Raw genomic sequence first — 144,179 nt, forward strand, 5'->3', positions numbered from 1 at the left:
TTTTGGGCTAAGCTCTTACACTAGGCCCTAACAGACCAGAATAAAAATCAAATTGGAGTAATTTATGCTAAAGTTCCAGATTACCAAACCTAAACTAAGTTGTTATCTGACCTTTAGAGAAATGAGAAGAGACAGATAACAGCCAACTTCTCAAAGAGGCCAATTGAAATCTTCAGGTGACAAGTTAATGACATTTTCTCTACTTTAATCTTTACACACACAAAAAGGTAACCAAGGCAGGGTGTACTGGCTCATGTCTGTAATTCCAGCACTTTGGGAGGCTTAGGCAAAATAATTGCTTGAGGCCAGGAGTATGACACCAGCCTGGGCAGCATAGTGAGGCTGAATCTCTTTAAAGAAAAATAAAAATTAGCCAGGTGTGGTGGTGCATACCTGTAGTCCCAGCTACTTGGGAGGCTGAAGTGGGAGGATCAACTGAGCCCAGGAGTTCTAGGCTGCAGTGAGTTATGATTATACCACTACACTGCAGCCTGGACAATAAAGTTAGACCTTGTCTCTAAAAAATAAAACAAAACAAAAGAGTTAGCTTCAAGTAATCTGATGTTAAATAATGTTATTTTTCTATTGTTTTTCCCCCTGTCCCCACCTTACAAGAAAAGTAAACTTTGAAAGGACTACGGACTCATTGTTCACTTCTGCTTCCTTCAGCCCCTCTCTATGAAACCAATCTCTTCTCATTGGAACAGATTCTACTTCATGAAATGAAGCATTGCCTAATTCTAGAATCACAATAAAACCAATTGACATCTTTAAATTCATTGTAATTTCATCCTGTGGCACTACTTTGTGCTATTGTTAACATATATTTTATATGTGTTATAAACTCAAAAATGCACTGTTACGGTTTTTGCATTAAAAAGTCAGGTGGCTTTTAAAGATATCAAGATAAAATATATCCTCTTTTTCTGTTTTCTCACATATTAACCATTTTCAGTGCTCCTCACTCCTTTTTCTAGATCTGGGTTTCCATCTGGTCTCACTTTCAGCATAAAGAATTTCTGTAGCATTATTTTTAGTTCAGTTTCACTGGTGACAGATTCTCTCAGCCTTCATTTATTTGAAAATGTCTTTATTTTGCTTTTATTTTTGAAGGATTTATTTACTAGTTATAGAATTCTATGTATACATTTTATTTCAGCACTTTAAAGATGTTGTCATCCAAAAAGCCGGCATGGTGGTGCATGCCTGTCATCACTACTACTCGGGAAACTGAGGCACAATCGCTTGAGCCCTGGAGTTCCAAGCCGTAGTGGGCAATGATTGTGCCTAAGAATAGCCACTGTGCTCCAGCCTGGAAAACATAGCAAGACAAAAAAAGAAAGAGAAAGAAAGAAAAAAAAGAAAGAAAGAAAGAAAGAAGAAAGAAAGAAAGAAAGAAAGAAAGAGAGAGAGAGAGAGAGAAAGAAAGAAGGAAAGAAAGAAAGAGAAGAGAAGAGAAAAGGAAAGAAAAGAAAGAAAAGAAAAGAAAAGAAAAAAAAGAAAAAAGAAGTTGTCATTCACTATTTCCAGGGCTCACTTGTTTTGGTAAGTCACTATATTATTGGCCTCTCTAGCAATTGTAATGGTTCATGTTTCTCTGGGTACTTTCCAAAATTTCAATGTATCTTTAGTTTCTGGATGTGTGACTATAAAGTCCCTACATGTTGATTTTACAGTGTTTACTCTGCTTTGGGTCTACTAAGCTTCTTGGATCTATATGTTAATATTTTCCAGCAATTTGGGGAAAATTTTGCCCATTATTACGTTGAATATTTTTCTGTTTAATTCTTCCTTTCTTCTCCCTCTACACAACTTTATTAGGATGTTTGATGCTATCTCACAGCCAGTATCTCTTTTATTTTTGTTTTTCATATTTTTTTAATTGGATAATTTTTATTAATCTGTCTTCAAGTTTTGCTGATCTTTCTTCAACTGCTATTCTGTAATTGCCAACCTGCTATGAAAACTTATGCAGTGACTTGTTCCTTTCAGGCCTTATAAATTTCAGTTCTGCAATTTCTATTTTGCTTAAAAAAAAAAAACATTCCAGCCAGTCTCAGTGGCTCAATCCTATAATCCCAGCACTTTGGGAGGCTAAGGCCGGCAGATCACCTGAGGTCAGGGGTTCAAGACCAGCCTGGCCAAGATGATGAAATCCCGTGTCTACTAAAAATACAAAAATTAGCCGGGCATGGTGGCATGCACTAATAGTCCCAGATGCTTGGGAGGCAGAGACAGGAGAATCACTTGAACTTGGAAGGAGAAGGTTACAGTGAGCCAAGATCATGCCACTGCACTCCAGTGCAGTGCACTCCAGTTTGGGTGACACAGCAAGACTCTGTAATAATAACAAAAATAATAATAATAATAATTTCCATTTATCTGCTGAGATTCACTACTGCTAACTTATTTGACCATAAAAATATCATTACCAAATTTTTCTTTAAGTTCTTTAACTACTTTATAGTGGCTGCTTGAATATCCTTATCTGCCAACTGCAGTATCTGGAACTTCTCAGGTTTTGCCTGTTTCTATTGACTGTATTAAAAAAATACATACCCACATATACAAATATATATGTATATGTATATATATTTATCCTATTATCTTATACTGTTTTGTGACTTTTTTAAACAATGTACAGGACATTTTGTATATCAATGACATTCTGATTTGTTATATTCTTCTGATTGATTCCTGTTGATTTTTATTATCAATATTATGAGTTAAATTATCGATAAATTAATCTTGGGGAGGATTCATTTTATACTCTTTCAGGTTGGTCAATCTCATTTTCGTCCTTAGAGTAAATCCATTGTTATAGAACAGAGAAAAGTTATGGTCCTTCTAGGGTTTTGAAGGAATGTCAGAGAGGTTTATGAAGACCCCCTCACTTATTGGAATTCAAACTTCAAACTCTGTGTCTCCTGCAGTGAGTGGCAGCTGAAATATTTGCTCAACTTTTTAAGTCTCTCAATTTTTGCTTTCATCTGGGCTTCTTGAAGTCTTTTCTCCTTTTCCACACAAAAGCAAACAAAATTTAAAGGAAGTTTACATACAGATGTGAAGTCTTATACTTCTATCTGTGATTTTCCTGCTCAAGTGAGCAGCTCTGGTAGCCCCAAAGTTTCCTCTTAAACCTCAAGCCAATAAGATTGCTGCCTTCTGCTGATTCTAACCATCCTGCATTTTTGGGATGGAAGGACTTCCTGGATGTTGGACTTTCTGTGCTAAAAACTGGGAAGTTTCCACAGGGGAAAAGCCACAAAATCTTAGATCTCATCCAATTCAATTCAATTTATTTATTTATTTATTTATTTATTTATTTATTTATTTAGACAGAGTTTTGCTATTGTCGCCCAGGCTGGAGTGCAATAGCATGATCTCAGCTCACTGCAATCTCCCCTTCCCAGGTTCAAGCGTTGCTCTTGCCTCAGCCTCCCAAGTAGCTGGGACGACAGGCACGCACCACTACGCCCAGCTAATTTTTTGTATTTTTACGAGAGATGGGGTTTCACCATGTTGGCCAGGCTGGTGTTGAACCTCAGGGTATTCGCCCACCTCGGCCTCTCAAAGCGCTGGGATTACAGGCGTGAGCCACCTCACCCAGCCTCAATTTCGTCTCTTATTGGCCATATCGTCACACTTTCTGCCTCCTTTCAGTAGCATCCTACTACTTCACATATTTGCTTATTTAATATTTTGTCCAATAGTAATAATTATTACCTACAAAATGGTCAACTTTGTCACTACCAGAAGTAGAATATAAATGATATATTTTACTTTTCCAAGTAATGAGAGATTTGATATCAACAACCAAACTTGTCCAACTTATAACCTCATAATTCACTTCTGGGTGTAGTAACTATCACAAAAATAGTAGTAATAATACAATGTCAAATTATAAGCAAAAAAAAAAAAAACTTTATTCATAGAGAATTGACTTGTAAAACAATTTTCCAACATATTGGCAAGGCCTGTTTGGATGAGTGGATTTGGGTGGTAGTTTTCTTCTTTTACTTTCCAATGTTTTTCAAATGTTAGTATAATTAAATAAATACACACACATATACACATATATGCAGCAACTTGGCATACTGAGGATTTTAAACTGAAGGAAATTGAGAAGACCACAGAAGCAAGAAGATCTTTCTGACCTTCTTCTGCACCCCTTCTCTCCTGAATCAGGCCATGGAAACTATAGAGAATTTCCTTCGCTCCTTTTCCCCTGCAGTGGGCCATAAAACCTAGTTGACCTTCCACTGAAAATAGGTCATAAGGCCCTCAACCAAGGGATGTCCTCCCTGTGCCTGGAGAAAAACAATGTCTTTATCTCTGAAGACACAGAGACATGGAGAAGAATCTGAACTAGCAGGCCTCTCTGAGTTCCCCCATTTATGCCCTTTAGATCATATCTGTTTTTGTCCAGTAATGTTTCTGCACAACTATCCACTTCTTTATTTGATTTAGCATAAAATATACAATTTTCCCTGTTTCTTTTGAGCTTTCATTTCTAAAGGCTCCCATGTCACATAGAATTTGTATGAAATAAATATTTATGCCTTTCTATTGTTAATCTGTCATTTGTTATAGGGATCTCAGACATAAAATTTGTATCGGATAGGAAAATATATTATATATTTCCTCTATAATATATACATATATACTATGTGCAATGAGAAGGTAGCATCATGTTTATCAAATAAAGGTTACTTTATTGATTATAAGTATAATCTTAAAAAGGGGCAAGAGTTTACCTCAAAGTTGATAACAAAAGTAATTACTAGATCTCTTATAAACACCAATGAATATAACACATGTTGTAAAATCTTAGGAAATATATTAAAATACTTTTTTTTCAGACAGCAGTCAGCAAATAAGAAAGATCCACAGAGGCATACTGACACCTACTAGCTATGAATGGCACAATTAAATTTGTACTCAGATACTATAAATAGTAAAATTACCTCTATGGTTTCTCTTAATATGCTGGACAAAATTCCATCATTCAATAGCTTCTAATTTATAGGGGCCATTATAAGACTGATAAGGGATTAGTATATGAATCAGTACTTTGTGAATGTGACAGCATTCATTTTCACAGCTTCGTTATGCTTGACAATAAATAAACTCACTTGAGAAACTTAACACAAAAAAATTGGAAATGTCATGTATGGTAGATATTTTATATAGTGTGCAAAAATTGCAACCTTGTGGCCTGGATGCCTACTTGGTTTGGCCTCCTTTGCATTTTAAAAATTAGAACATTTTATTCTGCAATTCTTATTTCCATTTCTTCTGGCAATTCTGACTGGAACTGAACAGTGGCAGCTCCATTTGGATGGAGTATTGGCACTTCAGTGTGCATGGTTTCCACCACTTTACTGATTCATAAACTGCCAATGTCTTCCATTTATCTCACTTGCTTGGGTTTTGTAGGCACTTAAGTAAATACACACATACACACACACACACACACACACACACACACATCTTAGCCTACAAAAGTGTGATTGAATAATTTCACTAAGAAAATATATAGAGCTATAAACAAACTAGGCTCTTTGGAATAAAAATTGTGAACATAAGAAGGGGCATGACATTAGACAGTCATAGTGATGTAGTCCTATAGTCCCAGCTACTTAGGAGGTTGAAGTAGGAGGATTGCTTCAGCCCACGAGTTCGAGGCTGCAGTGAGCTATGATTGTCCCACTGTACTCCAGGCTGGGTCACAGAGCAAGACCTTGTCACTAAATTAAATAAATAAACAAATAAGTAAAAATCAAAGAAGGGGAAAATACCTTCACGGTGCAGCAAAGAACAAGAGCATTATATAAAAAGGGGATTATGTTTGCTCTGCCTCCATTTTAGTCACAATGGAAAGAAGTCAAAACTGCATTTGAATGTGGTTTTCATTGGATTTTTGTCTAAATGCCTTAAGAATAACTCTGCCTAAGGCAGAATTATGAAGCCATGCAGGATTCCAGGTGGGTCTGTCAGGACTTTTTTGCTTCATTGTCAGGATGCATCTCCTCAGCCCATGTGATGGGCAGCAGCCACTGGTAATTCTTTCTGCTTTCCTTGGATATACTTTAGTGTTAGTGATGGAGTGTGGACCTGATTTTCTCATGTTCTATTCCTATGTCTCCTAGACTCCTTACCCAAGTTCCATTCCTGGAAGACTTTTTTCTTGCAAAAAAGGCACTTATTTTGAAACAACTCCTTGTCACTTTCCACAAAGAGCTAAGATTGTTCCTCATCACTACTACTGCTTCCTGCATACTTTCAATGTGGTATCTTGACTTTAAAGAACCATGAAACACTCCCCCACTTTATTTTTCATGATTAATGAAAGGGATTTCCTCTGTGGTGGATGAACTGGTTTGGCATAAAGGGGGTATCTTCTACATATTAGTATCTATAGTAACATTCTAGGCAAGAAAGAAGCATACTAATACCACTCATCCAAACTAAAAACTTTCGGGATTATTACCAAGAACAAAAAATCAACCCCCCACATGACAAACAGAAATCCCTTTGCATTGTTAAATGACCTCCTGATTATACCCCTCTGCCCACCCTTCCTTCAAAAAACAGCCCTCCTATTTTGTGATGTGTAATCTTTATTCAAGCAGCTATCCCCACGCAATTACATTTGTCAAACTTCAAGCAGTTTTGTGTCTGTGCATTTTCACTGGGGTTGGAGAACTGACAAGGGAGGAATGAATCTTGAGTAGCATAGAATTTCTCCATGTCCTTTAATTCTATCAATGTTTTCTTCTCTCATTCAAATTGAATTCACCAAATCTGTCTGCCTACAGGATGACTTACTGAGACACTCACACCTCCCCCACTGTCTGCTCCCCCAGCTCTAACAATGCAACCATGATTTCTAAGACTGTACGAGTTTAAAATAAGGATTCTTGGCAGATCTGACGACCACAAACCTTCTGTCATTGATGATGTAGCTTCTGGGCTTGCTAAAGCATCTCTTGTCCCCATGAATGCCAGTCCTTGCATGCTGGTGTGTGCAGTAAAGGGTTAAAAAGCTTTGGAAAGACACCACGCATGTGTTAATTCGTGCTGCAGCAGCGTGCATCACTTCCACTTTGACCTCATAGTTAATCTGCGTGATAGTTAATCACGCAGAGTCTCTAGTGATTTTTTTCCTATTTATTTTAAATACACACACCCACAGGGCTCTGCCCCCTGTAAAAGAAAAAAAATCAAAACAAACAAATAAATAACCCCAAAGAGATGGACCCAGGGGAGAACGCGTAAGTGTGAGGGGCATGAGTATACACGAGTGTGCGTGTCTTTCCCTCTCCCTTATTTGTCTCCGTATGAGTCTCTCCTTGTACCCTCCCCCTGCCTCGATGATATTACTCCCCCAGACTTGGAAGCCGCTGCCAGAGTGACGCTTTGATGGTATCTGCAAGCGTTTTTGCTGATCTTATCTCTGCCCCCTGAATATTAATTCCCTAATCTGGTAGCAATCCATCTCCCCAGTGAAGGACCTACTAGAGGCAGGTGGGGGGAGCCACCATCAGATCATAAGCATAAGAATAATACAAAGGGGAGGGATTCTTCTGCAACCAAGAGGCAAGAGGCGAGAGAAGGAAAAAAAAAAAAGCGATGAGTTCGCCAAATATATGGAGCACAGGAAGCTCAGTCTACTCGACTCCTGTATTTTCACAGAAAATGACGGTGTGGATTCTGCTCCTGCTGTCGCTCTACCCTGGGTAAGATGTGCCCTTTTTGGCGTCGTTTTGTTCTGAAGAGGTGGGGGGAAGGTGTGGGGAGGGGTAACTCGGGAGACCACCCAGATTTAAAACACTCTCCTAGGATGTGCGGCTTTACAATTTAGGAGAGAGCGAATATATGGGGCGGGGACTGGAGGGAGGAAAGTGGAAGGTCACTTTCGTTAATGTATTCATTTATTGGATTTTATTTTATTTTTTGTTTGGTTTTAGAGTGGAAAAGGTAACCTCATAAAGACTAAATATTTAGGGAGTAGCATTTTGACATTATTGCAATCTGATATCGGAGTGGGCTGTGCTGATACACGCCGGCATTTGAGGCCGTGTTGCAAGCATTTTGGGTGGGGGTCTGATGGAGAAATTTACAAATGGGTCCTGGCGCACACCGGAGAGATATGTGTGAGGGAGCTGGGGGGAGGGGCGGCGGGCGGCCCTGTTCCTGTGTACTAAGGCATCGCATGCTTCTGCACCTGGCATTCTTAAGGTCAGTCAGCCAGGTTTTGCATCCAGTCCCATTGACCCAACAGCCAACTACCCGTGTGCAAACATGGTTCAGCACCAGGGACAGCAGTCCTGGTGAGGGCCAAAGGGATAGAGGCTTGTCTAACCTGATAGAACGTCTCTAAATATACTCAGGGCATCCACAGAGTCAGAGAGAAGGCCAATGAAGCCACGGGGCACTAATGAAATATACAGATCCTGATCTGTTTACCTCTACTCCCTCCTTGATATGGGAAGGGGACTATTGGGCATAGGGTGGAGAACGTAGTTAAATGATTGCATAGGGGAATATACGTCTGGAAAAGAGTTGGCCTTGCTGCAGTGTTGGAAAATATGCTGAACCAGGTGAATGTGATGCCATAATCGTGAAGTACACATTAATGTTTTAAAACCTTGCTGCACTGAATAGAAAAAAAAAGGTAAGGCTGGAGACTGGACTCCTGAAAACCCTGAGAATGTGTATGCCCTGAAGTGCCCGGCATTTAAATTTACTTGAACTTTCCTGAGCTAAGAGTATTAGAGGAGCAACCATCCATGCAGCCTAGCTGACTATTCGTCTACCTACCTAAGCACCTTCCCCGCTCTCCAAGCTTTCTAACTAGGACCAAAGCCATGTTAGAGGTCCACTATTTACATTACTTGCATTCTTCTATACTTTCATTTTGAAATAAAGTTCTATAAATATACCTCTCATATCCTACCAATATAAAGAAAGACACAAACAAAAACTAGCTATAGAAAATATCAAGACAGTGCCCTAACATTTTTTTGTGGGTCGACAATCTTACATGGTAGTTGTAACAAAAGCAGCTGAAAAGGATGGAGGTTAAACTAGTTTTTAAAAAAATTATTGAAACTAGGCAACTTCTCTGGCCCCCTCTTCTGTAAGATGGGTAATAAGACAGATAGATTTATGATAAAGAGACCCAGGCAAAACAAAGAGTGAAAGCCTCACTTTGGAGTTTCTAAACAGAGAGAGGGTCTGCTTAACTCTTCCAGCACTTTTTGTACCTTACTAATTTACTATAAAAATAGAATGTATTTTCACTAGGATTATAACATTTCAGTAGCTTTCTCAGAATATGAGAGGGCCTTTTACTGGAAACAGTCTTATATGTAATACAATTTGGTGAAATCCTGAAAAAAGTAATTTTTTGATTCAAAATTTGAATTCATTTTTATACTTAAGGTTGTGGATAGCTATTAATTTGTTTCGGAAATTAGAAAACAGTTACTTACTAAAAGAAAATATCTTTCCCCTATTTCTACCATTAATGAAACCTGTGGATTAAAATCTAGACAAGACACAAGGGAATGTCTTTCTTTTTGACTCATCTCCATCTTAGTAAACAGTTGTCTAACTTAATAGATAAAATATTATGTATTTTCTCTCCAGTAACCCTATTTTAACCTAAACATGTTTAACTTTACTATAGTTTATAAGAAAATAGTATTTAAGATGTCTTCTTGTTGCCACAGCCCCACCTTTTCCATTTCAATGTCTTATACAAAGTAAATTTGATGATACATTTTAATTTTCAATTTGTACCAGACTATCTTAGATGAGTTTTTTAAAAGAGCTCTATAAATATGAGCTATCTGTAATGGAAACTCCCAAAAGTGGTAATTTTTACATTCTCTCATAGTGACAGAGAATGGAGTCATTGCTGTTTGGTGCAGAGAATGTGATCAGAGTTTCAGTCTGCTGCAATCCCATAAAAAAAGTCATTTGAATTGTTGAGTAGGACTGGAGGTAAATAGAAGCTTTGATTTATAAAGTTGATCCTGAGGAAGGACAATAAATAACTGGGAAATATTTGAGACATGAGGAGTCCATAGGAAGTGGTACTTATGAAATAATACTTTTGTGGTAGACAGTAGTAGCAGAACCACCTAGAAAGTTAAAGATAAATAAAAAAAAAATTGGTTTTTTATTTATGTAACTCAAAAGATTGTTTTCGCCCTCATTAAGTGACAAAATTTATTAGTCTATGTCTTTACAAAAGTGAAACAAAGAGAAAAATAAAGCATCGTAGTGAGAATATTAATAACTAATATCTCTTCTTATAAGTGAAATAGTTAATTTCTGAAACCCAAAATTTTTGAAACATTCACATAGCTTGTGCTGTCATAAAAAATAACCTGGGGAACTTACTAAAATGGAGATTCCTACACTATACACTGAATGCTTTTGAATCATTATGTCTGGGGAGAAAAGGAATATTCAACAGGAGTATTTTCAACAAGTACCCTAGACCTCACTTTGAAGAAAAGTGGTCTATACTTTTCTGATTTCCAAAAGTTTATCATCATATTTAATATTTAAAGGTGTTTTGATTATTCATACTTTATTATTCAGTTGGGCAGAATGAATCAATTTAACTTCAATCTTTTATTTGTATGTAAATCATTGAGAATATTATACATATAACAAAGCATAAGGAATAGTATAAAGAATACACCAACATTAGTTATAAGAAGATATTGGCTCCAAAAAAATAAAACATATATACATATATAAATGTGTATGTGATTATATTGAAAAACTATATATATACCACATATATATGCATAGAGATTTTAAAACAAATCTTATAACTTTATAAACTTTTTCAGTGTAATTTTATTCCATCTCAGAGTAAAAATACCCTAAAGGGAAAAAAATATATAGAAAAACATAAAAAATAATTTAGAGTAAATAAGAATAACTGAAACATAAAATGTTTTTATTTTATTAGAATAAAACAAGATTTTGTAATATACTTAGAGTGACAAATAATTATTTTTCAAGGATAAATTGAGCAGAAATAAAATGGACTGAATTTTTGATGATCTGTCTAAACTTTACTTTTAAGTGCTCATTCTGAATTTTTAAAAAGAAAATACAGTTAATGGTTTATACATATTTTCTATTTTTATCTGCTACCTAAACAAAGATGCTTTTGATGATGTTTCTTATGAGCTGCTAAAGTGTTTTTATTCCATAATTTTATTTTACATGTTTCTTTAACTGGCTAGGACTATGCATGTAGAAAAAAATATTTTGATTCTTCAATATACCCTTATTTGTTTACAGAATTAATCTCTACAGACAAGCTTGTCATTTCCTGTCTTTCTAAATGCCCCATCTGGTATCCACCAGAAAAATCTTTATTTCCTCAGCGTACTAAATTGCTTTAGTTGTAGACAAAACCCTTCAAATAGTCTATCCTGAGGTAGACTGGGTAGACTATTTGAATGGTAGGGACTCTACCTTTCAAATTCAAAAGGTTACCCTGAGGCCATTAACCTGAAAAAAAAAATAAAGAAAAACAGAACGTAAATACTCATCACCCAGTATTTCCCAGAACCCAGTCACCCACTACTACCTAAACAAAACACCTGAATTGTAGGCAGAAGTTGAAAATTGGCTTGTAATTTAAATAATGAGTTATATAAATGTCTCTTTCACGTCCTAGATTCATTTAGATCAGGTAATTTCCTCAAAATAATTGATTTAAAGCATATATATTTTAATGATAGAGGTCTCTGTTCTATACTTCAAAAAATTGTTTCATTCCAAGGATTTCCGTTCAGATTGGAAGGAAGTTAAGACTAATTTTAGATACTGTATCTCTTTGCTATAAATATTATGTTACTAGGGTCCTGGCTACCTCCCTACTACAATTTCCCAGCCATTCCAAGACAGGCTTTTCAGTTTAGGTACAAGTAGGCTTTACTGGAATTATACATACTTATCGTTCTCCAAACACTTCTGCCAAATTGGCTGATTAAGAAGATTGAATTATAATGAAAAGTTATAATCAGAGTAGTTTGGAGATTGTTTGACCACTGTGGGTGTCGGCACAATTCAAATGCTTAAAGATTCATGATTTCAATTGAGATGAATATTCCAGATGTGATACTTTATTCAGGTAGACATGCAGAAGACAATGCGTCTTTCTGCTGCCAGGGGATCAGACACCTATGTGACCTCTTCAAAGCCAGAAACCAAATAGCCATAAGATAATATCAATTTTATGCGCTGCTTGTGTCATGTTATACATACACACTGAATCAAATAATACACACAAACACAAACACACATACACAGACACAATCCTGTGACTCCGCAAAGTATTTATCATCAACCACATTTGAGAGACTAGGAAACCAAGATTATAGATAGATTAAATGACTTACTTAAACATAATAGATTAGAAGCAACATACTATAATAAGTATGAATGTGGATATAAGTAAACATGTATACATATATAATGATGTTTATATATGTGTATACATATGAATCATAATAACTTGGGTTTTTAGATCTGTCAATATTATCTTATGTGTTTTTTTAATCAGTTTGGGGTCTCAATCCATCAATAGTGTTCCTAGAAGTGTAACAGGTAGACTGGATGATCTATAAGTTATTTACTAGTTTTAATATTCATGATTCTCTCATTCTGTCTTCAGTTAATAGAATCTACAACAGATACTTTACATCCATTCAGCCCACTGAATAAATCAAAATGTCGAATCTATAGAAGGACATGGTTTAAGATACTCAGTCTCCACCAATAACATCACTATTACATTATGTTTTTTTGTTTTGATTGAAAGGTCTAGACAGAAATGCTTAGCAGCAGTCTGAAATTAGGTTTTTTTTTTAATATAAGAGCATATTAAATGGAATTATTTAGAGCTGAACAAATATTATGTTTAGAATATATATTTCCTCATTGTTTGTGTCTATGTAAGTAAAGCATAGTTTAATCTGCACTTAATTATTCATCCAGAAACTTAACTATAGCATGTCATTCCATTTTTAAAGAGGAGATCTTGCTTTTTATTGAGCAAATCTATAGGAAACTTGCTCAATGTTGTCCTCCAGTTTTCTTACAAAAATTCTTAGAAAAGTGGAAGACAAAAGTGAAGCAACGATACTCAATATTAAAGTAGAAATAATATTACAACTTCATATTTGGATATGTATAGTTTTAATATATAGATATTCAAAGATGACATATTTTTAATCACCCCAATCATACTAGCAACTGGTTAATTAATGTTACTATGTGGTAACAACAGAAAAGCTCTTATGTTTTAATTTCTAGAGTAATAAGAAGCTATAATTTCTAGAAAGTAATAGGGATTTTACAGTTTTACAGAAACGTTTGCATTCACAGTTTTATTCTCTCAGTAGACTCATGAATTAGATGAAAAAGATAATATTTTCTTCTGACAACTGTAGAAAATGAGATATTGAGAGATTAAGGGACTTCTTCAAGGATCCTTTACTATTGGCTGTAGAACAGAGTTAAGACCCCCTCCTTGAATTCATAGCGCAATACATCACATTGCACAAGTATAGTCACCCCCCGGCTTTTTTTATCTAAATGTAAGAAAATACTTTGGTTGTTTAGAGATGTAAAAGTCCTCTCTAACTTGCATTACTGGGGAGGGTTATTTCCCATTCATTTGTCCCCCATACTAGAGAATAAATTTCCTTTAAAAAAGGAAATAAAAAGCTCCTTTCAAGTTACACATTAGTGGTTTAGGGTAAAAATAAAACTTAACTCTAAATCATATTAATCCCTACAGTATTATGATATAAGAGCACAAACTATGGCAATAATTCTATATTATTATAAAAATCATTGTATAACTCTGCATAGATAAAATACCATGTAAATGCTAAATAAGTAGCACTGATACAACACTCTCCACCCATTCATAAAGAAAACCATGTAAGTACCAAACAACATAATCGTGGAGAAAACAAGGGTTGTTTTAAAGCAAAGATCCTTTGTTATAATTGAAACCCTGCCATGAACCCAAGTGTTGCTGTAAAGCCAAAGTCTACCTAGTAAGACAAATATACAGTGTGTATTTGCTTAAATACATCTAAAGAAATTGCAGAACTTACTGTATATTTATATAAATAAAATGGCAAAAACAAGCTGAATATAATATGTCATTATAATCTTGATAGGAAAAAATGATTGATGCTTTCACGTGTTCTTTTTTTGCTGGTTATCAGTTCTTTTTTATAAATTGCTTTTGAAAACACACTTGAGATACATAATTGAGGAAAGCAACTCTAAACATAAAAGTAGAAATTAATGTATAATTTCTTAATTAATTTATGAAACGAATATCATTTGAGCCAATTCTGGGATTTTTGCATTATAGAGAATACAGGCCAAATTTCCCCAGGAATTTTCTAACCACTCTTGTTTAGAGAATGCTAAGAGGTTGTAAAAGTTTTTGTATTTGTAGTAGAGATAAGAATTGGCCTCTTAGTCTTTTTATGGTGGACATTTAAGAGTGAATTACCTGATTTCCGTAGGCAGAAGTGGAGCTACCTCCCACTATGGTAGGAGATAAGTAATTGAACAGTTCCTTCTATTGCTAAACAAATAACCCTCTTCCACAAGTACTCCTCTGTCATTTAATCCTTAAACTTCTATCACCTAGCTGCGAGGAGGGGGAAGGAAAGAAAAGGCACTGAGGGTTGTTTTACTAATATTTTATAGAAAGTTCTATTCCTTCTTAGCAGTGTACCACATCTATATTAAATGAGAATATGATGTTTGTCATCTTCTTTTCTCAGTATCGGGAAATTAGTCATGATAACATAGGGAAAATTTTGTATAACATTGTGTTCCCTGTGCAATGTGTTTCACATATCCACTGATTAACTCACCTTTTTGAAGTTTTTGCTCAGAGCTCACCTTCTCAATAAAGCCTGCACCTACCACTCAGTGTAATATTGCAAACTCCACTCCACCTTGTACTCCTAAGTCCTCTAATCCTCTCTGCTTTACTTTGCCCTAGTACTTACTTATAGCCTTTAGTAATTAATCAGAAAAAAAAATGTTATTTATTGGTTTATTCTTTTTACTTTTTGATTTTCTATCTCTCTCAGCTAGAAGCCAGGACCCACAACAGAAGAGATGCCATTGATACAACTCACCTTTCATAGCATGCCTAGCCTCTAACGGATGTTCAATAATTATATGCTTAATTAAGTAATAAAAATTGCACTCATTTTCCCCCAAATTTTATTCTTTTCCTAAAAAGGAAATATTTTCAACTTTTTTTACAGTATCTCACTGTAAGTCAGCATATATGGCTGTCAGGAAAAAAAAATAAAAGAAAATGAACAAACAAACCGTTTCCACAGCATAGTATACTTGTTAATAGCATAAGCTCTTCAGACACACTTGATCAGGGTTCAGTTTGATGACCCTCAGTCAACCAGTTTCACTCTGTCTTTTCATATTAAAAAAGGAAGATTTGGGAAGCTGAGGCAGGAGGATCGCTTGTGCCCAGGCATTCCAAACTGGCCTGGGCAACATGGTGTGACCCTATTTCAAGAAAAAAAAAAAAATTAACTGGGTATGGTAGTGCACGCCTGTGGTCCTAGCTTCTTGGGAGGCTAATTCAGGAGGATCACTTCAGCCCAGGAGTTCAAGGCTGCAGTGAGCCATGTTTGCACCACTGTACTCAAGCCTGGGTGACAGAGTGAGACCCCGTCTCAAATAAAAAGGAAGATAATAATTTTTCTTAAGTTTATTTTGAGTAGGAATTGATATAATACATATTAAGGGGCACATAGTTAGTGACCTTTACATGGTGTTATTTTTGTTACTCTTATTGTTATTGTTTAATACAGGACATTATTTATCCCCTGATATATCACCAGAGGCACAAGTACGCTCCCCATCCCTGCTAAACTCTGAACTTTGTGGGAGTGTAGAAGAGGGATTTTTTTAAATACAACTTTTCTAATTCTTCAGTTTCTTGCTTTGACTTGTATGAGATAAGCAAATTGGGTAGAGGTCCCTGAATTTTGAGAATGCCTGTGTAAACATTGAACTTAGTAATATCTCTAACAATGTGAAATAGCTTCTATTTAAATGAGAAAATACATCCTGTCATACAAGACTCCTTCCTGAAGATAATTTTGTCACTGTATGTAAAGAAGGATATTTTCCCAAAGACATTGTAAAACATTATCCCTGAGTTGCTAGGCAAATTTATTCAACTCATTATTCAGAGCAAACTCAGGTTGCTACTCTTGATGGTCAGGTCTATATTGGACAGCATGAAGTGGAAGCAGTGGTTGTGGAATCTGGAGAGTAATGAGGAAGGAAACAATCTAAGCTGGTATTTTGCTATTCAGGGTCATGACTAACTTTTCATTTTTCTTTGTGCCTCATACATCTGATCATATAACAAAATTCAACATCATCTGTCACCTGGGTCACTACAACACTGCCCAAAATACCTTTCTGAATATGTTTTTGCTACCTTCCAATTCACTCACCACATAATAGACTTTTCCCCTGCAACTATTTTTAAATAAAGACATAATATAGATTCAATAAATTATTCAGAATTTAATATACAGTTAGATGAAGTGTTTTCCAAATGTATGCAGTATTATAACAACTACCCCTGTGTGTGTGTGTGTGTGTGTGTGTGTGTGTGTGTGTGATGTTTCTATCACATCAGTATGTTTTATTGTGCTTCTTTAATAATCATCATTCTTCTTCTCTCCAATCCCTGCTTGCCCCTGGTAGCCTCTTTTCCAATTTCTTTCACCATAGATTTATATTTTTCTGTTGCACAACTTCATAATAATGAAATTAACAATGTGCTTTACCTTTTTAACCCAGCTTCTTTTGCTCAACATAATATTTCTGAGATATAATACTTATGCATATGAGTTCTTTTTTATTATTATGAATTCCATGGTATGAATTACAGTGCATTTACCCAGTATCCCCTTGATGCTTCTAGTTTGAGGCTAATTGAAAACAAACTGTCATGAATGTTATTGTACAAGTGTTGCTGTAGGCATCTGTTATTATTCTTGATGAAATGTCTAGGATGTAGCATAGATGTATTTTATTATAAGAAACTTAGCAAAACACTATTTCAATGTATGACAGTTTAAGTTACTTTAAGTCATTGCAACCTTAGATATCATCTGTCTTTGCATTAGTTATCTATGTCTACATTACCAGTTATCCAAAAGTTAGCAGTTTAAAATAAGAAACACGTCTTATTTTGCAGTGTCTGAGGAGCAGGAATCCAATAATGGGTAGCTTGGTAATTGCAGTTTAGGATCTCTCGTAAGATTGCAGTCAAGTTGTTTAGCAGGGTCCTGGCCATCTTAAGGTGCTAGAAAATCAACTTTCATGCTCACTCCAATGTGGCTATTAAAAGGAAGTTCCCGTTTCTTGTCTTTTGAGCTCTACATGGGGTTGGAGAGTTGGAGAGAGGAGACAGAGAGGATTGGGGGAGGAAAGGAGGAGGGAGGAAGGGAGTGGGAGAGAGGGCTTTCAAGATGAAAGCCATAGTCTTTACAAGAAAGTGTCAAAAATTATACACCATCGCTTCTGTCATATGCTGTTGGTGATACAGACCTATCCTGATGTATAATGGGAGGGATCTACATGAAGCTGATTCCTACTTAGTAGGAAGTAGCTTCTGCTACTAAAACAAAACACCATAGAATACATGGCTTATAAACAACAGAAATGTGTTTCTCACAGTTCTAGAGGCTGGAAGTCTGAGATCAGAATGCCACCATGGCTGGGTTCTGGTGAGGGCCTTCTGGTTTGCAAATTGCTCTTCTCATTGTATCCTCACAAATAGTGTTATGCCACATTAAAATTAATCAGATCCCTTTAAACACTGGGTTTATTTTCCTGTCACCTTTACAGGCATTACTTTCAGAGCATCTTACTATATATATATATATATATATATATATATTTTTTTTTTTTTTTTTTTTTTTTTTTGAGACGGAGTCTTGCTCTATCGCCTGGGCTGGAGTGCAGTGGCTTGATCTCCGCTCACTGCAAGCTGCGCCTCCCAGGTTCATGCATTCTCCCACTTCAGCCTCCTGAGTATCTGGGACTACAGGTGCCTGCCACCATGCCCGGATAATTTTTTACATTTTTAGTAGAGACGAGGTTTCACCATGTTAGCCAGGATGGTCTCAATCTCCTGACCTCCTGATCCACCCGCCTTGGCCTCCCAAAATGCTGGGATTACAGGTATGAGCCACCGTGCCCGGCCACCCCGACCTATTATTTTTTAAGCATGTCATCTTCAATACAGAATTTTCATCAGTGTGATGGCTCAGGATTTGAGATATAATTTTGTTATAGATATTTTCCATTTAAAGTTTAAAAAGTGAGGTCATACATGGAACGATATTTAACTAAGTGAATTATTGTATTTTAAAGCCTGAAATAATAAAAGTAACTTTGTCTAGATAAACAAAAGTCTACAACCTTTCAGTCACATTGCATGTCACTTCATAAAAAAATCTTTTATATATTAATAATTAAATTTATTTAATTTGTTTAAATTAAATAGATTAATATTATATAATTAATAATTTAAAAATGAAATAAAATGAACTCAGTGTCATAAAAACAAAAATATGTGAGTACTCACATACTCCTCAAAATATCTATTACAGTTGATTGTAATTTTCCAGGTACTCTTGTGGTCAACAGGCCATTTACAGTTTCCATGGTCCATGATGGAAGTCCTCTTGGGAGACTGACTTCCCTTTGCACGTGCAGCTCAATTTCTCTGATGACCAAGCATCACAGTAAATTCTAGAAACTCAAATGAGGATGGAAAGATTTCTTGATTCAATTTTAGTCTCCTTTACTTCAGGTTGTAAGTGATATATACCAAGCAGATTCTTAACAGTTGTTTAAGTTTCAATAAAATATATCAGAGAAGTGCACATGCACGTAAAGCACAAAATTAGAGATTGTAGTTTATACTCTGATTCAGGTGACCTACACTATATTATACTCTCCTGAATTCCTATTTATTTTGTTAATCACGTTTTATTAATTCCTACCCACTATGTTGCTAGCACCCTGCCAGCTGCTGAAGATATAGTGCTGAACAAGGCAAACATAATCCTTGCTCTTGTAAAGCCTATATTCTAGGAGAAGGGCATAATTTAAAAAAATAATATATATAATATGATAATATATAACACTGCTTTTATAAATTTACTTGTAGACAATGTCATACCTATGTATTTATTTACTTCCCTTATTGATTCTGATACAAGGTAATTGTGTACCCAGATATATATCTTATACTCAAACATTATTTATTTTTATTTTATTTACTTATTTTTATTGAGACAGGGTCTCACTCTGTCGCCCAGGCTGGAGTGCAGTGGTGCGATAGCTCACTGCAGCCTCTGTCTCCTGGGTTCAAGCAATTCTCCCACCTCAGCCTCCTGAGTAGCTGAGATTACAGGGGTGCACCACCATGCTCAGCTAATTTTTGCATTTTTAAACCCATAAACGCACATGATTCTGTTCATTTTTCCCCTGAAATAAGCTAACATAAGATACCATTTGGCCCTTGTTGAGCTCTGAAGTACTGTGTTAAATGTAGAATGAATATAAATGCAAGGTGGACAAATTCCTTCCCGCCTACTTCCTGTCTTCCTGTCTTCAATAAATGTTTATTGAGTTTCTAATACTTGCATGCCACTGTACTAGGAAATAGATCTTGATGTCTGGGGGAAAGCAGACAGTAAACAAACAAACTAAATAAGCTTCAAATTGTGATAGTGTTGAGGAAATAACTTACAAGTGTGGTGTGTTGAAAATAATCAAATAAATTTTACTTTGCATATACTGGCCAGGGAAGGCAATTATGAATAATGGATAAGAAGTTGAGACTATGAGAGAAGGAAAGGAGCCCAGCATGAAAATGTTGAAGGGAAGACCATTATCATCATAGGTAACAGCAGGTACAAGGATCCCCAAAGAAATAAGCACTTGGTGTAATTTAAGAATGAAAGGAAGGTCCAGGTGACTGGAAGATTGATTGAGAATGAAAAAGTCTAGGGGAAGAACTTGGGAGGCAGAAAGCTATTTCCTAATGTACGGTCTCAAAACCATTGTAAGTAATTTGAATTGCATTCTAGGTAAGGAGTTTGGATAAGGGGTAAGACTTCATATACTAATACCATCAGTTTCATTCTTAGGGAAAAGTGTACCTATATGATCTGGGGAATGGTGAGGGTTGCGTTTTACCTGCCAGTTTTCAGTTGCTTGGCAATTAACTCAAGTGCTGACTTTTAGCTTCATCAGAGTTATATAACGTGTTGTTCTACATCCTACTGCAAAATCTTAGCGAGACCAAGAACCAGTTATTGATTTTACTATTATGTCAATGATTTAAAACATACTTATTTTATGGCATTGTAATGAAATAATTGCATTATATTTAACTAATGTGTGTAAATAGATTTGTTTTTACAGAGCTAAATACTTTGCATCTAATAAATGGCAAAGACTATTGCTAAATTCCAACTTAATTATTATGATTTGTGCATTAATTGAATGTTTAAAATTTTAAGGGATTCTCATAGAGACCATTGACAAAAGTATACTTATTTCCTACCGATAAAATTTGTTATTGAACTTAATCTGTGTATAAATCCAGGCAAATAGTAAAAAAGAGATTAAAAATTGTATACAAAATTAATAGGAAACCAGAGTACTAGTTCATTAATGAAATTTTATTTCTCCCAAAAAATTTTTTAAAATTTTAAGCCCAATTATCTCATACTTTATTATTAGGAAATTTCCACAAATATCTAATGGCAGAGAATATTTTTTAAAGTTTAATGATTAGGTTACAGAATAATAGTTGTATTTTTAAGTTATCATACAGCATAATTGACCTCTTCGTGTATACTTACATACATTTTAACACATATATTTGTTCTCTTGAGTACCATAAGCACAGCCCAAATCAGTATTCTTGGTTTGAGTGGTACTTATGGTACTCACAAGAACAAAACAAAAGCAAACAACAACAACAACTACAAAATCCTTTACTCCTTAAAACTGATCTGTTACTCATCATTGAAGATTTTTCTTTCAAGAATATAATTAGAGACACATACAGTTCATTTAGCATAATACTTTTGAGATTCATCTAAGTTGTTGATGTGTCAAATAAGCACAGGAAAAGAGGTTCAACATCATTAGCCATTACCCATTAGGCAAATGCAAATTAAAATCATAATATGATATCACCACACATCTATTAGAATGGGCAAAATAAAAACCACTCTAGCAAGTCCAAGTGTGGTGAGGATGTGAAGCAACTCGAACTACATAGCTAGTATGAATGAAAATGGTATAGCTACTCAGGAAAACAGTTTAGGATTTTCTTATAAGGTTAAACATACACCTAACATATTACACAGTAATTCCATGCCTAAATATTTACATGGGATAATTAAAAACTTATCTTACAGAATAACAGATTTTAAAACACAGTGACTATCCAGCTAAGTTTTTTCCCAGAAATGCTTACGTAAAAAATGATCACATTCAGTTTTCTAGACAAAATGAAGTTTTTTTCCCCTTGAGAGTACATACTTGATTGAATTAATTATGAACTTTTCAGTGCTTATGTGTTCTGCCTTGATACTACTGGTGATTATGTACCCAATGGATATTAGAAAGACTAGAGAAAGTAATAATAGGGAAGATGGGGGAAGAAGCATGGATTCTATAAGAGCCTAATTTTACAATATGCACATTAGTGTTGCAGCCGTTTGTAAGAGATGATAATATACTGCCAGAAAAGACAGTACTTTATCTTGTTATTTCATTAAGGCACTCTCATTTTGTAATATGAATTCATATTAATTTAAGGCTTTTAGCCTTATTGTGTGTTGAAAGATCTAAACTTGTAAATCTGTAAATTACACAAACAGCCCTCTTCTATTATATAAACCTTTTTGACGTAACACATGCTTAAAATTGGTGTGAAGTTAGAATGTTTTCAAATTTCATTGGGGATTTTTTATATTGTTCCAGAATTCCAGGAACAAATGTAATTTTGGACTTTCCAAAATGGGTTCATGAAGAACTAATTTGTTCACTCTCAATATGGAACTTTTTTAAAAAAGTAATAATTCTAAGTGCTAAGAATAGTGCTTAGCTCATAAGAGATGTCTGTGAATAAACACAAATGAGTGAATGAACACAAATTTCTATAATCTGGAGTATTCATAATTCCTAGTTATGTAAATTCATATTATATAGAGATAAAAATAAGCTATTTATATAACGAGAGTAGGAGGAAGGAGGAACAAGAACAGTACTAACAACAAGAAGAAAAAATAAGAAAAGACTTGATTAACTTTTAAAGCGAACAATAAAACCTTGATTTTGAGAAAATATTTTATCTATAAAGAGTCGATGAAAACTTAGTAGTAGTCTTCTAGAATTGGCCATGACCACGAGGGCAGATTTGGCATTTGTTTACCTTGAATCTAAAGATGAATTTTTAGCACAATTTTAGAAAAGAAAGAAACAAACAAACAGAAAAGTATAAAAAAAGATGAACAAGAAAAATTTCCAGAATTATGGTCATTCAGATGTATGTACACATGTTGTTAAAACTAGTAGTGTATGAAAATGAAAATTTAATCAACTATCTGAAAAATTTTGCTCCACCATTTCAAATATCTAAACATGAAAATAAAATTGGAATATTTCATTTCCTGTCACCATAGAGCAATATGAATTTTCAAATACATTCGATACATTTGAATATCTGCCTAAATATGGAACCAGCCTTCATTTTCATACACTTGTTCTCAGTGACCTTTAAATGATTCTAAATCTGAGACAGTTTAATCTTTTGTTCATGTGTCATGTCAAAGTGCACAGAAAATCTCCTATCCATCTGTGGACTCCTTGCAAATATTTAAAAAATTATGTATGTTTGTATATATGAACGTTTTTGCTACAGAAAAAATCAAAAGTTTTATCGGTTCCTCAAAATATTTTGTATTCTAGAAGAAAACTTTCTTCTTACCCACATAAATTGAGATTTGAAAATGAATGAAGAAAAACATTGATAGAAATAACCTCAATATCAAGTTGGAGATCCTGACAGAGCTAAGTCATGTTCTACATTGTGAGAACGTTTTTGGTATTGTCTTGCATTGTTATTTAAGCGTTGTTTTTTTCCTAGCTGTTCAGGTATTTGTCTCCTTAAATAGATGAGGAGTGTTTTGATATCAGCATTATACTTTGTACTTCTTTCCATCTGCACTGTTTTCAAAAAAGAGTCTCAAATATAAGCTGTTTAATGAAGGATCAAGAAATCTGAATCTGTAAGTCACTGTTTCCCAAGTTCAACGTTTTTTGCCACATCTAAGTAATACGTGGTCATTTATGACTGAACTTTTTTCATAAAACAAAGTATTTTTTCAGTAAAATTATTTTATTTAATGCATTTAATAAAAACAATACAAACTGGAAATCAGTGTCACTTTTCATATTAGAAGACAACTGCAAATAAATTCAATGGTACCAGAACAATGTAATCAAATTTTAATTACGTATTTTGTCTCCCAGATATGCCAAGCTTGCTCTTGTTCTCTTCAGAAGGCAGATTAGCAAATTGAAAAGAGTGGCTAAAGACAAATTAGAAATAAACTGAGACTTTGCCCTCAGTATAATTAGATATGCTGAAGGAAAATTAAAAAGGGAAAAACTTTCTAATTATATGTTTCAATGTCTTTTAATACTGTACCTATGTGACACTTAATTAAAATTGTCTGTGTACTAGAGCAGATGTCCCAAGCCTTAGGAAATGCTAATACGGGGCTATCTTAATATCACAAAAATATTGAAGATGATGCTATTTTGAATTTTCAGTTTACCATGAAACACTATAGCAAGTGACGTCTGACTTACCTAAAAGCAGTTACCAAAGTAATTATTTACTCTAAGAAAAGAAAGTCCAGGTGGTTCTATCATACTCTCTTGCAGTAGCTCTTAATTACGGCTGCACCTTAGAATTAGCTGAATACCAAAGTCTTGGTCTCATAGAGACCAATTAAATCAGTATAAGGTAGGATTTCAGACTGGCATTTCTTTAAAGCCCTCCACTTAATATTAACATACAGCCAGGGATAAGAGTGACTAGCCTATGTCTTATTTTGAAAACTCAGTATATGCCGCACCTTGCATATTTGTAATATGTTAGTCATCATATAAATGAAGAAATACAAAGTATTTCCTACTTGATACATTTCTTGATGGTAAATAATTACGTCCTTCTCTTTTATGGTTTGCATATCTTCTCTGGTTAAAATTGGTCTTGGATTTTCATAGAACATGGCAAGAAATGCAGTCAATGTGTGTTTCTGGAGTGAAGGAGAGGAAGCCTTCTTTATTACACTGACTTTGTCACCATGTTATCATTATAGTCCAATAACAAGTATAGTGTATAAGTTCTACCATTTGATAAAAAAAAAATGCTGCATGAGACTAACGTAATTATGAACCCACTTCAGGTTACTGCCTTTAAAACTTCCATGTTAGTGTGTAGTGTGCAAGACAAGCTGTCCCAGTTTTCCCAAGGTCATGCAGGTTATGAGGCCGTCAATATTGTATGTAGTGATATTTCACAAATTTGCATTGTTGTACGATATTTCATTATATGCATATGCCATATTTTATTTACCCATTTTACTGTTGATTTGAGTTTTATTTATTTCTGTATGTGACAAATAATGCAACTGTGAGCTTCCTTGTACATATATTAAGTGGAACGAGGTCATCATAGCTTTTATTCTGTAGCAAGGTATACACAAATGAGAAAGTGAAAATACTATTTTTAACATGTTGTAAATAATTCTACTGAAGTGCTTTATAAAGAGATAAATGAGAAATATTCCAGTTTAATAATCATTTGTTAACATTTCTTTCTAACCACAATTTAACATGCATATTTTTCTTTCTATCCTACCCAGCATCCATGGACAGTTGACATGACTTTAGGATTTGTTCTTGTGTTAACCTTGGCTTGCTTTGTTTCTTTTTTTTTAGTACTTTTTTTTCTTCTTTTTTTTTTTACTTTTTTTTTTTACATTTATTTTGAGTTCAGTGATACAAATGCAGGTTTCTTATATAGGTAAACTTGTGTTATGGGGGTTTGTTGTACAGATTATTTCATCACACAGGTATTAAGCTTGGTGCCCATCAGTTATTTTTCCTGATCCTCTCCCTCCTCCTACCCTTCACTCTCTGAAAGGCCCCAGTGTGTGTTGCTCCTCTCTATTTGTCCATGTGTCCTCATTGTTTAGCTCCCACTTATAAGTAAGAATATGCGGTATTTGGTTTTCTGTTCCTGTGTTAGTTTGATAAGGATAGTGGTCTCCAGCTCCATTCATGTCCCTGCAAAGGACATGATCTCATTGTTTTTTTATGGCTGCATACTATTCCATGGTGTATACGTACCACATTTTTTTTTTTATCCAGTCTATCACTGATGGGCATTTAGGTTGATTCCATGTCTTTGCCATTGTGAATAGTGCTACAATAAACATACTCGTGCATGCTTTGTTTCATTATGGTCTAAAAAATATTTTAAATACATGTCATTTGAGTTTTCCCATGCAGAGAATCATCAGCACTTGAAGAGAGCAATGGCAACCATACAATAGCATGTTACATAGGCAGCTCCTTTTAGTATTAACTGTAATTGTTACATGGGCACATATAGAAAGAGAGTGAGCCACTTACTAAGTTAATTTCCACAAATATTGAATCTTCTTTTAAAAAATTCATACTCATATTTTGAAAACTATTCATCGGGTGTCTTGCCAAATGCCCAACACTTACAAAGTTTTAGAAAACAACACCTTTGAAGACAGAAGCAGTTCTTGTCCTTAGATGCTTAATGCTCTGCTTTTAACCTCCATAGCTAAACTTGATTAGTTTGTTTTCTTATGAAGTATTAATGTTATAAAAAGCATATAAGATTAAAATATAACTCAATGCATTATCAAAAATTGAAATAAAAACCCATGTAATTGCAAAATGTGTCTGAAAATAAAATATTGCCAATGTCCCAGAAAACGTCTTCTTTCTTTCCTAGTTTCTGTCCTCTTTCTCTTACCTCAAATAACTGCTGTCCTAACTTTGAGCACTACAGATAATTTTTCTTGTCATTAAATTTTATGTAACAGAAGTGTTACATATTTGCCCATGTATATAATGTCTAGACATCTTTTGCTCAGATTTTTATTTTTCAAATTTATTTTGCTGCATGTAGCAATATTTCACAAATTTGAACTGTTGTACAATATTTCATTATGTGCATAAGCCATATTTTATTTATCAATTTTACTGTTGACTTGAGTTCTATTTTTTCCTGTATGTGACAAATAATGCAACCGTGTACTTTCTTGTACATGTCTTTAAGTAGACGTGTGAATGCATTTTCTTTTGGAAATAATCAATAGATTAAATTTCTGGGTTATAGAGTACAGAAAATGTTCATTATTAGCAGATAATGCCAAAATATTTTCCCTCCAGCAGTATAGAGTCCTAGTTTCTCTACTTCTTTTCCCTTTTATTTAAGAAGGGTTGAAGCAAAGAATAAAAACAATAAACTATGATAGGGAGGTGTAATCCATAGAAAATGGACTCTAATGATAATTTCAGAACATAACCTGACATTGATTATTTTTTTCTGTTCTGTTCCCCACAATGAGCATCGTCACTGCCTCTCCACGTTTTCCCTCCTCACCTTCTGAACTAACATAATTTTAATTTGGTATCTGTGAAGCTCATGCGCTTTTGGGGAAGCTGTTTTCATATTTTATGCTAGTGGTAGGTTTATATAATGAAGGTTAAATATTTATCATTTTCTCATTCTCTAGCCACTGATATCAGTTTCATGTGGCTGATCTCATTTAGGCTAGTGATATTAGAAAACAGGAGGCTTTTGGGGGGCTTTTAGAAAAGTGGCTATTTTCCTCTTTTAGAGAGAGCTTTTGGAAAAGTTTATCTTTCTGTTTTTGTGGATACATACAAAGAAGCATAGAAGGGAAAAGTTGTTGCCAGAATCTTGTGACCACATAGATACTTCTTTGGGTTGAAGTCAATGCCATGGAGGATAGAAGAGAGAGATAGAAAAAATTCTAAGATTTTGAATACGTAGTTAAGGAACTGAGTCGAAACTCCCAGAAGCTCATCTTACCTTAGGATTTACAATTATATCTGTCAGTGTCTCCCAATTTAGTTTGAATGTTGTGATACTTACAATTGAATTCATCTTAGCTAATAAAATCCCACAGACATTTATTTGATATGCATCATTTGTGGCTGTTAATAAAGTAAACAATTTGCATTTTATATATTGCAAACTAAGTGTCTGTTAATTGATTCAGCCAAACACACCAACAGCTGTTAGCCTAATATCAAAAAAAATTAAACAGGATGTGAGGTGAGAAAGTAATTTTAAGTAGGACAATTTGTTAGCAGAATGGTTTACTTTCCTGCTCTAATTCTACCCTGTTTGCATGTATACACTCACATGTGCACACTCATGCATAGAGCACCCTCTGAACAGGTTCTGCATAGAGAATTTGCATGTCCTTACTGGGAGGAATAAAATCCCACAGGCCATTGAAGGACCTATATGAAGGAGCAACTAGCGCCCCAATGGCCCCATCCATTGAACACCACTATGTCTCTAAAGAGTAGCCAGTCCTCCTGGATAGTACTGAGTGGAGTCCCCCTTCCCATGATCATATACTGAGTTCCCTTTGCCTTCTGAGGATGTACACTCACCTACTCTGCCTGTTCCTACACTGTTTACCAAAGCCCACCTTTTGCAGTGGCTGAAGGACATCCTTTAAATTGAACTAGCTTATATGTGTGCCTTGTCTCTGTTATATACATTGCTGTCCAAACAGAGGGAAGAGTTTAAATGAGGCAGATGATCACATCCATTACGTTAAATTGCAAGCTTTCCTTTTATTCTTCAGTGTGGGGAGATCAAATCATTTGTATCTGCAGTGGCAAGTTTATGAAACCTGAATGTTATTAACCTTGTGCTAAAGGCATCATGTCTTTTATTGGACTCAGGCATAAATTAATTTATTGTCCTAAGGGAAAATGAGCTGGAACAATCATTTATTTTGGATGATCTTATTGTTTAATGCATGTATAGCTGTAGATTCTTTGGTCCTAATTTCTTTCTCAAAGCCGTGAAGAATAATGGTTAAATGTTTAGTTTTGGCCAACTAAAGTGACTATTATGATTGTAACAGTGCTTCTTTATCTGTAAAACAGGAATAATTATGGGAATATCAGTGTTTTGAGGATTAAGTGAGAGAATGTATGTGAAATCTTTAAAGTTATACCTAGAACATAGCGAATATTTTTAATATTATGACTTCTCCGAGGAAAACTGGTGAGCAAAAAATTATTCCCACAAATCTTCATTGAGCACATACTCATGAAATTTATAGTTTAGTAATGAAGACAGACAATAGAGAAGTCAACAAATGCATATTGTGATAAATTCTATGAAACAATCTCTTGGTAGAACATGTGATGGGTGAGTGGGCAACAAATGTAGATAAGATAGTCAGAAATGGTCTCTACGATGGGATGTTTGTATTGAAACATGCTAATTAGTAGATTGAGGAGTGGAGCAGAGGAAAGGTTGAAGGCAGAAAGGACAGTTACATGCAAAGGTTCTGGAGTTTGGCCTGATTTCCAGAACTTAATTAATTCTCGGGTAACATGATGATGTACGGAACAAGAAATTCCTGTATTAATGATACTTTTGGGGCATGGGATTCCCAGTGGACCCTACAGCCTTGTGAGAATCTAGAGTAGCAGTGAGTCCCTGTGCATGTGGTAAAGGAAGGAATATTTATGAGATGTAAGTAGTGTATATTCACAATTTAGAGGTGACAATGGAGCAGAAAATCCAATGCATGGGAATTTTTATTAGAAAAGGTCAAAGATATCATTTTCCCGCATGTATGTCTTGATAGATTTATTTTGACGTATAAAATACTTTGCATATGAACTCATTGCACTTATAAAAAAGTAAACCAAAAATTGTACCAAGAAAATATTAGTGACACCAATGTTATGAAAGGAAACATTAAAAATATAAAAATAGTTTAAAAACACAAATAATTAATTTTTAAAATCCAACTACTTACCTGTGTTAGAGAAGGATAAATATATATTCAGTCTTTATTATGTCAAACATCAATAGATTTAAGGACACCTGAACAAACAGACAAATGCCTTTATTTCTCATCCAAATATTTGCTGTTCTACTATCCTGGGCAATGACTAGATTTTCCTCCTCTACCCCTAAACTTAGAGCTTTATTAAATATATCGAAATCTGAAATACCTAGGTGGAAATTTAAAATTCCAGAAACTGCATGACTAATCTTCACAATGGCAAATATCCAGAATATGTACCAAAATTAAAATGTCTACAATCTTGTTAAAATTGTGAGCAACCTCTCATTGAACAGTCTCTATGCAGTATTTGTTGTGTTTTATAAGCCACTTTTATCCTTCTAAATAAGATTGATTTTTACTTCTAATTACAAGTGTGAATTCCTGTTTGTAATCATGCCTAAATTCAAATTATGCATAAAACTGTAATGATGAGAATAAAAGTGAATAATCTAATATACAACATGGAGATTCAGATTTAGATCTAAAGCAGGAACGTGAGAATTTTTATTTAAAAAAAACCCATCCCAACACATACACATACACGTACACGTACACGTACACTTACACGTACATATACACATAGACATACACATACACATACACATACCATACACATACACATACACATACACATACATACAGGACCAGGAATATGTGCCACTGGTCTAACCACTCTATAACTGAGATCCTCAAATATTAATATGTATATGAATCATTTGTGAAACTTGTTAAAATAGCAATTCTGATTCCGGGGTCTGGGTGGGTCCCAGAGCTCTGCATTTCTGGCAAGCTCCCATGCAATGTTGCTGCTGTGGCCCCAGGCTCTCACTAAGGTGATTTTCTAACCATGAATATTTACAAAGACGAAAACTTCACATTCTTTTCTGACACTATCACTCAGAAACTATCACTCAGATGACAAAAATGTTTTTATTATGGTTAGTTAATTGAAGGATAAGTTTAATTTCAGTTATTTTCCTCTGTAAGAAAGTATTTTTAATTATATGGTACCAGGAGGAGTAATAACTTCTAAAGGCCATTCCATGTAGATAGGTACCTTTAGCCAGAAGTTCAAATATGTTTGCTCTCTATCCACTCAACTGTTGAGTGAATTCTTCAAATCATTATCAATCTGTTTCTGCCCAGACATTCTTATGGAGTCTACAGTTCCATAGAATGTTTCATCTAATGGTAAGACTTCATTATTCCTAGATAGCCTATCTGTGAATGCAGAGGTTTTTATGTCCAAAGCACTCTAGAGAAAGAAACAGCGTAGCTTTAATAAAAGAAGTTCCTTTTTTTAAAGACAAATCTGGAAACAGTCCCAGGTTATGCATCAGCTCCTTTAATTTAGACCTCAGCTAGAAAAGCTTAGGAGAAGAAAAAGTTCATTTATTTATAATGTAGATGGCCATTATTTTTCTTCCTGAAAAACATTTGTTTTTAGTTCTCCTCAGCCCATATTGCATTAAAAGTCTTGAAGCAGCATACATAGATGTAGGTTTTTGTTACATGTTTGAAGCTGGTGTTATAAATCTATCAGTGGTCACTTTATAAAATGATTAATATAATATTTATAATAATATTTGTTCCATTATTAAGGAATTTTGCTATTGATTAATTAATAATATAATAATTGTCATGGACTTATTTTCAGTACTGCGTGTTAGGCACTGTGCTAAGCACTTAAGCATTGTCTTAACCTTACACGGGAATGTAATATGAGAACTAATATTAAGCCTATTATAAGATGAAAACTTTGAGACTTATCAGGGTTAAATAACTTCCCCAAAGTTGTTAACAGTAAGTTCCAGGCAAGCCACAAATCCAGAAAGCAGAACTAGCATTTCCTGATTCCCAAACAGGTACTCTTAAGTACTCTATTTTACCTCTGGATGGCTAAGTAGACTCCTGAAGTGTGAAAAAAAAACTAGGTGATGACTCTGAGGGAATTGTTGGAGCAATTCTGGAAATTAGTCTTACTTCTAAAAAAGTATCCCTTATCTTTTCACTTTATGTATTTTCCCTCCTGGTCTGCCAGATAATAGTAATAACGGTAATACAGCACCATTATACTTGACTCATTTATTTGTTGGCATAAGGAGGTGCCATAAACAAACAAACTAAGCAATTTAGTACATATTCCCTTTTCTTGAAGAAAATTTAATAGGGTGCATGTGTCTTGAGAGAGAAAGAGAAAGAGAGAGAGAGAGATTTTTTGAAAAGGCACTTTTGCAAGAACAATTTAAACCGTAATATATTCTATTATGGCATCTGACGAACCTACCATATCCTTTTCTCATGAGTTATTGGAGGGATTTGAAAATTACTTTACCAGAGAGCTTTTTTATTTTCTTTCCCTAAACCAGTAAGATTTGGGTCAGAGGATTAAAGCTCTATTAGGCAGAGTTTAGCAGTGCTCTGGAGAAATGATGAATTGAAGCCCAAGAGGGATTTTTTTTCTGGCAGCACACTGGCCTCTGCTTGCGTGGAGGCTTTTCTCTCTGAGAGCTGACAGAACCATTGCCCAGCCCATTATACCCACTATGGGCACTCTGTGAAATTAATGCTCCTTTAAACTTCCTATGCTCACTAAAGTGCAAGATGTAAGACACTGGGTATGTTAGGCCTTTTGCAGATGTATTTTTGTGATGTTTCCTAGTCATACAGCTTTAAAGGAATGAAAAAAGAGGTTACTGTAATCATTAAGTTGACCCATGACAATAATTACTCTTAAGACTTCATCCTCTATCCTTATTCTCAAACCAGATTAATTACATAATCATCTTCTGCAATATTTAGTCATCAAGATCTATATATATGATGTACATAAAACATATGTGCATTCATGTGTACACACATACATACACACACAGGTATGTATATTTAACTACATTGTACATGTATATATACTTGATGACCGAGTATGAATGAAGAAAGGTGATAAATCTGGCTTGAGAATATATGAATATATACATTTATTTATTCAAGGTAAGTGTGGCAATTATGTCATAGCTGACAAAATTCATTCTATACTATATGTTTAGAAAAATAAGGTAAAGATGGGGGCAGGGGTGGGAAATGTTATATTTTAAGTTTGCATTTTTAAAAAATTTTACTCTAAACTACAAAAGTAACCAATATTCATTCAGTGTTGATAAAAATGGAAATGGCAGCTTTTGCACGGGTGTGTGTGTTGCCCCTGGATCTGGAAAATATCATCATCTTGGCGGGGTTGCCTTGGGACTTGGGTTAGGGGGAGAGGTAAGCTATAGGAATTCCAGTCCCCTTCCAGAGTCATTCTCAGGTGGCTTCCAGCCCAATTGCTGAAAGGGTTTCTGATAGGTTTGGGCATAGTGAATATAATGAAAGAATATTATGTGGCTTTTTGATCAGTTATAACAAGTCATTTCATTTCTATGATTATAGCACATTAACTATTGCATTTGCCATGATAAAGGGTGGTTTAAAGTCTGTAACATTTTTCTTCATAGTACCAGGTTCTTAACAACCAAAGATAAATGATCCACCTTTGCCTTCAGTGCAAGTGAGGGGAAAAAATACACATAAACACACCCTGGGGGAAGCAAAAGCAAAGAGATTGAGCTCTCTCCTTAGTGTTCAAGTTAGCGGGGAGAGGCATGTCTGGCAGTTTGTGGGAGGGAATCTAATTATCAGTCTCTTACTTTCATTAATAAGTTGGGGCAAGTGAACTCCTCAAAGAAGGAAAGAGCAGACATTATACCTGAATTCTTAGACTACATATGATCCTTTAACCTCCATTTTCACACAAATAGTTTTCTTATAATTCCTTCAGGAGACTGGGAAGTAGGCAGAAAGAACATCAAATATGGGAAAAGTAAAAATAACTGGCAAAACATGGTTTATTTGTCCATGGGAGGGCAAAGAATTCTGAAAACCTGAAGCGTACACTTGAATACAGTTAGTCTCCATCTATGCAGTTTAATTAGCACAACCCTCAAGGGAGAATTTTCAGTTTAAACATTTCTTTTATCCTGTTTTATTTCTTCTTTTCCACTGGTGGTCTGTGGATAAAAGTCAACTTGTGTGTAATCTATGTGTTTTTTGACCAATATGTTTTTTCTTAGCTTCACTAGCCAGAAATCTGATGATGACTATGAAGATTATGCTTCTAACAAAACATGGGTCTTGACTCCAAAAGTTCCTGAGGGTGATGTCACTGTCATCTTAAACAACCTGCTGGAAGGATATGACAATAAACTTCGGCCTGATATAGGAGGTTTGTTAAAGTCTTTTGCGTTGTGCTATAGATAGGAGCACATAAACATGTCTACTTTAATAGATAAAACATCAGTGTAGTTCAAGAGCAAGGAAGATTTAAATTATACTTTTTTATATGTTGTAAAAGTAGTGTTTAAATAGCATTCAGGCCTATGAGTGGGAGAGGTGTCAATACATTCAAAATGAAGAAATATTATTTTCAAGTGAAGCTTGAGAGCTAGAGTTAGAAATTCACATATTGCTAGATATCTCAGATAGAAGCTGTAGGAAAAAAAAAACAATGACCCCTTTATGAAGCAACATAAACAAATCAAACAAGACAATAACAGTAAAGAGAGGATATATTGTTTGCCTGTTTTTGTGTAACAAACAACCAGAAAATCTCAATGACATATGACAGTAAACATGTATATAATACTCCCCTCAGAGATATACTAATCTATGCTAAAGCAAGCTGGAGCTGCTTATTTAGGGCAACTGTACTTTACGTGTTCCTCGTTCTACTCTTGGGACCAGCAGGTAGCTAGGACAACCCTTCTCACAGTGGTAGAAAACAGCCAGAGAGTAAGTAGAAGCTCATGAGGCTGAATGCTTAGGCCTAGCACTGGCACACTCGCTTTTGTATATATATTATTAGCCGAAGCCAATCAGATGATCCAGCCCAAAGTCGAGAGGCAGAGGAATAGCCTTATCCAGGAGAAGGCAAGGATGTGAATGCCGGTTATAGAGAATTCAGTCCACCACAGTGAGTTAGGACATGACACTTTCAAGGAAAAAAATAAAGAAAAGACTAATGCTCTTGTTGTTCATTAAGAGTTAAATAAAGATGGAGACCATGCATTTGGTCATGGATATTATACTACAGATTTTTAATATCAGTCTTCTCTGAAAAATAGGTACATAATGGGTTTCCATATGGTTTTCTCATATTATCTGTGGTATCACAGGGTACAATAAATCATCAGGGAAGATTAATTTTGTGTTGGTGAGAGGAGTGTGAGGATAATGTGGTCATTAAAGGAATCAACAGGGAACTGTGATCCAAAACCAATTTATATTACCAGTTTGCTGTTTATGTCCACTTCATGTTCTGAATGCATATTTTTTTCTGAGTTATTAAGCAATTATTTTTCTATATGGGTCCAGTCAGGGACATGCTCAAGTCAATTTCAGAGCTTGAAGGAAACATGGTAAAATTCAAGATATCTGAGAGAAAGATGGAGAAAAGCTAAGAGCAGCATTTTCTAATTTATTCATTTTTATGTTAGTTTTAAAAGGATAATTGGTTTCAAAACTCTACTATGCGTGCTTGGTGCATGTGCATACTTAAGAAAGATATTTCTTTGAAAACAAAATAGTTATTCAAATGTGGTGAATTAGTAACTGGTACCAAATTAGTTGTGAATAAATTACTTCTAATGTAGCTAAATAAATCTATTCTAGAAAACAAAGATTAAAACATTAAAATCTTGCACCTCTCTATGTGCACACATTTCTATGTTTCTCTTTACAGTGAAGCCAACGTTAATTCACACAGACATGTATGTGAATAGCATTGGTCCAGTGAACGCTATCAATATGGTGAGTTTCCAAATAAAATTCTTTGTCTGTTTTATTAGCATGTTTGAGAGAAAATGTGATGTCATGGAAATAGCAAAAGACATGCCAGCAAAAAATTTAAGTTTAAAACTTTAGAAGTGAAAGATAGTCTTCCAGATCCTTTTTTTCTTGTAATATGAAGATAATTAAATGTTAAGTATTTTTATGAGAATTAAATGGGACCATATATATAATTAATTTGTGTAAATATGCTATGCTGTTGAAATTCAACAATCGGTGTTTACTTGCCAAGTGCTACTTACTACAAAATAGGATATAGTACTCAACTACTTATTAGAACATTGATAGTTTGGTTCAAATCAGAAATGTTTCTCAGATAAAATAGTGTGTCAGATGTAATAATAAATGTAATTCTGTTCTTATGTAACACTTTCTACCCAAATGTGAAATACAAAACTAGACTGGAGTCCAAAATATGATATAATAGAGAATGTAAAATAGAGTAGAGCAGAATGGAGTACAACATAACATAAGGTAATATAGTATTCTATATTATACAATATTATATATGATATAGTAAAACTATAAGTTTAAAATCATGTTTACCAAGCTAGCAATAAAGATGCTCTGCTAAGTGAGAGATTGATGTGCCAATCGAGGTGATATATCATCACCTGCATACTCCAAGCTAATAAGTTTGCTTGTTTAGTCATTAAACAAATTCTAACTTCTTTATAACCATAATTCTCAGAATATTTAGAGTTCTGAAATAAATTCTAAATATCTAAGAAGTAGAGGCTATATAGATAGTTTATTTAAATGCAGAACTTTCTTGTTTTAGGAATAACAGTCCCCAGAACTGTTCTAGGATCAAAGTTTGTGAAATAATAGTTTTAAGAATCAAAGTTTTTTATTCATGGCTTTTCTTGCCAAAATGTAGAATATAAATTAATTAATTTTTATTTCTACTGGCACATCACTAATTGGTTGACAAAGGATTTCGTAAAACAGGTTCTTTTCTCATTACTTGTAGACTGTAAAAATGAAACTAAATGATGAACAAGGGTGGAATGACTTACAGGGTAGAAATGTAGCTAATCACAGTGACACCCAGTGGGAGGTGGTGCAAGGAAAGAAAACAGAACAATGTGATTGAGGCAAAAGACTCAGGCCTAATGGTCTGAATTTCACACCATATCTGCTTTTTTTTTTTTACTGAAGTCAACCGCTCTCCAGTTTAGTGATATGTATACTTGATGGAAATAATTACAGTAATTTGTCACTATAGCATTTAAGAATGCATTTTATGATAGAGATTAACAGAGTATTATAAATTATTTTTAATTGTTAATTTCATCTTGTTTAGAGAAAAGAACAAGTAAATAGTGTAAGTAAATAGTGAAAAAAACCCTCTTCTTGGGGGTTTGTTCTCTGCCAGGCATGATGCAAAGCACCTTTTGTTGATTGCCCTTTTCTATCCTAACACGGCCTACCCAGTTAGATTCTTCATGATCCCTATTTTAATATAGGCCAACTGACTTTCCAGATCTCCTGCTTATGACTTTTTTGCATATTCTGTACTTTGTTTCACTCTACAGTGGTGGTTCTGAATCTGAACTTCTTTTTCCCTCTCAGGGGATGTTTGACTGTGTCTGGAGGCAATTTTAGTTGTCATTACTTGGCAGGATTGAGTATGGGTTTGGGGTTTGCTACTGTCATCTAATGAGTAGAGGCCAGGGATGGTTCTAAACATCCCACAATGCCCGGGACAGCCCTCATGGCAAGAAACTAGCTGGCTCAAAACAACACAATGCTCTGCTCTATAGACATGGAAAGTAAAGGATTGTATCAAGGCTATCCTCTTTTGCCAGAACTCACTTAGACAGATCTACTTTTTCATAAAAGTATCAAACATAGCTACAAAAGATGGGTGAGACAGTAACCTCCTCAGCAAAACTCTAGCTTTCTTTTGAACTATTCAAAGCCAAGATAGCTTTGCTTCATATTGGCAAAGAAAACAGGAATGAAATATACCAATATTTAAAAAGATAATCTTACTGTGTACAAATTTTCTGTTTATCATTTTATTAAAACAGGAATACACTATTGATATATTTTTTGCGCAAACGTGGTATGACAGACGTTTGAAATTTAACAGCACCATTAAAGTCCTCCGATTGAACAGCAACATGGTGGGGAAAATCTGGATTCCAGACACTTTCTTCAGAAATTCCAAAAAAGCTGATGCACACTGGATCACCACCCCCAACAGGATGCTGAGAATTTGGAATGATGGTCGAGTGCTCTACACCCTAAGGTATTCTTTTGCAAAAGGAAAGGAGTAATTGTTAGGAAGAAAACAAACAAACACAAAAATCAACCTTAAGTCTCTAAAAGAAAAAAAAAAAAGGAAATAAATTTCAAGACTGCATCAGGGTTGGCATGCTATCAATTAGTATATGACATCAAAACATTAGTTTTTTCTTTTTGTTATCAATGAGCTTTTTCAAAGCACTAATTATAGGCAAAGCTTATTTTCCACAACTGCTGTGAAAACTATTTTTTGTCACAACTGACCTGAAATTTCCTTTGTCTTGCAAGATCATCTGACCTTTGCACCTACGCTTTGCACTCTTATGCTTGGCAATATCTTCATTTCCAAGGAAATAGTTGCTAAAAGAGAATTTTTGAGGTGTATGTCTCCATACATCCTTCTCTTTTTAGCTTCACAATAGCAGGCACCTAGAATCTATTATCTTTCATCTCCTGGCACCCCACTTCCCATTATGTTAATAGGCTATTTAAATTAATTTGTTGTCTATCTTGGGAATAGACATGGGAGAAAGTTGAAGGAGCTATGGTTCAGCCTCTGAAATTAAATTCTGAAATTAAATTGTGAAATTAGAGTAAAATGCTACCTTAATAAAATAATTATTTTATGCCATTACCTTAGCACTTCATACTTTGCATTTAAAACATTTTTACATTGAATTTTCTCATTGGTGGGAATACATTATTAGACAGAATAATAGATAAGTACATAGTCTTACGAATCAGACATCCGACTTTGGTTCTTAGCTCTCTCTCTTACTATCTGTAGGAACTAGGGCAACGCTCCAGCATTTCTATATAAAGGGACTTAGGGGCAGCTATCTGGTAGCAGGACTTTTAGTGTTAGAAGCTTTGTTTGCATAGTAAGCATGATGTTTTTACATGGTTATGTTTTTATTTAGAAAAATTAAGTGAGAACTGATGGAAATTATTGGGAAAGAAAGCACAACCATGCTGTCCCACCCTGTACTGCCTCTCCCCCGACCTTGACATCACAACTGAGCAAACTCTTTTACCTTTCATTTCTTTAATTTCTATAAAACAGATATAGTTCTTCTGACCTTACGGAGTTGCTATAAGGACAAAATAGGGTGATAAGTAAAGTGATTAACATAGAGCCTGATATATAGTAAATATAGAAAATATTAAAATTATTTATACATTTTCAATCAAAATAAGAATAATGCAATTCTAAATCTTCATATCAAATGATTCATGTTAAATGTGCTTGCTCAACATACAAAATATAATACTTGAATAGGCTCCAAAATCTTTATTAATTATATCAGTTATTAGAAAAAGCCACAATTCCAAAATAAATTCATTCCAGGCATTTTATATTTATCATGGCTTTTGTAAACTTAGAGATATAGTAATGACTGAGTTTATTTTTATTTATTTATTTATTTATTTTGAGACAGGGTCTCACTGTGTCACCCGCTGGAGTGCAGTGGCATGATCTGGGCTCACTGCAATCTCTACCTCCCAGAGGTTCAAGTGATGTTCCCACCTCAGCCTCCCAAGTAGCTGGGACCACAGGCACGTGCCACTACACCCTGCTAAGAATTTTTTTGTATTTTTTTGTAGAGATAGTCTTACTATGTTGCCCATGTGGTCTTGAACTCCTAGGTTCAAGCGGTCCTCAACTCAGCCTCCCAAAGTCTGGGGATTATAGGCGACAGCCATGGCATCTGGCCAATGCCTGAATGTAGAATCTAGTGGGTACAAAATTCGCCTGATACATCAGAGCTCAGTCCAGCTTTTGAAATATGAAGCCAATCATACTATCTCAAGTGTCTTTATTGTTCTTATAACATTGTAGTCATTTTGGGACTTAATTTATGGAATCATTACATTAGTTAGTTATGAAAGCCACCTCAAAAGTGTCACTAATGGAGATTCAATCAAAGCTTGAATGGTTACCAGTCTACATAGAGAGATGATTTTGTTCTGGCTATCTAAAATGAGCTATGAGTGTGTTTGTGTGTTTTTGTGCATGCCCAAAGACATTTAGATCTGTATCTATGTTTGTATCTGCAATTATATTATTTTCAATTTTAATAATTCCAGTTTAATTTGGAGTAATAATACTAATAAAATATCAAGTTTAATTGTAGCTTCCTTTATGAATAAAACTATTCTTCCCTTTGAAGAGCATATAAATATATAGTAACAATGATTAAAACCTCCAGCTTTGAAGGTAGATAATCTTGGGTCCAAATTTCAACTGTGCCTCTTGTTATGTGACTTTGGACAAGTTCAGGTACAATAAATGCATAATAATACTTATTAAATGAGGAAGCAATTCACTCTACCCAGTGCTTCATAGTTAATTAAGGTCTCAATAATTATTAGATATATTTTAACATCAGTAATTGCTCCGTTATATCATAGAATGATAGATTCTTAATTCTGTTCAATTAAAAATTATACTAATTAGAAAATCTCTTAAAAATAAATTTTCCTAAAATAATACTTTCCTTACATCAATAATATCTGTACAATGTAAGAGATATAGCTAAAAATATGAAATTTTAAAAATCATCAACCCATTACCATTACAATTTGAGATTATATTCATATTTACCCAAAGGTGGTCAAGACATTTGACTTTCAAATCTTCTCCCTCCTGGAGTTCCAGCCCAGGACTTGAGACTGAGAAAATCTGTATACTTTAATAAGAACTAACTAATAAGGCATAAACTAATTAAGATTTACTGGCAAACATTTTTCAAATATGTCTGTGTATGTGCTTTTAACATTTCTTGTTTTCCATTAGATATTCTTCTACTCTATAATATCCTATTTAATGACATCTTCTGGAAGATCCTAGTGACAGTGTAGTGTAGAATTAATGCCACACCATTGTGCAACACAGGTATTTGTACACTCACCTTTAGCAATTAAAGCTAACAGCTAACAAGTTCTTACAAACAGAAGGTCCTGCTTTAATTAGCAGTTAAGATCTTAGAATTATCAACATTCATTTACAAGCAAACAGTAAACGAGCTTAAGTTCTTAAAACAGTTGGCTCTGTTAAATATATTCACTGAGCGGTTTCACTTGAGCAATTAATTTGCAAAGAGAAAAACCAAAACCAAAAACTTAAGTGATCATAAATTTTCAATAAATATAGTTGAGGTAAGTGAGGTGCTATTATTTGGTCTGTGAAAATGAACAGACTACATTAAGTCTTATGTAATTTTTTCCTGGACTTGGTGGATTTCTTCATTGGGGATCACTCTGTGTTTTCAATCAGAATGTGAGATATTCTCTAGAAAAACAATCATTTAAAATTGTGCAAATTTACAATTTAAAATTATGTCTAAAATCCATCTTATGTTTAATATCTTTCTACTTAGGTTGACAATTGATGCTGAGTGCCAATTACAATTGCACAACTTTCCAATGGATGAACACTCCTGCCCCTTGGAGTTCTCCAGTTGTAAGTAATATTCCTTCTCCATTTGTATCCTCCCTCACCTACAGTCTTTCTGATTGCCATGTTAATTAATTGAAAGAAGCATAACAAATTTCAAAGTTGTATTAAGTTATGTTACTGACTTCGATGATTTTGACCATCTCTTTCATCTTAATCCCAGCTTGCTCCGATTAGGGTGATTCCTGCAAAAGAAGGGCTGATTTTATTAAGAATTACAATAGGTTTCCTTGAGTTGCAAACTTTTAATATATTGGTTGCATAGAGCCTTTTTTTTTTTTGTAAGGGATTGTAAAGCCAACCCTGGACTCAATAGAAAAGGTGCAATCTTTAATTATATATCCTCTTCCTTTCTCTCCTATGGGCCTAGGAAGGGACTATAGCAGCACATTGCTAGTTAAGGCCTGCCCCACAGGACAATTATTTCATTGATAAAATATATGTGAACTACTACTTGACACACATAAGATCAAATATAAAACCATTATTTTTACATTTATTATTTTTATCAGATAGATAATAGAATGTAGCAAGAGGATCCATGATGATCTAACACAGATTATGCTTTAGTAACCTTTACAAATATTTCCTGCCTGAATCAAAGCCAAGCAAACCTAAATTTCCCAAAACATTTTCCTTACTATTTGTTCAGCATCCATGAAAGGTCAATTGCTTCTTTTACATTTTTTGTCTGCCAGTTGTACATATTGGACAGAATAAAAATCTGATTATAGATTTTAAAAGTATGTTTGTAGAAATGTAATTTCTCAACCAGGGAGTCCACCAAGTCATAGTAATCACAGTTTGAAAAACGTTGATGATCAGAGAAGTAATCACCTGTTTATCACTTCATCAATACCAGAGGAAACCAGAGGAAAAATATCACTGGACATCATATTTACCTAGAAAAATTCTCATTATAAAACTTATTTCATGTTTTCCTGAATCCAAGAATGAAATATATTTAATTATAAAGTTAAAGCTTCCCTGTGCTTTAGAGAGATAAGCCTTCCTTTCTTTTAATACTCCAATTGGGACTACTTCTTTCTTGCGTCAGCTAAAATTCAAGAACTGTTGATTTCTCTGCCATCAGGTGGCCAGTTGAAAATGATCCTCTGAACCCAAACACAATTTAATATTACTCATTGCTATCAGAATAATTCAGTCACCAGCACATTCTCTGCCTCATATCATCATTTTTGTTGTTGTTGTTGTTGTTTTGTTTTGTTTTGTTTTGGACAGGGTCTCGTTCTATTGCCCAGGCTGGAATGTGCAGTGGTGTGATCTCGGCTCACTACAGCCTTCGCTTCTGGGGCTCAACTGATCCTCCCACCTTGGCCTCCAGAGTAGCTGGGATTTCAGGCACGCACCACCATACCCAGCTAATTTCTGTATTTTTTGTAGAGATGGGGCGTCGCCATGTTGCCCAAGCTGGATATTATCACTGTTTTCCTCAATTTTCATCACATACTATCATATCTCTCTCCATCCCCTCCATCCCTTCTAGGGACTCTCTCTTTTTTTTCCTCCCTCTTTAATTAATATAAACATATAATAGATAAAGCTGCATCAAAAGGAACAGAAAGGGGGAACTATGTGGGATTTTATTCCAAGTACTCAATCAGTGTTCATAATCAAACTAATCTTTACATGGCATTATTATTTATTATCACATAATAATTAGTATTATTAGTAGACAAACTGTTAAAATGATTTCTGATTTTTATTTATTTTCTTGAAAAAGTTAATTCTGCAGTTGACTTCATAATAATGTTTATCCATTCAACAAATATACATTGACCATCAATTCTGTGAGATAAGTACTATTATCCTCCCTATAAGAGGACAAACAATTTAGGAGGAAAAATATACACTTGTCCAGGGTAGAATGGCTGGGAAATGGTACTCATAACCACTACTTTATCTCACCTCCCCAGTGTGATGTCTTCAATGAATACTCTCTGTTCTATTAGTACAAGCTCATTGATATCTTCCTCTTAGCATTTCTACTTACTACTGCTTTGAATTGTGTATTTCTGTGTATATTAAAATGGAGTCCCAACAAATTGAGAAAGAAAGATAATAAATAATTTAGGTTACGTTTTCCAACTATCTTCCACTTCAAATGCATTCTTTGGAGAAGTTTTGAGTCTGTACTGTCTTATTATTTTCTGTTTCTATGTGACTCAAAATCTTGCTCTGTTAACTGCCTTTCACTGTGATACAAGACTTTGTATTTCTACTATTTATTATAGACTGGTCACTTGGTATGCACTATTCCAGATGATGTAAAGTATGCATATGGCATATATAAAATCACATGTAGTATACCTTCTATGTCATTTAAATTATTTTCAAGAGTAAATTTGACCTTTGGATTTTTGAATCTAACTTCCCATTAGGATGCAAAGTCATTGCAATTTATGTTCTCATTGCAATGCCCTTTGGTCCAAGATCCTCATTTAGCTTGTAACTATCTTTCTCAGTCTTTACCTCAGTGTCATGTTCATAGAAGATGGTTGCTACATATGCTAATTTATAATCATTTTTAATGTGAGCTTTCCTATCTCACGGCAGATGGCTATCCACGTGAAGAAATTGTTTATCAATGGAAGCGAAGTTCTGTTGAAGTGGGCGACACAAGATCCTGGAGGCTTTATCAATTCTCATTTGTTGGTCTAAGAAATACCACCGAAGTAGTGAAGACAACTTCCGGTAAGATGCACTGGCAAAGAATTTCAAGTGACCCTTCCAGAGTTGAAATTTTGGTATATATGAATTAGAAGATTTTTCAATACCTCTCAATGAATGATAATCAGAAAATTAAATGAAGTGTTTTAACTTTCTAGAGAAAATTATAATTGAAATTCAAGTAGAATAGATAAATATAAATATATTCTACCAATATGGGAAAATTGGATTCAAATTGGATTAGTAAATTATTCCCTAATTTATTTAAGGAAAAATGAATATAATTATGAAAAAATAAAATATTTATTAGATGTACCTGTTTTAGAAAGTATGTTTCATAATGTAGTGAAATCGCCACATTTCACACAGGAAGAGTGAATTTTTTACAAATGCAGAAAAGTAAGCATAGTGGATATGGACCCATTCTCCATTCAGTAGTTTAATATTTTAATCTTATCCATCAGTGGATAATAGAACAAGCCTTGAGTATCAGACAGGATTGGGTTCAAATTCCAATTGCATCAGTTATAAGCTATAGACATTGGGCAAATGTATTGAATCTCTGAGATCAGCTTTTCCAGATACCTAATGTGCATTAAAAAAAATTGCATCACAGGAAGACAGTGTGTATGCAAAATATAAATGAAATGAAATGCTTAGAATGATAGCTGGCACATAGTGAGCACTTGGTCATTAGTAGCTCTTACTAATATTAATTATGATTATCAGATGTGCATGATAATATGGTCAGGAATTGAGATTTAAGACAAGCTAAAAGTAAATATTTTTATATTAAATCTCATGATTTGTAATAGTTATCAATTGTTGATTTAAAACCCTCTGTCGGGCAAGTTAGATATGTTTCCAGACCAGATATGTTTCTGTCTCATGGGTGGCCAGTTTGAACTCTCAGCAATGTTGCTTATATCCTCTATGTAGATTAATCCAACTACTCTTTTTAAAATTATGTTAATTTACATATGTTCGAATTTCAAATACAAACATTGTGTTCTCAGCTTACCATCTATTAAGATGTCATTTGAAGCATATTTCCAAGAGTTGAGGTGTTTGCTGTTGATTTAGTCACAAACACCTGATTATTTTCTAGAATTCATAGGAAATATTTTTTGCGTATGGAATAATTTGGAATCAGGCCTTCATCTACTTTACAGAGAGAAGCAAATAAAGGACCTACACAAAGATGGAAATTTATGATTCGATTCTACTTTCAAAAGTACCATCCTTCAAATCAAAGAATTATCTGGCTGTAACATTGTTTTGAGCATTTGCAACTGTCTCCTAAAGGTTCTTTTATTTGGAAAAAAGAATCTGAAAGAAGGTCATAGTAATGCTTGAGTATATTATTTTAAAATGGCCTTCTGTTCCATTATTTGCAAGAAACCTGACCATCAAGTATTAGTAGAACAATCTTTTTTTTTTTTTTTGAGAAGGAGTCTCGCTCTGTCTCCCAGGCTGGAGTGCAGTGGCGAGATCTCTGCTCACTGCAAGCTCTGCCTCCCGAGTTCATGCCATTCTCCTGCCTCAGCCTCCCCAGTAGCTGGGACTACAGGCGCCCACCACCACGCCTGGCTAATTTTTTGTATTTTTTAGTAGAGACGTGGTTTCACCTTGTTAGCCAGGATGGTCTCGATCTCCTGACCTTGTGATCCGCCTGCCTCAGCCTCTCAAACTGCTGGGATTACAGGCAAGAGCCACCGCGCCCGGCCTAGAACAATCTTTCATCTGGTTCAAAAAGGAAAAGTTCAGGATTGCCTTAGAACTGAAGTCTTCCATTGGCGAAAGAAAACACATACACACACACACACACACACACACACACACCACGTAAAATTAATCTCCAGTTCTTCATGCTTCCAGAATGAGAAATTGGGCATTAAGTTCTGTTGTATATTCATATTTCTATAATTATTCCAGCACTCTAAAACAGAACCCACAAACTCGTGACTAGAAGATTTCTTGTTTAGTTGTTTTGAGCCCAAGAGTGGTATGAAGAACTAATGGTGGAGACAGAAGGGTTGATTTTACATCACAGAGCCCAACATTACCACCTCCCCAATGTCTCGTGTGGAGGATGATCTAGGGAATTTACTATCTATTAGGAGACACTTGTGGGAGAAAATTATCTACTTACTTTAAGCATAGCAAAAATAATTAACAAGGTCTCACAAGGCTATTAATCTTCCTAAGGAAATCACAGCAAAACAGTATTGAAAAGATACTACATTTCACACTGAGTACCATCATGTAACTGATCTCATCAACTCCTTTGTGCATCCTAATATTGTGAATAGCCTTCACAGTTGGCCTTCTCTCCCACTCCTCACCCTGCTGGTTTGTATTTTGTGTGTAGTACTATTTCAACGGGCTCGGTGACGAGAAAGGGCTGAATTGAACATTAGTGTTGATAACGAAAGGCAGGCTGATTTCTGTGACAGCTGATTTTTTTAATGATTGGAAGTTTTTGCTCGATATTTGCTTGATTTTTGATGCTATTCTTATCTTCAAAGCATAGCTGTGTAACTAATGAATGTCTACAAGGAAGTTATGTTTACAAGTTTCTTGGGAAATTATCAGGAGATCAATCTTAGCCAATTATAATGTGACTTTCTTTTAGACTTGTGGTAAATGTATCTCCCTTTAAGATGCCTCTTTTGTAACTGGGGGAGAATATTGCCAAATTGCCACATAGCTTAGTGAAGGATTTTCCAACCTTTATTCATTCAAGCTTTGTTATATCCAAGTAGTGACTGTACTTCTGATTCCTAATTTTTTTCTTTAAATTGATTCATGTGGGTTTTTTTCTTGAATGCGTAATGAATTTTATTATTTTGTTTTAACTTTTAAGTTAGGGGGTACATGTACAGGTTTGTTATACAGGCAAACTTGTGTCTTGGGTGGGGGGTTGTTGTATGGATTATTTTGTCACCCAGGTATTGAGCCAAGTACCTCTTAGTTATTTTTCCTGATCCTCTCCTTCCTCCCAACCTCTGCCTTCCCAAAGACCTCAGTGTCTGTTGTTCCCTTCTATATGTCCATGTATTATCATCATTTAGCCCCCACTTACAAGTGAGAACATGCAGTATTTGGTTTTCTTGTCCTGTATCAGCTTGATAGGGGTAGTGGCTTCCAACTCCATCCATGTTCTTGCAAAGAACATGTTCTCATTTTGTGTGGCTGCATAGTATTCCTTGATACATGGTTTTTTAATGAAGTTAATTTTTTAAAGGAAAGTTAATATAAGGACCATAATTGGAAAACCAGGACATTTAACAAAAATACAAGTGATATAAAAATATGATTAAAAAACAAGTGAATACTCTTACACTTTAAGTGCATATATTTGTGTTCCCTAGACTTTGAATATGTTGAAAAAGAGAGAGAGAGAAAAGGATATTAGAGCTTGAGTAAAGAGCAATTAGTACCAAATCCAGACATTCTCTTTGATATAAACAGAAGAATAGAAGCATTTCATATGAGAGAATTTGCTCACCAGGAAATTTAATGCTATGTGAGAGTCCTTGCATCCACCACCTGAATCATCTCCTTTATTACTACTTTATTTGTACTACAGCTGAGAAAAATATTTCCCCTGTGGTGGGTCGATAAGATTTGAAGAATATTTTTAATTCATTGTCAATATGCTAGAACAGATTCTGGATCCATGATTTCTTCTTCAAACTATAATTCCTTCCTGATTGTTCTATATCTGGTAGAAGAACAACCATTGCCCCAGTGAGCCAGGCGTGAACACTCAGAGTCATGTCTCTGCCTCCCACATCTAATGAATCATGAAGGCACTTATGCTTCTGAAATATCTTGTGTAACTGTCCTCTTTTCAGTTGCCATTGCCACTGTCCTAGTTCATGATTTTGTCTGTTCTCATCTGGAATGTGTCAGTAGCTTATTAAGTTATGTGCCTGCTGTCAATTTCTCTCTCATCTCCAGTCTATGCCTTTCACCTTAATTATAAAAGCTAGCACTTACTAAGCACTAACTACATGCACCATAGCAAGCACTATGTGTAAATGATCTGCTTTCTCATAACCATAGTTAACATTTACTATTAACACAGATGGTATCACTGCAGATGAGAAAATTGAGACTTTGAGGGGTTCATTTTCCTGCAGAAATCAAGGGCAAGCACTGGGACAGAAACTCAAGTGGTCTGCTCTGACATTCATACTCTTAATCACAACACTATTTGACTCCCATCATGGCCCAGTGAGCTGATATATCCCTTCATCATGTCTCAATAATTCAGTAGGTTCAATTGAGCACAAGCTATTGTTTCTAGTATATAAGAATCTGGTCTCAGGAACTTTCCAGTCTTGTTTTCTACAATTTCCCAGCTTGTGAAAGAACCGAACTATTAATATGTTTCTGTGTTTAACTAACCAGTCTTACACTCACATTGAATCTCAATCTCTTTCTGTTTTGAATGACTTCTTAATGCATCACTACCATCTCATCTCTATGACTTTAAGGCTTAAATCAGTGGCATCTCTTCAACAGTGCCTTTGCTGATCTTAATACCAAAACAACTTGAAGCGATTTTTAAGAATGTTCACCACGGGAGTCAGACAGCTCAGGTTTTAACACCAGCTTTGCCATTTACTAGTGGTGTGACTTTATATAAATCATTTAATATATCCGAGCCCAATATCACCAGTATCAACAGGGTTGCTCCAAGGATTAAGAAACATACTACATTAAAAATCTGCCTGACAAGTGGGAAGGACTTGGCAAATGGAAGGCAACAATATTACTGTTATTATCACTATCATTATTATTCCATTAACTCCTCCAAGAGCATTTTCACCCACCTTAAGAAAACATGATTTCTATGTGCCACATTTTCTTAATCCAGTCTATCATTGTTGGACATTTGGGTTGGTTCCAAGTCTTTGCTATTGTGAGTAGTGCCACAATAAACATACATGTGCATGTGTCTTTATAGCAGCATGATTTATATTTCTTTGGGTATATACCCAGTAATGGGATGGCTGGGCACATATACACCATGGAATACTATGCAGCCATAAAAAATGATGAGTTTATGTCCTTTGTAGGGACATGGATGAAGCTGGAAACCATCATTCTCAGCAAACTATCTCAAAGACAAAAAATCAAACACCGCATGTTCTCCCTCATAGGTGGGAATTGAACAATGAGAACACTTGGACACAGGAAGGGGAACATCACACACTGGGGCCTGTTGTGGGGTGGGGGTAGGGGAGAGGGATAGCATTAGGAAATATACCTAATGTAAATGACGAGTTAATGGGTGCAGCACACCAACATGACACTTGTATACATATGTAACAAACCTGCACGTTGTGCACATGTACCCTAGAACTTAAAGTATAATATATATATATATATATATATATATATATATATTTATTTATATAAAATGAAAACATGATTTCTGCCTTGTGTTGCCTGGGCACTTGCTTTACTCCTCAGTCCCTGACCCCTTACTCCACTACATAAGCTTCACAACAGAAACCTTCTTTTAATCATCTCTAAGCCAGTCACCAGACTAATAGTCATAATGGACTATTAACCTGGTGGCTGACTTAAAGGTGATTATAGATAATGGTGGTATTAATCACTTGTGACAATTACATTGATACAACAGTATATCATTCATCAATGAAATACATAATGTGGAATGCTATTATATATATTTTCCATTGCTCATTGTGTTCTCTAAGCTAGAAGAGATTATTCTTTTTGTCATGTTGCCACGGCCAGCTCATCAAATTCTATCCATAATTTTTGACTCTTTTTTCTTCTCTGTTGTCATCCTGAGATGTGGGCTAGAAAAGTGGACAAATGGGTTTCTTACGGGAAACTTACATTGGTGGGATCCTCCTGCCATCATAACGAATCACAAGGAAATATACCACATTTCTCCCAAATCAGAATACCATTAAATCTGTCATATTGTCTTTAGCAATGCATCCAAAACACCAAGGTTTCATGAAACATCTTCATAATTATTTCTGGCATAACCATGTAAATTATTTTCTGTTTTTGTTGTTTTTAATCCCAGTTTTTTCTTAGATTCCATGTTCTAGTTATATTTTCCTGATTTGTATCACAAGGAATATATAACTAGGAAAATGAAAAATCTGTGTACCACTAAATTTATCTTCCTTTCCACCAGTGACATGCAGATCACAATTTCAAAACATCAGCTCCATGGATGAAGTTCATGCTTGTTGCCTGATTTCTAAAGTATACATATACTGTATCTTTACGTGTTGGGCATCATTCTCCCATCATACTGTTCCCTTCCCTGAGATTTTCTTACTATGTTACACCTATCCCAAAGTCTCTGCTCCTATTTATTTTATTATTTAATACCAAGTTCAAGTCCAACCTTCTCTGTCTACATCAATGTTTACATATGAATAAAATGCTTCCTGAAATAGAGAACAATAGCTTCCACCTTTTAGGCTGTTTTAATTTAAATGTCCTTGGTAAGGAGACATGCGTAAAACTTGACTCACGATTTAGATGATATATTTTGGCAGAAAAAAAGGAAAGTTAAAAAGCTACAAGTTAATGGTACTTTTTAAATTGAAGAGGTTGGAAGGGAAACAACAACAACAACAACAACAACAACAAAAACTAAATGAAAATAAAACCTAAATGAAAAAAGAGAAATAAACAACTACAGCACCAATCCTACAGTCTCTTGTTACTCCTGAGTCTCAGTGAGTTGTGAGCCTATTTTTAGTCAATACTAAATTTTTCAAACTACTTGAAGCAGCGTAATATCTTAAAATAAACCAGTGGATGATTGCACAGTAATAGATTTTAATTTTATTTTTAAGCTTCAATTTAGAAAGTTAGCTTTGGTCTCAGGAGAGAAAAGTGTATGAATTATGTAAATAGAGCTGGGCCTAGAGCAGCCATGGGGAAGTCACTTTCCCTCCTTGGGATGAAAGTTCCTTATCTATAAAAGGAGTACATTTGATTAGATGCTTCTCTAAAGTCCTCGTCCTCAGTATTTATTCATAATCCCTGATATAACCAAGGTTACACTGTCAATATCCTAATCTAAGAGCCACTTTCTTTATAAATGAATATTTTTCTAGAATGTTTTTCCTTGATCAAGTTTTCAATAAAATTTCAAAACAAATACAAAAACATACTGCTTGGGGTTTAGGTTTTTAATTTAGAGGAAGCAGTTTTCCCCCCTATCTATTTTGTTCTTAGTGATATGTTATTATACACATTAAACAAAAATGTTAACCAAAAATGATAACCTATTTTCTTTCCATTGTGATTCTGGAACATTTGTATGCTGTGTTAAAAATCACACATTTGGATTTTAAATTCCAAGGTTGTGTTCACACTATCTAGCAGGGAGATAGTTTTTAAGGGGCGGAGGGAGATGGCATAGAGAAGTTCTGTGAAATCAAAGGAAAATTGTCTGGTTTCAAGGTGACACATGTCATTTCTGCTTATGTTCCATTGGCGAGAACTAGTTGCATATTCCCATAGAGATGAACTGAGGTTGGGAAATGTAGCTCAATTTTGGGTTAGGAAAGGACAATGGATTTTATGACTTTCTAGCATCTATGCAATATACACAATGGTATTTTATTTCTCACAAGAAGCTTCTGAGAAAGATATTCTTTTTCCATTTGATAGATGAGGAAACTAAGGTTTAGATGGGCTAAGTTATTTGTTCAAGGATATTCAATGGGTAGAGTTATTTATTCAGATCCACAATTTTTACTCCATAAAGAAATGAATTAAAATAAAAACTATTCCTAAGCTTGATTATAGCTATTTTTACAGAGACATGCAACAATGAAGTATTAGCACTTAATATGGTAGCCATATATATGAATCAACAATATGTTAACCTGTAGGAATACCAATTATCTTTAGATACAGCAAAAGTATAAAGTGAGAAACTTAATTTAGCAATTATATCGTTTCATTTTTCATAAAAGTTATTTACTGCTTATGAGATAGTATTATTTACTAGTTAAGTGGTCATTACTACTCACAAGTTAAGTGGATCTGCACAAGACCATTCAAATCTGACTGTAATTCAAAAATTGTTGAATCCAGTGTATTTGTGAAAACTTGTTCTTTGAAAAAAATCAATTTGAGAGAATATATAATGAAAGGTTTGCATGACTACTATTTACGATAAATTTTAAGATTAATATTTTTGACAGTCTATCAAAACCAACCAGATCAAAAAAGCATTTTTTTTTTTAATCCAAGTTGTTGGTATTTTCTAACCCAGCTGAAAATCCTATTTTGCTACATTTAAGAGACATTTACATCAGTGTGACTGATATAACTAATAGATCTCTAATAAACAGCTACTGCCCCAAAATAAATTTGAAAGACATTTTTTTTTTGAAAATGCAAAAATGTGAGAGAATGAAGACTGAGCCTTCAGAGATGATACTCTACACATAAACTAATTGAAGATTACTTTTACCCTATTTGATGTAAGTGAATGATTCCTTCATCTTATTCTTGCAGTTTCAGAAAATAATGCTATTCAGCATTGCAGATACGCACTTTTAAGCATATCACAGACTGGAAATGGGCAGCAAATAGCAATAAGGAAAATGTATTCTTTTTAAAATATTTTACCTTCTTTTCTTTAAAAGGAGATTTTTATGAAGGCCACAACATTGTGTTGCACAACATTCTAGAAAAGAATTTGCTGGGCATACAGATTAGGGGCTGACTAGAGTTTATTTACCATTTTCACCTGCCATTCATGTAATACATTTCATTTAAGAGATCAAGAACATCTAATTTTAGTAGTACATCCAGCAAAACAGAAACAGATAGTAAAACCCCAAGGAAAAAGGATTGACCAATATGTTAAACATGGTTTACAATGTCACTTTTTTGTTTGCTTTTATTTTTTATTTTATTTTATTATTATTATTATTTTGAGACAGAGTCTCGCTCTGTTACCCAGGCCGGAGTGCAGTGGTGAGATCTCGACTCATGCAACCTCCACCTCCCAGTTCGTGCCTCAGCCTCCCAAGTAGCTGGGATTGCACACGCACGCCACTATGCCTGGCTAATTTTTGTATTTTTAATAGAGACGGGGTTTCACCATGTTGGCCAGTTTGGTCTCAAGCTCCCGACCTCAGGTGATACATCTGCCTAGGCCTCCCAAAGTTCTGGGGTTACAAGCATGAGCCACCATGCCCAGCCTGGTTTGTTTTTGTATAAGGGTATCTCTGCTGTTCAAGAAATTCACAGTGCTTTACAGTTAACATAGAAAAACACATCATAGATGTCTAATTTTTCACATTTCTCTGTTTTCCAATTTATCCACTCCAAAATTAACTACTCTTTTCAGTGCACCATGTTCCACAATGATGACAAGAAGATATACTAAAAAGTTCTATTCTCTTAAAATTAGTTCTTCTTCCATGCCCACTACAAACCTAATTGTTTTGCCCATAAGCACTTCACTAGCAGCTTTATAAGATGATATCTTTCTTTAGAAACACTGGAGTACAATAAATAAGTTACATTGCCAACAAGACTCAAAGATGAAAGCTTCAGTTTAGACAAGTGAGTTTACTGGATTAGTTTCCAAACATAATTTGTAATCTGCCTATACTCACATGACTAATAGCACCATGTACCAATGATATACTTTCATCATTACATCTATTGTTCATTGCTAAGTGGTGAAGAGTTATGTAGTATCAAAGACAATGTGTAATTCACAAACTGTGTAACGGTTCCTTGTTAAAGAGGTAATGCAATCATGGACACCAATTGTAATCGCCTACTGATCACATTTCCTTATGGGTGGTTTCTTGTTACCAGTATTAGTGACTAAGAGTGAAGTAGAATTGGTATAAAAATAAAATTTTAGGGCTAAATCTTAAAGACCAAGCCCAGTTGTAATTTCACTTACAGGGAAATTACTCCAAAGAGGTAAAGTCAGAGCTTCTGAATTTTGACAGCCCATTATTTGACTCCTGCCTATAGCAGGGTCTTTAGGATGGACAGAGTTAAATTTCATTTTATTTCTCAACTAATAATAAACAACTGATAATTTTCATGGGAAATTTAAAAGATTCTTATATCCTAAACATCTGAGAAAGCCCTCATTCCCATGTAAAAATAATTATGTAGAGCTGAATTATCACCTGTCTCAACATGTGGGTAATACAATCTCCAGTTTACCAAAGTCTCTACTACTCCCTGTCCTATTTCCTATTTTTGGAGTTATGTTTTCTTCTTGAGTTACTGTTTTCATATTTTGGAAAGCAATGTGTAGGTGTATCGCTATAAAAATGGGGAAAATTAGAGATAATTAATATGAGATAGCATATGTATCTGTAGAGATGAAAAATATTATTTTATCTTTTAAAATAAAAGATAATGGGAGGCTGAGGCAGGAGAATCGCTTGAACCCAGGAGGCAGAGGTTGTGGTGAGCCGAGATAGCACCATTTGCACCCCAGCCTAGGCAACAAGAGCGAAATTCTGTCTCAAAAATAAATAAATAAATAAGATAAATAAAGGGCAAAGAGGATTTTTCTATCACAAAATGACACTCTAAAAAATGAATGCTAAAACTATGACTTAACCAAAGTTTGCCTGAAAATAAAGATTAGGTGAATTGCAAAGAAGTGCCAGAATTTTGTCAATCTAGATCTCACCTTTTGACATTCTGCAACTGGGCTTATGTATCATAAATATCTAACATAAGCAATGTTAAGTTCATTCAGTTTATCTCTACTGTCCACTTTCATGGAAGATGGATTTTGAATAAAAATAAAATTGCAAAGTTCTATATATGGACATCTGTGCCTGTAGTCTTCACCGTCTTTTAGTTTCTTTTCCAACTCACATGTAAGCAGCTAAAAGCTTTGTTGCCGTTTTTGGTTTGTTGCCGTTTTGCTTTGTTGTCGTTTTGCTTTGTTGCCATTGTCTTGCACATTAGCAGTCTTGCATTGTCAATCAAACTGATACTTTGTCCCTTTGTAGTTTTCTGAAGATCTACATAGTTAATGTTCTGCAATAAAATCCTATTCTTTACTTACTTTGATAAAATGAGGCAGCTGTGTATAGAGCTCTGCATACCCTATGATTCCCATTTAAAGGTTTCCATTTTGGTTGTGGTATCATGTAGCTGAATGACCTTAAGGAAGTCATTTTCTCTTTGAACCTGCAATTTCTTCATCTCAAAACAAATAAAAATCAGACTAGACTGATTTTGAAGGTTTACTTCACTCCTGAAACACTGTGTCATATTTCCTGGTATTTAACATCTCTGTTACGAAGCAAACATATGGTGGGTATTTGCGTTCTCTATGTCCCCTAGAATTCCTAACAAAACTTTTATCATGTTTTCTTATTATGTCACATTCAGAAATTAACAGATTTACTTTGTCTGTCCCGTGTGGAGATCTTAGGTGAGGGAAGGGGACCAGGGTGTTGCCATAGAGATGGTTGATAAGTTAGCTAAGGTCTGATAAAATGAATTCAGCATGGAAACATAGACCTGCCATGAGTGGGAGGAGCAAGGGTGGATGCTAACTGAAATTACTGTGAATGAGAAATTGGGGATGGGGTGAAGGTAGGACAGTGGCTGTGACATGGCTTTCAGAGAGGAAGGAAAAGATACTCAGGTCTTCAAACAGGAAGAAGATTTGCCATCAAGAGTGCATAAAAGGACCTTAATTTATTAGCCTATTATTTTGTTTTTAATATCTTAATTGTATAAATTGGCTGAACTTGTATAGTCCTGTGAGTCGGCAGTCAAAATAATAATGACACCACTACCTCTAAAATAATAATGATAATGATAATAATGACAATATGTGCTAACATTGTGAAGCACTTTCTATACATCAGCTCATTCATTTTTCACAGCCATTCCATAATATGATGCTCATTTTCCAGATGAAATTTCCAGGTACAACCAACCTTGTAGAAAAGTTGACAGAGAGGGTAAGAACCTTGTGCAATATCATGGTGTAAGTTACTGAATAGACACTCATCTTTCCTGACTGACAGTCTGATTCCAATTATGAATTAAACACCAAGGGGTGTGCGTGCATGTGTGTGTGTGTGTGTGTGTGTGTGTGTGTGTGTGTTTCCAGAAAGGATTACTCTTGGCCCTATTTCTTTATCTAGTGTGTAATTTATGTTCCTGTTATTGTTTTGGCATCTATCCATCTACCAATCTATCTATCTATCTAATCTATCCTTTATCTATTTATCTTAAGCTGATTGCATATAAGTATGGTAGAGTCAGTCTGTATTGGTCAGCTTAATCTAGACAATGCTATGGTAACAAATAACCCTCAAAATCTCAGTGGATTAAAGTAAGAACAATCTCAATTGTTCTACCTCCAGTGTTTCTTTATTCTGTGGTATATCATTCTCATAGCCAAAAGGGGAAATAATAGAAGAGTAAAATTGTCCTTAAAACCTCTGCTTTGTGGGTCTTAAGTAATTTTGACTCACATTCTACTGACCAAAGCAAATCCCAAGAACAAGCCTGATGTCCATGGAATAAGATGCACAATGCTTTCACACAAAGGGGCACCAGGGAAGGCCTCTATAGGGATGGACTTTGTAGGCAGGGGAAGCAAATATCTGGATTACAAAACTGTCACCAACAATTAACAATAGTATAATCCTTTATACTATACATGACTCACCTACCTGGCCATGTCGGAGGGGCCCAGTCACCAGATCTCATGGAGTCTTCTCTAGAAGTAGTGGGGCAGGCAATACTCTGTGACATTTAATTCTGCAATATGGGACCATAACTTTGACAAAGACCTTAGGGAGGTTGAAAGGAATTCCTAATCACGTGAATGGGGAATAGAGTCCCAGGCTTGTGATTTGCCAGTTTTGGTTTCTGTTGGTTTTCAGATCCCAAGATCATGTGCCAGGATAAGTTACTTTTAAAAAGAGAAAGGAATACCATACTCTCAGAGAAAATACTGCCCAAGAATGAAAATGTCTGTCTGAGAATTATCCTCTCAAAAAGAGATTGTTTTGGGTCAAGACTGTCTCACTCTGTCAGTGACCTATAGCATGATTTCTAATTTATGTAAAATTGGTTTCAGAAGAGCAGGTGAGAACACATGATATTAACATGAAAATGATTGTAGGGTGATGGGAACAGTCATATTTTATAAACATAAGCAAAATTTTCTTTGTTGTACTGCTGGGACAGCTTTATTAATTACAAGTCCAAAATATTGGTCCTGTACTAAATTCAATTTTACAGTTATTATTCGGTGTTAACTTCTAAGAAGCGATAAACCAGAATCATCTCCTTGTCAGTAGGAGGAAGTAATTGAAAATGATTTAATAAAGAATGGCTACAAAATAATGTAAAGGTCACATTGTCTTGATTGTTATTATTCTTTTCATGGAAAAAAAAAATCCTTAATGTCTCTAACAGTCCTGTGTAAGAGGAAGATATTGTCAAAAAGAGTAGTTTCAAGCAACTTTTAAAATCTTTTCCTGTATTTAATCTTAACAATTGAGCTACGATTTAACCTTTTCTTTAATGAAGCATTCTTAATTTTGTTCCTCTGTTTTATAGATAAAGTACATGAAGCATAGTGCTAACAATAATTTAAAATATTGCCATATGGCTAGTTATGAGTAGAACTAAAGCTAATTAACAAGTGTAGGGGACCCCAAGCAACTGTTCTCTCCTCTACCCAAGACTGAATTAGTACAAAACAGAATTGCCATTTCATTGGTTGACATTGAATAATTGAGTACTAATAGATATTTTGGTCCTAAAAATCTGCCACTGTTAATATATGCACAGATAAGTAGTGTTGGTAATGATATGGTGATGATAATGATGATGATGATGACGCAGATGCTAAAGCCAACTTTTGTTGAGCATTTCACATATGAAAGACACCGTGTTACGCGCTTCACTAGAACTGTAAACTTGCGACAAATTTTTGCAGGTTTTTGAATTATGGATTCAAATCCTGAGCCAGTATTTGATTTTAGACTCAGCCCCAGAATTTTTGTTGAGTCTTATTTGTAGGTAGTGGTGATTTGGTATAGCAGTTTTGTTTATTTTTTCTCCTCAACTCTTTTTCTGCCATCCATGGTAGTTTTATCAAGGAAAAAAAAACCCAAACTATTGCTGTTCATAGAGGTTCTGATGGTGTGTGTGTGTGTGTGTGTGTGTGTGTGTGTGTCTGTAATAAACATAATAAAAACACGTATTTTCAAGGTACTCATGCCAATTATATACTGTAACAGCCTGATAGGTTTTATTGTTTGCAGTTAATGGCAAGAGTTTTGATAATTAACTCTAACCTAATATGTCTAGTTTTCTTTTTATAGAAACAAGAGTGAGGTGGTAACAGGTGTATCTTGATCAAGGACATTTAAAATCCTTCCCATAACTGGACATATTATCTCTGTCTCAAAGGAAAACTCTGGGTATAATTACATAGGTGCTGTAATAGCAAAACTAGGCTAGAAGTAAAAAGATCTGGCTTTAAGTCCCAGGTAAACTTATAAACATGTGAATATATTTGAGCAAAACTCTCTCTATATATCTATATCTATATCTATATCTGTGCCAGTAAGCAAATTGACACATGAAATAAATGAATCATTTCTCCCAACTCCACAAGGAACAAGGCTGAGATTGTGACTCAAGTTCCTACTTCTCACTCCTGGGTTCCTGTGATCAGATTTTGTCATCGGGACTTAAGAAGGATGACAAGCTGATAACAATCTAGGGTATTATTAAAGCGACACAAAAGGCAAAATTCTGACTTTTCTGCAACTTTGGTGGAAAATTGCTATTAAAAGATGAAGGCTAAATGTGGAAAGGAAAGGATAAAGAATGCTATACTCAGAGGAAGACAGAGGAAGGTCGTATTGGGATGGCCCCTAGGATTAATGCACTTTAACGTAAAGTGAAAAAGGGACTTGTAGCATTGGACTGTTTTGAAGTCCCCAGGGGCATTTGAGAATGCTGGACCCAGTTAAATGCAGTCCTTTAAGTCATTTGAGAATTGAAAATTAAACTTTCAGATAAGGAATATAGGATGAAAGACAATTTGAAATTAGACTCCACACAGAGATATAGAGAAATATTTAAGAGAATTATCCTTTCATATTAAAACATTCAGTGCGTTCTCTTGTCTATATGTAGGGATGCAAGGAGAATTACAAAACTCTGCATTACCTCTAGTCTCTATTCTGTCTGGGGCTGAGAGAAACAAATGCTTATTTCCTCCTGAAAACTGATAACCTATTTTCAACTTTCCAAATTTCTCTCCAGATAATTTCTGTTTACTTCAAGAGTTCATAGTTACCCAATGTTGTAATAATTATTAACATATTTTATTTGTTGAAAACTACTGTGTGCAGCAAACTACCCATAGCAATTCATTTATAGTATATCATAATTCTCTTAAGAACTTTGAAGTAGATATATGATCACTACCCTCCTTTTAGAGATAAGTTTCTTGATTATTTATTCTGGGCCTCCCATGTTCCCAAATAGGGTTCAAGAAGGTAAATTTTCCTTGAGCAGCCCACAGTCCAATGAAATGACAATGATCGAGATGTAACTGAACTTTAGATAATTTTTATATGAATCTCTATGTGCTGAGACTGATGAAGCACCTACCTTACACCGAAGTCTATGCTTTTTACTACAACGGAGCACATCAATGCCTACATGCTTCAATAGCATGTCATTCCCATTTTTATTTTTTTCTGAATGAAGAAATCATTGTCCTAAATATACCTTAATTTCTCAAAATACCTTAGGATATGTTTGGAATATAATTTGAAGGTATTGGTATAGTCATAATGCTGTTTAAGAGCTATTGTAGTTCTTAATTGTGACGGTTTCAGGGGCTTACTTTAGCAAGCTGCCTACTTCCACCCACTCCTCTTCCTGGCATTTGGAATGATCGCCCCCATGCTTGCCATGCCTAGTGCCTCTCAGACAGAGGCTGGTGGGAGAAATGTATCTGCAGCGTCCATCTGCCAGCTCCATACTGAAATAACTGGGGTTTACTTGAGCAGCCTTTGCTGAAACCTCAGACAGTGGTAAAGGTGGTGTTTCCATAGTTGTGCCAACTTAACATTAAATCAGGTGCTATATGTTTTATACTTGCCTTTCCCTGTCTTTTACATTCAATTTTTGGCCCATGGAAGTACCAGGCACAACCTTTGCACCCATACATCTGTCATCTGTCTGTAATTCTAGATATGATAGTCATTTGATGTTGTGTCCAACAATTCCATCTTCCCTCATTCTCTCAGGGGTTCTTTCTGAGGCCTAGGAGAATATAATATAATAGATCACACTCAAAGGGAATATTAAGCTCTTTTTGAGATTATTACTCTAGCATTGAAGTTTCATGTCTAAACCTGAGGTTATGCCTACTTGAATTCTCTGTACAGTGGAGATATTAGAGAGTTGCAGTTAGGACTCAAGAACTATAGCTTTTTCTTGACTATTCATCTTTCAACATAAGATGTAGACTTGGGAGGATTCTGGATGCAGCATCAGATAATAGAGACGGCATGTGAGCTCTCATGCCACCTCTGCAAGCTGCATGAACTCAGGCAGTTTCTAATCTACCTTAGCCACAGTTTACATGCCTATAAATAGAAAATAAGTGTTCAATTTCTCTGACCATATAGGATCCTTGCAATTATTAAATGAGATTAAAGTATATGAAAATGGCTCTGCAATTGCAAAGCACTATATAACTTTACAGGACCATTTAAACTGAATTATACAAGAAGAGAACTAGCCAGTTTAGATTAAGAATTCCCATTAAAACCTGGTAGTAAAAGCCAGCATTGCTTTCTTTAACCAAGATATTATTCAATTAGATACTTTGTTCATTATTTGTTTAGTATTTGCTGAGCACATATTGTATATAAAAGACTGTATCAAGGGATATCAGGTTCAAAGTTAAACAAGGCAAGGATTCCAGTGTTAATAAGTTTAAATTCTTACTTATTCATGCGAATCATTATAAACTGTAGAAGCTCTACGCTTTTTACTGAAACCTCCCTCTGTCAAAAGTATGGACCAATGTCTGTGGCAATTTGAAGAGTAGATGCTCGTGAGTCATTCCATTGCATGTCCACATACTTCTGCTGAGTTTAATATTCATCTAGAGTCAGTTGTGTTTCTGTCCAAACCTGTTAATGAATGTTGAACTATTATTTCAATGATACAATTTAAATATTACATAAGGCTATATAATTAGGTGTGAGCTAATTATTTGTAAATGCTTATAAAACAGTGCATATTAGAAAGAATGTTTACACTTGATCTTTTTAAAATTGATGAATTTGAGTGTGATTTGTATATGAATGATGACACTTGGATAACCAGTTGGCAGACTCTAGTTCAAAGCAAAGGAGCTTTGGATCTATTTTTTTTAAATGGTGGACAAAGTGTGCATTTTGTAGATTTTTAGTTAAAATGCATTTTGAAACATTGTATAAATTATATTCATTAATAACTTATAAAAGACTCCTTTTCACCAACTGACCTAGTACAAGCTCTTTTTGTATTTGATAAGAAGGTTTCTCCTTTATAAGACTGACTGTAGATATAATGCCATGAACATCCAATTTTATGTTTATCTCCTTAGCAACTAGCTTAGTGCCTGGCACATAGTAGGTGCTTTTTAAAGACATGCTGGAGTTGAAGGAGGTAACTAGAAGAAAGATCATGAAGTGGAAGCATTTGAAATGAATCTTGCAAATAGGGAGAAATTGGGTTTGATAGTGTTGTGGACAGAACAGAAAGAGCATCAATGTGTCCTCTTAAGATCACGGGATTATCATTTAATGTAATTGAAGGCATTTGAATTTCTATATCTATAAAATGTAGAATAGCTAGCAGTCAAAGGGTCATATAGAAACTATGCATGCATAAATAAATCAGTGCTGTCATTAACTTTCCAATATCTTAGTGTCACTGAAGGCAAAAGTCAGGTTTAAAAACATTCTTAACTTTAAATTACATAAGAAGCATAAGAAAATTTGTGAAATTGGAAGAGTTCCAGACATATATTTCTTAATTCCTCTAGAATACACACAAACACATAAAAATAAATGCTTACTTTAAAATTTGACAAGATATATATTTATGTAACTTGAACTAATTTTAAATTATTTAGAACCAAAATAAAAGTTGCATTGGCTAAACAGCGAGGAAGTTGAATACTTAAACGCAATTCATAGAACCTATATCCTAATAACTATGAGTTAGGCCTCTGCTGCGGTGTTGCACCTATTAAAAGCAAATCAAAACAAGCCAAAAATAAACAAATTGGACAAATGAAAACACACATATACAAATTTTAAAACAGACAAAAATAACTGAATACATTTAAAAAATTAAATGATTATAGAATTTACTTCCACTGAGTATATTAAAAGAATAGATAATCTATATAAACCGTTCGTTACACATATTATTGAAGGGTTCCATCACTAGTATTGAGACATTCAGGAATAGTCTGTTTTATACTTCAGATTATTTAATGTTTTTTATCTTCATGACAGACCACCCATTATATTTCAATTGTCTTGAAATATAATTTTAAAAAGAGAGAAAAGATGAAAGATCAAATAAAGCAAAAAAGAAAGACTTTCACAAAGATATCTCTAGATAAATGGCTTCATCAGTAAATATATTTAAACATTAAAGAAAAATAGTATTCTTATACAAACTACTTGAGAATGGAAAAGATAGAGCATGAATTTTGAGCCCATTAAAACCTAACATAATAGTCAAAGACTTTGTAAAGCAAATAAGAAAATAAAAAAAGAAGGAAGGAAAGGAAAGAAAAGAAAACATTAAAATTACCTTATTTTGTTGATTCTTGTTTATGTTTATTTTTCATTTTAATATCTCTAAAATTTAGACATTTAAGAATAAATGCTATAATATCTTGCACTATATATCTGGGAGTAGCTTCTGGCACAGTCAAGAAAGTACCAATATGAAAACAGCTTAGAATATATTCAACATGAAAATCATTGTATATTTGAAAACAAAGTGTTTAATGATAATTAAAAGATGACTAAATGTTTTAATATTCTATAAAGAGTTAACTAATCATATCTGAGAAAAAAGAAGGGATAGATATTATTTGTTTTCTATCAATAAAATCTGTAAATCATCCTCCTGATATTTTTTTTTCTAATTTCTATTTCTTCACACTTCAAACATTAAAAGTCAAAGATGCATTTGTTTGGAATTAGTCATGGATAAGATATAATCATCTTTATTGGACTCTAATAATGTTCTAGGCATATGAAACCTTTATTTATCTAATTATCTAATTATTTTTGCATGATGATGGTATTGTCATACCACACATCTATATTTAAACAAATTTTCATATGGAACTTGATAAGCATTAACCAATAAAAAATAATTATGCATTCTCAAAACAAATAAAAAAATTTAGTTGAGCTCAACCTGTCTTGGGAGTTACAGCAAAAAGAAAAAAGTAACATACTTGTGTAAGTGTGTGTCTGTTTACATATAATCACATGTATATTTTTAAAGACTGACAGTAGCTTCTTTTCATTGGGTATTTACTATGTGTCAGGATCTGAGCTAAGTGTTTTATGGCATTACTCTATTAATCATTGTAGTAGCTATGAGGACTTGTGTTATTATTATTCTATAGGAGAGAAGCAGATTTAGAGAAGTTAAGAAATGTACCAGTGGGTCACATAGTGTGTAGCAAAGCCAAGACTTGTAAATGGGCCTGTCTACCTCCAAAGAATGTGTCCATAACCACTGTGTTAATGTTTTTGTTTGTGTGTGAAACATTTAAAATAATTATAACTATAGAAGCAACATCTTCAAACGACTGGTCATCAGGAAATCTGGAAGAAAAGTGATTCTCTTTTATCCATATAAGCAAAATGCAGCAATGAATGATGAATCAAGGTGAGGAATAACTAGGGTTAAAGCAATGCTCAGTAGAGGGCCTGAGAGGCATGAGGAAATAAAGAAGCTTCCCCAGAGAGAAAGTGTTTGAGCTGGGTCTTATCATGAGATTTCAAATAGCTAAAGAGAAAAAAGGGGCATTTAGGCCAGGATAGTAGTATAAATAAAGGCTATATGGCGGAATGACCAAGTGTTTTCAAGTGATTGTGAATGTTTTTGTTTAAGAGTCCAATTGGCAACACCATCTTCTTGCCTCCCATGTTCTAAAACAATAGAAAAATACAACAAATAAAGTGAGTAGAAAGTGACCAAAGCATCATCTTTTTTACTGATATTCCTGATATTGAAACATTTTGCATATACCTATGAGAGAAATTGCTTTATAATATTAAACTCCAGAACTAGAATTACCTATCTAGCAGAATCAGAATTACTCACCCCTAGAAAAACAGCATAGAATAGGTATGCCCTTTAGAGAGGCCCTCCCGAGAAAAAGGAATAGGAAGGAATGCGGCAATGCACATTCAGTTTTGTTTTGTTTTGTTTTTTGATTTTGTTTGTTTGTTTGTTTGTTTTCCTCCAGGGTGGAGTTAAAGGACAGAGAGAGGCTGGTAGTGTTATTCTAATGAAGTTCCTTCACAGGGAAGGAAACATGAGGAGTGAAGAAAAAGCATCCCTCCACCTAGGCCAGACTTGAAAATCTGCATTTAGAATCTCAAAAAAGCACTATTTCTTAATGCGCCGCATGACACACAGTGCTAGAGATCCAGTCCTTTATACCTAGCTCTTTCTAAATATTCCTAATAGCTAATAAATAGAAGAATTGAAATACGCTTCTGCAAAATGATGCAAGGAATCTCATAAGTCACCAAGAAAGGGCATTACCTACACATAAGAGCAGTCTCAAAATAAATAAGATGCAGTTTTTGCTGTTCTTTCTGGTATAAAGAGATGTGTGTGTGTGTGTGTGTGTGTGTGTGTGTGTGTGTATTTGCAACTAAGCATATCAAAAACAGAATAGAATGAAAGGTTTCTCAGCTTAGATGATGTCTCTTTGACCATACCTCAACTGTCTTCAATAGTTCTTATAATTATGTCGGAAAAAATAAAACCCTGGGACAAATATGCTATATTCTGAGAAAACAGAAACTTTCACTTTCTGGTAGAGAAACAACTAGATAAATCTATTGCCTATTTTTTTCTCTTAATTTCCAACATTTATATATATATTTATTTCCAGTTGAATCATTGAGCAAACTCTGTTTGGTGCGAGTGTTCTTTTTAATCTTCTGGATATTCATTTTTACCCTGTTGCTTGCTCATCTATCCTTTCTGTAGTGTCTGATTTTAATATACGTTTTAAAATTTTATCATGAAATATAATCAAAGAGTGTCTGGATTCTAGTGGCTAAGTCATTTCCCACCAAGATTTTGGATTATATAATCATTGAGGTCTCAACGCAAATGTAGATAGCAGCTTCACTTTAAGGCATGATGCATAAGGTTTGAGGTCTTGTGCCATTTTTGATAGTTAGGATTCCCAGTTTTTAAACACTACTTGTTAATTGCTGAAAAGTTATTAAGGCAAGAAGACACGTCAGTTGTCCAAAGAACAGCAAGAAGTTCAGGTTGGTTGAGAGTAGGCATCAAGCAGAAGAAAATTTTGGTTTAATCAAAGTGGTGGTTTGTCAGATGAACGTAATAAAAGACAGGAGAATTGAGGGAGTGGTTGTAATGACCAACCAAAAAACTTACACAGAGTAAGGAAGGAGAGACCACTGAGGGGATGAGGGAAGGTTATAAGGTCATAGAATCAATAGACAAAGGTCTCCATAAAGTAAAAAGATTTGGAATGCTAGAGTATAAGAGTATAAGAGGGGCTTAACTGGAAACAAATAAGAGATGTTGTTCCATAGTAAGATTCATGAAATAGATATTATGGAAAGGTTACAGTTATTAATTTAAAAATAGTAATGTCTTGAGTATGCCATTGAAGAGGGTGAATGAAATAGTATGGAGGTCAACCTCATACACCATCCATCTAGAGAAATTTAAGAAACTTAGAAGACAGAGATTTGTGGGTCATATTTTTGAAACCTCAAGAATTAATACGAAAGATGTGGAGTATGTGATAGTGAGCCAGTAGTTAAAATCTTCAAGAAATGAGGGGGTAATGACATTTCATATTAAGATTAGACATGGTAGATTCAAGTCAGCTAGTGTTGGTGCAGCTATTGAGAGTATGACTGAAGAAGTCGTACTTGTGATTTCATCTTCACCCCTACAGATGAGGAAAGGCATTCTAGAGGATTGGATGTTTATCACAGTGTGCAATCCAGTGTTCCACCCACCAGTGGGTCCCTGATAAATGGAAAAGCCTATGGAAATCATTGTCCTAGAGTAGTGTGTGAACTCACTTTTGACCTCTATTGTGGGGGGATGGAATTATATTAAGTGTGAGACTCCACTTGACATCTTTAGATAGAGTTAAAACTTTGGGAAAGGCAGATGTTATCCCAGCATGAGGTTTCCCTCTGCACACCAAAGGTGGTAGATGGCCTAGGAAATGCTTCACATCGTCCCCAGGAGTAATTCCAAATACCTTAGCATGACATACATGACACTTCACACTCAATTCTCCGAGCCCATCTTTCTCCACCTTCCCCTTCACCTAATTCTGGCAGTCAACATTATAGCCACATGAACTGTTTGTAGTTTTTCAAATAACTCAGGCTGCCACATGCCCGAGGGACTTTTCACTTGTTTCCTCTCCCTGAAACGTTCTTCACTTGAAAACTCCTGTATGTCCTTGAAGTCTCTCATTGTACATGCAAGGCACTTTGCAATCTGGAACTCTCTTATTTATCCTGTATCTACATTTCCTACCACTGGGAGTGGCTTATAGCAGATGATCAACAAACTCTGGTTGTTATAAGTTCATTTAATTTCCCATAGTAATTAATCATCCTGAACATTTTTAAATTTACAATTAGAAAATTCCAGAGGTAATTTCCAGGCACCATTACCTCTGCAAACCTACCATCATTAGAATTCAACCGTGGCACTCTTAAGGATGAAAAGAAAGATAATAAAAGTCTTAAGTACAGACACGTAAGTAATGGAGATTAAGATAGCAGGATTGCCGGAAGCTCATAACTCTTGTTAAGAATTTTTAAAGCAAAGTTATCAAATCTCTGCACAGTGGAAAACCTATGTGTTTTGAATATAAATGTAGTTTTTTTCATGAAAATCATCTTTTCACTAGTGCCTGTACTTTAGATATTTGTGGCTAATGGCATTTCCCCAAAATTAAAAGTATGCTAGAAAAAAACTAAGATCATTCTAGGTTTATATTGGGTTGTTCTAGTTTGTTTTCTTCATCTAATCACCTATATGGTATGCTCTAGTATATGACTAAATCTAAGATTTATGTAAGATTATAAAATTTGGGGTATCTATATTTGTATCATAGTTCAACCATCACTGGAAGCTCATATCTCCATATGTGAGCAACACTGAGATAGGGTATTTAGGGCAGATTAGAGATTCTGTTTTGTCAATGAATGAATGAATGACAATGAATTTGAGGGCTCTGGATATGATCCTATCCTCCTATGCACCATGATACCAAAACCCCATTATTAAATATGTTGTCTCCTGAATTCACCGTATTTTGTCTTCAGGAATCCCCTCCACAATGCAAATGCCCAAGAAAGGTAATCATTAGACAACTAGTATATTATGCTTTCTATCAGATCAATCAAAGGAAGGGAATGCAACACAAAAAGATTTGAGCATAGACGTGAGGAAACTGACGATCGAAGGATTTCAGTAACTTAAAGTCATACACTTAGTAAGAACCAGAGTCAGGGTGTGAATCCAGATTTGTTCTGAAAACCACATGGACGTAGTGAGAGCACAGAGTGCTGCTCAGGGTAAATGGTCTGTCAGGTGCCCTGTGTGAAGTTATGCAGGAGGTGGAAAGCAAGGCTTTGGTCACATGGGACAGAGAGTATCAAGAGACCATTTCCCAGAGAAATGGAAAGCATGTGATATATAAATTCAGTATTTATCATGCTTTTATTTCAAATTATTCAGAAGAAGGGAAACTCCTCTTTTCTTTTACCTGCTGGCCCAATTTTCTGAATACCCTCCCTTTCCTGGAGATCACAGAAGGTGGCTGCACGCCAAGCCAAACATCTCTTCTGCTTAAGTTTTCCCCAGTCCTCTTTTCTGGCTGAGATACAGTGAGGAGGTGTATTGATTTCAGCTCAGATTCTCATCTGGGTCATTCAACCCGCATTCAGCAAGTGGCATTCTTTCACTGCTGGAGGCAGAGAGACACTGTCAGTCTCTCCCTGGAGGACAGTTGACTAAGTGTGGTAAGACTGTTTGCTGGCATCCCTTCCCTTGTCTGGGTTTGTTTTACATAACAGCATGCCACAGCTCTTCAAGGAACAATGCTGGAAATGCCCCTGGCTTCCCTTCTCCTGACATGTAGGAGGGAAACATGAGCATTTGCAAAATGCTGTTGCTCCAAACTCAGCTTTCAGCAGGCAGATAATAAATATTCCTCCATGCTGAGCTCCTTCCTCTCCTCTCCTCTCCCTCTTCTATCATATGGTTATCTATGACAGTGAAGCTCTGATACTGTACTTCGACTTTTTGAGGAGGCAGGATGAAAAGCAAGGGGCTTCAGTTTCATCATTTCTAGGATGGAAGAATTGAAGAAGTTGGTATCTAAATGTGCATAATTCTGTGGTCATGGTTATCCTGTTATTATTTCAGTATCATGGACCAAAATCTCTGTGCATGTCTTTTAATGGAATGCCATTGTGAGAAATTTTTAAATTAAGAATCAAGCAACTAAAATTCTACATCTAGATCTGGTACTAATTATGTGACCCTGGGTATATAATTTCAACTCTCTGAGTCGCAGTTACAGCTGGATTAGGTGATCCTTGATATTCTTTCTAACTGCAAATAGTCTATTATATACTTTCTTTTTTCCAGTTGGCATATCTTTTATTTACTTTAAAGTGATAGTATTTTAGAGAAATAATTTTAGAACTGAAAACACAGGAAGCCTTTTCGAATTTTATTAGTTGTTGATTGGTGTATTTTCTTAATAAGAACAATAGCCAAACTGGCATAGGAAAGCAAGAAAGTTTGTGATCAATGTTTATGTCACCAGAATTTTCTTTGCCTTTCTACAGAAGATAAGCTACATGAAATCTTGGTGAATTTGACATTGGGTAAGGTTACAGATTTTCCACAAAAGTTGATACATGGCAAACAAGAAAAGGGAGAGTTTGTTTTTCTCCTTGTTCAGAACACAAGTCTTAAAACATCACTAAGGGTATCTTTCTTAACGTGAAAAAGATTAAAATGCAAACCCAAACAAAGAACTGTAATACACAACTAGATTCTCAAGATTATAAGACCCTATGAGTTACGTGAAAACATTTAAAAAGTGAAAAAAAAAATGATAGTAACATTCAATAACATTTGTTAAGCACCCGGTCTGAGTCCTTGTGCTAAAACACCATAGGAATCATTTATTTAATCCATTCAACAAATCTATGAGATACAGATGATAATTTTTTCCATTTTCATCTGCGAAAAAAACAGACCGGACAAGTAAAGTAACATTTCTTGCTCAACATTATAAAGCAAATAAAGGTCAAACTAAGAAATAACAGGTTTTTTCTAAATTTTTCATCAAATGTTGTATTCCTTAAATTTCAAAAATAAATTTTAGAGCTTCCACTGTTAAAATTTGATACATATATTACATATGTCAATTTAAATAACAACACTATGAATTTTTAAATATTAAAATTATATTTAATGTTTACATAGGGTTTTCAGAGATCTATTATTTAATTGAATTTGTTATAATTTATAGGGAAGAGAAAGAGAATTAGAGAAGAGATCGGATTCACCCAAGATCACACAAAGTCACATATAGGCAGGAATTGGAAGCTAGGTCTGCTGACTTTGAATCTAGTACTTTGCCCACCAACACAGAAAGTTTCCTTTTTCAGAGAAGTTGAGCTTTTTCGAACCAACTCTATATAGTATGGTAAAGTGTACAGAGGTTTTAAAATATATATTGGCAATGATTTTTAACAGATATCTTAAAAATATCCTTGAATTTCACAAAATGAAAAACTTCCTGGGTGAAAGAATTCCATGGGGGCAGGGGTGTGATAGTTGAAAATCGAGTGCTTGAGAATAAAGAGCAAGTAAGGTCAAGTTTTTAAACCTATAATTTTGCAGAATATTCCCAGGAGTGATTTGACATCTTGGGGAACATTTTGTGATTTGACCTTTTGCAACCACTGCCTGCAGTTGCCTGAATTTGAACAATTATTTTTTTTCTAGCTGCTTTCAAAGCCATTTTAGAAGGCTTGGTATTCTGATAACATTAGGTTTCTCTACCTCTGTGGAGCCTTTTCTTTAAGAAAATGTCAGTGCCTGGGTTAGATTAATCAGGTCCGGCTTCAAATGCAAAGTTACCCAGGCTCATCAAAAGGGTGAAAATGACAAGAAAAATAAAGCGCTTCTACTAATACGCTTATTTCTCCAAAATAGGTTTCTGGGTTTGGCGTTATATTTATTAATGACATTTCTCTCTTTATCTCTTGATTTTGACCCATTTGTGAGATAGAATTGTAAATTGAAGAGATAGTATTCAAATATCATCTTGATTGCAGGTAACCTTGGTTTGTAGGATTCGTTTTTATTTACAGCTGGGATTCTTACTTTTTCTCCTCCAAGGCTAATATTTGGTATTTACCAGCTCAAGAGAGATGTGGATGTGGTAGAGCATACACTTGCTTGGAATAGCTGGCTGACACCCACTGAGTCCCCATAGAAGGCATGGAGAGAGACCATGAGGTCATCATCTAAACAGTAATCCATGCCTTGATTCAAGAGAGCTTATCAAATGAAGGACAAGAGCAAGGAATTATGAGATCCATTCAATAAGAAAACACCTAAGTGATGAAGTGTCTTAATTTCACCAAATAGATAACCAAAATGAGTAAAGTGAGAGGAGAAGCAGTGGAATCTTTTCTTTCCAATACTTCTAAAAGGGTGTATATTTCTGTTCACAGGTCAGGAAAAAATGAGGGAAGACAAAGGACATTATGACTCCTAAAGAGGAGTGTCCCCCACAGCAAGTCCAGCTGAATATGTGTACTATAGACTATAGTAAATGTTTCCTAAAAGCCTAGTTTCGTGATAATATATCTTTGGAAAATGCTAAGTTAAAGGCAAACATCTTCTAGTGCAGAAGCACATATGTGCTAATGTGCGTGGTGAACCTCCAGTGGTATCGCACGCTGTTTCACAAAAATCAAATGTTCCTGATTGAAGAAGTCATTATTTTTAGCATATTATGAAACCAATGTTCAATGAAAAATATTACTTAGAAACATCACTTTAAGAGTATTCCCAACTATACTCTTCTTCTTTCTCCTCCACTGTATTCTCTTCTTTCTTTTTTGTAATATTTTAAATTCTGGTGGTTCTCAAACTTTGGTAGGAATATTAAACAAGGAATGAAATAAGCTATGAGCTGAAAGAACAAAAATTTGCAAGATTTATAATTATTAAGGATTACAAATTATTTATAAAGACTAAACTTATATAGAATAAATATTTATAAAGACTTTTAACATGCATACTATCAATCCACAAGATAGCATCCATCTGAATATAATCTGAATCCACGTGCCATGATTCAAATGTCCCCCAGTGTTCGTACTGCCCTTCCAAACTTTGCAGCTGTTAACTTGTTAGAATTATTGAAAAATAATTGGTAAGCCTTGGATTTAGGGTCAAAATGTGGTGAGACACCTACTCCAATATTAGTAGCTATAAGGAAGTTACCACAAATTTGAATATGTGTATACTAGTCAGTGAAATATTCTAATAGTAAAACTTAGGTTTTGGGTGGCATTCAGAGTTCCTAGTAGAGCCTTCGGCACCTAGGAGAAAATAAAAAATGGTGGTAATTACAACAAATATTGATTAATTACAACCAGTTATTGCAACAGGTATTGCAAGAACTCTGTCAGGTTGCTATGGAGAATTTTGTCATCTCTATTTTACAAAATAGGAAACTGAGTCTCAGATTGGTTACTTAAAATAACCTCCTAATATCACAAATTAGTTTTTGACCAATTTGGGACACGAACTTGGTTCTTACTAAATATACTGTCCTGTTTTTATAAATTGATGGATACCAAGCAATTTTTAAGGAGAACAAGATTCTATCTCCAGAGTAGATGGAAAAAGTTGTTCCCCGTGGATAAGGCATCTGTTTTTCAGGACAGACCTGTGGACCAGGCATTTTTCTGTTGAGAATTCTTTGTTCTTTCAACACATCACAAATAGAATTTCTACTCATTTTCTCTGTGAAATGCAGTCTCATCATTTCTATGTCAGAAGGGCAAAATGTAACATATCAACCCCAACTCTGTGGCTCTGGGATTACAACTCTGACAAATCAATTATAATCTCTTACTCAAAGGAGCATATCTAGCACTTACCTAACTATATATGGTTGAGTAGAAGTAAATGACTGCAACATTTCTCAGAATTTATCAGGTCTTCACTGACACCTCTGTAGATCCCATTTTCTCTATTAAAGCTAATTTTCTCATCAAAGTTAATAGATGCAACTAGACTATTATATCTGCTTCTTATTGGCACCTCTCTTCTGAAGTGCTGAAACTATTTCCATTGAACCATGAGAGCTAAGAATGGAATATGAATTCACATTTTAAAATTTCTCCTGAAATGGGACTTCTGCAAAAGGTAAATTAGATCTGTTAGTGTCACAACCATACTCTATACAAACATTAAGTACATATAAAAGAATATTTTGTTACCTTCTGACAAAACCTGTTGGTATGTAATTAGTCTGTTCCTCAGAAATTGAGTTGAACAAAACAGCATAATTTTACTAATGCAAATATGTGAGCTCTAATAATGTATTACTGGCTCTAACAGTGGGTGACTGTAATAGTGTATTACTGGCTTTCATGGATGCATTAATATTAGTAGAAACAAGCATAAGATTGGCTACTTTACTATTACTCCTGAAGCCTGAAGGTAGCCTTTTAACAAAGGAAAAAAAAATCACTCAACAGGAATATCACCTACCAATGTCACAGAAGTTATTCTTCAAATCGACTGTCCTCAAAAAGCTCTATGTACCACTTTTTCTATACTCTGTGTTCGAAAGATGACAAAACACTTTGCCTACTATTAGCAAATGTGTTTCTCACAATAGCCTTAGCAATAAGTTTGTTTATTCCTACTTTAGTGGGAGAATTTAAACAACTTACTCGCATTTCTGTACCTTATTATCATGATTGCATGTGCTTTAATCCTGGGACTAGATCTGCTACTGTGAATTGCCCTGCGTTTATGTAAAACATGTTTTAATATCTAGTTAGATGTTTGCAGGAGTTACAGTTAATTATACCAGGAAATTGCTGTCTCTTTCGATGGATCAAAGTAGCAAATGTATTCATTTGTAGCTGTAGTTTTAGATTTCTGAGCTGGAGTTGTTTTATTTATGTATATCCCAAGGTGAACATATTTGCTGCATTTTTTTGAACTTGACTATGGACTCAGACAAATGAATAGCATTACAAAATTCCACATTGGGCTAGGCATCTGTGGTAGCTTTTTTGGAGGGTGAGAAAGGGAACCTCTTGCATAAAGAGAATTTTCTAGTAAAGGAAGGCAGAAAACTGGGATATCAGCAAAGACCTAGCTCCATGAACCTAGAGAAAACCACTACATTTGGAGGCTTTGCAAATACTGAGCTTTCTTTCATCTAAAGCTATCCGCCAAGAGAAAATGTCTGCTTTTGTTGAGGCAGAGGCAGGCTGGTATTCCAGACAAATGAGTTTTCAGCTTCCTAAAGCTAATACGTGCATTATATAATGTTCAAGAGTAAATGAAGGCTCTGTTTGTCATTGAGGGCCCCAGTTATCCAAACCAGCTTTCTATATTAACCACATTCTTGACATTCAACAATTAGTCAGCTTTCCACATTGTTTTTGTTTGTTTTCTTTGGATTTATCATCATAGTCCTAACCACTGATTTAGAACACAGAGGCTATTTTCTACAGAAGGAGTATGGGTTTATAAGGCAGGATTCTTAGGCCTGCCAGTAGGTAGCTCTGTCTCTTTGGATAAAGCATCCTTCTTTGATGAACGTCAACTGCTTAATCTTTAAGAGGATAGAATTGGTTGGTATAGATTTATTCTAAGACACTTTCTAACTCTCTTTTTTGAATACTTAGTAAGTTTCTCCTATGTTTATTATGGGTCAGAACAGTGTTTAATCATATTTCATAGATTACTCTGCTTTGACATAACTGACATTAACGTACCATCCTATGTGCCAGGAATTGTACCAAGAATGGTATGTATATTAACTCTTTTTATGTTCACAATATCACTGTGAAGTGGATTCTATTATTATTCTTACTTTACAGATAAAGAAGTTGAGACTCAGAGACATAGAAAAGTTGCCTGAAATCACACAATCAGTTAGTGACAGGATTCGAATTTTGAACCCAGTTAATCTGATATTTGCCCTTGCAGTGGACACTGTTGATGCCCCTGCCACCCTATCACCTTTCTTGAACTCACACACCCATCTCTCAGATGCTTAGGGGTTGGCTGCTGACAGCTCACTACTTGCCACTTTTTCTAGAGAAATACCACTGGCCAAAATAAAGCCATCTCAGCTAAGAGACGAAGACCATCCCTCCTCAGCAGCCTGCAGGGAACACATTACTGCTCTCCTTCTAGGGAAAATGATTCAAACCAGTTCCCATTCTTCAGTATAGTTCTCCACTCCTGCCCTCGGTGGATATTCAGATGGAGTCTTTAAAGGATAAATTTAAACCAGAAAAATTATGTGAATGCACTTTTTAAAATTATATTTCCCTCAATTGCTATTTTGTTCTTCACGAACTTAATAGATGAAATCAGAACGGCAAAGTTTTTAAACAAAAACACACCTAGTAGACTTGGCACACTGTGGTGCTTGTGTTTTAGCAGCCAAACCCATTTGTTCTCTTCTTTCACTAATTGGATCTGGCTGAGAATCTCAAATCACCAAATAATACTTTACTAAACATAATGCAGCCACTCTGATAAAGCTGATTTCCCTTCTCTCTTTTTTTTTTCTTGGCAAGCATTTAGGATTGCTAACAGCTCACTGTGACCTTATATCCATTGACACTAAGTTCAGCAAAAATTTTTCCAGAAGCAGTAATTTGTAATGTAAAAGTTTAATATCTTAAAAGCCAATGTTGATCTCCACTTTGGTCTTAAAGACTTTTGGTGTATAGCTCATCTAGAATTTTCTTCATGTCATACAGAGCTAAAGCATTTATTTATGTAACAAATAATTGTGGAATTCCCTCTATGTCCCAGGCACTGTGCTAGATGCTCAGAATAAAATAGTGAGCAAAATAGCTAGAGCTACATCCCTTATGGAACTCATAAAATAATTATAATCTAGAGTATAATCCAGTATTCACCATCATATATTTTTATTGTGATCTTACTGAGCTCTTACTATGATGTCTTACTGAGGACATTTGATGTAATAAGAGCTTCTTTCATGATGAGATACATTAATTGACGTTTGAAAAATAAATGGAGTTAAGTGAGTAAAGAAAGATGGGATATTAGAGTTGAGGCCAGAGGAGGCAGCAGGTGAAAGAACCCTGTGGGAAGAGGAAGCAGGGTGAGGAAGGCATGTAAAGAACTACAAGAACCCCAATCAGTGAAGAATCACTATTTAATATGAGTCCGGGAATATAGTGAGGGAAAAACAAAACAAAACAAAACAACATATGAAGCCCTAGAGAACAAGTTAAAGAATTTTAGTGTGACCTGATATCAATGGGCAATTATTGAAGAGTCTGGAGGTATTTATATGTATAGGCATGATCAGAGGGTAGAGAACATTTCAGAAGTTGAGAGCAACATATTGCAAACAAGGTCAAAATAATGAGAATTTTCCCCTTGGAAAAGCAGAAAATAAATCATATGGCTGAGCTAAAAGTGGGGAGATTATAAAGCTGGGATGGTTCAGGATGGATCAAGCAAACTGGGCCAGAATCACACGTTAAGCAGTGCGAATTTCATACTGAGGTGCTCAAGGGGAATGACCTGAACAAATATGTACTCTAGAAAGAAAAGCTTGGTTTAGCACTGTCCAATTGAATGTTCCATGATGAAGGAACTGCTCTACAATCTGTACCGTCCAATACACTAGTCACTAGCTACATGTAGCTCTCGCGCACTTGAAATGTGGTTTGTGTAACTAAGAAAGTAAATTTAATTTTTTAAAGTATGTTTAATATGGCTACCATTTTAGATAGGACAGGTGTAGTCGCATTGTGGAATATATGTGTGTGGGGTGGTGGTGGTGGTGGTGGTGGCATAGGTGGTCAGAAAGTTGGAATGAAGAAAAGGGGTAAAGAGATTATTCAGCAATCTAGGGGAGAGATGATGGCAGGAAGAATAAAGATGGAAAAATCATAGAGGCAAGAAATAAAAACATTTAATTTACTTGTCTAGGGCTCAGAGGACACAAATAGAATAATAAGAGAGAAAGACCTAGGTTAAATTTAGATTACCCATAGCCTTGATGCCAGGTTTAGAAGCCTGGGCTTTCTCCGAAGAGGAGCGTGGACCTATTTAAGTTTAGTGAACATAGGTTTCTTTACTCAGAATTTTCAAAAATGTGCCTGTCAGAAAGTTTAATTGTGGTGTGTAAGATAAATTAGCATGTGTCTGTTATATGAGAACTCTTGTGCCATTATGCAGCAGTGACTTTCTTGGCCTGACAACTCCTTGATGGCAAAAGCTAGAGCTTAGCTATATATTTTTTCCCTCTCTTGACCTCACAGGACCTGGTTGGCAGGAGATATTGAATGTACTCCAGAAGAGTTAATGAGAGAATAAACAACCCCGAGAATGGTGGGCAGGTGATGAATGCAGAAACTGCTTGAGAGTAGCCTTTATAGAAGTTTGCAACTGATTAATTTGGAAATCTTTTATCCACAAAAATGTTCTGGATCCCTTAAGCTCAGGGATTGGGATTCTGCCGAAAGACTGAGTATTCTACCTAGACTTCTAGGCACATAAAAAACCGTGGGAAAATTTTGGTGCCAATTGCATGGAAATATTTGAAAACTTTTTGTTTCTGTAGTGTTTATCCAAGAAATTTTAAAATAAAATATGTTTTTTATATACTTTCAGATTATCTTCCTAAAAGTTCACATCATTGTGTATCCCCACCAACAGTGTGTACCTCTGATCCCTGTCCACATCTTTTCAGGACCAAACATTACCAAGGAATTTATTTTTTCCTCAATCTGACAGGCTAAAAATGAAATACTATTATTTGACTTTGAATTTCACTGATCCCTTCTGAAGTTGAGTTTTCAAATATTTTGTATTTATAAGTTCTTCATTCCTTTTTTTAGCTTAGTTAAAAATTTAGGGTTTTTTTTCTCAATGACAAATGGGAATTCTTTATGTACTGGTCATATTAGCCTTTGAATTCTTATTTATTTTGGAAATATCTCACCACACTCAAATGTGGCGTTTTGCCCTTTAAAACTAGTTAGAGCACTCTTTCTTTTTCTTTTCTTTTCTTTCTTTATTTCTTTTTTTCTTTTTGAAACAAAGTCTCACTCTGTCACCCACACTGGAGTGCAGGAGTCTGAGGTGAAGTAGAAAGATCTCCACCCACCCACTGCAACCTGCAACCTCCACGTCCCAGGCTCAAGGGATCCTCCCACCTCAGTCCCTGGAGTAGCTGGGACTACAGGTGCATGCCACCACGCCTGGCTAATTTTTGGTATTTTTTTTTTTTTGTAGTGATAGATTTTCACTACGTTGCCCAGGCTGGTGTTGAACTCCTGGACTCAAGCAATCCATGTACCTTGTGCTCCCCAAGTGAGGGGATTCCAAGTGCGAGCCACCGTGCCCTCACTGCAGTCTTGATAACACAGAAGTCTGACATTTTACACAGTCGACCCCATAACTTTTTTCCTTTATGCCTTTTAAATTTTATGTTATACTTGACAAAGCTTTTTCCACACTAAGATTATATAGATATTCTATAGTTTTCATTCTGTAGTATTTATATTCACTCATAAATTTGGATCTTTGTTCCATCTTAAATTTATTTTGTGTATTAGAGTGAGGTACAGATCTAATTTCAGAAAACAATTTTCCCAAATGAAAACTCAATCAACTGTCCTGCAAGCCTTTGGTCAAAATCAGCCTCATGGAATTATGTCCCCAATTCAAGTGTTTAATGAGGGATGCAAAAGCTAGATAGAATGCATTGTCCCAGAACATCTCTCTGTCTATCTGGGTTGTAGAAAAAGAATAATCTTATGTCCTTTTAACACATTTAATTTAGAATCAGTTATGAGGCCCCCTATGTCTTAATCTCCGCATTACCTAATACACTGCTCTATGCATAGCAGTGATTCAAAATATCTGTGGACTTAAAAAAGGAGCTAGAAAAAGGAATGTAAAGAAGAGTACAACACTATTTATGCCTTCAAAGTTAACCTAGTAGAATAAGATACACTTTATTCAACTATCTTTTAGTTGAATAAGAGTGACGAGAGAGGCACAAACTGAAGATATATTTGATACTTCATTTTTTCACCATCCTGATAAAGCATTTAGGATATTTACAGATAATATATGCAAACCATTCAGCCCAGTGTCTACACATAGTAGGCTTTCATGACTGGTAACTTGAAAATTATTTTCTATTATTTCAGGGGTTCAATAGAGGGAAAGACTTCTTTACCATGGAATCTTCAAGTTTTTAAGATGAGATAGTTTCATGTGGAAAATGAGAACCTAAACGCTCCACTAAATATTAAATTTTAAAACTATCGTATGGTTATTTACCACTACAACTTAAAAAAAAAAACCTGCCATTGATAGTCTTTTCCTAAAAGTAGACATAAGAATCTCACACACAAAAAAGATAAACATTAATGGATGTTGTTTCAAATTATATGTCTCCGCTCTTCAATCATAGCCTTCATCTATAAACTCTAAATTAAGACCAAAGCAGGAATTAAACTCATACATAAAATACTGTAACTTTAATGTCATATGTTAGGATAAATCAATAGGAGGAATAAATCTGAAGTGGCAGAAGTAACCACCTTTGACTTGCTTGGCATTTAAACCTTTTGGGCTTGGGAAATCCACTGATGCCGCACTTTAAGGGGATTTGATTTTATAGGCTCTTTAGCCCAAGAGTTTTCAGGAATACAAAAAGCGACGTGGCCTTGGAGATATGACAGGTGTCAGGCTGTCACTGTGAAGCTGCTTTGCTTTTAATGGCTTGTTCTCAAATTTGAATCCATAATCCACTGGTAGAAAAGCTGTAGACTTGCTGGCAAAGATGAGAGATGCTCAGAAGCCATTACCTTATAATAGAAATTGGTAGATAAGTGGACCATGGAAGTTTAGACTCTGACCTAAAGGGAAGTGGATAATTGCATTGAGGTAATTATCTTGTTAACTTTGGACAAAATTAAAGTTCACCTTTAAAAGTGCCAGATCATTAATACCAAAGTGCAGATCTTCATTCACTTACATGATAAGGTAAAAAGAAGTTACTAAAATTGTCTAGCTTTATTTAAAACATGATAATTCGTAATTTTTTATTTAAACACATTTAAAATGTGCAGAAAGCTCAAGGACTGGGAAAATAGGAGAAAAGGTACCCCTGAATATTATTATTTAAATGAAAAACCTTCCTTTATTACTTTGCTTTTCCTATCTGGAATAAGAGAGGATGCATTTGCCTTTAGTATTCTGATCAAAGAAATGAGAAAGAAAAAGATGGATGTTAATAGAGGTCATCTCAAATTAAATCTTTTTACTCTTCAGTCATAGCCTGTGCCTGTTATATTCTAAATTAGGACAAAAGCAGGGACCAAACTAATTTATGAAATGCTATGGCTTTAAATAGCTTATGTTCAATAAATTAACACAGAGAAGCATATGCTGTGGGAATTAGATAAAATCTATTATCATTGATAAAAAATTTCTATCTTCAAGTCTTTAGGCACAGTTGCTAGATAATTGCTACTTATTGATCTCTGGGAGGAAACTGATGTCCCATTGGAAGCCTAATTCCCTGATCAGTGCTAGGTCATGATCACTACCTCAGCCAGGTCTGACTTAAACAAGTAACTGTATGCCAATCTAACAAAAGGCAGTGTTAAGAGGCATTCAAAACCCCACTTAGGAAATATTGCAAGGTTAGGGGACAGTCTACTCCCTCAAAGAGCAGCCAATAAAGGCCTTTCTATTTCAGCAGCTTTGAGGGGTATGGGGTGAAGCTTGAGAGTGGGAAAGAAAAACTAGACTGAGTAGTAATAACTCACCCCGCTAATTCAATCTTCTCTGCATGAGGCTTGTAGGGCACCTTATTTTCAAATCAGATCAAATCAGCCAAGTAAGTAGGGAAACGTAGGCACAAAGCCAACTAATCAAGCTAAAAGATATGATTTGAATTTAATTATCTATGTATTTTACAGCAAAATATAATTTAGCAAAGAAAAAAGAAGCAACATTTGAAAAGCTATCTCATTTATTCATCTCACATTGTGAGTGCAGATACAATATTTGAAACTGATATTCTCTAAGAATATTTTAAAAAGATGTAGTAACTGAGATGTGTTTCTCTAATATATTTTCTGATTTTAAAAACTAAAATGCTTTAAAATTTTACTTGGGATGATTCAAAATGAATGACGTGAAATTTTAAGAGCAACTTATGCATCATGACTTTAAAAAGAGACTTCAAATTGTGTCACAATAAATTGTTCTCATGCATCGCTACATGGTTATTCCTTTATTCTTTTAGTAGTGTTTCTTAATATATTCTCTGGATTATTTACATACATTTTGCTTCTTTTTTTTGTTTGTTTCTTTTCTTTTTTTAGAAGGAGTCTCACTGTGTTGCCCAGGCTGTAGTGCAGTGGCGCCATCTCGGCTCACTGCAAGCTCCGCCTCCCGGGTTCACGCCATTCTCCTGCCTAAGCCTCCCGAGTAGCTGGGACTACAGGCGCCCGCCACACCACCAGGCTAATTTTTTGTATTTTTTAGTAGAGACGGGGTTTCACCGTGTTAGCCAGGATGGTCTCGATTTCCTGACCTCATGATCCGCCCTCCTCGGCCTCCCAAAGTGCTGGGATTACAGGCGTGAGCCACCGCACCCAGCCAAATTTTGCTTTTTAATTCAAATGTTCCATAATATATCTTCTTGATTTTTAGAGAATTTTATGTGTACGATTTACAAAGGCATTAATTCATTTGCACGATTACTTGACAAATGTTACTGAATGCCTGTTTTGAGTCATGCAGAATGCTAACTACTAGTTTGCAATGGTGAGCTTAAATGGGAACTGTTTGTAGACTCATGCAGATAAAGTCCAGTAGGGGGAAAGATACTGCAAAAATCACCACACAAATGAATATACACTTAAAATGTAAAGTAACTGCCATAAAGGAAAACCATGTGATTCAATGAACATGTGAAAAAATGTCTCATCATAGGAATTTAGTTATAAATTCTGAGTAAAATATTCATTTATTAGTGTCAAGCACCAGGATATCCTTGTATGTTTTTTATAAAGATTTTGTCCTAAGAAATGAGAGGAAATTGTTACAAAACCTAGAATGAATTGCAGACAAGATACGCACAATGTAGAAATACTGTTCCCTACCCTCCTCACCAAACATTTTTATAATGTTTGTGAAGTAGGAAGAAAGGACGTCAGAAAGCACAGAAAGAAGAAAATATGATCAGTATGCTAAAAATGTTTCCTTCCATCTAGTAGACAAATTGCTCTAAAAGAGTTGGGATTCAGTTCAGGTTGTGTTTCATTTTTGTTTTTTAACCCAAGCGGGCAAAAATAGTTTTCAACATACCACTTGTAGAAAACTCTTAATTTAAATGTGTGTGCATAACCATTAAATACATGCTTAGTTTTAATGTTTTCCAGTGATTGATAAAGGGTTGTATGGTGTTATCTTTGGTCTGTTCCAGGAGATTATGTGGTCATGTCTGTCTACTTTGATCTGAGCAGAAGAATGGGATACTTTACCATCCAGACCTATATCCCCTGCACACTCATTGTCGTCCTATCCTGGGTGTCTTTCTGGATCAATAAGGATGCTGTTCCAGCCAGAACATCTTTAGGTGAGACACCTTTGTTTATGTTGCAGTTTCTCAAGATAAGTACCAAATACAAGTAATTTTTATGTCCATTTCTATGTTGATCTGCTTTAAATTTAGCCTGCAATTGCATAGAAATACCATTTGTTTCATATTCAAGAGAACTGGCATTTTTAATTCACAATAGCAAAGACTTGGAACCAACCCAAATGTCCATCAATGATAGACTGGATTAAGAAAATGTGGCACATATACACCATGGAATACTATGCAGCCATAAAAAATGATGAGTTCATGTCCTTTGTAGGGACATGGATGAAGCTGGAAACCATCATTCTCAGCAAACTATCGCAAGGACAAAAAACCAAACACTGCATGTTCTCACTCATAGGTGGGAATTGAACAATGAGAACACATGCACATAGGAAGGGGAACATCACACACCGGGGCCTGTTGTGGGGTGGAGGGATTGGGGAGGAAAAGCATTAGGAGATATACCTAATGTTAAATGACGAGTTAATGGGTGCAGCACACCAGCATGGCACATGTATACATATGTAACAAACCTGCACGTTGTGCACATGTACCCTAAAACTTAAAGCATAATAAAAAAAAAAAAAAGATTTTTTTACTTCTATAGTTGGGTTCTCCTTAGTTACCTTGATAGGTTTTCTTGAGTAACTTTTCTTAAGAAATTTTAGTTAACTATTTTTTAAAAACTGTTTTAATATTAACAGATGTGTTTGTTTAGTTCTCTGGATAATATGCTGAAGCTGCTTGCACCAGCTCATGAAAGTTGATTGTGTTTATCTCTTCCCAACTTGGTATTCGGTGATGCCACATTGTTAATGTGAAATCACCCAAGGAGGAAATATTAACAACATGGAAACAAAAGTCAGGGCCTTCTTTTTTCTAGAGTTAATTGTTACACATTCACCAGCACGCCATTGGCTGTTGGCTATTCCCCACGAGTAATTATTGGGATAACATTTGAAGTAATCGGCTCTTTACAGAACAGCGATGGAAAAAATTATTTTTGAGAAAACATATTTACCTGTGAAATTTTTGGGGGAAAAGCGACTCTTAAGATTATTTGCAATTTGCTCAATCTAATATATATGGTGATCTTTGTCTTGAATTTTCACATCTGTTTCTTCACATGGGGAAGAAGACTCACACAGACTAAAACAAAGCCCAACACATGAAACTTTTTAAAACCTTAACTAAAAATAAAGCTAGTGGACGTGAACAAAATTCAACACCCTTTCATCAGCTATGTAAAACCTAGAACCACATCCCTTGCTAACTGTCTAAAGAGTCAGTAGGGTGTAATAGCTAGGAAATTGGGTTTTGGAGTCCCACAAATATGGGTTTGACATCACACATTTAGGATAACATTAGAATGTCATTTAATCTCTAATTCACAGTTTCCTCATATATAAAACATGTATAATTTCCTGTACCTAACTTATTGGGTTCTACTAGGGTTAAAGTATTCGATGCAAATTGCACATAAATAGTAAAGCCTCAGAAATGTTGGCTACTATAGTCATTTTCTGACAAAATGGTCTGTACTAAGTTATTAAGCTGAGGGCAGAAGTGATTACTGGGGGAAAAGACATCATTTGCATATCTGTCCTCTTCCAAACCTAATTTAGTTTCCCATCTGTTTCAAAAGAAAGTTATTTTGATTTTTCCTGTTATATGTGGTACTTTGTGTTACAAGTCCTTCTCAAAAATTAAAATATCTTGTCTAATGCTACACGCTGAAACAAACCCCAAATATGTTGAGCCTATTACTTTCGGACTATTACTTGTCACTATGAACAGATACATACTGTATTACAAGCTTCTATGTCTGTCATCAGAATGTCAGTCTTGTACATCTCTAGTACAGTGCCTGGAACATGGCTGGTACCTCAAATAATTGTTCAATTGATGTATACACTTATGTATGGCTGGAGCAAATACATTGATGTATTCTAATCCACCCTCTTCCCAAAAACATTTTAAGGAAGAGATTTCCAATCAATCTGTCCTCTTGAAGCCTGGATTCTTGCTGGCCAAAATCTCTCTCATGACTTCTTGGGTAACTCATTTAACCCACTCAGTAAATAAGTGTTCACTGGCAAAGGATCATGGTGGAAGAAGGGATCAAAGTGAGTGAGTTTTGGAATGAGCAAGAGGCCCTTAAGCAAATAGCAGATAGGTGCTTCTACTTGTTTGTAATTTGTAAGTCAGGAATGCTCAATATGGTCTCTATGTCTTTTCTATTCTTCACAACACCTGCATGTAGAAGTTGCTGTAATGATCATTATTATCACAATTTTTAGAGCTGAGCTAAGGAAGTAGAGGTGCTGCAAGGTTAGATGACATCCACAAAGTCACAGCATAAGGAGGTAGTAGATCTGCACCTCAGCTGATGAGACATAGGTTTGCTCTGGGTAGGAGGCCTTGGTGAAGACCAATTGTAGGTACAGGTGAGAAGCGGAGCTGAGCCAGTTTCTCTATTTTAACTTTGCTGTCTCAGTTTTCTAGATCAGTGCTCCTTAAATTTAATTGAACATTTAAGTCACTAGAGGACTTTTTGAAGTGCAGATTCCTTAGTTCAACCCCAGGAAATGCTTATCTAATGTGTCTAGAACGTGACTTAGGAGTTAGGATTGAAAAACAAACAAACAAAAAATCCACAGGTGATTCAAACGTGCAGTCGCCTTTTAGAACCCTGCTCTAGACTTCATTGAGTCCCATTACTTTTCTCAATGTTTACAATCCAGAGTTAAATGAGAGGACCTTAAGCACACGCAGACCTTAAGCTTCTTGCCACGGAACAGTTAGGCCATCTTGTTTGATGAGCAAGATAAATTTATCCACGTTGACTCAGAGATACTGGCTGTTTTCTGAGCACAGAGTCCTAGAGTATGGGCAGCCACCATCTTGGAGCATATAAAAGTGAATGTAGTTTGGTGCCCAGGTGGTAGTTGGTGAGGCTTATTTCTGGTGTAGTGACAATGAATGAAATGAAAATACCATTTGGTACTTGTCACCTAACTGCTTTGAGGTGAGGTAACATCCCTGAAGAGCTTACTTCATGCCAAGACTGGAGGAACTGGTAAAAGCTATGGATATATTTCATCCACCCAGGTAAGATAAGTCTAACTTATTTACTTATCAAAATGGAAGCTGTCTTATTGTTGGTTGAGGAGACAATATAAACCATCCCTACTCTGCCTCTCACTATTGATGTCATTGCAGTCTCTTTCCTGTGGCTCCAGGCAGAGCCCTGAAAATATCATGAGGCAATTCTTCAAGAGTCTACTTCTACATGGCTTTGATGAATGCCTATGTAGCCTAAATAACATTTTCCCAATTTGCTGGAACAGTATTTAACTTGCATGTCAAAATTTGTTTCTCCCAAATTATCACATGCCACATTTTAAAAAAATTAACTCATCTACAGTACCTACCATAAATACTGACATTTTCACTTGTCGAGGGTCAAGTATAGCCTCAGGCCTGATTGTAAAATGAAGGCCACAGTGCCAATTTAGTTTTTCAGTCCTCTGCAAAAATATCAGTTGTGATTAGGTACAATGAGAAACTTACATGAATTAATGCATAGACAACCTAATAAAATGATTTTTAGTTAAGAAATAGAACTTTCTTTTCTAAAATAAAAACTATCAATACCTAATATTTATTAGGATTTTACAAGGTATTGGTACCCTATGCACATTTTTAAATTTAATCTTTACTGGAGACTTATAAGGTTCTCCATCATTACCACCACCACTCCCAGTTTGTAGATGAGGATCTCAAACCTCCCTAAGGTTCTACCATGATAATATGGAAGACGCCAGACCCATATCACCTCCCCAGTCAGGAATCTACAATAGGTCCCATCTGTCTGGCACTTCATGCCACATATTTTTCATGTATTTATGGAGCTAAAATACTGTGGTTCAGAGCACAGCATTTGAAGTCGGGCTGCCTAGGTTTGTATCTCATCTCTACCACTTACTATCTTGAACAAGTTTTTATTCCTCCAATGCTCACTGTTTGTCACCTGTAAAAATAATAATAATAGTAATAATAATACTTACATTATAGAAGCATTATGAGGATCTTGTGAGATAATAGAAAGTGCTTGGCACAGTATCTGGTCAAAGAAAAAGATCAATAAATCTTAACTACTTTATTTGCAATTAAAAATATCTCCCAAAAGTCATAATTATGGATTCCTATTCTCAAACATAGATTGAGCATCTTTGATCTTTCATGTATATACTATGCATTGGCTCACTGTTTCACACATTCATTGAACAAACATTTATTGAGTCCCAGCATGATGCTCCACTGTGGGATTATAGTAGTCATTTAGACAGATTCTGTTTTCATAGAGTGTATAGATTAGAAAGGGAGATTGGTTATTACATAATCAGGAATAGTATAGGAAAGGGCCAATGGTATTTATAAACATAGTTCCCTTGATCATCTCTTTCCTGTATTAAAGGCTACCCTTCCTCTATAGCTATTTAAACCAACATCAGTCTTTCCACTGTCTGAAATTGCATAACAAGTACGTATTTAGGAAACTTTCATACTAAGCTACAACTAAATGACCCAAGAGAACCACATGGTTCTTGGAAATGTAGCTGAACTCTTCAAAAATGGCTCAGACAAAGACTTGAACTGATTAGGGAGACAACAGTAATTTTATTTCCTCTTACTTATCCTTTATTCAAGAGTGTTTTTGCTTTTCTCAATTTTCTTCTAAGCATGTTCTACCAGTTACCTACTTATGAGAGAATAAGAGCTTTACATCTTTTCCTGTATGACACTGGTGCTTTTCTCAGTATCTTCCTCTTCTCTTGCCCTCCAAGTCTCTCTACCTCTTTCTTTCTCTTTCTTTCTTTCTTCCTTCTTTCTTTCTCTTTCTTTCTTCTTTCTTTCTCTTTATTTCTTTCTTTCATTCTTTCTTTTTTCTTTTTCTTTCTCCTTTCTTTCTTTCTTTTTCCTTCCTTCCTTCCTTCCTTTCCTTCCCTCCTTCCTTCCTCTGTCTCTCTTTCTGTCTGTCTGTCTTTCTTTTTGACAGAGTTTTTACTCTTGTCACCCAGGCCGGAGTGCAATGCCACGATTTCAGCTCATTGCAACCCCCGCCTCCCGTGTTCAAGTGATTCTCCTGCCTCAGCCCCTCGAGTAGCTGGGATTACAGGCACCCACCACCAAGCCCAGCTAACTTTTTGTATTTTTAGTAGAGACAAGGTTTCACTATGTTGGTCAGGCTGGTCTCAAATTCCTGACCTCCTGATCCACCCACCTCGGCCTCCCAGAGTACTGGGATTTCAGGTGTGAGCCACCATGCCTGGCCCGACCTGTTTCGAAGTTTCCCTAGCACTTCCTTTTGACAGAGGAGAATCTGGCTGTCCCCTAGAAGTCTCTTGGTTAGCAGTAATAGTCAGAATTGCACATCTTTAAATGATGCAAACTTTATTTTTCTTTTCTGTCCCCCGTAAGAAATATAAATAACAAAACCTGGTAAAAGTTGGGATTATTGCTTTTAGAGTACAGAAAGATGCCTCCACTCAGGATTAGAAATGCCAAACTAGAATCGTAGAATGGTAAGATAGGTGGACCTTCAAAGAGTTAGTCCCACAGATGAGAAAACTGAGGCCTAGAGTGTTAAGATAACTTAAGTTCCTATAGCAAGAGCTAGAACCTATTTGAATACTGAATCCATTTTGCCTTTAGTATAAATTACACAACTTTTACATAAGAGAGCTCCTCATCCTTCTCTGGTTGATAAATATAGGTTGTCTTGACATTGTTCCCTGTCACTAAACAACCACTGGAGAGGACAGGTTTGGATAGGTGCTTTTGTATAATTAGTAAAGTATGAGCTTTGAAATCACTCATGTAATTTCTGTGTTCAATTCTGTCTGCTACTTACCAACTATTGGATGTGGTACTGGTCCTTTAGCCTTGTTCTTCTGATCTATAAATTCAGAATGAAAATACCTGCTGTGAAGATTCAAAGAAACAATGTATATGAAGCGCTTATCACTGCCCTTGGCAGAAGGAAGTTTTCAGTAAATATTACCTATTATGTTACTTCTGAGATACTTATTTTAATCCTATAATAATCTAAAAAGAATCCATCAATCAGAGCATGTCACTTACACATAACCCACCTCCTCTATTTAGCATCTTTGAATAATTTCTCCCTGCAATTGGAATAAAATGTAAACTGTCTGCATGTGCCACATTTTATAACTTCCTTTTTATCAAAATAATTTTAATCCCCTTGTCCCTTCCCAGGTGCCAGGTCTTCTAAAAATTTAAATAACAGACAAGGTTTCTCTTTCTCAGAACCCTCCCTTAATTTAATAATGATCAAAAGGTTAGTTTCTTCTTACATTTTAAGCTTTACTTTAAACATCAACCCCTCAAAAAGGTCTTCTCTGAGCATTCCATCTAACTAGCTTCTCACCATCCCTGTATTCTCCATGGCACATACCATAATGTAACATTATACTTTTCTCTGCTGACATGATTCACAGTATATCTCTCTCACTAAAATATAAGGTACACAAAGGCCAGACCAAATCTATTCATCAGTGTTTGTCATTTCAACTGATACATAGTAGACAGGCAATAAATATTTGTAAATAGAGTGAATTAAATCCACTTATACCTCCTTTCCCATTGCTGAAACTGCCCATCAGAAGTCATGAAACAATGTAGTCTCACGAGTGACTCAGTTACCCAACTTGCTTATGCAATCACATGACCTGTATTATTACACCTCTCTTCAGGTATCACCACTGTCCTGACAATGACCACCCTCAGCACCATTGCCCGGAAATCGCTCCCCAAGGTCTCCTATGTCACAGCGATGGATCTCTTTGTATCTGTTTGTTTCATCTTTGTCTTCTCTGCTCTGGTGGAGTATGGCACCTTGCATTATTTTGTCAGCAACCGGAAACCAAGCAAGGACAAAGATAAAAAGAAGAAAAACCCTGTATGTATCATTTTCCATTGGCACCATTGAAATTTTTATGATTTCGGTTTAGTTTGTTTTCATTAGCCTATCTGCAGGCTAAGGCTCAGCAGTTTGGGCTCCAAGATGAAAACAGCATGTATGAGTTTAGCCAGGCCATAACGATTCATTTACAGTCATTAGTTACTTGAGAGAGACTCAAGTCTGTTTCTATTTTCTGTGTCAGAGTTCTTATGCAAATATAATTACCTGCTCTCTTTATTTTGTGGAGACTAAAGCCATTTTTGAGAAATGTGACCTTCTTCTTGTTGCTATTATTCCAGGTTTCACTGATTTTTTGAGATGGAGTGTCACTCTGTTGCTCAGGCTGGAGTGCAGTGGCGGGATCTCGGCTTACTGCAACCTCTGCCTCCTAGGTTCAAGCAATTCTCCTGCCTCAGCCCCCTGAGTAGCTGGGACTATAGGCACACGCCACCATGCCTGGTTAATTTTTGTATTTTTAGTACAGACGGGGTTTCACCATATTGGTCAGGCTGGTCTCGAACTCCTGACCTCAGGTGATCCACCTGTCTCGGCCTCCCAAAGTGCTGGGATTAGATGCGTGAGCCACTGCGCCTGGCCATGATAATATTATTAAATCACTGATATTTTAAATTAAAACTTCCATCTCAGGCATTCCACTAGGAAGCTATAAGGTCCTTGAAGTTTCAAGGCTGACTACATTTTTGCAAATGATTTAGTGTGTGTATGGAGGTGGAATGTGGGTATTGTCACCAGATAATTTCTATTGATTTCATTCTCGAAATGTATCTTTTTGTTTTTAAAACAAATGATTTACTATTATATGGGCAAGTTAGTTAGCCTCCTTGTGTGTTTTATATATATATATGTAGTGTATTATTTAAAAACACTTGTCTTATGGGGCTCCTATGAGAAATAAATGTGGCAATGAAGGGCAAAACAAAAAATCCCAAAATATTACATAGTACTCTACACATGAATGTACTTAACATTAGTAGTTGGTGATGATAGTTGATTTTGATGATTTATACAGTTTCCAGCCTGGATTGACTTCAGTGCCACAATTTGAAAACAGGGAGGATGACTTCTACTTGCAACCAAACTTTAAATAGTGAGGATGAAGCATAAACACAAATGCCTAAAGCAACTGTTTTTTATTGTGAGTGTTGAGGAGAGCACATAGTTACCCATTTACACACCTGAACAAAGTGGCTGGCTCATAGAAATCCCCATGAAAGTTAAGGTCCATTCCCTTCCAAGATATGGGCAAAGAGAATCACCTGACAATCCTGGATCATGGCCTTCTGCTTTGAGAGCCGTAATAACGCTCTACCTATCCAACCCAGAGACTTTGGAGGTTGAATTGTAAGGAAGGAATTTAGCTGATTCTAGGTTGTATTCTGATGCAGCTGCAGAAACCCAAGTGAAATACTACAAGAGTAATGTGTTTATTTGAATGTAAGACTTTGGAACATGGAAAGAAAGAAACATCATTATTCTTGATTTAAAAAATGCTTTCTTTAATTGCTCAAATATTTACAATGCTTTATGCAGTCCTTCCCTTCCCTGTCTGTTTTGCCTCTCTCTGACTTTCCATTTTCTCTATCCTTGTTTTATTTTCCTTGTTGTGTTGTTTTTGTTTGCTCCCTCTTGTTCACTTTCCATTTCACTCTCCCTCAAGAAGGTGGTTCTATTGAGAGTTGGCATATTACCTGCCAGCTATAACAAGGACATGAGGACTGGCTTTCAAACAAGTTCTGATGAGTCCTTTGGAAAAAGCCCCTTGGCCCTCTCTGTCAGCTACGCCATTGCAGAGTAGATTTTGTTGCAAAGATAGAGGCAGATTCCCTTATTCAGGGTCATGGAAATGGCAGAAGAAGAAAAGGCAGAGGAGAACAGGATAAAAATTTGAGAAAATGAAATTACCTGAGAATTTCATGCACTTCTTTTTAGGCAATTAGATGATTCATCAGAACTAGCAAGAAAATAAACTAGGAATGAGAAGCTGAAAGTTTATTTTCCTGTTTAATATGCCTTTTGGATAATTGTGTCAAGACTCACCTATTAAGTTATCCGTGATGATAATTAGAAAATAGAATCATAGTATTTTTAAACAGGGGAACCAGGCAATAGAAAACTTCCTTGCAATTGAACAACTCTGGCTTCTTCAGTCAAGTAATTGTAGATTAATTTATTAAAAATTTCACTAGTAATTACAAAATTACACTTAACTTTAAGCAAATACTTTATCCCAAGCTCAGAACTCTCCTTCTGTGTTTATAATTTCAGTTCATTTCACTTACTGTGTTTTCAAAATGTATTTTTAATTTATCTTGTCTCTCTCTTTTTTTTTCATTTTTTTTCTCCTTTTTATTAAAAACAAATGCAATTCTCTTTTCTGTCTACAAACCCAAAGCTTCTTCGGATGTTTTCCTTCAAGGTATAATGTTTTTGGAATGGAAATTCACTGCATGCAACTGCTAAATTTAACTATTAATGCTTACATGGTGTTTTATTTTGTTTTATGAGTAGACATTTAAGCATTCTACTAGAGATAATATGTTGGAGAAAGTTCTACAGACTTCTAGAGTTGATTCAGCAACTATACACTAATTCACATAGGTTTTAATCTTACACCAAGCCCAAAAGCTATAATCCCTGTGAGATGTCATAGGTAAAGAAGGCTGCTTTATCCATCAAAGCCAAAATGAGCTTCCTCTTTTCAGATGAAAATGGGATTGAGTCTTACTGATTACGACTACCAAGTTTGTACTCTTTTAAAACTAAAATTTAACTCTGTAAATCTTAATTCAAAATGTATTGGTTCATTACTGTTTGTAAACTTAATGATTTCTGTTTTTCTGAACACTACCTGTAAGTTCTGTAAGAACAATATTCTTTTTGAAAGGCTTTGAGTTAAAATATCCATTCCTTATTTCCAGAGTGATCCCTGAGCCTTTTGGCTCTACTATAATGTGTTGCAATGAGATTTCTATTCAAATATAATAGCTGATTCTGAGACGTTAGAATTTCTGTTTAGATTATGCTAAAATGAAATCATCCAAATTAACATTAAATATATCATTTAGTTGCATAGAAATTTACCAACTGGTCTAGCAGGAAATTTGACAAGTAGTAACCTTCTTTTCTCAATTTCCATTCACATGTAGGTAAACATTGTTGACATTCTTAAGCTTATAGATGGTGAATATTAGAAAAAGAATCATAGTCCTTTAAAACATAAGCCATACCATTGTGGTATACAATCAGGAAAATTCTGTATTTATATATATTTTAACATTTTCTATTAACATTTAATACATTTGCTCAGAGTAATGGGTTTTCTATTTGCCTATAACTAAGCATGACACAATATTTGATTTCAGAATTGATGCATTTTTATTTCTCTGTTCCACTCACATGCAGCACCATCAAATGCCTTCATGTAACCAATGTCACATCTAATACTTACTAGAATAAGATTCCATGTAATTTGATTTAAATATTTAACTTTGAGTTCTTTTGGTGTTCAATCTCCTTGCTATAGCTATTAGCTTGATGATATTATTTTCAGCTGCACTGCTTAAGCTCAAAATTTGAAATCTGCAAATGTGCTATCTTTCTAAGTTCAATTTTACCATTGTAGATCATGATGTCATAGCAATTTCCTGAGTACCCATTTTCAGATTCATCATCACATTGGTGACATTGTGGAAAAACAGCCTAGGATCTCTCGAGAACAACTAACTGATCCCTCTCCTTCCCTACCCTCGTCCCAGGCCCCTACCATTGATATCCGCCCAAGATCAGCAACCATTCAAATGAATAATGCTACACACCTTCAAGAGAGAGATGAAGAGTACGGCTATGAGTGTCTGGACGGCAAGGACTGTGCCAGTTTTTTCTGCTGTTTTGAAGATTGTCGAACAGGAGCTTGGAGACATGGGAGGATACATATCCGCATTGCCAAAATGGACTCCTATGCTCGGATCTTCTTCCCCACTGCCTTCTGCCTGTTTAATCTGGTCTATTGGGTCTCCTACCTCTACCTGTGAGGAGGTATGGGTTTTACTGATATGGTTCTTATTCACTGAGTCTCATGGAGAGATGTCTGTTCTAAGTCCACTTAAATAATCCTCTATGTGGTTGATAATGATCTGAATCTGTTTCTATGTCCAAACCTGGTAAATTTTATAATGTCATATTGTTTGTGCCCAGCCCTCCTTTGGTTAGTGTACTTTGAACTTCGATGTTTGCTGTGTTTCAAACCTGCAAGGCAAAGTAAAATTAGAGCAAGAACATTCAAACCAAATAAGATATTTTTCAGCTACAGCAAATAAAACAGTGAAAGCCCTGACTATTTACAGTAGTGGTATCCTTACTAGATTCATAATGCAATTAGATAGAAAAGGTCCAAAACTGTACCCTATGTTCACTCCGGGTCAAGTTGTGATAAATTTGATCCCAATAGAATACCTCCCTCATTTAAGAAAAATCATAACTCACTTTAAATATGAAAGCCTAGTCCAGAAATCTATTACACCTTTATCTCAAGATAGGAAGAAAATTTCCTCCACATTCATGTACAATGATGTAAATATTTCAATAACTTAGAATGCTTCAAGTTTAGTGCATGCATCTCTTTAGATCCAAAATAAATGGACTGAAGTTATCATCCTATTGTCTTTTATTTTGTGTCCTTGGGCTATAAAAGATTCCTGAATGTAATTATAAGGATTTGGGTTTGGAAATGGAGGGAGGAATTTTCATTGCCTTCTCCCTCATGCATGAAGATTCGAACAGCTTATTTTTTCCTTGTATGACATATTACAACACTTTAAGTAAAATATAGACTGGATAATCAACATTTGCCACCTCTAAATATGCCCAATTTCATAACTAGAGTATAAAGTAATTGTATGTGCTTGCCGCTATTTTTTTCTTCCTTTTAGGATGATAGATCATAACAGAACTTATTCTCCATCTCAAGATCTGCTTCTAGTGATTGTGAGTGCCTTGTGGGCAGAATCCTTGTCATTTCCTCTTTGGGTCTGTAGCACCTTGCATAGTGCCTGGCATATAGTTGGTGCTCAATAAATATGGTTTGAAGTGAATTGCCCTCACATGCTTCTGGCAAATCTCTGTGCTGGCCTGAAACCAGTGACTCATCTTCTCACATAGGTGTTGTCAAGTGATATTTGATTTTGTAAAAATAACCAGTAGGATCCAAAGAACTTTAGCTATTTATGTTCATCTTCAAAAAATTATTTTAGGCAAAGTCCATACTCCTTTTAAAACAATATTTATGTCCTATGTTTGTGTATAGACATGACTCTACTAGGGCATAATTAGAGTTTGTGTATTATTTTTCCAGGTTTGGGGATGAGTCAGTCCTTGCCCATCCACAATTTTGTTTGTGAACTTATAACAGGAATAAGCAAAATTCATACCTGACTAGTGTTCAGAATGTAGCATTCTGTGCGAAAAAGTATTGAAGATTAGCTTTTAAAAACTGAAAAAAAAAAATGAATGACTCACATAGAGGTTGAGCCAATGACTGTGGCCTCATTAGATTACATTGTAGTTAAACAAAGCAATTTCTCCAGACTTAAAACATGATGAGTTGAGCTCTATCTTCATGTACTCATCCTGAATCCTTATTTTTCTAAAATAGCACCCTTTGTTAATTATTTTTATGGAAATTATTACTCTGTCATAATTAAATCATAGCTAGTATAACTTTACAGATAACCTAAAAAGAATAGAAAAGAAGAGAGAGTGGCTTTGTCAGTATAAAACCATGTAAAGTCATCATCAAGTCATCTGGATGAATCTTGAAACACATTTAGCTGCCAGTTTTACAAACCTTTAATATATCAGTGCTCCAGTATATAACCTCAAACAAATGTAAATAGAACGAATTATTTTCTTGTTTTGAATTGTCAATATATTAAATGTTGACTCTTTGGGAGAGTTGTTGGCAAGTTTCAATGGTGAGAAACATTATTGTCAACTTGAAATGTGTTCTGTAATGGGGACACTACAAAAAGCTAGCTTTCCAATGTGTGCATAGTATTGGCAATATGAATATATATTATATATAATCTAATACTTATTATAAGCTGCTCCCTGTCTATGTATTTGGAAACCTTTTCACAAAGGGAATTGCCTAACATGTGGACTTTTACAATAAAAATGCTGCATTCTAATCCATGGTGGCATCTCAGTAGTCTGGTGGGACTGTTTGTCTTAGAGATTGTGACCTCTCTTTCCTGCCTCATTTCCCCAAATCCCCTCTCAGTGAGCTTTATCTGTGAGCTGTGTGACTGTGTTTTGCATGGCGGTACTCTTCACCTCAAAAAAATTAAGAGAGGCATGTGGGTTGTAGAGTGAAGAAGAAAGGCAGACATGTAATAAAGTAAGTAAAAATTCAAGTCTTCTCTACCTCAAGAATTTCGGTGTGGTTAACATTAATTCCAGTGCCAGACAAAGTTGGGATCCCAGCTTTACTATTTACCAGTTGTTAGACAATTGTCAATTCAGACTTTAGAATCCTCCATTAAAAATAATTTATGTATTTGTTTATTTGTTTAGAGATGGGGTGTCCCTCTGTCACTCAGTCTGAAGTATAGTGGCACAGTCATAGCTCACTGAAGCCTCAAACTTCTGAGCTAAAGCATTCCTCCTGCCTCAGCCTCCTGAATAGCTGGAACTACAGATGCATGCCACCATGCCCAGCTAGAAGTCTCCATTTTAGCAGCTATAAATTAGATATACCAATGCTAACCTATGTAGTGACACTCAACAAATGGTCAAAAGCTCTCTCCCTCACTTCCGATGCCTTCCATGCACTGCTGTCATGCTCCCTTCATCCTATCAAACTAGCTTCCCTAATAGAATCCAGCATTAGGCATATAAGCCTTTAAGTGACTCTACATCACTCTATTTTTATTTTTAGGAAATATTTGCATTGCAAGTCTTTTAAACTATATGTGGGAAATTTCTGTCTCATTGGAAAAAAACTTACACATTACATTAGTTATTTTTAAGGCCAAAGAACTGTTATTTGTACCCTCAAAATTTACAAACATACAAAGTTGATTAGCCCTACTCCAGAGACAATGTCATGTTTTCTTGAACTCTTTTGAAATTCTCCCAGGAATATAATATTATCTTCACAACACAGCTGCCCTAACCATCCTTGGCCCCATTCTCTTGGCCCCTCATATCTTCCTGCATCTAATTTAATCATCTATTTCTCACCTTCCAAACCTATAAAAATATAGTTTTCACTTAGATGTTGTCTGCTGTCTAACTCAATGCCCTGAACTTTAGCTGAATTCATATCTTTATATGGCCTTCATTCCTTGCATTAAGTCTCAATATTATTCTGACTAGTAGCAAAAATTTTTGTCTGCAATGAAGGTCAAATTAAGTTAACAAAATGATGTGGTCTTCAGGGATTATGTCAAAAATTGCTATCTCTATGCTTTGTCACTATGAATCTTTGTCAAAGGTGTAGAATATGGGGGAATGACGTAGACCAAGAGCTCGGCTATGTTTTCTAGTGCTCAGTGAACTGCCAAAGGTCACACAGCTAGTTAATGACAGATCAGGGGGTCATCTAAGCATTGCTCTTTCCACTGTGTCTCACAGTATTTCAGAATTTAGAAGTAAAATTCTGGAATACTTTATCTTTCTGTTAATATTTTAGGATCTGCCAAACTGCAGGATGCTTTCCTTCTTTGATCTAAGCCTCACTTTGACTCATTTTATTGCAATGAGACAGGAATTTGAGAATACCTAGTAACAGAGGGAAGTCAATGGGTTTTGTATTTATTTTATTCCTTCTCATGTGAAATGACCAATTGATATTTAATATTACCCATACTGCTTTCAGAATGCTGTTTCAAAGAAACATCTAAACAACTCCAGACCTAGAGTTAGCCTTTGTCCTTTGGGATATGTGGCAGTAGACAACCAAAAAGTTTCCATGGCTAGGATCTGCAGGCTCATTCTTTCTACTATTTAAGCAAAGTGGTGGGGAATGACCTAACTATTATGATTCTTTCTAAGGTTACAGATTATAAGCCAATTGCAAAATCCAGTTGTAACTTTCTTTTGCCACATTTTGGATAATAAAGAAATAGTTTCCTCTAATTATGGTTTGTGTAACTAATTGGAAAAGCAGAGGCTCTTGCTCCAGATTAACTAGGTTCAAATATCAGCCCTGTCAACTTTTGTCTGCCTTAGTTTTCTCACCTGAAAAATGGAGATAATATTGGTGTGTATCTCAGACTTTATTATAAGGAGAAACTTAGTTAATACCAAAGAATTACTGGATGCTAGTAATTTTCCTCAGTAAGGATATAAAGTTTCAGAAAATACAGGGTACAAGAACCATATCTACTTTGCTTAAAAATATTGATCATCATTTGTGAGGACTCTCTTTTCTCATAAAAAAAAAAGTCACTGGACCGGGGATAGAAATTTCATTTAACATCTGGGGATTTCCAAATATTCCTATCTTGATGATATTCAGTTTCTTACGTAAACAAGGGAATTTGGCCCCTTTTTCTCCAGCAGATTTTTATTCGATCACTTCTCTGCTATTTGCTATGGCCTGATGTGATTGATTACCATCTAACATTCTGACTCTATTAAACTCTGTCTTATCTCCATACAGGTATCTTGGCTCATTTATCTTATTTCCACCCTGAGACTTCTCTAAAAAAGCACAATTTTCCTAGAATGTCGTCCTCTGCTCAACAGATTCAACAGTCTCTAATTAAAGACTCTACCTGGTCTGTAAGGTCTTCCCAGTTTCACTAAAGTTCAATATGCTATTTTCTTTTATCTCTTCCAGTTCTTGATGTGACTTTTGAATGGCCTAATCCTAATGTTTATCTTAGCTAAATACTTACATTCATCCAATCCTCTTTGTAAACAAACATTAAATGTACAATGCTGTGACAAGAATATATTATAAATAATTCACTATCAATTGGCATCTTAAATCAGGTTGTTTATCTTCTATCTCCATGCTCTATAAATTTGCCTCGCAGTTTTTTTTTTTCTGAGACTTGTGTGTTTTATGGGTGTGGAATTAAGTTCCTCATCAAATAGGTTTTAATTAAGCATCTATACATTCAGCTTAATATAAAGTTTTCAGTAAATTCATGCCATGGGCCTAATATAGGGCCCTGTGAGTGCAGGAAGAGGTAAATTTCAGGTATGCTTTGCCCTGAAATGCCCATAATATGATAGAGGAGTCAGAAAAGAATACAAATAACTCTAATGGAGCTGCACACAAGTAGTTGTAGATAGAATAAGTCATATTCTAACTGTGAGTGAAGTCAGAAAAGGGTTTCTCTGTATAAAAAGCATTCCTCTACATGTAAGGAGGTCCCATCACTGCTCAAAATCCCCCTTTCTGTAATTACTAATAAAAATCCTATAGACTATTTGAAAACTATGTACATGTACATAACAATATTGTTCTTAATCCATTAGCAAGAGTTAGTCACTAAAATAGTATTTATCTTTCTATTTTTGTTTTCCTCCATATGTATTTACAGCTGAGGGTTTTTTCCCCACATATATTTAAACACACGGATTAGACAGGTGAATAGAAGTATAGATATGGACATACATCTGCTTTGAAGTCTCATTTTTCCACACTATTATATATGTGTGTGTGAGTATATTTAACATAACATTTTCTGGCTTTCCATTATTATATCACAGGACTGTGTCATAATTTATTTAGTCAATCCTTTATTTCTGAAAATTTGCATTATTTCTTATTTTTGTTGCTGTAAGTAATATTACAAAACTGTTTTTGTTGCTATAAGTAATATTACAAAAATATTTTTGTCACAGGCATATATATATATTCCTCTATTTTCATAGAATATATCCCTAAAACATGAGCTTTGCTGAATTAAAATGTATAAGCATTTAACAATTAGAGTCCTGACAGAAAACAAATGGTATACTCCAAGGAGTAATTGAAGAAAAATTAATGAAGGGTTACTTACAAAGATTAGGCAAGGTTAAAGTCTACCAATTATAGGATGGTTTAGTACAACAGGTCTAGCAGTTGTCAACTGAACTAGTTACCTATATCCGTTGTACAAATTTCAATGAACTCAGTGACTTAGAACAACAAAAATTCATTATCATAATTAATTTCAGAAGGTCAGAAATTTCAGTGGCTGAAGTCAAGATGTGAGCAAGGCTGCATTCCTTCTGAAGGATCTAGGGGAGAATTAATTTCTTGACTTTTCCATGTTCTAGAGTCCTCTTGAATTCCTTGGCTTGTGGCTCATGTTCACCTTTAAAGCAAGCAACTGCATCACTCAGTCCCTTTCCTTCATCTTTCCTCTGGCTCTGACCTCAAGCCTCCTACTTACAAAGACCCTTGAGATTACATTGGACCCACCCAAATAATCCAAGATGATCTTGTCTTCAGATCCTTAACCATGCCTGCAAACTCCCTTTTACCACGTAAGATATATGTACAGTTTGCAGGGATTCGAACAAGGACATTTTTGGGGACCTATTATTTTGCCTACCACACTACCTTAGTCATTAAAGTACAAAAGGAAGGGACAGTTACAGGACCTAGAAAGAGCTGTAGAACAGGAGCCGTGACTTTAAACTAATACAACCACTGCCCAACAGCGGCCAGTCAAGGAGGGAGAGTAGGAATAAGTAATCAGAATTCTCTCTTCTCCTACCTAAAGTATATCTAATTGGTCAAAGCAAATGGAAACTAGTGGACAGGGAAATGCAGATAGGGTGGGCCAGAGGTCAGCCTTATGGGGCACACCATGTGGTGAAGAACTCTGAAGAATGGATCCAGAGAAATGACTGGAAATTATCCAGAAAACCTCTCCAAAAATCAGCATAAGTGGTACAAAAGAAAGCTTCTTTACTTGTACCCTACTTAACATAAATTTCTGAAATAAAGAAGAAATTTAGGGTTTTCAAATAGATTTCTATGCCATGGAAAAAGTAGTCTTTAAAAGTTATTACACTGGAATATTACAGATCCATATATTTTATATTGGGTAATCTGTTCAACCTGAAGAACTTTTCAATAGGCTTTAAAGCTATAAAGCAAATGCCTTTATACAACACTTTCTGGGAGTTAATGTGGGTTAATAGACATGCCCTTCTGGTGAGTCCTGTGGCAAGGGTGCCAATTCAGTCAGTGATTTGCAGGCCACAGCACCCTCGAGCTATTTTCACGAAGGGTGGACCTTCTGAGCCAATATTTCTCATCTGTTATTGCAGAACTTAAAAAGGGACAGGGCTTCTGAGTCACTGAGAGCCCAAGGGTACAATTCTATACTGGGTTCAAGGCTGAAAATAGCAAAACCACAGATCTATTTCTGTAAACACAATGACTGTAAGGACAACTACAACTTAATTTGGACAACTTAAACTAAAGTGACTAAAGCAAACCATTTGGAAAACAGACTAGCTTAGTACTGACACTCTGAACACAGCCTCTTATAGTGTACAAGACTATGACTTTCTCATTGACAGCCTTCCCATCCTCTTAAAGTCATGGGGGAAACTGAGTCCTTATTAGGGCTAGATTGTGAACCCTGTTGAACAAAAAAGAAGGACAATTTTACACGGCACTTAAATTTAGCTATTCTCTTCTAAACCTCCATTGATTCTGCATCTCCCCTTTCATTCTTTCAATCTCTTTTTTTTCTTCAAAAAGACTTGATGTCACTGTGAAGCAATGAAGATGTGATTCAATTCAATAAGTATGTTGAGTGCCTACCATATGCCAAGAACTGCCCTATGCATTGGAGATATCTTGGTAAAAATTAATGGCTCAGGCCCTATCCTTACAGAATTTACAATATAATGCAAAAAGAGGTGAGAAATGTGAAATTCAGTGGGTGGTTAGTATTATTAATGCAGAGGTAAACATCTGATCACAAAAGCCTCACCCTTCCCCAAATTCTGTATATATAAATGTATGGGGTAGGCTTAAGCTGATATTCTTCAATTAACATTAATAGATTTATTTCTTAGATATAGAAAATAAACCTATAAAGTAGTGGATCGTGGGGTTTCTTTAGGATAATACTTTTTTCATTTTTAAAAATTGCTAGTATCTGCTAGAGGATTGAATCAGGTTTTTTTTCATTATAAATGTCTTTTCAGGTATGTATATGAAATTACACAGGCAACATGTATTTCTTTTGAAAACACATTGGTTTTCAGGCATAGTGATCTTTTACCAAGGGACTAAACGATAGAGAATCTTAAAGTGCTCTCAGTGGTGTTTTATATTAAATAGTTGACTTCCCTAGTTTGGCATTGTGGAATTAGTACCAATTATTAAAGTAATAAATTCTTGCTGCTACCATGAAAGTTGGGGCTTTCAAACTTGTATTGATCTATGATAAGCAATAATTGTACATTTTAAGCTAATATACATGCACCATGCATATCCATGCATTTGCAATATACATACTTGATGCAACATTTCTTGTAAAGCTATAGCTTCTCAAAGTGAGGGCCAAAGTTTACACTTCTAAATCTTTATTGCCTAACACAGTGCCTGACCCATAATAGCCACTTGAGAGATGAAGTTTTTAAAATACAGTTTGTCAAATGGATGCTGCTGGACTATTATTTGTAAAGTTTTTATTTAAAATACCCATTCTATTTTTTTATTTTTAAGGAGGAATATATATATATAAATATATATACATATATGTGTGTGTATATATATATGTGTGTGTGTGTGTGTGTGTGTGTAATCACAACATTCTAAAGCATCCTTTCACAAATCTTCCCCCAGAAGAGTACCATTAACTTGATGAACATAATCAAAAGTAATCCTCAGATGTTAATGTGAGAGTATCATCAAAGGCAGTATCTACTGAAAATCCCCATGAAATTTAAGACAACTTACTGAGATTTGTTATTTAGCAATTAACTATCAATGGTAACCAATCAACTCAATTAGTTGTGGGGACAAACAAGAAACATATTTCCTTAAATGAGATTTTGCCAGGTAAAATTCTAACAAGGGTCAAGACTAAAATTACTTTCTTTCTTGATAAAAATATGGTTTGGATGTTTGTTCTCTACAAATCTCATGTGGAAATGTGAACCCCAGTGTTGGATATGGGGCCTGGTAGGAGACTATTGGATCATAAGGCAAATGTCTCATGAATGCTTTAGCACCATCCTCCTAATGGTAAGTGAGTTCTCGCTCAGCTACTTCACAAAATATCTGGTTGTTGTAAAGATTCTGGGACTTCCTCCTTCTGTATCTTGCTCCATTTCTCATCATGTGGCGTGCTGCTCCTGCTTCACCTTCTTCTATGAGTGAAAGCTCCCTGAGGCCTCACCAGAAGCCAAGCAGATATCAGCACCATGCTTCCTGTATAGCCTGCAGAACCATGAGCCAATTAAACTCTTTTCCTTCATATATTACCCAGCCTCAGGTATTCCTTTATAGCAACACAAAATGGACTAATACAACAAGTTAGCAATTATTCGTAATTGTCTTAACATCTTTAAGCCCTCACTGAACCCAATTTGGAAAGTTTATTGTAATTTTTTGCATAATGTCTTAATACTTAATCCAAGGTAGAAAAATAAAAGGATGATAATTTTCTGGTTATTCTGTTTAATGTCTACATCCTTCAAAAACTTATTTTGATGGTTTTATATACATTATATAAAATGAAAGAAATAGGTCATCTTTACATGTTTAGAGTGGGTGAGAGTAAGAGCAAGACCCAGGCCAAGAGCAAGATGAGATAATGAGGAATAAATAACACAGTGGGGAAAGGATATAGGAATTTACACTTCTCTGACCATTAATTCATTACTATTAGAAATAATTTAACTAGAATTCCAAATGTAATAATTTCTTCATATTGGGATATGACATTCTTATTTGCAAAAGTTACATTAGTCTTCATATTATCACCAGTAACACTTTGAGCACTTATATTTATATTTGTATATTGAGTAGAAAATACTATTTATAATTTTCCAAATGTTCTGTTGTTTATGACAAAGTTTAATCACAACATGCTGCTCATCACTGGTACTCAATAAATATCTGCTTTAATTACAATAATGGCAAAATTATATGCTAAGAAAGATGTGGCGGGGGGACCAAGATGACTGATTAGAAGCAGCTACAGTGCATGGCACTCATGGAGGGGAAAGAAAGGGCCAAGAAAATACAGCATCTTCAACTGAAATATCCAGGTACTCTTATCGGGACTGATAGGGTAAACAACTCAACCCATGGAGAATGATGAAAAGCAGGGCAGGATAATGGCCTACCTGGGAGCAACATGGAGTCAAGTGAACCCCTACCTCCTGTCAAGAGAAGCGGTGAGTGAATGTGCAACCCTGGAAAACCACACTTCTCTCATGGATCTTTGCAACCCTCAGATCAGGAGATCACCTCATGTGCCATTCCACCAGGGCCTTGGGTCCGACACACAAAGCTGGGAGGAGTCTCAGCAGAGCAGCTAATCAGGCATGCACATACTCTGGCCCTAGGGTTCCGACAAAGGTGACTGCAACTCAGGCAAGGCAGGAGGTGTGTGAAGCGGAGTCATTTGTTTGGGGTAATACTCGAGGTTACTTCCCTCATGCCAAGGAAATGAAGGATGTGGAAAAACACAGGGAGTGAGTATAAGAGCAGAAGTTTCATAGGCGAAAGAAAGAGAAAAGAGAAAAGCTCTCGCTCCTGCAGACAGAGAGGAGTTTTCGAGTGGGTCTTCTGGTTCCGTGGTGAAATGCACAGGGTTTTATAGTTGAGCTTGAGGAGGCAGTGTCTGATTTACATAGGGTACAAGAAATTGGTCAGGCCAGGTGTACCATTTGCATCGCACGTGAAGAAGCTGTCCATTTCACCCCAATCTTTTATTATGCAGAGGGGGTCTCTACCTGGCTGGTGTCATGTTGCCTGCTTTTTTACTGCACACACAGCAACAAAGAAAACAGAAGAGAAAACCTCCATATTGAATACACCTGGCTTCCAGGTATCCCTTTTCTATTGCCACAGCTGCTAGCATTTACCTATGCAAGATTTTGGCTTGCTTATCCATGCTTGCAGCCTGATTTTTCAGGCAGCTTCTTGTTAGAAAAGAAATGATTTGGGGGCTGTTTTTATTAAAAAGAAACCTTGCTGAGGACTCTCTTACCCTTGCTATCTGCCTAAATAATTTCTAGGTCTTGTATCACCTGTACGTACTCCTAGGAAGGGGGCTGAATCCAGGGCCTGGGCAGGATTGGTCTGCAGGCCCCATTTCCATGGCATCACACAAGATAAGACCCATTATCTTGAAATTAAAGCCAGCCACTGGCAACAGGGTAGATCATGCCTGAGACCTGAGATGGGACAGAGCCCCCAAGGGGAGGGGTGGGCCACCGTCTTTGCTGTTTGCACGACTCAGCCATTCCAGTCTGCAAGCTTTGGAGAGTCCAAATGATCCTGACAAGGAAGGAACTCCCCAGTGTAGCACAGCCTCTTTACCAAAATGTCGACAGACTGCTCCTTTAAGCAGGACCCTGATCCATTCCTCACTGTGATGCGCCTCCTAGACAGGGCCTCCAGCCAACCCTGCCTGCCTGTATTCTACAGACAGAGCTCTGAACTCTCCCTGGGATGGAGAGCCAGAGGAGAGGCAGGCCACCAGCTTTGTTGTTTGGATGACTCAGTCGTTCCAGTCTCTGGGCTTTGGTGAGTCCAAACAGTTTAGACAAGGAAGGGACCCCCCCCCCCACCACCTCTGCACAGCACAGCTGCTTTACCAAAACATGGCTAGACTGCTACTTTAAGTGGAATCCCAATTCATCCCTCCTCTGGGTGGGACCTCCCTGCTGGGGCCTCCAGCCACACCCTCCCCCACTCCTGTATTCTATGGACAGAGCTCTGATCTCTTCTTGGGATAGAGTACCCTGGGGAAGGGGCAGCCTGTGACTTTGCTGTTTGGATGACTCCATCATTCCAGTCTGCAGGCTTTGGAGAGTCCAAAATGACTTGGTCAGAGGCAGTTCCCCAGCATGGCATGGCTGTTTTGTCAAGGCATGGCCAGACTACTTTTTTAAATGAGACCCTGATCCATTCCTCCTCACTGGGTAGGTCCTCCTAGCTGGGGCCTCTGGCAACCTCTGCCTGTGTTCTATGGCAAACAGAGTTCTAATTTCTCTCTGGGACAGAGGGCATAAAGTGGGCCACCACCTTTGCTGTTTGGGCATATCAGCCTGTCCAGACTTTGGGCCTTGGAGAGCCCAGACTGATCAGGGGCTGAAGAGATTTCCTACACAGCACAGCTGCTCTACCAAAATGTAGCCAGACTACTTTTTTAAGCAGGTCCCTGATCCCATTCCTCCTGACTGGGGAGACCTCCAACCTGGGGTCTCCAGCCACCTCCTATAGGTGTGTTCAAGCCAACAATGGATCAGTCCCTTCCTGGGGTGAAGTTCCAAGATGAAGGGGCAGACTACCATCTTTGCTGTTTCACAGCCTTCACTGGTGATACCTCCAGATACTGGAAGGACCAAGACAACTCAGGTCTGGAGCAAACCCCCAGCAAACCATAGCAGCCTTACAGAACAGTGGCCAGACTCTTAAAAGAAAAACAAACAAAACAACAACGACAACAACAACAACAACAAAACACACACAAAATCCCCATCTGAAGGTCAGCAACCTCAAAGATAGAAGGTAGATAAGCCCACAAAGATGAGAAAGAATTATTACAAAAATTCTATAAACTCAAAGAGCCAGAGTGCCCCCTTTCCTTCAAATGAACACAACACATCTCCAGCAAAGGTTCATAACTGAGCTGTGGCTGAGATGGCTGAAATGACAGAAGTGGGCTTTAGAATGTGTCTAAAAGCAAACATCATTGAGTTCAAGGAGCACTTTGTAACCAAATGCAAGGAAGCTAAGAATCATGATAAAACAATGCAGGAGCTGACAGCCAAAATATCCAGTGTAGAGAGGAACATAACTGATTTGATAGAGCTAAAAACACACTACAAGAATTTCACAATGCATTCATAAGTATTAATAGCAGAATGGACAAAGTGGAGGGAAGAATTTCTGAGTAAATGGGCTAAATGCCCCAATTAACAGGCATAAAGTGGCAAGCTGGATAAATAACCAAGACCCATTGGTATGCTGTCTTCAAGAGACCCATCTCACATGTGAAGACATACATAGGCTCAAAATAAAGGGATGGATAAAATTTGCCAAGCAAAAGGAAAACAGAAAAAACCAGGGGTTGCAATCCGAGTTTCTGACAAAACAAATTTTAAACCAACAAAGATCAATAAAGAGAAAGAAGGGTATTACATAATGGTAAAGTGTTCAATTCAACAAGAGGGGATAATTATCCTAAATATATATGCACCCAATACAGGACCATCCAGATTCAGAAAGCAAGTTCTTAAAGACCTTCAAAGAGACTTAGACTCCCACACAGTAATAGTGGGAGACTTTAACACCCCACTGACAATATTAGACAGATTATCAGGACAGAAAATTAACAAAGATATTCAGAATCTGAACTCAGCTCTGAATCAAGCAGAGCAGATAGATATCTATAGAACTCTCTCCCCTAAAACAATAGAATATACATTCTTCTCATTACCACATCACTTATTCTAAAATTTATCACATAACTGAAAGTGAAACACTCTGCAGCAAATGCAAAATAACTGAAATCATAACAAACAGTCTCTCAGACCACAGAAAAATCAAATTGAATTCAAGATTGAGAAATTCACTCAAAACCATACAACTACATAGAAATTGAACAACCTGCTCCTGAATGACTTTTAGGTAAATGATAAAATTAAGGAAGATATCAAGAAGTTCTTTGAAACTAATGAGAACAAAAAGATAATGTACCACAATCTCTGGGATGCAGCTAAAGCAGTGTTAAGAGAAAAATTTAGGCCAGGAGCAGTGGCTCATGCCTGTAATCCCAGCACTTTGGGAGGCTGAGGTGGGCATCTTGTGAGGTCAAGAGATTGCGACCATCCTTGCCAACATGGTGAAACCCGTCTCTACTAAAAATACAAAAATTAGCTGGGTGTGCTGGCACATGCCTGTAGTCCCAGCTACTCGGGAGGCTGAGACAGGAGAACTGCTTGAACCAGGGAGGTGGAGGTTGCAGTGAGTGGAGATCATGCCACTGCACTCCAGCCTGGCAACAAAGTGAGACTCTGTCTCAAAAAAAAAAAAAAGAAAAAGAAAAAAAAAAAAAGAGGGACACATTTATAACACTAAATTCCCATATCGAAAAGCTAAAAAATTCTCAAGTTAACAACCTAATATCACAACTAAAAGAACTAGAGAAACAAGAGCAAACAATCCCTAAAGTTAGCAGAAGACCAGAAATAACCAAGATCATGGTTGAACTGAAGGAGATAGAGACACAAAACAACCCTTCAAAAGATCAATAACTCACGGAACTGATTTTTTGAAAAAAATTAATAAAATAGATACACTGCTAACTAGGCTAATAAAGAAGAGAGAAGATTCAAATAAACATAATCAGAAATGATAAGGGCAATATTACTACTGACCTCACAGAAATAGAAACAATCATCAAAGAATATTATAAACACCTCTATGCACACAAACTAGAAAAAAATCTAGAATAAATGGACAAATTCCTGGACACAAACACCCTACTAAGACTGAACCAGAAAAATATTGAATCCCTGAATAGACCAACAACAAGTTTGGAATTTGAGGCAGGAATAAATAGCCTTCAAACTAAAAAAAAAAAAAGAAAAAAAAGCACAGGACCAGAAAATTCACTGGTGAATTCTACCAGAGTTACAAAGAAGAGTTGGTACTATTCCTGCTGAAACTATTCCAAACAATGGAAAAGGAGGGACTCCTCCCTAACTCATTCTATGAGGGAAGCATCATCCTGACACCAAAACCTGGCAGAGATACAACAATAAAAGAAATCTTCAGGTCAATATTCTTGATGAACATCAATGCAAAAACCCTCAACAAAATATTGGCAAATCAAATCCACCAAAACATCAAAAAGCTCATCCACCACAATCAAGTAGGCATCATCCCCAGAATGAAAGGTTTGTTCAACATATGCAAATCAATAAACGTGATTAATTACATAAAGAAAACAAATGACAAAATGCACATTATTATCTCAATAGATTCAAAAAAGGCCTTTGATAAATTCAACATCACTTTATGTTAAAAGCTCTCAATAAACTAGATATTGAAGGAACGTAACTCAAAATAAGAACGATTTATGACAAACCCACAGCCAGGATCAAACAGAATGGGCAAAAGCTGGAAGCATTTCCCTTGAAAAGCAGCACAAGACAAGGATGCCCTCTCTCATCACTCTTATTCAGTATAGTATTGGAAGTTCTGGCAAAGGCAACCAGGCAAGATAAAAAAATGAAGCGCATTCAAATAGGAAGAGAGGAAGTCAAACTATCTTTGTTTGAAGATGACATAATCCTGTATCTAGAAAACCCTATTAACTAAACCTAAAAGCTTCTTATGCTAATAAGCAACTCCAACAAAATCTCAGGATACAAAATCAATATGCAAAAATCACTAGCATATCCACCAAAAGGCAAGCCAAGAACCAAATCTGGAATGAACTCCCATTTACAGTTGCCACAAAAAGTATAAAACACCTAGGAAGACAGCTAAGAAGGGAAGTTAAAGACCTTTTCAAGAACCACAAACCATGGCTCAAAGAAATTTAGAGATGATACAAACAAATGGAAAAACATTCCATGCTCACAGATAGGAAGAATCAATATGAAAAATGGCCATACTACCCAAATCAACTTAAAGATTCAATGCTATTCCCATTAAACTATCATTGACATTCTTCACAGAATTAGAAAAAAGTTAAAATTCATATGGAATCAAAAAAGAGCCCAAATAGCCAATACAATCCTAAGCACAAAGAACCAAGCTGGAGACATCGTGCGACCTGACTTTAAACTGTACTATAGGGCTACAGTAACCCCATCACGACTGTACTGGTACAAGAATCAACAAAGAGCCAACTAGCCAAGGCAATCCTAAGCAAAAATAATAAAGCTAGAGGCATCACGCTACCTGACTTCAAACTGTACTACAGGACTATAGTAACCAAAACACCACTGTACTGGTACTAAAACAGACACATAGACCAATGGAACAGAATAAAGAGCCCAGAAATAAAGCTGCACAACTACAACCATCTGATTTTCAATAAAGGTAACAAAAACAAGCAATAGGGAAAGGATTTCCTATTTAATAAATGGTTCTGGGAGAAACAGCTAGCGATATGCCAGAAATTAAAACTGGAACCCTTCCTTACATGATATACAAAAATCAACTCAAGATGGATTAAAGACATAAATGTAAAACCCCAAACTATAAAAACCATGGAAGAAAACTTAGGCAATACCATTCAGGACACAGGCATGGGCAAAGATTTCATGATGAAGATGCCAAAAGCAATTGCAACAAAAGGAAAAATTGACAAATGAGATCTAATTAAACTAAAGAGCTTTTGCACGGCAAAAGAAACTATCAACAGAATACATAGACAACCTACAGAATGGAAGAAAATTTTTGCAAACTATGCATCTGACAAAGGTCTAATATCCAGCATCTATAAGGAACTTAAACAAATTTACAAGAAAAAAACAACCTTATTAAAAAGTGAGCAAAGTACATGAACAGTCACTTCTCAAAAGAAGACGTACATGAGGTCTACAAACATGTAAAAAAGCTCAACATCACTGATCATAAGAGAAACGCAAAACCACAATTAGATACCATCTCACACCAGTCAGAATGGCTATTATTAAAAAGTGAAAAAATAACAGATGCTGGTGAGGTTGTGCAGAAAAAGGAACACTTTTACACTGTTGGTTGAAGTGTAAATTAGTTCAACCATTGTGTAAGACAGTGTGGTGATTCCTCAAAGACCTAGAGGCAAACTTATCATGTGACCCAGCGATCTCATTACTGGATATATACCTAAAGGAATAGAAATCATTTTATGACAAAAATGCACATGTTCACATGTATGTTCATTGCAGCACTTTTCACAATAGCCAAAACATGGAATCAACCTAAATGCCCATCAGTGATGGGCTGGATAAAGAAAATGTGGTACATACACACCATGGAATACTACATAGCCATAAAAAGGAATGACATCATGTTCTTTGCAGGGGCATGGATGGAGCTGGAGGCCATTATCCTTACTTAGCAAACTAGCTCAGAAACAGAAAACCAAACACCATATGTTCTTGCTCATAAGTGGGAGCTGAACAATGAGAACACATGGACTCAGGGAAGGTAACAACACACACTGAGGCCTATCAAAGGGTGGGGTTGGGAGGAGGGAGAGGATGAAGAAGAACAGCTAGTGGATTCTGGGCTTAATACCTGCGTGTTGGGATAACCTGTGCAGCAAACAACCATAGCACACGTTTACCTATGTAACAAACCTGCACATCCCACACATGTACTCCTAAACTTAAAAGTTGAAAATAAAAAAGAAAAGATGTTTCTCTATATGTTTATACACATTTTTCCAATAAATTTTATTTCATGGATATTGATATTTTAGATATTTGCCATATTTCAAGATTATTCAATTTTTCTCCTAACACATTTTTTTCTTTCAAAGCTATGTTGTTATATAACTTATAAAAACTTAAAAAATGTAAGAAGTGCTTGAAGGAGAAAAGAGTTCTTACTCAAGACATACCAAAAAAAATGCTAAACATAATGTTAACAAGTGATAAATTGGATTATTTATTTTCTTCAAAAGACACATTAAAGAAAGCAACACACAGAGGATCTAGGAGTTATTTTTGATACATATGTAGGAAAAGGTCTCACTAAAATTGTATGATGAACTCCTACAAATAAATAATAAGAAGAAAACCCAATAAAAAATTGGCAAATATTAAGTGAGTTCTTTACACATGAGATACCAACTAATCTATTTAACTATCATGAATGCATATTAAAACTGTAATGCCAAATCAATGTACAACTACTGAAACCAGTTTGAAAAAGAAAAAATTTCAAGTGTTGCAAACATGTGAAGTAATATAAATCCTCAAACTCTACTTGTGGAAATGTAAATTGCACAATATTTTTGAAGAGTGTTGGAAAAATTGACTAAACTATTCGTATCCAATGACCTAGAAATTCCCCTAATGAAAGCATAAACATATTCACCGAAAATATGGTTACAAAAATATTCGTCAGAGCACAATTTTTATCAGCTTGTACATTCAAGACAAGGAATACTATTTTTTTAATTACTCAAATACCAAAAACACCAAACTGCCTATCAAATACAGAGTGGATAAAAAAGCTGTGGTGTATTCTTATAATAACATTCTGTACTATAGAATGTACAGCAAGCAGCTAAAATATGCGTGAATCTCACATCTGTAATGTAGAGCAAAATGAACATCGTATTTGCACTACACTAAATATTTGTGTGCCCCCAAAATTCGTAAGTCTAAACCTTAATCTCAATGTGATAATATTAGGAGATGGGGCCTTTAGGAAGTAAGTAATGAGGGTGAAGCTTTCATGAATGGGATTAGTGCTTTTATAAGGCTAGAAAGCCAGGTTGTTCTCCTTCTTTCACATAGGATACAATGAGAAATTGGCAATCTGCAATCCAGAGAGGGTGTTCATCAGAACCTGACTATCCTAGTGCCAAGATCTCAGAATTCCATTCTTCAGAACTATGAGAAATGTATTCCTATCATTATCACCCAGGCTATATTTTGTTATAACAACCTGATCTAAGACACTAAGATTCCATTCATATAAAACTGAGAAAGAGCCAGGCATGGTGGCTCATGCCTGTAATCTCAGCACTTTGGGAGGCCGAAGGAGGAGGATCACTTGAGGCAAGGAGTTTAAGACCACCTGGGCAAAATTGTGAGGCCCTGTCTCTACTTAAAAAAAAAAAAAAAATTAGCAAAGTCTTGGAGGTGTCTGCCTATATTCCCAGCTACTCAGAAGGCAAAGGGAAGAGAACCATTTGAGCCCAGGAGGCTCCAGTGAGCTATGATCATGCCACTACTCCAGATCAGGTGCGGAGAAAGACCTGTAGATGTGAGGAGAATTCTTGTGTGTGTGTGTTGTGGAGGAGAGCAGGGAGGGAAGGGCTGAGCATGAGAAGGACTTTGGGATGTTGATAACACCATTAAACTCTTTCTTGATCTGGGTTCTGCATAGGTGGATAGGTTGCACCTATTTTGTGAAAAATATATGATAAGTACCCTTTTCAATACATATACATATTTCAATAGAAACTTCAAAAATACATAAAGGTGGCTGGGCACGGTGGCTCACTCCTGTAATCCCAGAATTTTGGGAGGGCGAGGAGGGTGCATCACCTGACGTCAGGAGTTTGAGACCAGCCTAGCCAACATGGTGAAATCCCATCTCTAGTAAAAAAAAAAAAAAGAAAATACAAAAATTAGCCAGGTGTGGTGGGAGGGACTTGTAATCCCAGCTACTCAGGAGGCTGAAGCAGAAGAATCATTTGAACCTGGGAGGCAGAGGTTGCAGTGAGCTGAGATCACACCACTGCACCGCAGCCTGGGCAACAGAGCGAGATTCTGTCTGAAAAAAAAAAATGCATAAAGGTGTATGTTTGCATATATACATACCATATATTTCTTTATATCTATCAACAAATAATATACATCTATAATAAATTAAAGTACATATCTTAGTTGTGAAGCCATGAGGCATAATATAAGGGATCTTAAAGAAAATCAGATTAGTTTTATTTTAAATATTGGTTTTTCAACAAAAAAGCATTGTGACCTCAGGAAAAAGTATAGCATATCCAGAGTTTTCTCATGAGGGGCTTGAACTATATTAACTCCAATTTTAACTTTTGTTCCTTATATTCCATAAGCTATATGTGAAATTTCATATCGATCTCCCAGGTATTGATACTGCCTTTGAAAGAGGGTAAAGATAATGAACGCAGTTTCTAGAGTATCAGTAGATCATTGTTATGTTTATTTAGATTTATGCTCGTTCACTTTACAAAATGCATGTTATAAGTTGACCACATGTTTTAACTATATAACTAGAAGTCAAATAAATTGCATTATTATTTCAGTAGTTGGAAAAGTTGTATGAACAGAATAATTCAAATGTTGTGAAAATTATGCCTATATGTATATCCATGGAGAATCATTAACTCTTACCAAATGAGAAAATCTTTCATGCTATTTACACTCATCTGTGTAATAGTCACTGGCCAATCAAGAACTAGGCTCATAAAAACTGGTTATATTTGTGACAGATGACCTGAAATCACTGTTTTATGAATGGTAAGCCTGTCTTTCCTGACCAGAGTCACATGGCTTGCTAAACTGTGCCTAGATCTTAGCTATTTTGAAGGTCAACTCCCAAAGAGAGTTCTGCAAGGAAAACATCAAGCCTTTACCATCCGAGAATGAACTACAAAAAATCACTCATGTTCAAAACAAATCATTATTTGCAACTTCTCTGGGAACCTAACTGTGGGTCCCTGAAGTAAATTTTGAGTACACCACGTAGCATATTTTCAATCAGAAAATCAAATTTTGTGGATAGATTAGATAGAGAGATGATAGATAGCCAGATCGACAGAAAAAAAGATACTAATAATATTTATGCTGTTTGGAACATTAGAGACCATTAGTGATTTTTATTTTTAAAAATATCCCTCCGAGTTTTCTAAAATCTTTAATTGTGCACACGAATTAATTTTATAAGCAGAAAATGGATATATTCTTAAATTATAAAATGACTATTATAAAAATCTGGATTTTTTAAAATATATGTGGTCAGTGTGGGAAAGATTGTTCTCAGCAAATCAAAAATTATACAAAAAACAAACCTGCACGTTGTGCACATGTACCCTAGAACTTAAAGTATAATAAAAATATATATATATAAAGAAAAAAATTATACAAAAAAAGTCACTACCAGCAAAGTAGACCGCAGTGCTACGTATACAATTCAACAAAAAATAAAATAAAATTTTTTTTAAATGTCAAATGTTCTAAAAACCAGAAGTTGAGTGCATTTACTTTCCGTTGTTGTTTAAACACATTCCCTTTGTCCTTTCCTCCAAACCCTTCCTGTTTCAGATGGCATTTCAGGGAGCTATTTGAAGGCTCAGCCCCTCCCACACCCACACCTCCGCTTTTAGTTCCTGTTTTTTTTTTTTTTTTTTTTTCCTGAAAAATACAGAAAGTGCTCATGAGAAGCAAGAGAGAAATAGCTCTAGAGACTGGAGTTGTCTCTACATTTCCATTATTGGAGGAGGTCAGGTGGCATTGGTCAATATGTTCCACCATCCCACAGTGATATTTTAAACGTTGCAGAAGTGCCAGGGCTCCAAAACTGGGTCATGGTGGCCCTCCTCCAATTAGTCACAGCTATTCTGCTGTGAGGCTGATGAAAGTAAGTTGCAACATTCCTGTCTCCTAATGTGGATTGATTAAGAATGATTAAATAGTGTGTTTGCTGTCCACAGCACCCACGCATGAGATAATAGAGGACACTATGGAAAGGGGGTATATATACCTGTATATATGATTAAAAACATATATATATTATAATATATTATATATATTATTGCTTGCTAAATAATATATATTATTATATATAATAATATATATATAATACATATCTATAATATAGATAAATTCTATGATCAGGGTAATGATTATATCCTCTGGGAGATCATAGGGAGACCTTGGGGAGGGAGAGAAGGCTTACAAGAGGAAGTTAACATCTAAGCTGAATCATGAAGGATGATGTGCAGTTAGCCTACTGAATGAGAGAGAAGGTCACATTGTTAGGCAGTAGAAAAGAACCTTTTTGTAAATTTTAAAGGTGAAATAAAGTGCAGCCTGCTTGGAGATCTACAAATAGCGTCCAATGGTTGGAACTTAGAATGAAATGAGTAGTTTGGATAGAAGAAGCCACAGATTTAGACAAATGCTGGGTCATGAATGACCTTGCATGCCTTACTAAGGAGTTTGGATCTTATCCTGAAGGCAGTGGAATGACATTGACAGGCTTTAAGTAAGCAAGAAAGGGACATGACCAGATTTAACTTGAGAAAATCACTCAGGGTGCGTTGTGAAAAATGGTTTGGAAGGGTCATGAACTGGAACAGAGACACCAGTTAGGAAGTTGCTGCCGTGATTACGGGGCAGGTTAATGCGTTTTGAACAGTAGGGATAGAGAGATAGGGCTGTATATTTCAGGTATTAAGAAAGGATAAGCTACAAAACTTATGATTTATTACATATGATCTGCAAGGGAAAATGTCCAATTTCTTGAGTGTATAAATTGATGAATAATTGCAAATTATTGCAATAACAAATCAAATGGAAAATTTCAATTTAGGTTCTGTTGGATTTGAGTTTTTGTGGAGAAGCCCTTGCATATTAATCACTAGAAGCAGAATGAAAAGTGGCTGATAGCGTAGGGTTGGGAGTAAGACACATCTCAATTCTAATTGTATGTATTGAGTAATTTATTAAATATCTCTAATCTTCAGTTTACTTATCTTTAAATGGAGTTAATATTTGAAACTACCTTTTAAGGTTGATAATTCATCAAATGGATTTATCAGAAAGACTCATCCGCAGTGAGTTCTCAATTATTATAATTCTTACATTTAATAGTAGTACAGTGTTACCATCAGGCTATAATTCCATAGATACATCGAAATGTGGACTGGAGATAAGGAGTAAAACTTACACTGGTAATATAGCTTAAATTATTAAAATATAAAACAGTACGTGAAGATCAGGGAATGGATAGGTTCACTGAGTAAAAGTGTTTAGAATAAAAAGAGGTTGTAACCATGAGGAAAACAAAAGAAAATTCTAGTAAGGAGGCTGAGAAGAACACAGTAAGAAGGATGTGGTGTAACATGCTCCCTCACCCACCAAAATAGAGTACAATGTAAGGAAAGGTTGATGAACACATCAAATTCTGAGCAAAGATTAACTAAAACTAGGGCTGAGACATTTCCATTCAATGAAGTAACAAAGAAGTCAATGGTGATTTTATCTACAACTATTTCAGCTTAGCAGAGGTGACAGAAGCCAGGTTGTGGTTGTGTGAAACACAAATAGAGGGTGAAAAAATGGACACAGCCAATTTTTTTGCAGACAACTTCTTTAGGACACTTGGTTGTAAAGGGAAGGAGAAAGATAAGAGAATAGCTTCAAGGGGTCCAAAAGAGGTGAAGGAAAATTTTTATATTTTAAATATGGGAGAAACTTTTATTGGTTTTAATACTGTTGAGAGGGGTTAATAGAGAAGAAAAGGCTGAGAAAAATAAAACAAATTGTATTAAATGACCCAGACCCTTAAGGACACTGAATGTGATGGGATCCAGTACATAGCTGAAGGGAAGACATGTTTAATATCGTGCCCTTGCCAAAATATCTTGCTAATGTCTACGCAATTTCTAGAATAGAATCTTCTCTGGCCATGACTGATAGTTTGCATTGTAGTCAAATTTGTCAGGGCTAGTTGATTGGATTTGCACGGCATTAGTTATTAGAGCATGAAGCAAAGTTAATCAGCATCTAATGGACAGATTTCCTGTTCTGTTAAGCTGGGAGATTTTATCCCTCAGAAGTTAAGTTGTTTCCACTTTGCATTAGTTTTCCAGGGCCATCATTTAAGCCACTATACATCTTATGTGCCAATTTTAGCAAGTTAAATATGATTCCTTGAAATGTAGTTGAATTAATAAAGTGACCCGAGAGATTGGCATTGCATGGGAAACGACAGGGAGTCAAGGATGTGGGCTTGGTATTACATATGCCTAATATAGCACATGCCTTTTGTATGCCATCCTGGTTGGCTTAATAAATAATTTATTCTATATAATTTACATATATATTTGTAATATATATATAAAATGTCAATTAAGGAAATAAAACCTAATTCAAGGAAATTGTATATTGTGTTTTGTATATATATTATATATCATATATAATATATTGCATATTATGACATATTATATAATATATAATATATTGTATAATATATTTATATATAAAATGTATTAATTATTAATAATAATTAATGTATAATATATACTATACATTATTATCATATATATTAATTATTCATGATAATAATATAACATATACTATATTTTATAATATATAATAGTTAATAATAATTATATATAATTATCATACTATATTATATATTGTTATATTATAATTATTAATAATAATATATAATTTTATATATACACACACACACATAAAATATAAAATTTCCTGGAATTAGGTTTTATTTTCTTAATTGACATTTTAGACAGCTCTCAATCTATAAATTTACTAAGTCAAATCAATACCAAAACTATTAATATTATTGTCATTGATTTGCCTCTCAGCCTGAATTCTACCAAGGGAAAAATTTATAACAGGGAAAGGTCTATTCCTTGGTCTACAGGTAGTTTTGAGATGTCTAAGTTGTTCTCAGCTCCTATGAGATCTCTACTAGTCATTAGATACGTATTATATGATTTAGTTTACAAACAACATAATTATACACAAAGGATCACTGGTGCAGAAGTTAATGGACACTCTAGAATACTCATGGATAGGTTTCAGGGATTCTGTAATCCTCTGAATTTATGCGCATTATGTTTTCAACTCAGATAAAAGGAGAACCCACAGTCTGTATAGTTTGAAAGACATGCTGAGTGGTCACCTTCATCAGTTTTCCTATCCACTGACATTTCTCTACAAAGTAGTCACATCAGTTTAGAATCCCACCAAAAAAAATAAGGGAATAATGTTTCTCATACTCCTGCTGATGAATATTATTTAAAACTTTTTAATGTTCTTTCTGATTCATAGGATTTGAATTATGCTGCTTTGTTTTAAGTTGCATTTTTACAAATTTATGAGATTCAAAATCCTTTCTTATGTTTGTGATCATTCAGATTTCTTTGAATTGATTGTCCATACCATTGGTTGTTTTCTATTTCTTTCTTCTTTTTTTTTTTTTTGTCCTATTCATTAATAGTGTTTGTTTTATGTTTTGCATATTTTACTTGTATTGGAGATATATAGATGTTTTAAATATCTTCTCTTAGTCTACCCAGTTGTTTTTTAAACTTTATAATTTCTATGGCATACAGAATTTTTTAATTCATTGTAGTTGAACTTACATGCTTTTCCTTCAGAAAGTCTTCCCCACACATAAAACTCTATTTATATATTTTATTGTAACACTTTTGTAGTTTTCATCATTTTAATATTAAGGTAATTATTCCAGATATAATTAATTTGTATATATATTTTTTGCATTCATACAAGTTATTGATTTTTTTATTTCAATAGGTTTGTGGAACAGGTGTTGTTTGGTTACATGAGTAAGTTCTTTAATGGTGATTTCTGAGATTTGGATGCATCCATCACCCAAGCAGCGTACGCTGTACCCAATGTGTGGACTTTATTCTCATACCACACCCCATCCTTTCCCCTAAGTTCCCAAAGTCTAATGTATCATTCTTATGCCGTTGTGTCCTCATAGTTTAGCTCCCACATGTGAGTGAGAACATATGATGTTTGGGTTTCCATTCCTGAGTTACTTCATTTACAATAATAGTCTCCAATTCCATCCAGGTCGCTGAAAATGCCATTATTTCATCCTTTTTACAGCTGAGAAGTATTCTATGGTATATATATATATATATATATATATATATATATATATATATATACCATAGAATACCCTAGAAAATGTTATGTATATACATACATGTGTGTATATATATATACACGTATATATGTATATATATGTGTGTATATATATGTAAAAAACATTTTCTTTATCCACTTGTTGATTGATAGGCCTTGGGGCTGGTTCCATATTTTTGCAATTGCAATTTGTGCTGTTATAAATATGTGCATACAAGTATCTTTTTTATGTAACGACTTCTTTTCCTCTGGGTAGATACCTAGTAATGGGATTGCTGGATCAAATGGTAAATCTACTTTTAGTTCCTTAAGGAATCTACACACTGTTTTCCATAGTGCCTGTACTAGTTTACATTCCCATGAACAGTGTAAAAGGTGTACCCATATCATGGCATCCAAACAAGCATGAATTATTTTTTGATTTTTTGATTATGACCATCTTTGTAGGAGTGAGGTGGTATCGCATTGTTGTTTTGATTTACACTTCCATGATCGTTAGTGATGTTGAGCATTTTTCCATGTGCTTGTTGGCCATTTGTATATCTTCTTTTGAGAATAGTCTAAGTCATCAAAAGTGTTAGCCCACTTTTTGATGGGATTGTTTTGTCGTTGTTGTTGATTTGTTTGGGTTTCTTGTAGATTCTGAATATTAGCCCATTGTCAGATGTAGATTGTGATTTTCTCAAACTCTGTGGGTTGTCTGTTAACTCTGCTGATTATTTCTTTTGCTGTGCAGAAGCTTTTTAGTCTAATTAAGTCCCATCTATTTATCTTTGTTTTAGTTGCATTTACTTTTGGGTTCTTGGTCATAAAGTTTCACCTAAACCAACGTCTAGAAGTTTTTTACAATGTTATCTTCTAGAATTTTAAAGTATCAGGTCTTAGATTTAAATCTTTGATCCACCTTGAGCTTATTTTAGTATAAGGCAAGAACTGAGGATCCAGTTTCATTCTTCTACATATGGCTTGCTAATTATTTCAGCACCATTTGTTGAATAGGGTGTCCTTTCCTCACTTTATGTTTTTATTTGCTTTGTTGAAAATCATTTGACTGTAAGTATTTGGCTTTATTTCTGGGTTCTCTATTCTGTTCCCTTGGTCTATGTGCCTATTTTTATACCAGTACCATGCTGTTTTGGTGACTATGGCCTTGTAGTATAAAGTTGGGTAATGTGATGCCTCCAGATTTGTTCTTTTTGCTTAGCCTTGCTTTGGCTATGTGGGTTCTTTTTGGTTCCATGTGAATTTTAGGATTCTTTTTTTCTAATTCTGTGAAGAATGATGGTGGTATTTTGATGAAAATTGCATTGAATTTATAAATTGCTTTTGGCAGTATGGTCATTTTCATAACATTGATTCTTCCCATCCATGAGCACGGGAAGTGTTTCCATCTGTTTATGTCATTTATTATTTCTTTCAGCAGTGTTTTGTAGTTTTCCTTGTAGAACTTTTTCATGTCCTTGGTTAGGTATATTCCTAAGTTTTATTTTATTTATTTTTTGTTTATGTTTTTTATTTATTTTTATTTTTTGGCAGCTATTGTGAAGAGGGTTGAGTTCCTGATTTGATTCTCAGCTTGGTCATTGTTGTTGTGTAGCAGAGCTACTGATTTATGTACATATTTTTATATTTTTATAAGTAGGACCTAATTTAACTTATTCCATATGTACAATTATTTAATCTAGCAAAAATTATTCATTAAGCATTTTCCCCTTTAAAGTGTATGCAACCTCCCTCATTTAATGATTTTGCATACATCTAAAAATATCTTTCCAAAATTTCCGTTCTAATTCATTGATTTATTGGTCTACTTCAGTATAACACAATGTCCACATAAGTTCTTGAAGGAAAGGTAAAAAAAAAATGCATTGCTACGATTTTGTTAATAATGTAAAGTTCAGAACAGACATTAAGAAGGGATTGATTATTATAAGTATGGCTGATCTATGCAATGCGCTATATCCAACAGCTAAAGTAATGGTGTTCATTTAAGCATGGAGATAGGCTGAAATATACATATGCTCAAATACATATATTTAAAGTATGGCTATAATATTTATATATAAAGCATAAGCTTAAATACAATGTATATGCTAAAATATATATACACATACACATTTAAAATATATATTTAAATATATATTAAAGTAATTATGTAAATATAAACATATATGTATGTGTGTATATATTTTTATATATATATATACATATATATATATATATCAAATTTACGGATTTGTCATTCTATATCTTCCCATTAAACCTGGTGTATTTCCCGCACGTTCTCACTCATAGGTGGGAATTGAACAACAAGAACACTTGGACACAGGGTGGGGAACATCACACACCGGGGCCTGTTGTGGGGTAGGGGTAGGGGGGAGGGATAGCATTAGGAGATATGCCTAATGTAAATGACGAGTTAACGGGTGCAGCACACCAACATGGCACATGTATACATATGTAACAAACCTGCACATTGTGCACATGTACCCTAGAACTTAAAGTATGATAAAGAAAAAAAACCCGGTGTATTTCCATTCTCCAATATAATAGATTTTTCTTTCGGTAAAAAACTATCCAAGAGTTGGTAGCTATAATTTCCATTTTGTAAATAAGCAAGGCAAGAATTAGATGAGAAAGATAAGATGCCTGAGATCACGCAGGGACTAACACAATTTACATATAGATTTCCAAGCAGCCAATAAAATAACTCATTGTGTGACATGGCTTTAAGCAGGAAGCTTAATTCCTGTATACAGTAACATTTGTCTCTTATTCTTGGGTCATTGTTAAAACCTTAACCGCTAGATTAAAATGGTGGATATTTTTACACTCACCTCTTGCTGCTTGGATGTTGTTTAATCTTTATTTCTAGCACCTGTGGATTTCCTTTCTTTCGTAAGCCTAAGTTTGTCCACAGGATAATTTTAATTTGTGTTATTCAGAATTTCAAGATGTTTGTAGCTAGAACTGTGTCAGAATCAGAAGTTAAATGAGCTTGTACAATTGATGAATGGTATGTTCTCATGTACAAGATACATGAAAATGTAGACTCATTTTCAGTTTTAAATAAGCATTTAAATACAAGTTCTTCTTTTACTTTCTTTTTTTTCAAACTGGTGCTATTAAAACAAAGACAAATTATCTTGCCATGATTGATGTAATGCTATTACAGTATCCTTTGTTCTCAACTTTTCTTTATGAGGGTGAATCTCATCAAAATCTTTAGAAATATCAGAATTTTCTTCTAATTTATTTATTTATTTATTCATTTATTTACTTATTGCTGGTTTAAAGCTAATCTTTCAAGCCAGGAGATGTGCAGCATGCCTTTAATCTAAGATACTCAGGAGGCTGAGGCAGGAGGATCACTTGAGCCCAGGAGTTTGAGTCCATTTTGAACAACATAGTGAGACTCCCATTTCTTAAAAATATATCTAAATAAAATGAAGTTAGTGGTTCAAAATCCTCATTTCAAACACAGGCCTATGCTTTCAATAAACAATATAACTATAAATTACTGGGCTTTAATTTTAATTTGAAAAATGATACTAAAATCACAAAAGACAATTTTTAGTAATAACTTTACTTAATTCCATGTTAAAAACCATTTGTCATTTTCTTCATTAATATATAATTGATATAATTTGACTGTGTCCACACCCAGATTACATCTTTAATTTTAGCTCCCATAATCCCCATATGTCATAGGAGGGACCCAGTGGAAGGTAATTAAATCATGGGGCAGGTTTTCCCTTGCTGTTTTCATGAAAGTGAACAAGTCTCATGTGATCTGATGATTTCATAAAGGGCAATTCCCCTGCACACACTCCCTTGCATGCTGCCATGTCAGACGTGCCTTTGCTCCTTCTTTGCCTTCTGCCATGATTGTGAGACATCCCCAGCCATGTGGATCTGTGAGTCCATTAGATCTCTTTTCTTTATAAATTACCCAGTGTCAGGTATTTCCTTATAGTGGCATGAAAATGGACCGATACAGTCATAAGTTAGGTACATTTTTAATTTTGCTGTATGTGTTTTATGACATATCTATTAACCTATCCATTATTCTTTTAATTCATTTTCTTTTTAAGAGTAAAATGTCTATAGAGTGAAATGCACAAATCCCAAATGTACCATTATCTGACAGTTGACAAATGCATACACCTGTGTAATGCAAACTAATTTCAAGATATAACATTACCATTATCCCCAGAGAATTTTCTTCTACCCCTTCCCAGGAGATTCCTACTGTCAACTCCCAAAAGGCAATCGTTGTTTTTTATTTTTTTCACTATAGGTGGGTTTTACCTGTTCTAGATGTTATACAAATGGAAACAAACCATATGTATTCTTTGGTGTATGGCTTCTTTCACACAGGATGATGTTTTTGAGACTTTTTCCACATTATTGCACATTATGAGTAGTTGTTCTTTTATATCTCTGAGTCATATACTATCATATAAATATATCAGAGTTTTATTTTAACCATGCTTCTTTCATGGAAAATGAATTTTTATCTATTTTAAGACTATTATAAATAAAGCCACTGGGAATATTATTTTTCCAATTTTTTAAGAGATGAGGGCGTGCTATGTTTACCAGGCTGAACTCAAACTTCTGGTTTCAAGGGATCTTCTTGCCTCATCCTCGTGAGTAGGTGAGACTACAGGTGCACAACACCACTTTCAAATCCCTTTAAGCATATGGTTTCATGTATCTTGGGTAAAAAACTAATAACGGAATTGCTGCTTCATAGGGTAGATATAGGTTTAATTTTATAAGAAACCACCAGAACTTTTTCTAAATACATTGCAATATTTTACAGTCTCATCAAAAATATATGATAGTTACAGTTGCTTTATATCCATTAAATATTAGTTGTCATTTTTCAAGATTTTAGTCCTTCTCGTGGGTGTTTGGCTTATTTACTTATTTACCTATTTTTCTAAAACGACTTAAGTGAAATTGAAACAGGGAAATATGGCATGATTTTTTTTTCTAGCTGTGTTTTACTTTTAGTTTAACTCCTTTGTGGTCAGATTACATATTCTGTAAGATTTTATTCTTTAGAGTTGTACAGAAATTTATTTTATAACCCAAGGTGTGATCTATCTTGGTCAATATTCCTTGTGCACTTATAAAAATGTACATTCTACTGTTGAGTATAGTGTTCTGTACATGTCACTTAGAGCAAATTGATTAATAGTATTGTTCACTCCTGTAGCCTACTGAATTCAGGGTTTTTTTTGGGGGGGGTGCTATCAACTGAAAATAGAAAAAATGTTAAAATATCCAGCTGATTTTAATTTCTCTACTTTTTCCCTCAGATTTATTGGCTTTAAATTTTTTTTAATTTCCATAGTTTATTGGGGAACAGGTGGTGTTTGGTTACATGAATAAGTTCTTTAGTGGTGATTTGTGAGATTTTGGTGTACCCATCACCTGAGCAGTATATACTGTACCCTATTTGTAATCTTTTATCCCTCACCCCCTTCCTGCCCTTTCCCCGTGAGTCCCCAAAGTCCGTTGTGTAATTCGTATGCCTTTGCGGCCTCATAACTTAGCTCCCATTTATGAGTGAAAACATATTATGCTTGGTTTTTCATTCCTGAGTTACTTCACTTAGAAAAATGTTCTCAAATCTCATCCACATCGCTTTGATTGTCATCAATTCATTCACTTTTATGGCTGGGTAGTATTCCATCATATATATGTGTGTGTGTGTGTGTGTGTGTGTGTGTATCTCAATCACAGTTTCTTTATCCACTAGTTGATTGATGGGCCTTTTGGCTGGTTCCATATTTTTGCCATTGCAAATTGTGCTGCTCTAAACATGCCTGTGCAAGTATCATTTTCATATAATGACTTCTTTTCCTCTGGGTAGATACCCAGTAGTGGGATTGCTAGATCAAATGATAGTTCTACTTTTAGTTTTTTAAGGAATCTCCACACTGTTTTCCATAGTGGTTGTACTAGCTTACCTTCCCACCAGCAGTGTAGAAGTGTTCCCTATTCACTGTGTCTACACCAACATCTACTATTTTTTGATTTTTTGATTATGGCCATTCTTGCAGGAGTAAGGTATTATCACATTGTGGTTTTGATTTGAATTACACTGATCATTAGGAATGATGAGACTTTTTTTTATATGGTTGTTGGCCATTTGTATATCTTCTTTTGAGAATTGTCTATTCATGTCCTTAGCCCACTTTTTGATAGGATAGTTTGCTTTATTCTTGTTGATTTGTTTGAGTTCATTATAGATTCTGGATATTAGTCCTTCATCAGATGTATAGATTGTGAGGTTTTTCTCCCACTCTGTGGGTTGTCTGTTTACTATGCTGATTGTTACTTTTAACGTACAAACCCTCTTTAGTTTAATTAAGTCCCAGCAATTTATCTTTGTTTTTCTTGCATCTGTTTTGGGTTCTTCTCGCCCAAGCCAATGTCTTGAAGGGTTTTTCCAGTGTTGTCTTCTATAATGTTAAAGTTTCAGGTCTTAGATTTAAGTCCTTAATCCATCTTGAGTTGATTTTTGTGCAAGGCAAGAGCTGAGGATCCAGTTTCATTCTCCTACATGTGGCTTGCCAATTATCCAAGCACTATTTGTTGAACAGGGTGTCCTTTCCCCACTTTATGTTTTTGTTTGCTTTGTCAAAGATCAGTTGTCTGTAAGTATTTGACTTTATTTCTGAGTTCTCTATTCTGTTCCATTGGTCTATGTGCCTATTTTTATACCAATACCATGCTGTTTTGGTGACTATGGCCTTATAATGTATTTTGAAATCAGGTAATATGATGCCTCCAGATTTGTTTTTTGTTTTTGTTTTTGTTTGTTTGTTTGTTTGTTTGTTTTTTACTTAGTCTTGCTTTGGCTATGTGGGCTCTTTTTTGGTTCCATATGAATTTTACAATTTTTTTTTCTAATTCTGTGAAGAATGATGGTGGTATTTTTATGAAAATTGCATTCAATTTTTAGATTGCAGTGTGGTCATTTTCAAAACATTGATTCTACCCATCTATGGGCATGGGATGTGTTTCCATCTGTTTGTGTCATTTATTATTCCTTTCAGCAGTGTTTTGTAGTTTTCCTTGTAGAGGTCTTTTACATCCTTGGTTAGGTATATTCCTAAGTTGTTTTTTTTTTTCAGCTATTGTAAAAAGGGTTGGGTTCTTGATTTGATTCTCAGCTTTGTCGCTGTTGGTGTAAGGAAGTGCTACATTGTGTACATTATTTTTTTATTCAGAGAACTTGCTGAATTCTTTTATCAGTTATATGAGCTTTCTGGAGGAGTCTTTAGGGTTTTCTAGGTAAACAATTATATTATCAGCAAACAGCGACAGTTTGACTTACTCTTTACCGATTTGGTTGCCCTTTCTTTCTCTTCTCTGCTCTGGCTAGGACTTCCAGTACTATGTGGAATAGGAGTGGTGAGAGTGGGACTTCTTTTCTTGTTCCAGTTCTCAGAAAGAGTGCTTTCAACTTTTCCCCTTTTCAGTATTATGTTGGCTGTGGGTTTCTCATAGATGGCTTTTATTTTCTTGAGGTATATCCCTTTATGCAAAATTTTCTGAGAGTTTTAATCATAAAGGGATGCTGGATTTTATCAAATGCTTTTTCTGCATCTATTGAGATGATCATGTGATTTTTGTTTTTAATTCTGTGTATGTGGTGTATCACATTCATTGACATGTATATTAAACCACCCCTGCATCCTTGGTATGAAACCCTCTTGATCATGGTGGATTATGTTTTTGATATGTTGTTGGATTCAGTTAGCTAGTATTTTGTTTAGGATTTTAGCATCTATATTCATCACGGATATTGGACTATAGTTTTCTTTTTTGCTTATGTCCTTTCCTGGTTTTGACATTAGGATGATACTAGCTTCATAGAATGATTTAGGGAGGGTTCCTCCTTTCTCTATATTGTGGAATAGTGTCAATAGGATTGGTACCAATTCTTCTTTGAATGTCTGCTAAAAATCTGCTGTGAATCTGTCTGGTCCTGGACTTTTTTTTTGTTGGTAATTTGTTAATTACCATTTTAATCTCATTGGTTATTATTGGACTGTTCAAGGTATCTGATTTTTCCTGACTTAAGCTATCAGGGTTGTATTTCTCCAGGAATTTATCCATCTCTTCTAGGTTTTCTTGTTCACGCACGTAAAGGTGTTCATAGTAGCCTTGAATTATCTTTTGTATTTCTATGATGTTAGTTGTAATATCTTTCAGTTCATTTCTTATTGAGCTTATTTGGATTTTTTCTCTTCTTTTCTTGCTAATGGTCCATCAATTTTATTTATTTTTCAAAGAATCAGCTTTTTGTTTCATTTCTCTTTTGTGAGTTTTTTTGTTTCGATTTCATTTAGTTCTGTTCTGATCTTGGTTATTTCCTTTCTTCTGCTGGGTTTGGTTTTGGTTTGTTCCTGTCTCTCTAGTTCCTTCAGGTGGGACCTTAGATTATCTATGCTGTGTCAGACTTTTTGATGTAGGTGTTTAGGGCTATGAACACTCCTCTTATCACCACCTTTGCTGTGTCCCAGAGGTTTTGATAGGTTGTGACACTGTTGTTATTCAGTTCAAAAATTTTTGTAATTTGCATCTTGATTTCATTTTTAACCCAATGCTCCTTCAGGAGCGGGTTATTTGATTTTCATGTATTTGCATGGCTTTGAAGATTCCTTTTGGAGTTGATTTCCAGTTTTATTCCACTGTGGTCTGAGAGAGTACCTAATATAATTTCAATTTTCTTAAATTTATGAGGGTCATTTTGTGGCCTAACATATAATCTATCTTGGAGAAAGTTCCATGCGCTGTTGAATAGAATGTATATTCTGCAGTTGTTTGATGGAATGTTCTGTTTGTATCTGTTAAGTCCATTTGTTCCAGGGTATAGTTTAAATCCATTTTTTTTTGCTGAATTTCTGTCTTGATAACCTGTCTTGTGCTGTCAGTGGAGTATTGAAGTCCCCCACTATTATTATGCCATGGTCTGTCTCGTTTTTTAGGTATATTAGTGATTGTTTTATAAATTTGGGAACTCCAGTGTTAGGAGCATATGTTTAGGATTGTGATAGTTTCATGTTGGACAAGGCCTTTTATTATTATATAATGTCCCTCTTTGTCTTTTTTGTTAATTGCTGTTGCTTTAAAGTTCATTTTATCTAATATGAGAATAGCTACTCCTGCTCGTTTTTGGTGTCCATTTACATGAAATGTCTTTTTCCACCCCTTTACCTTAAGTTTATGTGAGTCCCTATGTGTTAGGTGAGTCTCTTGAAGGCAGTAGATAGTTCGTTGGTAAATTCATATTCATTCAGCAATTCTGTATCTTTTAAGTGGAGCATTTAGGCCATTTACATTCATTGTTAATGTTGAGATGTGAGGTACCATTCCATTAATCATGCTATTTGTTGCCTGTATACCTTGGCTTTTTGTTCTTTGTTTTAGTTTTTTTTTTAATTGTATTTTTGTTTTATAGGTCCTGTGAAATTCATGCTTTAAAGAGGTTCTGTTTTGATGTGTTTCCAGGATTTGTTTCAATATTTAGAGCTCCTGTTAGCAGTTCTTGTAGTGGTGGCTTGGTAATGGTGAATTCTTTCAGCATTTGTTTTTCTGAAGAAAACTATCTTTCATTCATATATGAAGCTTAGTTTCAGTGGATACAAAATTCTTGGCTAACAATTGTTTTGCTTGAGGTGGCTGAAGATAGGGCCCCAATCCCTTCTAGCCTGTAGGGTTTCTGCTGAGAAATCTTCTGTTAATCTGATAGGTTTTCCTTTACAGTTTACCTGGTGCTTTTGTCACAGCTCTTAAGATTCTTTTTTTCGTCTTAACTGTAGATAACCTGATGACAATGTGCCTAGGCGATATCTTTTTGCGATGAATTTCCCAGGTGTTCTTTGTGCTTCTTCTATTTGGAGGTCTGGGTCTCTAGCAAGGCCAGAGAAGTTTTCCTCAATTATTCCCACAAATATATTTTCCAGACTTTTATATTGCTTTTCTTCCTCAGGAACACCAATTATTCTTAGGTTTGGTCATTTAACATAATCCTGACATCTTGGAGGCTTTGTTCATATTTCTTTATTCTTTTTTCTTTGTCTTTGTTAGATTGGGTTAATTCGAAGACCTTGTCTTCAAGCTCTGAATTTCTTTCTTCTACTTGTTTAATTCTATTGCTGAGACTTTTCAGAGCAATTTGCATTTCTATTAGTGTGTCCAATGTTTCCTGAAGTTTTGATTGTTTTTTATTTATGCTATCTATTTCCTTGAATATTTATCCCCTCACTTCTTGTATCATATTTTGGATTTCCTTACATTGGGCTTTGCCTTTCTCTGGTGCCTCCCTGATTAGCTTAATAACTAACTTCTTGATTTCTTTTTCAGGTAAATCAGGGATTTCTTCTTGGTTTGGGTCTATTGCTTGTGAGCTAGTGTGATTTATTGGGGGCGTTAAAGAACCCTGTTTTGTCATATTACCAGAGCTGGTTTTCTCGTTCCTTCTCATTTGGGTAGGTTCTGTCAGAGGGAAGGTCTAGGGCTGAAAGCTGTTGTTCAGATTCTTTTGTCCCACAGGGTGTTCCCTTAATGTAGTACTCTACCCCTTTTCCTATGGATGTGGCTTCCTGAGAGCCGAGCTGTAACGATTGTTATCTCTCTTCTGGATCTAGCCACTCTGCAATTCTACCAGGCTCCGGGGTGGTACTGGGGGTTGTCTGCCCAGAGTCCTGTAATGTGAACTCTCTGTGGTTCTCTCAGCCATAGATATCAGCACCTTTTCTGGTGAAGGTGGCAGGTGGGTGAAATGGACTCTGTGAGGGCTCTTAGCTTTGGTGGTTTAATGCGCTATTTTTGTGCTGGTTGGCCTCCTACCAGGAGGTGGTGCTTTCCAGAGAGCATCAGTAGTGTGTGGAGGAACAAGTGGTGGGCAGAGCCCTAGAACTCCCGAGAGTATATGCCCTTTGTCTTCAGTTACCAGGGTGGGTAGGGAAGGACCATTGGGTGGTGGCAGGGCTAGGCGTGTCTGAGCTGACTCCTTGGGTGGGTTTCGCTGCAGCTGCTGTGGGGGATAGGGATGAGATCCCCAGGTCAATGGAACTGGGTACGTAGGAGGATTATGACTGTTTCTACTGTGTCATTTAGGTTGTCAGGGAAGTGGGGAAAGTCGGTAGTCACAGGCCTCACCCAGTTCCCACTCAACCCAAGGCACCAGTCTTACTCCCACCATACCCCCTGAAATAGCACCGAGTCTGTTTCCAGGCAGTGGGCAAGCAGGGCTGAGAACTTACCCCAGACTACTTGCCTACCAGCAGCAAAAGCATATATGGCTTTCTTTGTTTCCCCGCCTGTGAAGTCTGGACACCAGATTCATGTCTTTCCCCGAGTTCTGACCAGGAGACTTCTCAAACAGTTCAAATTGCTATAAAGTTCAGCTGGAGATTTCCCTCTCCCTGTGGCCTTTTCCCAGCACCACTGGCCACCCTCCTAAAGAACTCCTGTATGGCCGGGCAAAAACAGCTTGATAGGGGACCCTACAAGATCCTAGGGCTTTTCCCACTGCTTCCTCTACCCCTGTATTTTGCTTTGCTCTTTAAATTGACTCAGCTCTAGGTAAGTTCAAATCTTCTCCCATAATCTAGGCCTTCAGCTTCTTCAGTGAGGGTGGCGGATGTTCAGGGGTGGATGTTTCCCACTTCCACAGTTTGGACACTCACAGTATTTGGGGTGTCTCCTGGGTCCTGCAGGATCAATCCGCTTTCTTAAAGGGGCCTGTGGGTCCTCTCAGGTTTCTTAATTTATTCCTGTAGTTGTTCTGGAATAATAATTCATGGAGAGAGCCTCCACACACTGCTCTGTCTGTCTGAGTAAGAGTTGCAATCTAGTCCTGCCATGGTTACTTTAAAATTTTGCATACCACCTGCATGAAAACATCTACTTTAGAGGACTATGCTTTATTTTTAGAAGTATAGTACCAAAGGTTATGTTTTTAGAAGACAATTGCATTCATTTCATCACAAGTAATGCCACACTAGAGAGTAAAATTCCTCAAATTGGTTGATTAAATGTAATTCTATTGAGAAAAGTAATTTCAGATAGGAGTTAGAGAAAACATAGTACCTACATTTTGATTGATTGGATCACAGTCAATGTTCTTGTCTTTTAGTTTAACCATATATTCAATCATTTTGTTTATCTTTGTTACACATAAACCAGAGTATATTAATTGAATTAGATAAATAAGCTTAAGAATATTGCATTTCTTATAATAGTTTCCCTGCTTATTTGGCTATTTTCCTAGCTTTTTAGAGCTACTAAGCATGACATTACTTAGCATCATAAATTATGCAATAACAGCGTGATCCATTGGGTGAAATTTTGAAGATTTCCAAACGGTTCCTTGTAGAATTGCAATACACACTGCCCACTTTTCAAGTAGATTGTTGTAAATTTCCTCACTTATTTAACTATAACATATTTTGCACCACTAATACAATATTTCCAAAAAGATAATTGTGAAAAGTCATTGTGGAATTAGTTCCTTATAATAATTTTCCCAAGGGTGTTAAGAAAGAGGTTTGAGCTTTCCAGCTGTGTGGAATCAGGTTTTGCTGTTTTTCCTTTGGTTCATTCTAGTGCATTTCTTAGGAAGAGAGTTTTGTGTAGACTTATAACAAAATTAATGTAAAAACATGATATTACATATGTATTTTACGTGTAATGGAAAGTAAAAATCAACCACTGGATTTGGAAAATTAATTTTATGTTAAAGATTTCATCAAAGGCCAATATGCAGACATAATTTGGAAACTTGCCTATTATTCTTACTACTCTTCTATTCTATGGTTTTAAATGAAATAAAAATAGTCTCTAACTGTTGACTCCTACTATGTGCTGTTCATCTCCTCCTGCCAATCTTTTTCTAAATATTCAATGTCCTTTTTAAATTTACTTATAATTTATTTTTAGGAGAGTATTATCTAGAAGCCCAGGGATCTTGAATATGCCTATGTCCCTTTGCAGTAAGAAATGTAACTTTCAACAAATGCATTAGCTTCTTCTAAATTACTGTTTACCTTCTTAACAAACTTTCAAAGATGAAGTTATTACCCCTATTTTATAAGAGAAAACATAGATGATGTTTTGGTTACCCCATAGAGATGGGATGAATCCCTCACCTAAAATTTGATTTGGATGTTGAGACTGATAATTCTACCTACACATACACCAAGAGGGCATGAAAATGGCTATTACCTGCATAATAAGACATTCTAGGAGGGAGCAGGGGTTAGCTCTCCAGCTGGTCCAGAAATGGCTTGAAAGAGTAGGGAAATGCTTGGTTTTAATGGTGGTTAGTTGCTTAGGTTGGGTCGTGTTTTCCAATGCACAGTCTAGAGATTCCATGGCTTGAACATTCTGATGTTGTCAAAGAAGAAAATACCCAGCCTTTCTTGTGAGCTTTCTCAGGCATTGCACAGAAAGGAAGTGGAATGGTGGGGCTTAACGGCTGTCAACAATCAACATAAAAAATGGCCTAAGACTCTTCATTCCACAAGGAATTCTATACATTTGGCAGAGCACAATCTACAAGGTTTGTTCCACGACACTCTGCTCAATAGGTAAGGGTTAATCCTAAGGTCAAAAGGCCTAAAAATAAGAATAAATAGACCACAGAAAATGGTGTTCACATATATGTTATCTCAGGCTGTGGATGTTCAGAATTCCCTTCCTATCTCTTCCTGAGTCCTTACTCCCAGGCCCCATAAATTCAGAGGAGTCACATGTTGCTGAATGTAGGACTATGAAGCAAGATATAAGATATAATTCTTAGTCAAGAAACTTTTTTTTTTTTTTTTTTTGAGACAGAGGCTTGCTCTGTTGCCCAGGCTGGAGTGCAGTGGTGCAATTTCAGCCCACTGCAGACTCCGACCCCAGGTTCAAATGATTCTTGTGCATCAGCCTCTCAAGTATCTGGGATTACAGCCTCATGCCACCACACCAAGCTAATTTTTGCATTTTTATTAGAGACGAAGTTTCACCATGTTAGCCACATTAGTCTCAAACTCCTAACCTCAATGATCCACCTGCCTCGGCCTCCCAAAGTGCTGAGATTACAGGCGTGAGTCACCATGCCCGGCCAAGAAACTGATTTTATCAACGTTTTTGATTTTCACTTCAGTATGACTCAGGAAATCATCAAAGTCTTCATAGAACTTCAGCTTCCTTGGGTCCATTCTAACATGGCAGAGTATGTATTATTATTCTGTGTCATTATTTTTGCGAACTCGCATATGAAATCTTGACTGACTGCCACTGTCTAGGTTTGTAGTTGTAAACACCTAATATGGAAGGGATTGTGCCCATCAGTCTAGGTCTCATTTATACTCATGAACACACAGAGGAAAAGCAATCATTACTTATGGGTCAGTATAATATTACTCTTACATAACCCAGTTCTGAAGGGAACTGTACACATTATCTAACTCCCTCATTTCACAAATGAGAAAGATGAGTCTTATCCAAACCAGCAAGTTCCAGAAATCAAAAAAGAGGTACAATGCTATAATTGCATTGTTTATATGAACTCCAAGAATATTAGTGCCAGCCAAATCTGGTGGTGATCTTTTTTAGAGAACCAAGTAGGTCCACTGAGAATGTTTCTATACCATGAACAATTAAGAAGCAATTTCTCGCTTGTTAAAAGTTACATTTCCTCAAAAGATTAAAGCTAGAATTTAAAAATAGAATTTTTGGGTCGTGCTTGGCAGTGTCTGAAACAGTAAATACTGATGTTGCTGCTGCCAATACCATCAATACTAATTACTGCTATTATTCTAATACTATCATGAATGCTGCATTTTAAATTTGAAATAAAATTAAGTGTGATGGTTATTTGTGAAGGCTATAGAGTAAGTAAACATTGGGTTTCAGCCTTTCTATCTACTAGTTTTGTGATTATATCACCAACTATAAGAGTTATAAATTGAGGTCTGTGATAAAAGTCATGAGACATACATATTTAGTTAAATAAATACTGATTTACCTGATTATATTATTTTATTAAGACACATTCTGCTGCAAATATGAAAAACGCTATTGTTTAAACACAGGTTTAAACAATAAGGAAATTGATTACTGCAAACATCAGGATAGCTAAAGGTAGAACAGATTTCTAGCCTGGTTCATTCAACTACCTGGTTTTGCCTTCAAGAACCAAGACCTCTATCTTATCTCTCTGCCATTCTTAATCTTGGTTTTATTCTTGAACTGTTCGTCATAGGAAGCAGAAGATCTGTATTTCCTATCCTGATGCATCAACATTAAGAGCAAGGTTTCTCAACCTGAGAACTATCAATATTCTGCATAATTCTTTGTCATGGGGCCTGTCCTGTACGTGGTAGTATACGTAGCAGCATCCCTGATGTCTATTCAGTAGAATTCGTTAGCCCCTTTCCAAATTATCCCCTGGTTATGAAGCTCAAAATGTCTCTAGACAGTGATAAATGGCCTTTGGTGGGAAGACGGGTCAAAATTGCCATCAGTTGAGAACCACCTTTATTCCCAGAGAAAGAGGAAAAGGAAGAGAAGACAGCAACTTTATTCCCAGAAGTTCTGCATGAGTCTTTCCTCATGCTTAAGGATTGGATCACATATACATGATGGAACCCATCAGTCACATAGACATTGGGAATGGAAACCTGAACACAATTGTGGTCCTTTTAGGAAGGGTACTGGGGTAAGGAACCAATAGTATCATCTCTAGTATCTAATTATCATTTGTTGCCACAGCAAACTCCCAAATCTCAGAGACTTAGCATCATAAAAGTGCTATTTATTCTTCACTTAAATTCTCACATGGGCAGTGGGATTTTTCTCCATCTTGTAATTTCAGGAGCTTACAAACAGGAGAAGAAAAAGACAGAGAAAACACACTACTTGTTTTTAACCTTTTCATTTTGAACCAATTTCAGACTTACAACAAAGTTACAAAAATAGTACAGAGGGTTCCCTATTAAAATAGTACAGAGGGTTCTGTACAGCTTCCCTTAATGGTAACATCTCCTATAGTACAATTATTAAAACCAATAAATTACACTGGTAAAAAAATGACTAACTAAACTACAGGTCTTATTAGAATTTTGTCTATTTGTTCACTAATGTCTTTTTTCTCTGACTGCCTTAGCCTGGAAGTGAAACAAACCACTTCGCAGAGTCATTGACCAGAACACATTACACAATGCTAATCAACTGCAAAGGAGAATATGAACAGAGAGGAGGACATGGATATTTTGTGAGAATAAATGACCTCTTCCTCATATTTTTTTAGACAGGTATATGACTGAATACACTTAATCTCTCCAGAAATTCCAGAGATATATGTAAAAGCCAGAGGACTCTAATTTCAACAACCTGTGCAAAGTGGGTGTTGCCATAGCTGAGGCACTGCCCATTTGTAGCTTTCCTTATCTATTGAAGTGTGTTGCTGGTTGGAACTTGTGAGGAGGCTTCTGGTTAAAGTCCAGTTGTATCATTTGTCCTGGTCAGTCTTCCAGGCCATAAGCAGACACACATTTGTGCCTCTCCACCTCCAAAAATAGCTGTAGAGTTACCTAATTATCTACATTGAAAATTCATAGTTGGCCATCTTTCTGAGATGAACTTTCTTTACAATAACTTTAAATGAGAAGCTTGACTGCTCTGAAGTTCATTCTCCTTTGCTGCAAAATAGAGATAACAATGCCTCACATAGTGGATGAAAGTATTATATGAAATAACGTATATAAAGCAAGTAGAATGTTTGAGCCATAATACGTGTTAAAGAAATAAAAAAATAGTTATGGTATTATTATTGCAATGTTTTTGTGCATCACCAATTAAAACAGATTATTCAATAATGTTCTATAAATTTTAGTCTTTTTAAGATACACTTGATGTGTTTAAAAGGTTCAGTTTGCAGATCATTATTAATATAATTTTAAATTTACATGTTAGGATGTTTGTGTAAACTACAAGAAAACCAGCTGAGTTAATATAATCTATTTATTTGGGAAAATAAGATTTAAAGAGAAAATTTAAAAGTCCAGGATTCAATTCTCTGTGGGCTCTTCATCCTTTTATGATATTTTTCATTGACTTTTCTCCCTCCTAATAATAAATTGTGTTTGTTTCTGTAATATGTTTTCTCACACTATCTCCAGAGAACTAAAAAACTGTGATATTTCTAATATAGGCTTTTTTGCTTCCCAGAAATTGGGCTAAAAGAAGGTGAGAATCTATCAGAGTTGCCAAAAGAGAAATGCTTGGTGATAAATTATCTATCTGAGCATGTACAATGGACACACAAAATATTCTGAAACTGTCAAATCAAATGTGAGCATGATTAGAATAAAGCTGCTCGATGTCAGGGCCTTGCTCAAATAAAAGTGACAAGTTCTGACAGAATTTCTGCCTGGTGTGGATGAATGACTGAGATGATATCTGAAATTGCTTTTTTGTCAAGGAAACATTAAAGAGTCAAAGTTTTTCTGCTGTATACCATCTGCAGACAACACCTTGGTAAAGAAAACCACCACAGTTTCCAGAAGCCACACATTTTGCAGACTCCACTGGTGTGGTCTCTCTCCCACCACCTTTAACATATGACTGGACTTAGTCTTTGACCGTCTGTGGGTAAAACAATCGGGTGGTTTTCAATACTGCAAGAGAAAGCTGAGCTCAAAGGTAACTACACCCTGATCTTCAGAGTGGTCATTCTCTTCACCAACCCATTTTCCTAGATGGCAGTTTGCCTTCTCAGAGGACGGTGAGGTGCCTTCTTAGACAAGAGTGATGTGCCTTCTTAGAGAAGAGGAAGCCATACTAGGATTACAGCGGATTTCAATTCCAAACCTATTGAGAACCAACTGCATGACTTGAATAAACCTTTTTCTTTCTCTTTGAATTATTTTACTCCATATAAAATAGAAAGAATGCTCTCAGCATTTATTAGATCCATGCTACATGTTGGTTACTGTGGTAAACATTTAAACTTATAAGATGTGGTCACTGTCTCTAAAGGTTTAATAGTTCATCTGTTTATTGAGCAATTGAAAATATAAAGCATTATATGAATACAAAGATTCACCAGAATATTTTATCTAAAATAAATAGGTGTGTGTGTATAATTAATAACTCTCACCTATTTATCTGCCTGTCTGTATCTTCCTCTTCTTCTCAATGTGTGTGTCATATACTATACAGAAATACACAGTGAGAGAGGGAGGAAGATACAGAAAGAGAGAGAGACTAATAAGAATAAAGCTTGTAATTATTACCATTTTCGGTGTGATTACATGTGACATTTTATTTTGAATTTATGTTTTTAAGATGAATATACATTGCTTTTGTAACAAAATAAGCAAGTAAAAGTTATTTCATCTCTATTCAGTAAAAAGACATTTTACATGAATCCAATCTTGCATTTTCCATTATCATCTGACTTTCATTTTCTCTAGCTAACACAAATATGGCCTCTCTCCTCTCTTGCAGACTATTTTCTTAGAAGGTAGGGTTAGAGAAAATGGTGGTGGCATGTGATACAGATTCTATGTCAAATAATTTTAGAATTTCTAAGAATTCAGTGAGTAAGTAGAAAATCAGACATCATGGCCTACATAGAATGGCTGAGAGAAGCTCTTTTGTTCACAGCCTGATCCTGAGTGCCCAGCACCATGCCCCCCATATAATAGGATATAAAGAGAAAAATAAAACCTTGGCTGAAGCAATGCAACCATGAACTTCAGGCCCAAGTTTTGGCTGTGACACGTGACTTAGAAGAATCTTCTTTTTTTTTTTTTCAGGTCTCAGTTAGTAAAAAAGCTAGCTTTAAAGATTCAAATAGCCAAATAGCCACACTTTGGATAGACACAAAACTTTAAACTGGGTACAAACAAGTGTCCATCTCTATTGCCTTCATGTAATACCCCTCTGGTCTTCTAGGGCTCAGTTGAAGACAACGGACTTTAACATAAATAATCATTCGTTGTGACAAGATACCTTGTGCTAGCTTTCTGTTTCCATATAACACATTTCCACAAAACTTAATAGCTTAAAGCAACAAACTTAAAAATCTCACACAGTTTTGGAGAGTCAGAAATCCAGCAGCTTACATGGATGTTCTGGTTCATGGTTGCCGTCAAAACTGGGCAGGGGCTGCAGTCATCTCAAGGTTAGACCAGTTGTTGACCAGAAGCTTCAGTTCCCTGCCACATGTGCCTTTCCACAGGCCTGCTTCCCACATGGCAGCTACTTCACCCAGAGACAGTATTGAGAGAGAGAGAGAGCACACTGATGTCTCAACATTTCTATGCCCTGTCTCAGTCACACATCATTAATCCCATTTTGTTAGAAATAAAACAATAAGTCTAGCCCTGTTCAAGAAAGGAGTTTCAAAGAATGTGCTGACATTAAAAAAAAGTTGTTTTATTTCTTTTTATTTTTGGTAGAGACTGGGTCTCACTATGTTGCCCAGTCTGCTCTCAAATTCCTAGTCTTAAGTGATTCCCCGGCATCAGCCTATAAAATGCTGGGATTGTAGGCATCAGCCACGGTGCCCTAGTTGACATATTTGTAAAATCTTCACAGATGGCTCAATATGGGGGGAAAGTTGGGATTATAGTTCTGGCTTCCAGCAGTAATGAACTGTCCCTTACCTATTCCATCACTGGGCCAGAATCTGTTGTATTTGCACTCAGTTAATGCTGTGAAGCTGCTATGTAAGCCTCAGTGGATGCGCTGGTGAGTACTGAGATCGATTTAGGAGTCCACAGAGATCAGTTTCATTTTCTTGGATGGTTTCACTAACACTCATGCAATTCCAAAAACATGATGAAATTGTTTTTCAGTCCTTTATTGGTCTATCCTTGCCTGTCCAGACTGGTTTTCTTCTTCAATTCCACAGGGAAACAAAAATCAGAAGACATCTTTTCAGGTTAAATATTTGTTAAAGTTTTACCTCCCCTTCTCACAGACAGAGGGAAAACTATATTTATCAAACATGAAAAGAAATGCCTTTCTGAAGCACTATACTGTTCTCACTCTCCTTTCTCTTCCCTGACCCCAAACATTCACAGAAGCTATTATTTTAATAAGGTTGCTTTATAAAAATGACACATAAATTAATCAAGCAAAAACTGTGTTTCCTGGAAGCTAAAAAAACTAGTAATAATTATACTATTACATTCTCATCTTATGATTGCACAGGACTGCACAGTTTATAAATAACTCTTCATATGCTATTTTATTTAATCTTCATGAAAAATCTTTGGGATAGCTAAAATAGGTTTAATCCCTCCATTGTACATATAAATAGAGACATACAGATGTTTGGTATCTTGGATAAAGTCATATAAGTTCCACCTTAAATATGGTTTAGAATAAATTAGTGGAGAGATGGGGGAGGGGAAGGGAAAGAGAGAGAGAGAAAGAGAGAGAAGAATATAGAAGACTGAGATTAATAACAAGTATCATCACACAGCAGGCCTCTGACAGAACCCATATCAGAAAATAGGATTTTCAGGTGGCACAGCTGACTCTCCAAGTTAATACAAACAAGAAGGAGAAAACTGTGAAGACTTTTCAGGTGTGATGAGTCACAGTACTGTGGAAAATTTTGAGCCTTAAAACCTGCATTTCACCCTGGAATTTCTCCTCCATTTGCTGGGAAACCAGTCCTTCTTGACTACAGTCAAAAGCATAGCCAAGGACAAACAAATTAGTTAGAAACATGTTCTCCAAGTCAGTCTATGAATTATCCCAGTGATTCTCAAACTTGAGAAAGTATTGAAATTATCTGAAGATTCCTTAAACCACAGAATCCTGACCCCCTTCCCCAAAAACTGTTGGATTCAACAGCTCTTCAGTGGGGCCCATTAATTTGCATTCTTTAACAAATTTCCAGATGGTGCTGGCGTTGCTTCTCTGGAGATCTGACTTTGAGACCCCCTAGATTGTTCTGTTTGTTTCTATGCTTCTTGAGTCCTCCTCTGGCCTTGGCTTTCCCAACTTGATATTCAGCTTGTGTGCACTGACAGTGGCCAGCCTCAACGCTGGCCCTATCGAGGGTAGTTTTTCATTTTATTATCTAAACTGGGACACTTTTGAAAGTGAAGGCAATACTAGTAATAACTACTACACGGGGATTGTCTTAATAAACAAGAATATATATCCAAGCCCTGAAAGCACTAATTTGATTCGACTCAATCCTCTACATACATTTTATTCCAAATGATTATTTACATAACTAATAATTGAGTTAGGTTTATAGAAATATAAATATAGATATATACACACATATGCTTATATATACACACATATATACATACACACACACACACACACACACACACACACGCTTTTTTTTCATCCCAGTTCCTGGAACATAATGGTAGATTCTCCGAGGAACATCTTCGAGAAGAAACGATGGATATATTCCCTCTGCTGCTGGCTGAAGAGCGCTAACAATTATTTTGTCTCCTTAGGAGATTGCCTCCTAAGAGGAGGCCAACTTCCTCTCCCAAAGTCATGCCTTCTTCCAAGTACAACCTGCATCAGTGACTGATCACAGGATACATAGGCTCATTCCCTTGCTCTAACTTGTGAAGACTCCAAAGGGCCATCCCAGCTCTAGAGAGGCTTCTTGGGGTCGGCTGAGGCATCTACTGAGACTGCATCACAGCTCAACTTCTTCCTCTGATCAAAACTCCTTTCTTTTCATAAGTATTGATCCTAGTTGATGTCTTGCATACTAATCTTTTTCTCAGAGTTGTTGCTTCCTGGGAACTCAACTTGTGACACACACAATAAATATTCAATAAGATGAGTTGCTGTTAGTGACTACATTTTCTTCAGGTAAAGTTTCATCCAGTGGCTCCCTTAGACATTGTTATAATCATACTACTGTTTGATCTATAGCTACTAAAATTACTATTGTAAATCCGGTAACTAAACAGCTTTCATAGAATGTACATAGTAACCTTCTACTTGGTAAATAGTGATACATGCTTCATCTTGAAGCATAATTAAGGCCTGCTCTCATTAGGAGGCTTTGTCCACGTGATGCCAATCGCTGGAATGATATGGTGCGTATGCAACTGTGAGTTCTCATACTCACTATGAGTCTTACAGATGAGTCTTACAGATGAGTGCACTTGATCCCTGGACAACTCCAGGGTTAAGGGTGACAACCCCCCTCCTTCCACACAGTAAAAAATCCACATGTAACTTTAGATCCCCCCAAAACTTAACTACTAACAGCCTACTATTGACTAGAAGCCTTACCAATAGCATAAACTGATTAACATACTTTGTATGTTATAGTATTATGTAGTTTATTTTACAATATAGTAAACTAGAGAAAATAATTTGTTATTAAGAAACCCATAAAGAAGAGAAAATACATTTATAGTACTGTACTGTGTTTATTGATACTATAACTTTAAGTCATCTGTTTATAAGATAAATCATCTGTCTGAGATGGTGGGCAACCACAGCTGCAGACCTCAATCTGTGGTGCATAGCAAGCAATTCAGCTTGTTCGTGTAATGTCATGACTTTTCTCTGCTTCTTGGGAGCACTTCCATCATCACTAGTGGCATTTTGTATGAGTCCCACGGTGTTATTCAAGGTTTATGATAGTGTACTAAACACAATAAAAAAATTGCGAGAACCATGAGAGATCACCTTTTACTGAAATGCTCAATTTACTAGAGAGAAGGGTTGCTCACACAGAGATGATTAGCATCACATGGCATTTTAAGTGTATACTCACAACTCTGAGCTCAATGCAATAGCAACAAAAGGAGAAATTGTTCTAGTAGTACAGTATGTACTACAGTTAATTTTATACAGTGATGATTTAATATTGCACTTTTAAGTTTGTTTACATTTTTTCTTGATGGAGAATGGTGCCATGAATGGTTTGTGTGTGTATAAGTTTGATAAATTTTAACTTTATATAATAGATTTGTGTATATTTAATGATAGTAAATGACAAAATAGACTAGTGTCTTATAAATATATCTTATATATTCATGACATCTCTAACTTTTTCTGATTTTTTTCAATATTTCTAGGCTACACAGTTTGTCTGCAAGTTTATTTAAATTGTCACAATCTCCAAAAATTTTTCTAGGTTTATTGAAAAAAATCCATATATAAGTGGACCAGCATGGCTTAAACTCATGTTGTTCAAGGGTCAACTGTGGTATGATTTTTCCCCATTCTACAGTTTGGACTATTATATATATTCACTGTGAATTGCAGTGTGTGTATGTGTGCATGCATACATGTATACATGATGATGTCAGATGTTGAGCAACTCTCAGTGTAGTGAAGCCATACACGCAAGCTTTCATATTTAGCTTCATTTCTTTGCATGTGAGCTAATGAGATGGGTTGGAAGTTATTCAAATTTCCTTGAGAACTGCCTGTAAAAATATGTGATATTCTTTCTAAGAGGAAGACATGTTAGATTTACTGTTGGTTAATATAAACCCCAATCTGTGAGGTGGAGACATTTATACTGCTTGGCAGTGTTAAGATCAAGCTTACAAAGAGGCTATAAATTTCTTAATCATTGGCAGAAGCTAAGCTTCCTTTTTTATGTAATTTCTAGGCTTCCACTTTTTTTTAACCTCATTGACAGTTTCAAATGGCTTGGGACTCTAAATAAAGGTCTGGCCCCATAACTGTCTCATCCTTTTACATGCTTCCTGACAGATTTTTTAAAGAGGTGAACAATTTATTATCTCTATCTGGGTTTAAGAAAACCAATTCTCAAATCTGGACCTTTTTGTATGAATGCATTCTAAGAGCTGTAGGTATGGCCCTGAGTACTTTTCAATAACATAATTAAAACTCACCTGGGAGAGTTTACAGGGAGAGTAATGAATGGAATTGGAGAACAAGAACTCAAGAGAAAAAGCAGATAGCACTTTTAGGTCAAGGTTTGTTAACACTGGCCCTGATATTTGGGACTGGATAATTCTTTGCTGTGAGGGGCCATCCTGTGCATTTTACACATCTTTAATAAGACTCCCCAACCCTCTGAATCGTGACAGCCAAAGATTTTTCAGATATTCCAGAAAGTTCCCCATGGAAAGGGGCAACATTGCTCCAAGTTGGCAACCACTGATTTACATGTTAAGTAGCAAATGATGCAAAGACCCCACCAATAATCTAAATGATCTTCTCTTTACTCCAAGTAGCACCACTGAGGGCAGAAATCTGGTGACCTGGCCTCCATTACATCATTTAACATCTATTTATTGAATAAATACTGACTGTATTTTCCAGCATTTTGCTAGGTCTACAAAACTTGGTTCCTATCTTCAAAGAGCCTACACTCAACTGAGGAAGACAGACAATTATATATCTGAATACAAATAATGGAAGTCTTATGAAGGAAAATGAAAGCTGGTATGAGATGGTAACAGACAGGGTCTGCCCTAGAGTTGTAGTCATAGAAGGACTCCTTGAGCTGCAAATGTTGTAGACAGTATCTGAAGATCTAATAAGGGCTGACCAGAGATCTAGCTCTGCTTTCCTGGCTGAGTCTACTACTTGTTTTAAATTGCACTGTTCACAAGGCATTTGGACCCTTTATTCTTCAGTTCTTTCTTTCTTAGTTATTTCTGAGGGTCTTATGCTTGCTAGTGTGAGAGAGAAGAGATGGGTCTGGGAGGCTGCAGGGCTCCCTAATCAAAAAATTTACCCCCATGACTATGGTGCAGTGGCAATTCTTCTCACAGTTGCCCTGGCTAGTCAAGACTATCTTCGGGTTTTTGTTTGTTTATTTTGCTTTGTTTGTTATTTTTATTTTTCAACACATGCCATCACCCCCTCCCCCGGCTTTTTTAGAATAATAAAAAATATATATTATTGAATACATAAATACTATTTCTAAAAGCAAATCAAAGCAATTATTTTATTGAATCTGCCTTTTCAAATCATATTCTTCTTTCCCTTCTGAATAAAATTTGGAGAGAAGGAGTTGCATTCTGCTCCAGAGTTTCCAGGCTGGGGATCATGAACTCGATGGCCTTCTCATTCTGCTTGTATTACTCTGTTCTCACTCTGCTAATAAATTCATACCTGAGACTGGGTAATTTATAAAAGAAAGAGGTTTAATTGACTCACAGTTCCACATGGTTAGGGAGGCATAACAATCACGGCTGAAGGAGAATGAGGAGCATCTTACATGGTGGCAGGCAAGAGAGCGTGGGTAGGGGAACTGCCCTTTTTAAAATCATCAGCTCTCATGCAACTTATTCACTATCATGAGAACAGCACAGGAAAGACCCACCCCCATAATTCAATTACTTCCCACCACGTCTCTCCCATGACACATGAGAATTATGGGAACTACAATTC

General features: G+C 35.6%; 1 protein-coding gene across 15 annotated transcripts; it reads left to right on the top strand.

Annotated features, from left to right (window-relative positions):
* Window positions 7,101–95,175, top strand: GABRG2 (gamma-aminobutyric acid type A receptor subunit gamma2). Of its 15 annotated transcripts, none has more exons than NM_001375344.1 (11): window positions 7,101–7,742; window positions 33,464–33,615; window positions 35,131–35,198; window positions 37,274–37,494; window positions 40,871–40,953; window positions 43,525–43,662; window positions 68,859–68,897; window positions 81,800–81,952; window positions 88,744–88,949; window positions 91,366–91,389; window positions 92,729–95,162. In NM_001375344.1, the coding sequence occupies exons 1-11, from the start codon at window positions 7,636–7,638 to the stop codon at window positions 93,002–93,004; spliced, it is 1,467 nt and encodes a 488-aa protein (NP_001362273.1). In that variant the 5' UTR covers window positions 7,101–7,635; the 3' UTR covers window positions 93,005–95,162. The 15 variants fall into 15 exon arrangements, with proteins under 15 accessions (NP_001362273.1, NP_001362275.1, NP_001362278.1 ...); NM_001375346.1 differs by lacking the exon at window positions 68,859–68,897 and having other exon boundaries at window positions 7,101–7,277; window positions 7,699–7,742; NM_198903.2 differs by lacking the exon at window positions 68,859–68,897 and adding an exon at window positions 42,190–42,309 and having other exon boundaries at window positions 7,278–7,742; window positions 92,729–95,175.

This window comes from Homo sapiens, chromosome 5 (assembly GCF_000001405.40).
Source record: "Homo sapiens chromosome 5, GRCh38.p14 Primary Assembly".
Classification (NCBI taxonomy): Eukaryota; Metazoa; Chordata; class Mammalia; order Primates; family Hominidae; genus Homo; species Homo sapiens.

Excerpts from the sequence above, each read along its gene's own strand:
- GABRG2 (NM_198903.2), top strand. The coding sequence starts at position 7,636 with ATGAGTTCGCCAAATATATGGAGCACAGGAAGCTCAGTCTACTCGACT. Across the intron at positions 35,199-37,273 it reads CAGTGAACGCTATCAATATG|GAATACACTATTGATATATT; the intron begins GTGAGTTTCCAA and ends TTATTAAAACAG. Across the intron at positions 91,390-92,728 it reads TTCGGATGTTTTCCTTCAAG|GCCCCTACCATTGATATCCG; the intron begins GTATAATGTTTT and ends CCCTCGTCCCAG.